Consider the following 134,089-nt stretch of genomic DNA (forward strand, 5'->3'; position numbering starts at 1 on the left):
TGGGTGTTTTTAGCTGTGTGTTTTGGGTCATTATCCTGTTGGAAGACCCATGACCTGCGACTGAGACCAAGCTTTCTGACACTAGGCAGCACATTTCCCTCCAGAATGCCTTGATAGTCTTGAGATTTCATTGTACCCTGCACAGATTCAAGACACCCTGTGCCAGATGCAGCAAAGCAGCCCAAGAACATAACCGAGCCTCCTCCATGTTTCACAGTAGGGACAGTGTTCTTTTCTTGGTATGCTTAATTTTTTCGTCTGTGAACTTGGAGCTGATGTGCCTTGCTAAAAAGCTCCAGTTTTATCTCATCTGTCCAAAGGACATTCTCCCAGAAGCTCTGTGGCTTGTCAATATGCATTGTGGCAAATTCCAGTCTCGCTTTTTTATGATTTGCTTTCAACTGGTGTCCTCCTTGGTCGTCTCCCATGAAGTCCACTTCGGCTCAAACAACGACGGATTGTGCGATCTGACACTAATGTACCTTGACCTTGGAGTTCACCTTTAATTTTTTTGGAGGTTGTTCTGGGCTCTTTGGTTACCATTCGTATTATTCGTCTCTTCAATTTGTCATCAATTTTCCTCCTGAGGCCACGTCAAGGGAGGTTGGCTGCAGTCCTGTGGACCTTAAGCTTCTGAATAATATGTGCAACTGTAGTCACAGGAACATCAAGCTGCTTGGAGATGTTCTTATAGCCTTTACCTTTAACATGCTTGTCTATAATTTTTATTTTGAATCTCCTGAGACAACTCTCTCCTTTGCTTCCTGTGGTCCATGTTCAGTGTGGTACACACCATGTCACCAAACAGCACAGTGACCTCTTGTAACCCTTTAAATGGGCAGACTGACTGATTACAAGTTTGAAGACACCTGTAATGCTAACTAAAGGACACACCTTAGTTTAACATTTCCCTATGGTCAAATTATTTTCAATCTTTTCTAGGGGTACCATCATTTTTGTCCAGGCCTGTTTAATTAGTTTGTTTTTGAAAATTATTCTGTTGAACCACAATTCAAAAGCAATGTCTGATTTTCATTGGTTAATTTTCTGTACATTTTTATTTATTATTACTTTTGTCAGTTTCAAGTTATTTCAGTGACCATTGTGGGTTTTTCTTTCATTAACAGAGGGGTACCAACAATTTTGTCCACGTGTGTACACATATATAGTGTTATATATTTAGTTCTTTCTTTCTTTATAATATAGCAAAATGACCAGGAACTTTGTCAGGAAGACAAACAAGGGCTAGACTCCTCCAGATGTAAAGTTCAGGACAGTCAGAGAGATGAAAAAGCATAATGTTATTATATAAGGACAAAACATGCACTTATAGGACTGATTTTTTCTGTTTCTGTTTTCTTGGTGCAGGAGATGACCTAGATCTCCATGTAGTTTGGCTGGGGAATTTGGTGTTTTATAGGAGCGGTTCTAGGAAGGGGCCAACAGGGGACAGTGCCCCCAAGTGGGCCCCACAACGAAGAATCTGCATTAATAATAAAATGACAGATTTCTTGCGATGATTTTGTACCCCTCTAACAAAAAAGCTGGCCCCTCCATTAAAACTGGACTAGAACCACCACTGGTGTTTTAGCCAACCAGGTGCAGGCATGCAGCAGCTGGCCAACGGAGAGGCTGCTGGGAAGGACAAAAGAAGATCAAGGAAGAAGAAAAAGGTGTGGACGAAAAGCCAGACAAACGCTCGGTGGAAAGGACACGAGGAAACAGGCCCAGGGAAGGACGGTTGTCACCACGAATGAAGGAGAACCAAGTACTCGGCGCAGCGAGGCAATTAGGCAGAGTTGGGAGCTCTGCTCTCGCTCATAAGTAGCCTAAAGCTACAGTACTCAGATTCTATCTGACCTGACTAATGTAAAGAGTTGTTTTGGCCACAGTTATCTGCTGGCTCTTTTCGTGTCCCTAGGCCGCCTGTACATGAGAGGGAGTCGCAAGGCCGGAGCCATACCTAAGAGAGAGACTGACAGAAGATTGAGCCAGCGCCTGTTGCAACGGACCGTCAGGACGTTTCAGCGTTATACTATCGGACTACCCCGACCGAGTTGAGCTTGTTTTATTTCTTTAAGAAGGAACTGATCAGTCCATCCATCTTGCTGAGGACCTGACCTTCTCCACTAACACCACAGCAGTCATCAAAAAACCCCAGAGGCATCTCCACCCCCTCCGGAGGCTCACAAAAGCAGGTATCCCCACTCCTCACCTCACCACCTTCTACCGGGGCACCATCGAAAGCATCCTTACATACAGCTTCACTTCCTGGTTTGGGAGCTGCAGGGCTTACGAACAACAGCAGCTCAACAGGATCGTGAAAACAGCGAGCAAAATCGTTGGTGCCCCTCTGCCTTCCCTGATGGAGATCTACAAGCAGCGCTGTGTAGCCGGCCATGGGGGTCTGCTTTTCAGAGTAAGATCCCTATCTGTTGAGTCCCCAGCAGACCAAAGGGACTTTCTCACCACAGGACTGAATCAACATCTGGTAAGTGTCTGCAGACCCAACTCAGAAGATTAAAATTTCACACCCCCATAAAAGACGGAGATTGGGGTTTGAAATTACTGAGACATCAAAGACCCCACTTACTGTCCTCTCAGAATAACAATGACTTAGAATTTACAACATATTCACTTTTGACTGAACTCTCACCTCAGTACCCCCTGCTCTGCTGACAAATGGCAGAAGTCCCCAATAAACTTTGAGTTTCTTAACACCCCCTCTTTTTGGTCTGCCATTCCAAACAACTAAAGTGTTTTTCTGACTCTCTGATTAAAAATGTGTTTAAACATTTTTTCAGGTTGATCATGATGTTATAAGAATAAAGTCTCAAGGAACAGACCTTTAAATATTACCAATGTCAAAACACCTACTGTTAAGATCAAGATGCATTAACTCACCAGATATGAATGAAATAAAGTATAAAATGTATAACTGTATACTACACGAAGTACATGAGTAAATGAGATAAACATTGATACTGTCATTACTTTATTTGCTGAAAAGACCTTAACAGCCTTTCTACATTCTTTCAACAAGTTAGTTCATTGTTCACTCCTGTTGGTTTTATCTGATCCACAAGTAATACTGATATAACTCAAGTATGTCATCGAATATTCTGTGTTTGCGTCTGTATTAAAATGAATGATATACTATACAGGATGAAATACTCAAATGTGAACCATGATGTTGAATGGATTGCGTCAACCGACTAAAGAATTGATTAATCCGTTAATTACTTATTCCCCTCTTAAAGTAATTCATTTTAGGAGAAGAAGCCATTTGATTGGTTTAGGGTGAGGCCAACCCTGAACACGAGACAAAGCCCCATCGCACAAAAACAGCAAGAGACGCAAATTCTCTCTCTTCTTTCGTCTTCTCTTAAATATCTCTTACCTTAAATTACTCTTCTCTTAACCTCTTAGTATTAGCTTCTTCTCTCTTAATTTCTCTTCATTTTTAACTCTTCTAAATTTTTATTCTTTAGTAACTTCCTTTGGTTTTGTCAATTTTACGTGGCATAGTTCAAAGCTCAACCAAAGACATTTAATACTTTTATTTAGATTTTTGATAGCCTTAGTTTCGTTCTGTTTGACGGACTTCGAGAGTTAGACGCTTGGGCAGCTCCGACTTTTGAAGCTGTATTGAGCAACGAATTAAATTATCAGTACACTTTGAACTCCACCAAAAGCACTGAAACCATCCCAGGTGCTCACCACCTGGACCCCAGAGAGAGACAACGCCTCCAGAGACCAACCGGAACGAGCAGCGCTCAAGCCAAAAGACCGGTTCCCGCAGCCCGGACGCAGTTCGAGAATCCCGGAGTCTTAACGAGATCGCATCCCGCTGAAACTCCGCCAAAAACCCGAACCACGAAAGCTGACGGTTCATCTCCTGAAAAGTAGGCTGAATAACCCATCTCTCATTTTAATCGGGCTGGTGTTAAGTTGTGAGCGTAACTGAGTCAAGCTTAAAGTATTCCTTACCTTTAATCCCCTTTTAATATAATTACCATAGGACCTAAAACCTCTGTTTGATTCCACCATTCATCATCATCTTTCATTCATTAGAACCATATATTCATTTGTTTATTCCTTTTGTTTTGTCCTTTATTCACAATTTGCTTTTATTGTATGTTTATCACTGTTAGTTAATAAAACCCATATAATCATAGTCGGTCGTGTGTGTGTGTATTGATTTAGAGTGAATATCAAGACGGTCCCTGACGCCGGAGAATTCATAACTTTAGATATTTGACTGAAATGTATTATTAAATATTTCCTTCTGACGAAGGATGGTGCCCTTGATTACGAGAGTTAATTTTTGAATATCTTGAACGGCTTATAATATCCATAATTTGCTACAGCTGCATCCACAGAGCTACCTCCATCATCAAGGACCCTCATCACCCCTCTCACGGACTGTTCTCCCTCCTGCCGTCTAGGAAGAGGTACAGGAGCATCTAGTAGACCGAGACCAAGACACTACCAAGACCAGAGAGTATCAAGACCAAGACAAGACCAAGACCAAGACAGACCAAGTCAAGACCAAGACCAGTCGAGGTCGAGACCAAGACCAAGACCAAGACCGAGACAGAACCCCCCCCCCAAAAAAAACCCAGTTACACCATATTTTGCATGAGTTGTAGAACATAAGCACCATACTGGGTTCAGCTGCTAAGTATAAATATTAGATTGTATTATTACAACTACAGGCTAGGGGTGGGCAATATGGCAAAAATATCATATCACGATTTTTTTATAATTAAATCACGATTCTGTTTTACATAGATTTTTGAGACTAATTTGCAAGTTTCTGAACAGTGCAACCAAACCATTTCCCTATGTAAAACATAACCCTAAAAGAAAAAAGAAAACAGACAATTTAGGCCAAAGAACCTTTCTGAACAGATTTTAAATGACATAGTTTGTGCAATTTTTCCAAATAAAAAGGCAAATTTAAGTAACTGTGGTTATCTCTTAAAGTGCAACGATTTACAACAAAAATTATCAAACTGCAATGTCTATAGCAGCTCTTCTGCACTTTATACTTTATACTGGTTGAAGCGGCAATATGGAGACTCCCATTAAAGAGTCAGGGACCGGAAGTCTTCATTTAGTGAACATTTAATTATAATTCTTGATCAGCAGATGTTATACTATATCTATACTATAGATGATTGGAGTTGGATGATATGAGGATATGATGATATTTGGGTGTGTATGTGTGTATGGTCTGGAAACTATATAACAAACAGTAACGTTAATCACCATGGCAACAATGGTATACAATGTAAATGGAGGCTATCGTAAATCATAAACATTCAATAAACATAAGAATTGACTTCAATACACATTACAGTTTCTCTCAAAGCAATATATTAGCGTGTAAATGGTGATAAAATAACTTGTTACTATTTATAGCACTGATAACAGAAAACCGTTATAACCGTTATAGAAATGTGCTAGCATAATGCTAACGAGTGCTAACGAGTGCTATAACTGCCGTTTAAATTATATAAATGCCGTCAAATTTACATAAATCAATAAACAGGTTATGGTCAAATAAACAATCAGTGAAACATCACTTGACAAAACTTACTTATCATTTAAGGACGCAATTTAGGGAGTTAGCCGGCTTCATAGCGTGTAACGCATTAACGGGACAGAAGGAAACCATGGCAACAACAAACTTAGGTTCCGCCCTCAGTCTTTCTAACAATGTCTATAACATGATTATTAAAAATCCAGCAGCTTTAGAAAATATTATTGTTCAGACATTGTTTCTATTATTTTTGGTTTAACACTAGCTGTTGCCTCTGGCTGCGGTGTGGTTGGTCTGCACGTAGTTCGCTATGATTGGTTGGTCAGGTGGACGTGAAACTTCTGATGCGTCTGTGCGTCATCATAGAACTGTAACATATAGAATGTGGCCCATAGAAGATTCTACGATCTCTCTGCTTTGTCAGATCGTCGACACGTTCTAATCCTTCACGATCTAATATCGTCATATCACACACCCCTAACTACAGGCGCGACAATACAGAGACAGTACATGTCTTGTGTAGGATGAGCGCCAACACGTTTGAGCCACAAAATGCATGTAATTGACACAAATCCCCTCGAGACTGCTCTGCCGGTCCAAGACATGGCGAGACCGAGAGACCCGAGACCAAGACAAGACCAAGACCAAAGACCGTCGAGGCCGTGACAAGACCAAGACCACGAAAAAGTGGTCTCGAGGTCGGTCTCGAGACCAAGACCGGTCTCGAGACCTACAAGTCCAGCATCATATTGTAATGAGGCTACCCCTAACAGGACCTATAGCAGGAAATGCTTGCAATTCCATTTTAAACATTTTTAAACCATATTTGTGTCCAACCACTCAAATTAAAGCTGCAAGTCTGCACTTCAATCATATCTCAATTGTTTCATTTCAAATCCATTGTGGCGGTTTACAGAGCCAAAATGATGAAAACTGTGACACTGTCCAAGTATTTATGACCTAACTGTATGTTAGGCTATCCATAGGATGGACTGACTGAGGATACAATTAAATACATTTGATAATATATAGTGTATAAAGGCAAAGTAAAGTAAAGTCTTTAACTGCCTTTTATAAGAAGCTACAGGAAAGTTAGTGATGAACACAACAAATAGGTAGAGGAAGGTGCTTAAGAAACGGTAATTGTGAACAGTGTTTAGTAGTAAATTAGCAAGCTTAATTTCCATTTAACCCTTACATTCTGTTCAGGTCAATTTTGACCTGTTTTGACATGTGACAGCTGTAAAAACACCCCAAATGTCTTGATGACTTTTCCTAAAGTGACCCACATTGCAAAAAGATGAAAATATTTTAAAATGTTATACTTTTGTATAGGTGCTACACATGTTTGTCCATTGAGGCTGTTCTGGGTCAAATTTGAGCCGTATCTATTGACATGTGTTTTAGTGAAATGAATAGTTAATAGTTTTAATAAGATAGTAGTTATGAGGATTTCTTTTTATGATGTAGCAGTGAAGACTGATGGCTCTAATGGTTATACAATAAACCCCACACTTCCATAAAGTTATAAAATACATTTCCATCATTATTGCTATGTTATATTTTCATGTCTTAGGTAAAATAGGACATGATATTGTGTGATAGGAGATGTTTAGTGGTGTAAAAGCTAAAAAATACACTCTCTCTGAAACATGAATCAAGGTTTGATCACATTTATTGATCAGTCAGATCCACTATTGATGCTTTCTAAACACACCTGTGCTTCAACATTTGGTATGGACTCTTTTTATGAGGAGTTTTTAGACTGGGTCAAAATTTATATAAAAAAGATACGAAAAAAGTCATTTCCTGATCTTTATCACACCGTAATCAAACAGGAGGAAATAGTGTATTTGTTGGGGACTATTTTCAGCGGCGGATTAATCCAAATTTGGTGTTCTAGTGAGTATTTCTGGCGGCTGATGGTGTGTGTGGAATTGAGTCAAAATAAACTACATTTGATCAGTCCATTAAATAGTTAGACTTGTCACTGGCTCTACTGTAGATTTTTTTTCCTTTTAGGACACTGTGCTGTTATTCTGTATGTTATTTGTTATGAGACAGCTATTACATTTAATGAATATACACCAGTGTATAACAATTTGCATGTACATCTTTCACTTCACTGAAAGAAAATGGGAGTATATTCCAATCCTTCCTATAACAGTTATATACTGTATTACTGTGTATTTACTCTCAGGAGCACTCAGTTATCTGTCATGAGAGATTAATGGGGAATTGTAACCACACCCTTTATCAACTGTGGCTACATACAACACCAGGATGTTGTGATGTAGATGGGTAGTGATTATAACCTATATAAGATAGGTATATACACAGTGTTACAAACATGTTTGTATCCATCCCCCTGAGAACTGTGTATTGAACCTAAATACTGACATCAAATTCTAAATCAGATGTTTAACTTTATTTGCCTTTACTTATTCTGAGATCTTCTTTTCTTTAAACATACAATAACTATTTTTTCCAACTGCTTGTGTCAAATATACATATATAATTAAAAAAAATAAAAGTGTGGCAGCAGAGGCCAAGGCATCCTAAATACAGTACCTACATTGACCTACATTTCCTATAATACCACTCTTCTGTTAAGGACCAGGGGTATTGTTCAGTATCTTAACCCTTACATACTGTTCACTATTTTTCATTTTAAATTTGAGAGCTATAAAAACCTCCTATACACATTTCTTTGAACCAGACTTTTCCAGATGTACAAATTTGACCTGTGTTTATATAAAAAAAATATTGTCCAGAGCCTCTCAGACAGAAAATCGCCTACTCATTGTGTTCACAGAGTAAAATGAGAGCAAGGCACAAATAAAGCTTTATATATGGGTCTGTGAGAAAATATGACACATTGTTTTGACTGTAAGGTGCAGTTGAAGTGGAGGGATGGACATATACTGTAAGCATGAGAAAAAAATACAGATGGGGGAAAAATTAAAGGAAAAACCTGAATAAATGAGTCGAAAACAGTAGAAGGGTGAGGGTGTTGTGGTTTTTGATATTTGGGTGAATGGGTGTGTGTGTAGGGATGTTTTCCATCTGATGGATGACCATATTACAGTCTTACCCATTCATGTTGCCTAGTGTGGAGGATATCATGAGGCCTTGAGGCATTGTGATGAAAAACACAATTTTTATGATAGAAAAGTTGTAAATCGGTCAGATTTGACCTGAACACTGGAGGGTTAGACACAACACAAAATATTGTATAAAATGACAACTGACAAAATACTATAAACATTTTTTACTTTTGTAAAGCATATATAACTGCAGCCTGTACATTTTAAAATCACAGGAGACATATTTCAGGAATTCTCAGGCATTCATTCATTGATTCAAAAAGTGTACTGAGATGAAAACAATAAACTGTACAGGAAAAATGTCAAGGCAACATCTGAACATATGCATTTAAACAACAACCCATCCCCAATAACCCACTGTCATAGAAACCTCCACACAAATGTGATAGCACAACATCTGCAGAACATTTCTTCAACCCAAATAAGTGCAGTGAATAATTCTAATACCATTCTGTGAAATATAACTATGTTTAAAAAATAAATGCAGAAAAATAGAAGTTAAATGGATTAAAAAAAAAAAAATTCTGTCAGGTTCATTATTTTACAATCATTTCCATTTCAAACAGCATCTCAACAAAGGTTTTCCTTGCTCTGAGGCAGTGTGTCTCTGAAGCACACTTCCTCTGCTAACACTTGTATTCACAGTGAAATTGGTTTAAAACGATGTGGCCCACGTTGTCAGCGCCTTTCCTCTTTTCATAAAACATGAAAAAAAAAAGTGTGGGATGAACTGAATATATCAGAGTAAAAATGTACAAACCACAATTGTTACTTTTCAACAATTCAGAAATTACAATTAAATAAAAGTCGCTGGTTAAAAAGGCGAGTTATCGTCTAAATCCATGCAAATCCATTTAAGAGAAAGTATTTCAGTCCATGTTAAATCTCTTTGGATGATTGAAATGAACCCATCACTAAATTACACAGGCCCATAGAGGACATGCTAGCTGCTACTTTTTGGCTTATTAACTCTCAGCTCTTTCATCATCTCAAGATAACAAATATTGCTCACCCTTATTTTAAAGTCAAACGGAAGGTAAATTTAGCTAAGAAATCTGGTGCTTGTTCTGTACATAAATGGTCAAAGTATGTTTTTGGTCTCGACTGATAATGTCATTTGATTGGTGCGGCCCCTAACATTCTTCACTCTAAATCTAAGAGCCATTGTTGTGTGGGTTTGAACCCAGACGAGGGATCCAACATTGTTGTTAGCCGTTAGCTCCATCTGAGCCCTCAGCACTCTGTATATTACTTAGTTACTCTGTATGTTACTCTCTATATGTCACATTCCTACCCTTTGCTGTGAGTTCGGACAGTCCGGAAATTTGTCTCACCTCATTTAGGCTTAACGTTACATAAGAAAGAATGACAGCTAACAGAAATAAACAGCACTAATGTTAGTGAGTGAGGCTAACTAGCTTCTGCTTGATACCCGCTTCATAACTGTAGATTCAGTTCAACTTTCAATGTTAACTTTCAAAACACACCACCTCCATTAGAGTGATAAACATACACACACTACTGCAAAATAAAGTATATGTATAAGAGCAGGCAGCACAAGTTAGTTTAGTAGCTGTAGCCGTGCTGCTAGCTAACAGCTAATAGCTAATCCAAAGAGCTAATTTCTGTATTTTGCCAGACTCCAAATATTTGTAAAGATTTATGTAAAATTAAAATATATGTGGAAGGCTCCAGGAGACTCTTGCTGCTTCCCCGACCTGTGTTATTGCTCCACATCTCTAAAACAGAGGTGGCAAGTGTAAGGTTAGCATGAGCCACAGTCCAAACAGATAGCCTACTGGAATTTTCAACGTGAGCTCTCACTTGTCACTAAACTGTGGTCATGGAAAACACTCAGAGGCTTGAGGCGGAGACACTTATACTAGAAATTTCTCTCTTCGCTCTTTTGATATTTGCCTATCATGTGAGCTTAAATTTCATTACACAAAAAAGTAATTCAAGTTTCAGTTTGACTTTAAAGCCACTAATGACACGCTTGTAATGTTATCTTGAGACACTCTTTTGTGGTAAATTAGAAGGTGTTATTTTCCCAGGATAGCAGCTTTCCTGCTTCATGGTCAGCTCATGGAGTGATTCCTCTCAGGCTTCAGAAAAAGAGTAAAAATGACATGGAGTGTGTGCTGTGTCCAGGCCTCAGGTCCTAGCTGTGGTGCTGGTTCTGACTCTTGATCATGCTCAGGTTGCTCTTCAGGCCCTGGCAGAAGGTAGACAGGCTGCTGTTGTCCTCCAGCAGCTTGCTGTGCTCCTGGATGAGTCGATTTGAAGTCTGCTGCTCCCTCTGGTCCTCCTCCAACTCAGACATCAGCTCCTGTCTAAACAGACCATGAGGCAGAGAGCCTATGTCACTTTCACTACATCATAACCACTGTTAAATGAACAAGTGAGCTGAGAAGTCAGGGTGAGGTTAGCCTAGCTCAGCATAAAGACTGGCAGTAGAAGGAAACAATTAGCCTGGCTTTGCCCAACATTTAAAAATACACCTAGCAACACATTTTAAAGCTTGTATCTAGTTTTGTGTTTTTGTTATTACTCTACTCTCGATGTGGTCACAGTGTATTTATTCTGTGGTTACAGATTTAAAAAAAACAGATACAGAGTTCATGAGTGAACTTTAGGTGAGGGGTCAACAGGTGTTTTTTTTTTTTTTTTAAACTTTTGGCAGAGCCAGGCCAGCAGTATCCTCCTGCTTCCTGTCTTCCAGTGTATGCTAAACTAATCTAACCACATCCTGACTCCAGTTCTATGCTTAACACACACATAACATTGATATACACCTGAACATGTCATTCTCACAGAGCAAATAATAAAATGTCTACATTACTTGTTTGTGAACAATGTTCATACTGACTTATTGCAAATAAACCAAGAGAAGTAAACATGAAGTCATATAGACTTATTAATGTTCTCCGGTTTCACAAAGAAATGGCTGATAGTGAGATTTATCAGTCCAGAGTTCAACTGGACTTCATCTGTCTTCAATAAGAAAAGATGTTGAAGCCAAAATTATGATTGGATCATTTGAGGAATTATGTTTTTAGTTTTGTTTTTTTAAGGGATTCAAAGTCATTGTGTTTTAGTTACATGATGAAATGTTGTTGTGAAGTGTAGGGTGGACACTCCCCATCTGTCAGGCACTTTGACAATAAGCTGATTGTCAGACTCAATCAGCCAGCTGATCGCAGTGTAATTAATTGTAGTTGAGGTAGTAACATGTAGTATATATATGAGGAGCTGGAAGTGGCTGGCGCTCTTTTTGTTTTTGTAGCCACACGGTTTTTTGACCACTGAAATTTAGTTAATTTTTATGACCTTTTAATTGAATGTGTCTGCTCCTCTTACGTCAAATGGTAAGAACATTTCTTTTGTTTGTGAAAACGAAGAAAAAACGTAGCACAGAGGTCTATATAAGAATGGAAAATAAATATGAAAACGTAAAGAAATGGTGGTGAGTGTTGAACAAAGGAACAAACAAAAACGACCATAGGAAGCAAATACTCTGATTGAGAGTATCACTTTTACTCTACTAAAGTATAACATGCTGATAGTTACTGTGTGGTTTCTACTTTTTAGGAGATGATAAAGTATACACCTCTGTTTGAACTCCTCACTTCTTATTGATAAAAAAATGATACATGCATATATATACTGTAAGTCATTTACACAGATCACTGATGAGAGTGCTTCATTGACAGTTCATGATCAGTAGGTGGATTAAACAGTAGTTTATTTAATTGACATGCTTTGACTTACTTCCTCCGCACAAGGTGAGCGATCTCTGACTGGACTTTGAGGTACTCCTGAGCCAGTCTGATGTGCTGCTCAAACACAGCCATGGACTCCTTGGAGTTTGGACACGGTTCCAGAGGCTGAAACCAATCAGGATACATACAGTTTATAAAAAGCCTCATTTAAGAACTGAGTGAGAGCAATACTTTGAAACATTAATAGTAATATCAAACTAAAAACACAACCAGTACCTGCACACTATTTTTGTTTTCTTCTTTCATTTGTGACTCATTGATTGGAAATGTGTGCAAAAACTCAAAACTCAATTCATACATGTATATTTATTCATATTAATATTTGTATTTCTCTTGTGATGAGGATATATTGACATACACTAATGTGATTATATTATTATGATGTCAATGGTCATTTTGATAATATATCTATATCGTTCATTCTTTCCTATGGGTGTTTGCCTTTATTTGGTCCTGATAAAAATTAAAGTGTGTGCTCTTTTCAATTTATTTGACTAATTTATTCATTTATGTTTTGTTTTTTTCACTTAGAGTTACGATGCATGTATGCATTACCACATGGATATGCATATATGATTCAGTATATAACAGACCTAATGACACCCCTGTGCAGTACCACTTTAAATGATCCAACACTGTATCATCTTGTGGAGGAAGTAGAATTATTTATCATTAAAAACTAACAGGTATGCACTTATTTTGGTAGTGTGACTCACTAACACATTTCTGGATTTCAGTTAATCTCTTTACCAGATCAGTATTAAAATGAAGAGTTTCCCAGTTTTTTTATTTACTGAACAACATTCCTGGTTTTCATATAGATAACAAAAAAATGCAGACTTTTAATAATTATATTATATTTTGCCAAACAAAGTACTTACTATCTAGTAAAATGAATCACCTGTTCCAAGATGTTTATAGACCACTTAAAGCGATGGTCCGGCGTAATTTTGACCTAGCGTCATATGCACCATTACGTCTATCTAAACACCGCCTCAGCCCTTTGTTTTCATTTGGTCGCAACTTAGTGGAGTTAGAGCCATCAGCCGAATTGCTTAGTACAGGCGCTAATGGAACCAAAAGTGTATCTCGTAAATTACTCCACTAATAATGCCTGGATTGTTATCAAACTTCTACAGTAGTACAAATAGGGTCTTTACTCATAAATCGATGCATTGGAAAGTTTGTAAGTACACCAGGAGTTATTAAAATAACACTTATCTGATGGCTTTTACTCTGCTGCTACTGCTAAAGCTGTAAACATCTCACGTGATCACTGAAAAAAATGTGTGGTCCCGCGAGATTTCGACGATTTACAGCTTTAGCAGTAGCAGCAGAATAAAATAATAATAACATTTTCATAAATAAAAAGTTTAAACATCAAACAAACAGGTTAGACATACTACTGTGAAAATACAGACTTCAAAGTACAAACTAAGTGTAACAAAAGTGAAATGTTATAAAGTGTTAGATATAGTGTTATAATATTAATAAGGTTTCATTTAATGAACATAAAAACAGATTTTCAACTTACCTGTAACTGGTGATCCAGTTTTAGATAGGGAATGGAGCTGTCTAAACCATTGGTAGCTGAGGACACACACACACACACACACACACACACACAAACACACACACAAACACACACACACACACACAGTCATTGGAAAAGAGCTATCTTAACAGATAGACACTATACTGTTGCACTGTGGTGCCCCTCAGTGGTGGATTAAGAACAGTGCAACATATATAGACACATCATGATGCATAATTTGAGGTGCAGGTTTTTCTTCTGTTTCCACTCTCTCTCCCCTCACTTTTTGGAGGTGGGTTCCTGAACCTAAATTTGGAAGAGTTACTAAACTACTAAGTTCCATATAGTCTTAGGGGAAGGAGTGCAACAGCTAATGTGGAACACATCAAATTCAGCAGTTAATAACACAGAAGAAGTTTAATAAGGGTGATATTCTGATTCAGAATATGAGACAGAAACCTGCGCTGTATCTGAGTTCAGTTCACACCTCTCAGTGTTGTGACTCATGGACCCATTTCACAAAAGCAAACTGTGAGCTCTGCTTACACACAGATCACAAATAGTTTCATGAATGCGTGTCACTCACAAATAGCTGATGAATTTATGAGGCCTGCTGTGATGTGCTTGTGGGTGAGCTTTGGTTGCAGTCTGTTGCTGACCTGCTTCTCCTCTCATCCTGCACATTTCATTTGGCTTCATTTGTTTCATATATTTATCTTTTGAGTGTCTCTTTTGGTAAGTTACAAGTGTGTAAATGAGTGCAAGAGGAAATGATGGAGTGAATAGAGCTGCAGCCTGCTGTGATGGCATGGAGAAGAGAGAGAGAGAGTCTGTTAATTGTGTTGATCAGTAATCAGATTTCTCTCTTTCTGCTTATTTTGGAAGTGTGAAATATTAGTGATAGAAGCTAATTCCTGTCTTCTGTGTGTGCGTGTCAGCACATTGATGCTGTGAGGATGAGCTCCACTCTGTCTTTCTCTTCAAAGTGTGTGAATTAAACAGTTCAACAGTTAACTGACATATTTAGACCTGTACACGCTACTTTGTTTTAGACTGTGGATGCAGTTATTCTGTATGAGGATGCTTCTCTCCTTTCTTCCAGCTGCTCCATGCTGTGCCTCCTCTGTTAAGCACATGTGCACATGTATAAAGCTGGTTAGAACCTGCTTTACACGTATACCTGACACAGTGATATGTGTTTTACAGGATAAATCTACCATGTGTCTCTAATCCCCTTCCCCAGTTATAGAAACCAGCTCTGTCTGGCACTAACATTTAGAAGTCCTGACATGTTCAACAACATGCAACAAAACAGCACATAACAATGATGTTTGTCCCTACACAGTGTCACCTTCAGTTCATCAGTGATCAATATATTCATATATAGTTTATAAAATAAAGTGAAAAAGAAAGTTTAAAAAATGTCCTCTATATATATATATGTCATAATTCAGTTCAAATTCCATTTAATTCAAAGATGCTATTAGCTTTAAATGTTTCATTTTACTCTCTGATAAGTGACTGTTGTTTTTCAGCCGATTAGTCAGCAATTTACGGTTTTCCTACAGCTGATAAATACAATAAATGGTAAATAGACTGTACTTATACAGCACTTTTCTAGTCTTTTTGACCACTCAAAGTGCTTTTACACTACATGTCACATTCACCCATTCACACACATTCATACACTGATGACAGGAGCTACCACACAGGGTGCCAACCTGCTCATCAGGAGGAAGACTAATCACACATTCACATACTGTTAGTGCAGACATTGGGAGCAATTTGGGGTTCAGTATCTTGCTGAAGGACACATCAACATGTGGACTGGAGGAGCCGCGAATAGACCACTCTGCCTCCTGAGCCACAGCCAATTAATCATGTTGGTTCAAAATAAATGTGTTCCATGTCTGATACGTTCTATAAACTGACACCATCACACCACACATGTTCTGCAAAGCTGCTTTCTTTATCATTCACCCAGTGATAAAAGCTCTGATGTGAAATAAGTTTGACTAAAATTATTATATAAAGTGATTGGTTTTGGCTCGACTAGATTGACTGAAATGTTAATATAATCTGATGGCTTTTCAGTTTTCATTGAGTTAAAATTCACTTTAATAGTTCCAGTTTTCATTGACTGAGACTTAAATACCAGAAGCTTTAGTCAACTAAAACTAAGAGGACATTTTACTGTCAGGAAAAAATTAACATCATCTCTCACTCAGTATCAGATCATCTTCTTACCTGTGGGATTAAACGTCATCCTCAACTCTGATTGGCTGGTGGTGGCTGCAGGGCTGTTGGAGCGGGTGGGGCTTTGGGAGCGTCCTGGTTGGCTGTCCACGCTGGACACTCTGGACAGACCAGTTCTCAGTGTGGCTGTCTGCTGGAGGATAAAACAGGTTGAAGTGATGCAGCAGAGGTGGAACAAAGCTTCAGACAGGATGATGCTGTGATATCAGCTGTTAGACTTCTTCTACCTTTGAAGGTTTGAACTGCAGCGGGAATTTGGCCTCAAAGCTTTTCAGGGTTTCCTCTTTGCCCACAGAGTTTCTGTGCTCCGTGTTGTCATCACTCTTGTTGCTGTTGATGGTGTAGTCAGCGTACGAGCCTGCAGGCAGCACACACTCATGTTTAAAACACAGGTGGACAAACAAATACACTCATGTTAAAGCTGCAGATGGTTTAAGCACCTGTGCTGGTGGCTGATGAAGAGCCGCTCCTGTTGGCTGAGGACTGGTGAGGAAGCTTCAGTGGCTCATCAGAACCTGGGAAGTACTGAAATATAAAAGTTCACCACACATAAGCAGACTGTTTAAAAAGAGCTCATCACAGTTTGAAGTCAATATACTATCAATAAATATACTATCTAAACTTTATGTCTTATCCAAAACACTAACTACAGTCTAACAGTTAGCATTAAAGCTGAAACAATGAGTCGATTTATCCCTGAGTTCATCGGCACAAAATGTTTTTTGATAATTGAATGCTAAACAAACTAAATGTTAAAATATCATCATGATGATCTGCAGCATTATGAATCAGGTTTTGGACTGTCAGACAAAGTTATTTAAATGATATCATCTTAAGCTGTGTCAAATTTTGATTTTCATGATTTTTGGTGTTTTGTTCATTCAACAATTGGATGATAATTCAAGAATATCACTGAGAAAAGAAGAGCTGCAGTCCTAGTTAGCATTAACTTGAATTAACATCATGAACTTTACTGTATTATTTTCCCAGTAACAATCATTCGTATAAGTTATGAGTGTTTCTATGAATGTTCTTAACTCTTACATACTGTTCATATTCTACACCCTCACAGTGTGACATTTGAAATATTTTCATTTTTGTGCATTTTGGGCCACTTTAGGAAACGTCATCAAATTTCACAGTAAAAGACATTTGTTTTTTTTTTACAATGTTAAATGTCAAAATGGGTCAAATTGGACCTGACCAGTATGTAAGGGTTAATATTCTACACATTTACTAAAGCAGTCAGAGCTTCTGAACATCAGCTGTTCGAAGGTGATGATGAATAGATTTTAAAGTAACTGGAAGCCATGACACATACTGTAGATAATGAAAATATACACATCATAAGGTGTACATGTTGTAAACTACTCAGTAGCTTATAATGTGTGTGCACAGTCTTTATAACTCATGTTACTGGGTGAAAGCTGCTATAAGAAAATAAACTTTAACTGATGTATCTGCTGCTGGAGGCAGATGTTACCATCATATTCAAACTAAAATGAAGCAGTGGAGACTCCTGTAAGTTTCATTGAGACAATATTTCTATATGTAAGTGTGAGAATAACATACAGACCAGGCATAGAAACATATACCATGGGTCAAATGTCACTTCAGCCATGAAGACATGAAAATATTATGAAGAAGAGTGAAGAGGACAATGATTACACCAATGGAGACTTTAAAATGTACAAAAATAATTAAAAAAAATAAAATGTAGCTTTTGGTTCCTCCTGTAAGTTGCAGAGTTTCTCAGAAGCTTTCAGCCTCCTACAGAAGTGATAGGACTCACTCATTCATCTACCATCACTTCAAAGAGCGCCTTCAGCTATGATGCTTCTGGGAAACACCTCTTTATCTTGAGAAGATACAAAAGAAAGAAGCAGTAACAGTCAGACTGGTGAGGACAGCGTACCTTCATGAGACGGCTCATTGTGTTCTTGACCTCCTCCATGGAGGGTCTCTGGCTGGGCTCTTTGTCCCAGCAGCGGGTCATCATAGTCTCTATGGGCTCTGGGAGGTCTTTGATCAGAGGAGGACGAGTACCTGTGTCACAGCAGACCAATATAAATATGCTTATTGTCATTGAACAGCATCTGTACAACACATGTCTGTGCTTCTCCTTTCAGTGGCATATAAAAGACAGTCAGAGGCCTGGGAGCTCTGAACAGGATCAAGCTTTACTGAGGAGAACACTGATGTACACTACAGTGCTGTCAACAATATAACACAGTACATCTCTTCCTCCTGACAATCATTAACAAGTGTGAAGCTCTGCTATCCACTGATCCACTGCCCTTAGTCACAGTGACCAGGTTATACTAAAGTGTTTACAGTTGTTCAGAATGGTCCCGGTCTTTGGGACGGGGTCAGTTGTGATGTAGTGTATACCAGCCAGACCTCTTTGACCATCTTGGCTTCAACATGAACAGAGCTGCAGACTGAGATGTGGCAGGATTAGCCAAACACTTCAGTCTTGTCTCAGAGAAACCTGACACCACAGCTGGAGTTCCTGCAGGCTTCCACTCACCTCTGTGAACAGCCCACATGATACAAAACGCTGAGCCGCCAATCTCATCAAAGGGTTTTTTGCGTGTGATGACCTCCCACAGGATGATGCCCCAACTGAACACGTCACACTTCTCACTGTAGTTGCTGCCTGAGGAACACACACACACACACACACACACACACACACACACACACGTTTATTGTAATCAAGGGCTTCAAATTCCAGATTTACAACAAGCTAAATGCAGGGGAAAGATAAAATGTCTAACTGCTTTCACACACACAGAAGAGTTGTTCTGAAAAGCCACTAACGTCACTTCTCTCATATCTTTTAGACACATATGCTAATGATCCACACAACCACATGTGCAATTACTCCGCCAACATTAGGGGTAACTCTGGTTTGTATCACCTGCCAATTCATTTCTTTTTCTTATAAACTGGCAACAATATTTTCTGAGATTTGGCAAAGAGTTCAGTTTAGTTTAGTTTGCACAAGTTCAAATTTACACAAAAAATGACAGATAATATATAGTCCAGGGACAGGGAGAAAACCTGAAGGGGCTTATTTAAAACCTCCACTTAAAAAATGTTAAAAATTACACAATATAATATAAAATATATGACTCCATAAAAGTGAGAACAAATCAAATATATATATATATATATATATATATACACACACACATACATATATACAAAATATATACATACATATATAAAAAAAAAAAAAAAAAAAAAAAAATATATATATATATATATATATATATATATTTTATTTTTTATTTACAAAATAAAAACAGTGTGTGTGTGTTCACATGTGCACGTGTGACACTGGCCTCAGCGTCTGTACATCATACATGAAAACTGTGAATGGAACAAATAAAACAGATAAAATTTTATTTTTTTAAATCTTTTAAACACCTAAATGCTCCTGTCGTCCACTACAGGGGACATCCTGTAAAATGAAACATACAAATCTATTATAAAAAGTCTAAATTGTAAGATGTTTTTTTGTTTTTTTTTTTGTCCTAAATAGGTAAGACATCACAAATAAACTGAAATTTGACACTTTTTCCCCTTGGTTCCTAGGAGGACATAGGGAACACTGCAGTTTGTATTGTATGGCATGGACAGCAGTAGGCCTGAGACACTCTATATTATCTGCTTCATAATCGTTCTAGTGAAAGTCCAGAGTGGCTGCTAAGTTTGAAATATCCACTGCTGATCCAAAAGGTTCTAACAAGCTCTAACTGCATTATATGACAACACTTGTTACTAGTCAAAGATGCACCCTGACTAGCTGAAGCCAATCAGAATCAAGTCTTGATCATAAGATCATGATCAAGTAATTCATGTGCTCTCATGTGACCAAAGCATTGATACCATTTTCAAAAAGGGTCAACAGCATGTTTATTTCCTTAGGAAACTACATTTCTTTCATGTTGATTAAAGAATCTTCACTTTATGTTATAAACCTTTTATTGAGAGTATTGTCAGCTAGTGTACTGACTGCTGGCACAGGCAATCCAAAATCACTCACAGAAAGAAGTTTCGAAAAATTGTGAAGATCTGTGTGAAAGGATGGGCAGGATGAGCTTTACCACCTTTACCTGAGCGGGCTGATTAACAGAGCAGGTAGGGTGTGTGGGGATTCCTCCCATCCACTCTCTGTGGAGTTTCAGCCTCTTCATTCTGGTCCGAGGTACAGATACCCCAAAATCAGAACCAAAAGAGCCAAAAACTCATTTGTTCCCATGGCTATAACCCAATTAATCTAGCCAGTTTGGAGTACACTGTTGACTATGGGGAATACAAGGGTACGAGCAGTATGTTGTTTATTTATATTTATGATTTTTATATTTATTTTTATGGACAGGGGATATAAGGGAATGTGCAATATATTATTTATTTACTTCTATTTGCTTTAATTTTAACTGGACCTTTCTGCATGTGTCATAAATGTTTGTTTTTTTCTTTTAAATTTCAGCTTGAACTGTGATGACACTGGGATGTTGCTATGGATGATTTGGATTGTTTGTCTTCTGTTTTTTTAATGTGTCTCTGTGTTGTACAACAAATAGCCTAAGTAAGTCTAAGTCTAGCTGTGATGTTAACTCTTAATATTAAAAAAGAAAAATCTGTGAAAAAGTACAAATGTAGTGAGTGATGGTAACAGATTAGTGTCTCATCATCAGTGTGAGCTCCTGAATGAGCGGTGAAGATGAAGGAGGTGATGGCGGCTCACCTTCGAACACTTCTGGTGCCATCCAGGCTGCACTGCCTTTATTGTTGGTCATGTAGGTCTGAATGTCACACGCTGTTCCAAAGTCACAGATCTTCAGCACAGTGCCACGAGACACGAGCAGCAGACTGAAACAGCACAGTGGACAGTGATCAGAGACAGAACACTATATGTTATATAATATCAGCTGTTATACTTCAACATCTGGAGGAAAAAGGTACTGAATAAATGCCTCTCACTAGCCTCCAGTTGTGGTAAAGGACAAATACACCCTAAAACAATCTATTTACTTCAATAAAAAAAGGAATTGAAAATGTCATAATACATTTTTTTTTAACTTTGCTATTCTGCCTCTGAACAAACTGGAGGCAGCTCTGCTTTCTGAGCTCTAAACTGTTGAACTTCCACTCAGCTTCATCATCATCCAGAGTCTTACTTTGGTGGTTTGAGGTCCCGGTGAATTAAGGCCTTTGGTTTCATAGCATGCAGATAAGCAACACCCTGGGCACACTGCAGACACCAGCTCATTGCATGGGAAGCTGTGTAGGGGGCTTGTGGCTCAGCACTGTGCAGGACTGTGATAGAGTGACAAGCAGAGAGAGAGAGAGAAAGAGAGAGAAGAGAGAGAGAGAGAGAGAGAGAGAGAGAGAGAGAGAGAGAGAGAGAGAGAGAGAGAGAGAGAGAGAGAGAGAGAGAGAGAGAGAGAGAGAGAGAGAGAGAGAGAGAGAGAGAGAGATTACAGTGACATTCTTTACATTAATGATGTTGATAGTGATATGTAATCAAGCTTAATCTATACAACTTTTAAAAGATGTAATATGACTTACGATTATATAAAGAGCCACACTCTGCATACTCCATGACCAGACACACCTGAGAACAAAACATCATGTTACCTCAGCAGTCACAGTGGGACAGTTCCACATGACTTATGTTCCTCTGAAAACACATTCACTGACACACAGACAGTAGAAGAACAGCTGTGGCTTCATCACTGTGTCTTTGCATTGTCTTATCACAGCTGATGTCAGCACTTCATCCGTCATCAGTCTGGCTTCTTTCTTATTGACAACAAATCCCACAATGTGTTAGTGTCTCAGTGCTTTCTGAGCTCACTGTGTCACCACGTTAGTTTTTAACTAACTGTATTCATAACAGGAAGAAATACTATATTTGTTGGGGACTATTTTCTGCGGTGGATGAATCCACATTTGGTGTTTGAGTATTTCTGGCAGCAGGACAGTGTGTGTGGGATTACGCTGGCAAATGAATGAGTGTATGATACAAAAACTGGCACATGTTTTGCTGTGCAGAATGAGAGTATGAGTGAATGAAATGGATGCATTTATTTTTTTTGAGCCAGGTCCTTGAGTGCACCTGAATTGCATTGTATGTTTTTGTACAATGACAATAAAATGATCTTATCTTATCTTAAGAAAAAATAAACTACAGTGGGAGAGCTTTGGTAGCTGAGTGGTTATCGTGCATGCTGCATAATTAAAGCGTTCCTGGTTCGACCCCGGCCAGGGACATTTGCTGCATGTCATTCCTCTCTCTCTCCCTGTTTCCTGTCATCCTCTACCTGCCATCTACTTTCAAAATAAAAGCAAAAATGCCCAAAAAACAAAATAATTTAAAAAAAACTCTAGTGTGTGTTCTTGATAATGAAGGAATGTGTAACAGTGTTTCAATAATGTGTTCAATAAAGACTGTTTGGACAACAGTGGAGCTCTATGACACAGAGTAGTTTATCTGTTATCTGTTGATCAGTTAAACTGTTCTCGAGACATACAGAAGACAAACATACATAGAGACAGACAGATTCTTTGCTTGATAGAGAGAGGAGGTGAAAAAAGGACAAACAGAACATGCATTTCTTTTTCCTGTGATCGAACCAGTTGAACACAGCTTTAGACAGAGGTTCACAGACCGGGACGCAGCAATGTAATACCTGTTTCTAGTCCGCTGGAACTAAAGGAGGTCAGTTTAGTAAGAAGTAAATGATAAATGGTAAATGGACTGTACTTATACAGCACTTTTCTAGTCTTTTTGACCACTCAAAGCACTTTTACACTACATGTCACATTCACCCATTCACACACATTCATACACTGATGACAGGAGCTACCACACAGGGTGCCAACCTGCTCATCAGGAGGAAACTAACCATTCACACTCTGTTTTTTCTGGAGCAATTTGGGGTTCAGTATCTTGCTGAAGGACACATGGACATGTGGACTGGAGGAGCCGGGAATCGAACCACCGATCTTCTGATTGGTGGACGACCTGCTCTACCTCCTGAGCCACAGCCATCCAACAGCCACCTTCACTGTGGCTGAGGACACGCTGCTTTACACTGCTGAAAGAACGTGGCCACATGCAATCTTGGGTGCGTTCACACCTGGACTCAGAGCTGTCCGCTTGTGATTGGATCATCTGAGTCACATGTTTATTGCAGGTGTAAACAGGGCCTGTGTGGATTGGCCAAAGATTGAAATGTTGTTTTAGTTCAATTATCCAAATCTTAGTAATATGCCACCGTGACTGTGCTGCTGCTGTTCTATTGTCAGTCATGTTCCACGGACACACACTGACCACAACAGCATACACTGAATCTTACTGACATAATACGCTGTATGTAACATTTAACTGTCATAAATAGCACATCACTGCTGCTCCACTGACATGTGCCACTTCTCCTTCACTGCCCACAGCAGTGCAGTCTGCTTACAACACTACAGAAGTTCAAAGTGTGTGTGTGTGTGTGTGTGTACAAGACGACAGTCCTCACTTCCCTCTCTCACTTCTAAACTGGCTGTCAGTGAATGATGAATGATGATTCCTGATAGTCAGATTTTACATTCAGAAAACATCTTCATCTGATACACTTTGGATGAGCTCTGAAATGTATACAGGAAGTGGGTTATCTCTGATCAGACATATATGTATGATGATACACAATTCTATACTCACAATATCTTCACAATACTTACTGGATTGTTACAAGAGCCAAACAGCTTCACTATGTTGGGGTGATTCACCCTGGAGAGCTGGCGGAGCTGCACAGAGACAAAAAGGGGCATTTGTGAAATATGTTACTATGATTATATTAACTCTGTCTGCTTAACAATGCTGCTGTACATTATTTATATATATCTTAATATACTGGATGTATCTAAGAGACTTTAAGCACAACTGCATTGATATTTGAAGATTGTGTCTGTATTAACTGTACTCAGAACAGCATTTAAAGACCAAGCTCCACTAACTATCAGAAAAAAACAAACAAACAGGAAACCAAAAGTCAGTGTATGTGTGTGTGTGTGGCATGTTCATGTGTGACTATGAATGACATTCATAAGTGTGAGCTGACACAAAGCACTATGCATTCATCAGCCATGTTGTGTAAAAACAGACAGTGTGATAATGTGAATGTTTGAGCTCTTTGTTCTTCTGCTGACTCTAACGTCTTGAAAGCTAGATGTTCCCACAGCAGTTGAACGCACCACAGCATTGCTGCACCTCACCATGAAAACATCCATATGCACAGACTCAATTTGAACTTTTCTGTCTGCAGCAATTTTGTGCAACAAACAGCAGATTGTTGCAAAATAACAACAGAAACGTCTGTGCTGATGTTCACATCCAATTGATCAGTTATGATTCATTATTATGAACAGTTTCTAATGAAAATAAACAGGTTGACTGGAGCTCCATATTTTTATTTACTATAGGTAGATAACGTGTGGCTGTGATGAGGCATATACAGTAGTACTATGCAAAAGTCTTAGGCCACCACCAACGTTGTTGTTTTAGCAAAGTTTTAATGAGCATCCATATTTATTTTTCAGTCTCTTTGTTAAGATAGAAACAGAAAATATGTACTGAAATAAAAAAAACAACAACACCATTTTCAGAACAAAATGATTTCTACAGGCAAAAGTCAGTATTTAGTGTTGAACTCTTTTGGGGAGACTGTCCTGAAGTTGATTGAAGCTGGTTTCCCTTTGAGAGTGGCCGTGCTGATGCAAAATGATGATTTTATGTCTGTCAAGATTCTGTTATCTTTGGCATTTTGAATGGAATGATGTGATTGAAAGTTGGTCTTATACATATTATCAAGCTTTCAATGAGTTCATTTCAATGAGTTCAACAACATGTGTAGGTAATGCTCAAACCTGGTGTAACTGACTTTTTTGTGTGTGACACTTTAGCCTTGAGCCATTTTCTGTTTTTTAACACAGCTTACACATTTCCTGTTTTTTTCTGGTTGTATTCTAATAAACAGACTGAGAAATAATTATATATGGTCATTATAGCATAGATAAAACAACTAATGGTGGCCTAAGACTTTTGCACAGTACTGTATGTGATAGAGATAGAAAAAATTTAATTTTTTTAAATTCCCCTTATACCATCCATGATGACTAAACTAGCAACTATTTTGTTCCCAAAATGTCAGCAGTTATTGTGCACATAAAAACAGTCAAATCTTACCAATTTGAACTTTAAAAACAATTTTGGTAATTTAAAAAAACGTGCAAAATAATAAACCACATTTTCACATATGGCACTACGGTGGGTTTTAACTGCGGGTGGTTATTATATGGAACTTTGTGATGCAGAGTAAAATCACAAACTACTAACACTCAGAAACATGGTGATTACTGGATCATCAACATGTCAGGAAAAGTGATCAGTCATCATCTGTACTGTATTCATATTTCAAACTTTTCAGAACTTCAGCAACAAGTTTCCTCTGAGGTAAACGCTCTGCAGGATTCAAATAGTCAGTATAATGTTTCACGATTGTCCCCGCCTCCAATACATCCATCTATAATATATGATCATGTAGTCTTTCTGATCGCACCCTGCATCCAAGAGCACCTGGACACAACAATACCACAAGTGCACTGAGCTCACCCCCAAAATGTCTTCCTCTGTCCACCCAACAGCCCAAAACCTATATATAATATATTCAGTTTACTACATTCTTCTTTATACTTTTAAGACATGTATTATCATTATAATCCTAAATGTAAAAAAGTGCCTGTTTACTGTTTCCAGCAGGACTGTCAGAATATGGCTGTTATGCTAATTTACTAACAGCTGTTTTCAACAAAGTAGTTTCAGGAACTACAAAACAATGGGAACTAGAATAGGAACACTCCTATGTGTGTGTGTGTGTGTGTGTGTGTGTGTGTGTGTGTGTGTGTGTGTGTGTGTGTGTGTGTGTGTGCTCTTCGCTTCACACACTAACTCAGCCACCAGAGAGTTCTTGCCTGCAGAAAATCGAGCATTATGGCAGTTAAACTGAATTACAGTCCATGATCCTCCGATATAAAAGTTTCAAGTTCCCCTGTCCTTGTAAAAGTGCCTGCAGTGGAAACAGGCTTTAACAAAGCAGCGCCACAGCTCTGAACTACAGAGCTGCTGGCTGCAAGTTGGATTGCATCACCACGCAGTGAGAGAAGAACACAGAGTGAGCAGTACCTCGACGAGGAAAGCATTTTTTTCATTGTCGCTCTCGATAGTCTTGATTGCTACATCTTTTCCTTTCCACACGGCCTTGTAGACAACTCCAAACGTGCCTCTGCCAACAGCCTGCAGGGAGGAAACACAAGAGGAGGTCATTCAGACAGAAAGCTAACCCACAACTACTACTAACATATATATCATATCTGAGACTGTGGGAGTTTGTGAACATGCTCTATGATAAGGGCTTGCTTTTTACTTACTTTAGGAGACCATCTTTTGCTTTTTATAATGTCTTTAAACATAAGCCACGACATAATAATGCATCAAGTATTTTAAGATAGATTGTTAAAGTGCTTTTTCATTTGAAATTAATGTACATGTCGTGTACACTCATTTGTTTTTAAGCAAATGACCACAAAGCAAAGCTAAAGCTATATAACAGTCTAACACATGGATATAGTGCAGGATGTAGAGAATAGGAGAGGACCTGGAGGTTAACTGGGGCCCAACAGCAGGTTTTACCCCAGGTCACCCTAGTAGGTTAAAGAGGCCGCAGTAAAGAGGACATAACCCCTCAGTGTTAGAGGGGGGGGGGCTCTTACTTTTCCATAACAGCAGAAAGTGTAACTGAGCAGCTCACTTACACAAACAACTAAGCAGAGTATGTTTAATAGCTAGTGTGGGGCCTTGTTCTAGTTGTTAAACAGCTTTTAGGTTATTCAGCAGCATATGTCATGTTTCATGGTGTGTTCAGGCCTCACTTTATTATCCTGTGTCTGTGTTTCACATTACAGTCCTGCTAGCATATACTCTCATTAGCTTGAGTCTCTGTCGTCAACACAAACAATACGTAGCTACATTTCTACATTTCAACTCCAGCCCAGCGGTAGACAGCTAACGTTAACGTCCACTCCTGTCGAGTTGTTGTCGGTCAGTAAGTCAGTAAGTTTACCGCTTCAACTTGGATGTCTTCATGCTGGATGTCTTCAAACAGGCAGCCAGCCGGAGTCTCCACCATGGCAGCGGACCGGCGGCACGACGCTGGAGCCGTACCCGAAACGTCTCTTCTGGTCGTCGGTGTAAAAAATGTGTGTGTGAGACGGTTTTCGGCTGTGAAACAGTCGCTCTCATCTGTTGCTGTGATGTGAAATCAGGAAGTGGGCACGGCTGTTGCCAAATGACACAAACGGTGGCTGGGTGTTCGTGAACGTCCCGCCACACTGACGGAAAACAGCTGAAAAGCTCGTAACGTTACATGCAGCGTTTCTGACACGTTACACCATGACCGGATGAATTTAAGACGTTTAAACCACCTCGTTTAACATTAAGATTGTTAACTGCAACACCAATTATTGATTTTACAAGATGGACTTGTCATACAACAATACGACCACTCCGGTGCTGCGCGGTCTTGAATGCAGCTTTGTTTTGTTTCTGTTCCACAGGGGGCGACAAAAATGTTTCCATCACCCCAAATGAACAGTACCCTAGACCCCCGCCAAACAAATAAACAAACAAACAAACATCACAATCTTATTGTGTGTATCAGAGCATGACTTATATTATTCCTCCCAACACACCAATGACACACACACAGACACACACACGCACACACACACGCACACATTATAGTTTATTTAGATTCAATCCCACACACACCGTCCTGCTGCCAAAAATACTCAGCAGGTCAGTGATTGCCAGTCATCATGTATTCCAGAGGGTACTTTAGCAGTTGTTAGGGTGTGTATGGAAAGATTGCTGAGTGGACTAGCTATCTAATAAAAAAAAACTTGTGATGAAGCAACACTGTGTGTCCTGATATTGAGTCTTTTTAACTAAAGAACACCCTGCACGCTGCAACTAAGACTATGTGAAAAGACAGTGTGCGAGCAGGCAGAGATGCAGACACAGACACAAATGTCTGTTTCTATATTGATGTAAAACACCAGACACTATTACAAGTTTATTTGATAATTTATCTGTATTAAATGTTGTTAATTAGATTAAAAAACTATCCAAAACAAATACCATTTCAAACAAATCACCCTCAAAATGTATTAATGGTGAAACAGTGTGAGATTGTCTTTAGGGTGTATTGACATTAAGAAAGACACTCAGTAAGTGTCTCAGTTTCAGGAGTTATCAGGAGCAGCTGATCCTGTTTCATCCCTCGGTTATTATCTGCCCTTAATATTGTATGTTGTAAATTAGATATTTAAAAAATCCAAAACAAATACCATTACAATATGAGTCTATTGGCAGCAGATATCAGATCTGCCCCATAGCCTATACATTTTGCATGTGTGCCTTTCTCCTTAAATTTTAAGCAAATTGAATTGTAACCATTAAAAAAAGAAGAAAAAGCAGCTCTCAGATGGGAGCTGGCTCAGTCGCGACCAACACATCACTACTGCCTTCACCTTCTTCTTCTTCTTCTTGGTCACCCTAAGGACTATCATCTGATGCTGCATGTCCTCTGAAATACACATTAACTACAGCCACATTACACACACAGCTTATTTTCCTTCCTCATCATGTCAAGCAGCTGTCTCCCTTTACCAGTCATAGTGCCAACATTTAAAGTTCCCACTCTCACATCCACACGCCTCTGGGCATGCCTTCCCCCTCTCCTTGTCCTTCACATAACAACAGCATAGTTTCCACCTGCACACTGCTGGCCAATGGCATGGTGGACATTGGTAAGCTGGGCCTCAACTGATCTGGTATGAAATCTGATTCATGAACCACATACTTGATGTGGCAGGTTTATGCTGGACTATTTTCTTGGCAGTTGATGGCTTCAGATAACATTACAGCAACAACAGCAAATACAACTGTTTGTGAAAATCAACCATACAGTCAATATTATACAAGCATAACAACAAAGTACAATGAGGCACAAATGATGAATCCTTAGATCGTGAAAGTACAGCTGTGAGGGTGTGTTTGTGGTAATATTTAGATCATATGTCTTTACATATTTAACATATATTTACTTTTAAATAACAATAAGTATGTTTTACAGTGTTTTTTTTATTTTTCAGGGTACAAGAGTTCATGTCTTTTTGAAGATTAAACATTAGAAAACATTAGACATATCAGTGACATTTATTGAACTATACATCGGTGGCATTAATTGATGGCAGCAGCACAAAAAGCAGCAGAACACACAGTTTTATTTACAGATCAGAATCCATATATCCCACACAGCTGAGAGACTTTTTCACAACACATAATACAAACTTTTGGAGAGATTTTCTGCCCTTTCCTCCTCAAAAACTACTCTGTTCTTAAAGTATTGGGTTGTTGGAATAGAGACACATATTTTATTGTAAATGTTCCCACTTACCAGATTGCAGTCCACTGACGGGACCAATCAATGTGTAACTTCTTTAAAAAGTTTCAGTATTCCTTGATATTAACAGTACATCTTTTACATGGAGTTTCATACAGTCTTAAATGAATATTAATAAAAACTATACCACTGTCTAAACTGAGTGTCCTCTCTGCAGCTCATTAACAAACCCACTCAGTCCCATCAGAGGACACGGTACCAGCCTTGTTAGGACTCATCATTCACCTGCACTTTTGTCATCTCAACCATATTAAACTTGACAGTCTGTATGCCTATCCTGTATCAACTGATAATACTGATCAATGTTCAGAGAAGTACAATTTTAAAATATGATATAATTTAATTACATTAAATCTTTAAAATAATTGCATTGACTTTGAGGATTCAACTGTTGCAGGAGATACAATCTTACATATCTTCACAAACCTTGCTTAAAGAAAAGGAAATGCTCATGGTCGGATCTACCATATGGGCAATCTGGGAAAGTACCCAGGGGCCCCTGAGCAGAAAGGGGCCCTCAATCATGGGAGAAAAAATATATGAGTTGTGTTTTTTTTTTTTGTCAGGCTCCATAGTTACACTACACAAGGCTTGACCATTTCTTTTGATATTGATAATTATCGTTGCTGTCAGAAACCTATGTCCAAAACGAAATATGGAGTTACAAGTTTTCCACCTGACAGCAATTCAGTTATCCAATTGGATTAAGATTATTATGAACTAGTGGAAATTGGACAGGGCCGGCAGTCAAAAGTCAAACAGGGCACATAAGCTTCAGTGCTCAGGGGCCCCTAAGGGTGCTAATCCAGCCTTGGAAATACTTCCTGTAATTTACACTTAAACTTGGAACTTGTGACTAATTAAACTTAAATTGTGCAAACGTGGGCAAATACTGTCTACAAATTATGACCAACTACACTACATACACTTACCACTTCACTCTTTTTCCGTGTCTTTATAACATTTGTGCAGAGGAAATTGTTTTAAAACATATTTACTTCATTTTTAATGCCAAAAAAAATTAGAGATTAGATTTAGACAGTGTACAGAACAGTAACATGAGATGAGCCCAAATGCAGGACGCAGGAGCAGCAAGAACTGAGGAATAATTTATTTATTTTAGCTCGAGTGCAGGCAAAGAAAAACTGAACTGAACAGAAGTGATCAATGCAGGACAAACAGAACAGACTGAAGTGAAAACCAGGACTTAAATACAAACTGAACTGACAAAGAGATGAGGTGCAGGTTGGGAGGAGGAACTCAAGTCAGGGGAATGAGACATGAAACTGGACAGGTGTTGGGGAAGAGTGGAGGGAAACAGGATGAGAACACAGAAAAACCCAGAATACACATGAATATAACTTAAATACACATGTCACATTGCGCAGAAACAGCAAACGCACTTCAACCACACAATGACAACCTTATATTCTATAAAGAACTCAAATATACATTACTGCTGACATAAACATGAAACAATCAGTGGTCAAGTTTAGTGGCCTGCATGGAACAAGAAAAATAGCACGGAAAGACAACCTGTGCTCTGAGTTTCACTTCATATTTGCACATAGTCTCCACGAGGGTCAGTGTGTAGCAAGCAACAGTCCTTTATCACATTTCCTTTAGAAAACAACTAGTGTGAAGATACACTTCAGTTTCCTTTACTAAGTCCAGTTCATCTAATAGGGAAACAATGGACTGATGGAGGGACACGGAGCCAGACTTTGACATAAAACATGACAGATAGGATAAATAAGTTATGTTAACCTTTTTACAGTTTACGTTTTTATGTATCTGTAGGCAGCTCCACTTTTATGGTGTCTACCAGTGAGACAGCACAATAAAAGCACAGTTCAACATTTTGGGAAAAATGATTATTCTCTTTTTTCTCTGAGAGTGGGATGAACAGATTCATGTGTGTGTCTTAAGTAAGGAGTGAGGTTTATCACAACACGGTTAGCTTATCATGACATTAAGAATGGAAGCAGGGAGAAAAGCGTGGCCTGGCTCTGTCCACAGTTCAAAAATACACCTAACAACACAGCTAGAGCACAGATTTCGTTTTTTGTCTCTTTACAGACGAGATGACACCAACCCTCAACTTCACTGTGACTGTGAGTGTAGTTCACCAGATTGTGCTGAACAAACAAGACACAGCGTGTTAAGTAGTGAGATTTGGGGCCGTTTCCCCCTGCTTCCAGTCCTTATGCTAAGCTAGGATAACCCCAACCTGACTCTGTGCTTAATCCATCTGATCATATTCTGAGAGAAAGAGAACAAGTTAATTATCAAAAATTGAAACTATTATTTTAGCCAGTTAAATAGTCTATAAAGAAACTTTGCAACATTCCAAATATATATATAAATAATATTTAATTTATATTATATATATTATTACTTTTCTATAATAAACTATTTAGGGGTACCATGGTAAGAAATACTATAAAATGTTTCACTAAGGAAAAATATGTCCTCCAAATCTAAATCAAATTATTTCAAGTTGTCTGTGGGCAGACCAGAAGCCTCCACTGTTAAAATAAGTGAGATTAGTGGTGCATTTTATTGAAATATTTGAATAAGGCCCACTTTTCTGCAATTTACATTACAAAGTTATCCAGTGGGCCGGATTGGACCCCTTGGTGGGCCGGTTCTGGCGTGCAGGCCGTATGTTTGACACCCCTGCTCTTAAATTTGTTTTCTGTTTTGTTGAGAAAATAATCTCAGTAGTTGGGGAGCTAATATCTGCATGGTGTTTCTACTTGAATAGCACTATTTGTGTTGTGTTGATATGCCGGTTGGTGAATTTTTCGCATCAAATCTGGCCCAGATTTCTAAAAAGAAATAAACAGAAGTTGGGAAAGGTCTAATCTTTTAAATTATGTTACAACCTGTTCACTCATTGGCATAGAAAGGGTATTAATTAATGTCAATTGCTTCATAATTCTTACATATAGAACCTTTAAATAAGTAACTTAAAATAACACATGAAAAAGGAGTACATGCTTTAAATCAAATAAGACATTTCCCTGCTGAACATCCAACTGGCAATGAGAAGGAAATATTTCTACCTCTCTGGATAGAGCATGTTTCACTGTTACAATCACACATACACAAACAGCTTACAACATTAACACAAAAGTAGTGCAACTTGTGCAGGAACATTATTCTCCACGTCACCAATCTGCACTATCTGCATAACCCGTATGTGTAGCATTTCTTTGTGCATCTTTCAAATGATTTAGTAGAAAATGTGTCATACCTGTTTTTTCTTTTTTGAGATTACCACTGGGGGCTCCAAAGTGCACATTTTCTAAAATCCTGGACATATAGGGCCCCATCTTGCGCTCGGCGCACAGTGGATGGTGGTCTCAACGCATGTGTCTTTGTTAGTTTCCCCTGATGCAGTTGTCATTTTCTCACCATGCGCCACGTTGTCTAAATAACAAAAGCACTTGCACTGGTCTGTGCGCCCATAGGTGTGTTGGTCTCAAAATGAGGTGTGGTCAGGTTCATTGGTGACACGTTGTTATTTTGAGGAAGTGGAAAGTGATTGCACTACTGACCAAAAAAAAACCATGTCTGAAGTCACTGGAGCATATGTCACTGTTATTTTAAGGGCACATTATTAAGATTTTAATATGCTCCTTCATAGGCGGTGTGCAGCGCCCATATACTGTGCTTGTTACACACACACGGTCGCGCTGCAGCACACAAACATGCTAAAAAATAAAATGAAATAAAAGTAGCCTATTATATCAACATACATGTCATATTGGTTAGTCATCATATTTATCAGATTTAATTAACTGTAAAAATAACAGATTAAATGAGACTGTATATACTGCAGGACTGATATGTTGATAAGTCTGCAGCCTCTGAGATGCTGCACAGAGCACAGTGTCATTACACACAGCTGTTCACTGTTCATTTAATCAGCTGATGACACCAGACTTCTGCAGTATAACCACACACACCTCTACACTCATCAGACTGGTCAGTTATAACCACACACACCTCTACACTCATCAGACTGGTCAGTTATAACCACACACACCTCTACACTCATCAGACTGGTTGGTTATAACCACACACACCTCTACACTCATCAGACTGGTTAGTTATAACTACACACACCTCTACACTCATCAGACTGGTTGGTTATAACCACACACACCTCTACACTCATCAGACTGGTTGGTTATAACCACACACACCTCTACACTCATCAGACTGGTCAGTTATAACCACACACACCTCTACACTCATCAGACTGGTTAGTTATAACCACACACACCTCTACACTCATCAGACTGGTCAGTTATAACCACACACACCTCTAGACTCATCAGACTGGTTAGTTATAACCACACACACCTCTACACTCATCAGACTGGTCGGTTATAACCACACACACCTCTACACTCATCAGACTGGTTAGTTATAACCTCACACACCTATACACTCATCAGACTGGTCGGTTATAACCACACACACCTCTACACTCATCAGACTGGTTGGTTATAACCATACACACCTCTACACTCATCAGACTGGTCGGTTATAACCACACACACCTCTACACTCATCAGACTGGTTGGTTATAACCACACACACCTCTACACTCATCAGACTGGTCGGTTATAACCTCACACACCTCTACACTCATCAGACTGGTCAGTTATAACCACACACACCTCTACACTCATCAGACTGGTCGGTTATAACCACACACACACCTCTACACTCATCAGACTGGTTAGTTATAACCACACACACCTCTACACTCATCAGACTGGTCGGTTATAACCACACACACCTATACACTCATCAGACTGGTTAGTTATAACCTCACACACCTATACACTCATCAGACTGGTCGGTTATAACCACACACACCTCTACACTCATCAGATTGGTTGGTTATAACCACACACACCTCTACACTCATCAGACTGGTTGGTTATAACCACACACACCTCTACACTCATCAGACTGGTCGGTTATAACCACACACACCTCTACACTCATCAGACTGGTTAGTTATAACCACACACACCTCTACACTCATCAGACTGGTTAGTTATAACCACACACACCTCTACACTCATCAGACTGGTCGGTTATAACCACACACACCTCTACACTCATCAGACTGGTTGGTTATAACCACACACACCTCTACACTCATCAGACTGGTTGGTTATAACCTCACACACCTCTACACTCATCAGACTGGTCAGTTATAACCACACACACCTCTACACTCATCAGACTGGTCAGTTATAACCACACACACCTCTACACTCATCAGACTGGTTGGTTATAACCACACACACCTCTACACTCATCAGACTGGTCGGTTATAACCACACACACCTTTACACTCATCAGACTGGTTAGTTATAACCACACACACCTCTACACTCATCAGACTGGTCGGTTATAACCACACACACCTCTACACTCATCAGACTGGTTGGTTATAACCTCACACACCTCTACACTCATCAGACTGGTTGGTTATAACTCTATATTCTTCATTTTATGAATTAAATGTCGGGTTAGCAGCTCATCAACAACTTTCTTTTCAGCAAATGTAACTGATGTTTTATTCTTGAAACACGTTATAAAAGCAATCTGCCAAAGTGACATCGCTCATGGATATTAAAGGGAATGGGAGATGACACTCTGATTGGTTAACCGCGTGTTACGCCCAAAATACACCTATAATTAATGAGAGGACTTAAGTCCATCCCTTTTGGACCATGCGCCTGGCGCATTGACCATTTTCCTGCCGTTAAAATGGCACCGCGCGATTCACGCCGTGCGCTATACATCGTTGAAATGGGGCCCTACACTTTGTAGACTTTTGTCGTATTTGTTGAGATCTGTAAGTCAGATCTCATGCAGTTCATGCCTGTGAGTTTCTGGTATTCTGTGCATCCAACAACCTTCCCCACCACTGTGCTACTGACAGGTTCATGTGTTTCACAGGGTTGTAACAGTCCTAGTTAGGTGCTGTTGTCCACATTGTTCTGTCACTAGTTTAGTTTTGATGCTGGTCTCTCCCGGCTGTTGTCGAACATGTTTTGTCTCCTCTGTTTTCTTCGATTCATTTTGGAAAGATCCTTATCGAACACCTCTCCAGAACGCAGAGCAGACACCAAGTCATCAAACTCACCGCCCCCTTCACCATCTTCATTCTCTTTGGCTTTCCTCACCTTCTGCTCCCTGTCTTTCTTCATCTTGAGAGGAGAAAGATAAGGAGAGGATGTGATGTCAGGATTGATTTCATATTTTTACTTATGTATCCATGAATGAGGTGATCATCAAACTTGGTATCAATTTATGGAAACAGGGTAAGAGTCAACACTTGTGCCTTTTTCAATATTTTCTCATGAATGCATGCAAGGTGTAGAATACTTTTTATTTATCTAGCCATTGTATGTAGAAATCAGTGGTGTATCCTTCTAATGACATCTGCCTCTGACAGTACATCTCTGCGCCTATGTAACTTCTAACCTGTGCTTCTATGAGTACCCGTTTTTCCTCTTCCTCCTTGCGCCTGGCCATGTTCTCGTTGTCCTGTTGGGCCTCTGAGAAGGCAGTGAGGAAAGTGTCGAAGATCCCAAAGAACTCGTCGGGCTGCAGCTTGGATGGGTCTTCTCCAAAATGTTTCATCACCGTTGCAAACTTGAACAAGAGACATCAAGAGTGAGAAAAATAGACGATAGATTTTGAAGACTTGTAGTTACTGAGGATCTGTACTGGAACTGACTTTTAATCTATGGCTATCACATGCACTTTAATAATCTAATCATAATGTGCTTAAAGCCTAGTCCAGTAAGAATAACCACAGTGAGAAATGAGGAGTCCAACTATTTTAGCTGCCCTGCACTGGCTTCCTGTTTCTTTTAGAATTGACTTCAAGGTTTTAATTGTCTACAAAGCTTTAATCTGTATAGCACTGTTACACATTACTGAACTTTTAATACCATATCAGCCACAGAAGGCTCTGAGATCCTCCACAACTACCGTTTGACCATGCCCGAGGCTTCACAAACCAATGGAGAAGCATCCTTCATGGTTTACGCACCAAAACTGTGGAACACCCTACCCCTGTACATCAAACCTAGCCTCTGTGGACATTTTTTAAAAAGGGCTTAAAACATAGCTCTACTGCAAAGCTTTTAGTTAATCTGGGTATTATCTTGTATTTTTGACCCGTTTTTATTTAGTTTCGCCTTTTAAATGTATTTAAATTTCATCTCTTATTATCTGTGTTAATTTATTTTATTTTATTTTAACTCATGCTGTTTATTTTAACTTGCTGTACTTGCTTGCTCTTGTTTTATTGCTTTAACACTTTGTGTGGAATTTTATGAATGAAAGGTGCTATATAAATAAAGTTATTATTATTATTGTTGTATTATTGTTGTTATTAGTATCATTAGTATTATTAGTATTAACTGATAAATATATGGTAAAAATATTCTGCTCGTAATTTAAGTCACTATATTGAAGTAACAATGATTGTCTACAAATTAAAAACTGCTACACAATGTAACATCGATAAAAATGTTCCTCAAATCCAAAAATTCCACAAATACTAGAACACATTACACAGGACAGAAGAACACACAACAGTGAAAATACAAACAACTAGCCAGATGATGTTGGTGGAGAGCACTATCTTACACAGATCTACCACTATGTTATTGCTTACTGAGCGAATTTACACCATAAAATGTCTCATTGTGATGATGTTTGACATTGAAGGCAACATAAAACTGTAAATCACATTAGCTAGAAGCCCACTCACCAGTTCTTTGCCTTCACTGAGTGACTCCTCTACCTCGGAGAAGCTGAAGGAGGCCACAGTGATGAACTGACTGACCACAGGGACAAATTTATCAGAAGGACCCTGAGAGGACTGAGCCCGCTGGTACTGCAGCTCCTGGAGATAAATGGTTTACAGGTTCTTGGTTGACTAAACATTCTCAGACAATACTTAAATATGTTTAATATTTCAATTCAAAGCTCTCTCACCGCCTCAACACTCTTTAGACCACTTCTCAGATTGCCAATGTCCTTCTCCAACTCTGTCATACTGGAGAGATGATGAAAGAAAGAGAGAGGTGAGTGGGAAGAGGTAATGATGAAAGGAATGGACTGTAACATGACAGTAAAAGTAACATCAGATTTGTAGTTCTTGTCTTAATATCAGTCAGGGGGCAGAGACTCAGTTTTGTTGTCACAGTGAGGTTGTCAAGTTTGCTACCATGAATCATTTAAGGGTCTACATGGGAACGTAATATCATATTATTTTAGCGTCTCCAACATTCTACCAGTTCTGCTGTACTTGACAAATATACTTGATTAAAGGACAGAGACAGTTACATATCCTACCTCTAGTACTAGTGACTACAACTAGCTTAAAATATATTAAGGGAATATTTTCAATAAACTTGATGTGTAACTGGATTCTGTGTCTACAGCAGCCACTGGTATAATACTGTGTGTGTATCTATTTGTTACTGTTAGTTCTTACTTGACTCTCGAAGCTTCTGGAACATTCTGTAACTCTTCACTGAAGGCTGCCACCTTTGGGAACTTCTTCTCCAATACTCTGATCATGTAGTGGAGTAAAGTGACATTTCTAAAAAACACACACCGTACAAATGAATCAGTCAATTATCACTCCTCAGACTTCTCAAACTAGCAAACAGGCCTCACAGCACACATTTTGACTTCTTGTACTAGGAAAAAAAAACGCAGGTGTTACTTATAACATTAACAATAAGCCGTTTATATTCACGTGTCCCCATAAACCATGAGAACATGACAGTGAGTCAAGCATGTGTAATACCAGGACCCTGAAACTGAAGCAGCTAATTACACTTTAATTTACACCTGTGCTTTTCATACTGTCAAGTGTCAACATGTCTTCCGTGAAAAAGGGCTGTAATATATGAAACCATGCTGTGAACTGTACTTGTCAATGCTTGACTTGGTGTCAGCTATCTTGTTGAGACTTGAGACTTTGAACCCGTAGGCATTCCCTCGCTGTCCTTTGTTCATGTAGTTCCCAAAGGCCAGAACCACCTCCAGGAGCTGACGCAGTGTGTTGCTCTGCACCACCTCCATGGATGCAAGAGACAGAGCTGAAAGCACAGAGATAAGGAGGGAATGTCACACAAGATGTCTTCATATGGAACATTCCTCTCAACACACAGATCACGGTTGCATTATCTTGCATGTTGCAATGTTCTATCTAATACCGTCATAGAAATCTTGAGAGAAATGCATTCATTCATAACATGATATCTTCTCAAACATTTACTTGCATTCATTAATTCAGTAAACAGATGAAAACGGTACCTTTGATTTTAGGTTTGACCTCGGCCACTCTATCTGCAAACTTCTTTTTGAAGTACAGAGATAGCAGTCTCTGTTGATAGTGATTGATTCTAGAGAAGAAAAATAAACAGTAACATTCTGAGTAAATTCAGATATGAAGTATCTCTTAAACAATAAGATCACCATTTTTCATTGTGTCTTATAACAACAGTCAGGTGTCCATATGAACAGTGAGAGAAGTTTTCCTCTCTGTAATCATTCCTCCTGTTCATACTGACTATTAAAAGATCTCCTTCAAATGTGCTTTCAATGTAAAGTGATGGAGGACTGTATCCACAGTGTGTCCACACAGTCATTTAAAAGTAGATGTTAAACTTTTATTGAGCTTCATCAGTGTGAGTTAGTCATATCAAGTGATATCTGACACATTTACAGTCTTTTTAGCATCAGATTCCCTCTTAGTGTTTCCCTGTTGAGCTGTGGTGGAAGTATAGAAACAAAAAGACTACTGGTACTAAAAAACACTGTAACGTTCAAACATAGAAGATGAAGATTTGACTCATTTGGATGCTGAAGCTTCATATTAGAGGTCAGTATGAACAACAATAATGATTAAGGCAAGAGTTCAGTGTTTTAAGCCTATTTTAAATCCTATTTTATGGGACTACGTGAGAATTAACTATGAATCGAACTTCTTTGAGTCTAAGTAAATATTTTTTAAGGTTAATGTGTGTATGTTAAAAGTATTGTAACTGCTGTGTAAAATCATTATGTATGATAAAATACCATGAGGACCTGTCCTTTGGCTTCAACTATTAAGCAGTGCTAATATATTAAAGGGTAACTGCACCATTTTTAAACCAGTTTAACCAGTTTTTAACAGGTTTAGCTCACCTCCTGCAACCCCTCCGACACCCCCAGACCCCCCCCCCCACACACACACACACACACACACCCACACTGTCCCAAATGGCTAGAACCACCCCCCAGCATTCTCCTGCACATCACCTCTCCATCTGCCCCCCCCCCCCTCCTTCTCCCCCACCTCCTCCTCCTCCTCCCCTTCCCCCACTGAGGACACCAGTATCAACCATCCAATGGTGACAACAGGCCAGGTAAAGAGGCAGCTGGAAAGACTAAATCAGCGAAAGGCAGCAGGCCCTGATGGCATCACACCTAGGATCCTGAAGACCTGTGCCAGCCATCTGTCTCCTGTACTGACAAACCTGTACAACCTGAGTCTGAGTCAGGAGAAAGTCCCGATGCTGTGGAAGACGTCCTGCCTGGTTCCAGTCCCCAAGAAGTCGAAGCCATCCGACCCAGCTGACTATAGACCAATCGACCTCACATCCCATGCGATGAAAGTCCTGGAGAGACTGGTCTTAGACCAGCTGAGACCACAGGTGAAGACGTTTCTGGACCCTTTGCAGTTTGCCTACCAGCCCCACTTAGGAGTCGATGACGCTGTCATTTACCTGCTGCAACGAGCCCATATGCATCTGGATGGTGGGAGAGGCACTGTGAGGATCACATTCTTTGATTTCTCCAGTGCTTTCAACACTATTCAGCCTCTGCTACTGGGTGAGAAGCTGCAGGTGATGGGTGTTAACAACGTAGTGATCTCCTGGATTACTGACTATTTAACAGGCAGGCCACAGTTTGTCCGTCTGGGCAGTGTCCTGTCTGATGTGGTGTCCAGTGATACAGGAGCTCCACAGGGGACTGTGCTTTCTCCCTTCCTCTTCACCTTATACACCACTGACTTTAAGTACAACTCTGAATCATGTCACCTGCAGAAGTTCTCTGATGACTCAGCTGTTGTATAAGAGATGGAGAGGAAGGGGAGTACAGGACCATGATAGACAACTTTGTAGAGTGGTCCGATCACCTGAGGTTGAACATCAACAAGACCAGAGAGATGGTGATCGACTTCAGGAGGAAGAAGACGCCTTCACAGCCACTATGGATCAGAGGGGAGGTGGTGGAGGAGGTGGAGGACTACAAATACAGTGGGTTAGGGTTTGACAACAGACTGGACTGGAAATCTAACAGCGAGGCTGTGTACAAGAAGGGGATGAGCAGACTCTACTTCCTGAGGAAGCTGAGATCCTTCAACGTGTGCAGCAAGATGTTGGAGATCTTCTACCAGTCTGTTTTTGCCAGCTCCATTTTCTTTGCTATTGTGTGCTGGGGCAGCAGCCTCAGAGCCAGCGACACCAACAGACTTGATAAGATCATCAAGAAGGCTGGCTTTGTACTGGGTCTCAGGCAGGAGTCTTTTGAGACCGTGGTGGAGAGGAAGACACTGAATAAACTGTTCTCCATCATGGACAATGACCAGCACCCTCTCCATCATGGACAATGACCAGCACCCTTTCCATCATGGACAATGACCAGCACCCTTTCCATCATGGACAATGACCAGCACCCTTTCCATCATGGACAATGACCAGCACCCTCTCCATCACACAGTGGACAGACAGCAGAGCACCTTCTCACACAGGCTGCTCCAGCTCCGCTGTCGAAGGGACAGATACAGGAAATCTTTCCTGCCTCATGCCATCACACTGTATAATAACAGCTAAAAAACTCTGGTCATAACTTACAGTCACTGTGCACTTTATTTCCTACACACATCGCACATTTACTTTGCACTAAAATCAACACTCTGGTTGTATATACTTTTGTACATTTCATTTTATTTGATTTACTATTGCTATTTTACTATTTTAGTAGGTATTGTTTATTCTTTACATTTTGCTATTTTAGTATGTGTAGTTTGTTTTTCTTACATTCTTATTCTTAGTCACTATGTGTCTGTGTAATGCTGCTGCTACACTGTAATTTCCCAGCTTGGGATCAATAAAGTATATCTATCTATCTATCATTACATGCAGCAGCAGACTAACCACACCCAGCTGTGAATATGAGTGTCAGAGGTTCAACACACTTTCAACCTACACACTCCAGAGCAGCAATGCTTTTCCTCCATATATGTAAGTTCTAGTGTGTAATTACTCTTCAAAGTGTATAATACCTCCTATGCTGTGTGTGTTTCAGTGTGTACCTGCTCATCTCATACAGGAAGCGGTCTGCTTTGGCCATACGCTCCAGCTCATGCTTGTGTTCCTCTAACAGCTCAATGTCACTTTTCTCAGGAACAAACTTCAGAAGCTTCACACATGGACACATAAACACAAACAATCATTAGTGCATTTTACTGTAACATGTATAAGCCTAATAATCAAAATCTCCAATTTAGGTACCTGCTCCAGCATGTCTTTAGGTAAGTCTTCCTGTTCATCCATGGTCATGATGGCATGGCGGATCTCCTCGTTGGTCAGCTTCAGTCTGTAACATATACGTGGAATATTACTTAAAACCTGAAATACCAGGTTTTTCTGTTTGCTAGCAGCAGTATTTTTTTCTTTTTAAGTCATTTATAATCCTCACACACACACACACACACACACACACACACACACACACACACACACACACACACACACACACACACACACACACACACACACACACACACACACACACACACACTGACCGTGAGAGCAGAATGTTACAATTCTGTGCTCGGCGACCATCAATAACTGACAGTTCCTTGACTTTCTTAACAGCAGCATGGTCATCCTCAGCCTCTTTCTGTTAATAAAGAGAAATGTGTCACAATATAATACAAAATAACACAATATAACACATTATAACACAATATAACACATTATAACACATTATAACACATCTCCGTCACATAAAGATTGGTATTATAACATTTAGGTCATGTAAGGTCACTATCTCAAACAACTGTGCATCTTATTAGAATTACAAACATGTCATTTCTAAAGAAAAGAAAATCATTTATTCACGAACAGTAAATTAGTAGCTGTGACGCATTCAAAATAAATCTATCAATGGATGAATGGATATGTCAATGAAGCAAAGAAAATGAATGGAGGCAAAAGGAAAAAAATCCATTATTGCTGAAGGTATGTTAGGGATGTTATATGTTTGATGTCAGTGCAGTGTGTAAAATGTTACTTGTGGCTTCTGGTAAGCTGAGAAGGTCCTCTGGAAGTCATCAAGATCCAGAACTTGGAATACCTTAAGATCATCAATCTCTTTCCATATGGTTCCTTCTAACTTGTTCTGTAACAAACAATAATGCAGTGTGACCAAAAAAAAACCAAGCTTTCAACCATCTCCATAGCTCTTAAATCACTGCAAAGTTCAGTGAGCTATGGTTTTCCTAAAAGAAACTTGTTAGCTGCTGTTTGATGATCAGGAGCTTCCGTTAGCTATGCTAGTGGTGTGGCTCTACCATTTTGGTAGACAGAATAAAATATCTCAGCTATTGGATTGATTGCCAACAATCTAGCTAAACACATATTGAGCAGCATGGTGGTGTAGTGGTTAGTCCAGTTTATACTTGTGCCTGTGTGTGTTCTCTCTGGGTACTCCGGCTTCCTTCCATAGACCAAAAACATGCAGGTTAGGTTCATTGATGACTATAAATTGCCCGTAGGTATGAATGTGTATGTGAATGGTTGTCCGTCTATATATATGTTAACCCAGTGATTGATGGGCAATCTGTCCAGGATGTATCCCACCTTTCACCCAGTATCAGCTGAGATTGGATCCAAGAATGCATGAATGAAAGCATGTCTGTTTTTTTTGTGTAGGTTTCCTCTGAACACTCTGGCTTCCTCCCACACACTAATGTGAGCATGATTGGTTGTCGGTGTCAGCCCTGTGATTAACTGATGACCTGTCCAGTTGTATCCTGCCTCTCACCCTGTGTCAGCTGACATCAGCTCCACCTCTCCCCCAATCCTCTACAGCAGGGGTGTCAAACTCATTTTAGTTCAAGGGCCACATACAGCCCAGTTTGATCTCAAGTGGGCTGGACCAGTAAAATCCACTTCATAATAATCTATAAATAATATATATAATCTAACTTTACTGTATGTTTCAATCTTATTCAGATTATTTTGGACAGAGGATGCTGATTGATGTTCAATATATGAATGTTAAATATGAATATAACTGAAATATGTATTCATTGCTTTAGCTTGGATTAAATTCTGGTCAGGGTGGGAAAAAACTTTGAAGCAGCAGCAAAATTGGAATTACTTTTCTGCAATTTTTATACTATGCTAAATTTTCCAGTGGGCCGGATTGGACCCCTTGGCAGGCCTGTTCTGGCCCACGGGCCGTATGTTTGACACTTTTGCTCTAGAGGATAGATTGTAAAAAAAATGGATGGATGGACTTCTAGTTTAAATACGTGGGAATTAGTATAGTAGTGCCACTTACAGTTGTAATAACAATAGCAGCACTGTAGTGTATGTAATATGTGTATGTAATTGTATAATTACAGCAGTACTGATAGTAATGGTAGGAGTTGTAGCAGCATTAGTTAATGATAATAATAGTACAAGTGGGCCTGACAGTGGTGAGTACCTCAGGTAGTTTGCTCCAGTTAAATGACTTCAGTGGATTTGATGGCTGAGGAATATTCTTCTTCTTCTGGGGGGAAGCTCCTAATGGAGCTCCTGGAGGAGGAGGTGGAGCAAATGGAGCCATGTCGAAACCTGGTGGGCCGCCTGGAGGAGGAGGTGGAGGTGGAGGTGGAGGAGGAGGAGGAGGGTGAGGAGAGACAGAATTGACAGGAGCAAGAGGTACTACTCCACCAGATGTCATCGGAGGTCCACCTGGAACACTGGAGTTCTAACAAAACAACAGAAAAGAAGAACTTTAGATGACATCATCATGAACAGACAGATCACATCAGTGTGATGATGGGGTAAAAAAGCTACTTGTATCTTATGTAAATGAACATACAGAGCTGAGCTGCTGCAGCCGAGCAGACAGTTCTGCCACTTGTTGTTTAGCTTGCTTGTGGTCATTGCTTTCTCGCTCCAGTTTGTCTTTCATCTTGTTCAGCATGGCCATCATGTCTTCTTTCTCCTTATTCTTGGCCTCACACTCCCTCTCTTTCTTTTCATAGCGCTGCTGTAAATTCTGATGTTCTGGGGGAAAGAAGAAAGTGAAACGACAAGAAATTAAAGACTTCAAAGGTGAAGGCAAAAGTGTAATTATCAGAGCTGCTGGGAAAGAAGAGGATTGGAGAGGCATCCGTCTGCATGTATATAGTGTATATACAGTATATACAGTATATATATATGTGTGTGTGTGCGTGTGTGCGCGTGTGTATTTGTGTGCGTTTACCTTTTCTCATTTTGTCTGCTTGTTCTTTCCATTGTTTGACCTCGTTTTCTTTGACCAGCCTGTAAACACAAACACATACAAACATGACTAATGAAGTCTTGGTTTGAATCTTGCCTTCCCTTCCAAATAACACTCTCATCATTTACAGTATCGATCTTAAAGGTTATTTAAATAATTATTTTTAGTTGTTGTTGAAAATAAAGCATTGTGGAATGTATGCTAAAGATGTAAAACAACATAGATGTATCTCTGCTACTCATAAGATCATTTATACCATGAACTATTGCAGTATAAGTGGACTTTTTTATCACTGGTGTCAAGGGTGAACAATCTAAATCTAAAATCCAATGCAGCAACCTTTCCAGTCTTAATTTGACACTCTTAAACATGTTACATGATATTCTTGTTCATGTTGTAAAAATGACAAACATGACTTTACTGTATATCAACCTGTTGTACCTATAGATGGGCACTGTTATGCTGGTAGAGACCACTCCCATCAGGATAGAAATGATTCATCATAGGTAAAGATGGTCACTCACAACTACGTTCTATTGATTTGCAGTGACTCTTCCCTCTGAGGGGACCCAAACCATGACAGCAAAATGCCCCCCAACAGTATAACAGAGCCACCAGACCCCTCACTGTAGAGGGCAACCATTCAGACATGTACTGTTTTTTCCTTAATTTGTCATCTGTCTTACTATTCACACTATTCAGACTGAGGAACAATGAAAAGTCTTAGCCAATCTTAACATTTCGATTTTATGTTAAAAACAACAACAACAGAAGCTTCTCTGCAGTCTAAAGTAGAAACTTGTGGAAACTTACATGCGGACAATGTTCTTCACATTGAAGTCCTCCAGTGGAGCAACATCCGGGTTTTCACCTTTGTCTGTCTGTAGAACCAGCTGCTGGACTATTCGATCCAACAACACCCAGTACTGAAGGGTGGTGCTGCTCTGCTTGTCTAGATACACACAAAGCGGTCAGCAGAGAAGAGAAGCTGATACCGATATGGATCATTTAAAGTCGGATAAGTCAGCATACAGTATATTAAGACATCCTTACATGGCATCATGAGACAGTGCTGCAGTGCAGACAGGAGGTGAGGGTAAGCTTCAGTGTGACTCAGCTTCTTCTTGATCAGCTCAAACATCTGACTCGCACTTTTAGTTTCTATATGAACCTGGTGCACAGAAAGACATTCATCATCAGACCATTAACATCAGATTTGCATTTCCATATTTTATTTGACATCAAAAAGAAATATAAGGCTCGAGAACAGCTGGTACGTATGTATTATATCATAAAAGAATACTGCATAATTCTTTATCTTGCCATCTTTGGCATATAAAAATATCAGCTCAGCTAGTTACTACGGTGGCTGGGAAGTTTAAAACAACATTACAAAGTGTGAAACGCTTTTTCAAAGACTGAGACAAAACATTTTTACATACTGTATCATACAATAAAATGACATGAGCAAAACACTTTCACCAGGGACAAAACACAAATACATTTTAGAAAACTAATTGACAAGATGCCATTTTTGCAGTCCCCAAACAAATTTACCCGGAAAGGGAAAGTACCAAACACCAGAAGTGACAGAAGTGATAAAGTGAGCTGCGTGGATGGTGAGCGTGGTCAGTTCACGTTGTCTTCAATGACATTAATGGTGAAAGAACATGGACTGTGACATTCTAGAAACCGTCCACATGAAATGCAAAACCAGGTTAAACGGCTCATACGTTTGTCCACGAAATGGGCAAAACATCACATTAAACTCCACAGAAAAAAACACGAGTTCGCCGCTCACTTTATCACTTTTGCCTCATTTCCTGTATTTGTTACATTCCCTTTCTGTGAAGATTATGTCAATTTGTCTCAGCACTCATGTTCAATCGTGTTTTGTCCTTGGTAAAAGTGTTTCTGCTCATGTCGTTTTGTTTTATGACATTTTATAGTTTTCTACTTTGTAATGTTGTTTTCCACTTCCCAGCCACTGTAGGTTACTGAGTTTATTGGATGTAATATGTAGGTTATATAGGTTTATACCCAGGTTCTAAAGATTTGAATAAATGACTTACTGCATCAAAGCGTTTGGACAGCAGGAGTTCATCATCATTTCTCAACATCTCAAAAAAGTCCAGATGTCTGGAAGAAAACAAAGAAACACATTAAAATAAAGTCAAAGCACAAACAATATCTTCTGACCTGTTGCTCAGCTGGTTAGTTCCATGTATACATTATCTATAAGAATACATTCTAAATGAGGACGTACCTATCCAGGGTAGAATTCTCATGGGAGTGGAGTTTGTCAATGACCGGCTGAATGCCCAACATCAGGAACTCATAGCGTAAATGGATACGGAACTCCAGACTGATCTGAAAACACACACACACACACGCGCACACACACACGCACACACACACACACACACACACACACACACACACACACACACACACACACACACACACACACACACACACACACACACACACACACACACACACACACACAGCAATGTTGAGTTATTGTCTAGCAGTAAAAGAACAGGAAATAATGTCCAAAGATGGGACAGGTCATGACAACAAGATGAAGAGAATTGAATCATGTGTTTGCTTTAGATGAATGTCCAAAAACATACCTAAAAGAAATAAAATGCACCTTAATATACTTTAAAAGGGTTAAATAGCCACTGGTGATATAGAACACAGTGCTGGGGGACTGGTTAAGTGTCAATCCAGGATACTTTAATTAAAGCAGTAATAGAGTTTGAAATCATTACTGCAAACAGAAAACATCTTTCTTCTAGATTTATATGGAACCAAATATTCCATCTTAACAGACAAGAATACACAAAGACAAAAGTAAATTATTAGTTTTTCTCCACCGCTGTAACTCCTGCCACAGAGAGAAGTGAGGAGAAGTAGTTAATACACCCAAAAACAGATTATATTCTATTATGTGCATAAAATATAAAATGCAGATATACAGTATAGGAAACTTGAAAGTGGATTTTTCTTCACCTCTCCGGCTCCTTGGCTGAGCACAGCATTGATGAAGGACATGATGGCCGTCTTCAGATTAACTTCATCTCTGTAGCGACCTGTAGATCTATCCAAGTCTGTCAGCAGGTTCTGCACACAGAACAGATCATACTCAGTTATACCACCATAAAGCATCACGTATTTCATGCTTATATTCAATACATAGATTTAGTTCGTCTTTTTATAGTTTGTTTGACATTGTCCTCAGTTTGGCTAGTTTCCATGTGTACTTTTCTTTTCCTCGGTTGCTGTGGACTCTAAATATAATAATTCAGGACAGTCCATTGGTCAAATCAACATGAACAGGAAGCAAAAGCATTGGAGCGGTCAGACTTTGGGTCATTGTGTTCAGACATTAGACTAATATTAATCTATTTAATCCACACTTGCATCGTCCTTTTTACAGACATGTGAAGCACAAATAAATAAACAAACACAAACAGACCTGAAAGCGTGTTCTCTCTGAGGAAAACGTCTGGTAGTGCAACATGGCCTCCAGAACTTTCTTATGACCTCCTGGCACCAAACACACTGCTCCCAGGATCTCTAACACTGCTACCTGCAGAGAGAAGAGAAGGTCAACTTATAATCACTGGATACTATGATTGTTTCCTGGTTGCACACTGGTGATATTAGGGGGACATGCTGGACTTCAAAGAAGAAAAACACAATCTGTAATCAGAAACACACAGGTAACCATGGAAACAATGGAAAAACTAACCTTTAAGTTGATTGAAATAACGTTCCATCTGTTGTTCCCTCATTCATTTACTGTATGTCATTTCTTTACACCATGATACTATATTACATTCCACAAAACCAAATGACTAGTGTGTGACTTATGCAATGTGATAACAGGTGAGTTACTGTTCATTTATACACAATATTTATTACAATAGCTGCATACAGTATAATACTAGTGTTATAAAAGGGGCCACTGTGCCATCATACATTTATGTTTAACATACATTATAAATTAACTGGTTTTATTCCAAATGTCGTAAAGAAAGCAAGGGAAGTACATTTGATAAAGCCCTGGGGAGCAGGAGGGGATGAACCTGGTTAAAGAGTACCCACCTGTAGCCAACGCTCTAAGACAGGGGGGTCCAACTCATTTTAGTTCAAGAGCCACATACAGCCCAGTTTGATCTCAAATGGGCCGTAAAAGTAAAACCATTGCATAATAACCTGTAAATACTTTATAATATATAGGATATTTAATATAACTTTACTATAATACATCTATTTAAATTATAGATCAACAGCCTGAGATGTCAAAAGGAAAATAAGTGTAATTTCTATAATATTAGGTCTCAATTTTTTACAGATTATTTTACACAGAAGCTGCTGAATGACAACATGTTTTAAATATGACCAGAATATGTATTCATAGTATCTTCAGAGAGCTGTGTTCTGGTCAGGGTGGAAAGAACTCTGAAGCAGCATTTTATATAAGCAGTGTTATCCAGTGGGCTGGATTAGACCCCTTGGCGAGCCAGTTCTAGCCCGAAGGCCGTATGTTTGACACCCCTGCTCTAAGAAGTAAAGAGAACTCGCCCGCTAGAAGGCAGGGACAATTTGATTGGTCAACACTAAATCTGACTTTCTATTGGTTGGGGGATTTTGACAGAGTTGTTGCACAAAGAATCAGAGAGCAGAGAAGAGATCTGAGAGCAGATGTTTCATGAGTGCACAGAAGCAGCATGAGAAGAAGAGCTGAAGCTTGAGTGCAGGAAATCTTTTCAAGCGACAATATATTTTGAAGGACAATAACAAAATCTGAATGTGAAATCAATAAATCAGGCTCTCAAATTGACATACCATGCTCTTGAATAAAGAGAGGAAAAAAACTGCATAGCAGAATAGACAGTTTCAGTGTAGTCTATGAAGTAGTTTGCGTACCTTGGTTTTGATGTTTTCGGTGGCCAGACTTTGTGCGATGATGTTGATGCTCTCGCAGTGTCCCAGGACATGAGCTCTGCCCTGTGAGTTGTTCATCAGTGCTTTGATGCAGCCAATGAGTGAGGTGTGGATCTGAGACTCTGTTGTCTCATAGTCCATTGACTTGAGGAAATTGAGGACACAGGACAGACCGTCCAGCTCAATGAAGCGCGTTACAAAGCTTTGGGGGATAAATCAGAGTGGCAGGTTATTGTCATATTCTACATACTTAGATTCTTGTTAATGTTAGAACTGGACTCACTGTACCTCATGGGCTGTGTCCTCAGAGCGGTCTTCAGACCTTCTACGATCTTATGTCTTTCCTCTTCTTCCTCATCCTCCAGCGCCAGCAGAGTCTTCCTCTGTGGGAGAGGGGGGGTGATGAAAGTAATGTCTCACAATGTGTCACTGTTCCAGATAGACTACAAACTTACTCAGAGAGAGTAATGGAGAATGTTTGGTCTATCATTAGAACTAAGTGTTAGTAGCTTATGGTGTAAGATAGGAAGGCTCTGTGTTATCACTTAACACATGGATTTACTTACAATACAACTTGAAATCAAAGTTTATAAGTGTTATAGATTAAAAAATAATAATAATAATGATAAAAAAACTGTATTTTAATATATTTTTTTGGTTAAAAAATAAATATTTAAACTTATAGTCCCCATGTGTGGTTTACATTGGTAAAATGTATTTTAATAATCAGTGGTATTTTCACCTATTATAAAGCAATGCAATCAAATAGTAAATAGTCTGTACTTATATAGTGCCTTTAGTCTTTTGACCACTCAAAGCACTTTTACACCACATGTCACATTCACCCATTCACACACATTCATACACTGATGACAGGAGCTACCACCAACCTGCTCATCAGGAGGACCGAATTATTCGTACACACATTCATACACCGATGGCACAATTTAGGGTTCAATATCTTAGCGGACATTCCTCTCTACCTCCTGAGCCACGGCTGTGAAGTCAGTCTTTCTGTGTCTGTGAATACATCGGGAACAGAATGAGTGTTACTCACAGCAGCAATGGATCTGAGCCGGTCAATATAAAACTCTGGCCAGCTGGTTGCATCTTTATTCTCCTCTGCTTCCTGAAACACACGCACACACACACACACATATGCACACACAGTTCAGGGCTATGCATATACTTACATGCAGACAATAAATCCAGCCATGTCTCATCTGGCTGTACAACTCATGATAGATTGAATGATAGAACATAACTCCAAATAAAAAGTAAATGCACTATAGATGATGTTTGTCCAGATATGGCATTTTTATGTGAGAGATTTTTATATTTAAAGTTCATCTGACAATAAAAGAAGAAACATTCATTTTGGCTTATGAACTTTTTAAAACAAAATTGTAATTATCAAAAATAACAAAAATACATTTTTTAAATGTTTATGTGTTGATATTGGTGTTCTCTGGATCATTACAGGGACATTTTGATGTTTTTTGGGATATATTTGCGACATTTCTTACCATTTTCTTACTACAGTAAATGTGCCATTTCTTCTCTGCTGGCAAAGCAAACATGGCTCCTCTGTGCTCCTCTGTAAGGTCCAGTTCATCCTGGAAGAGAGGGGTAAAAGTGAGGAAGAAGCTATTTAATAATGGTGGATCTTTGAAGGCACATATGAATAAACAGTGTTCAGAACAAACAGTTTGTGTGCTCACCACCAGCTCAGTGAACATAGAGTCCAGCTCTTGAAGGGGGGGCATGGGCAGGGTGGGCTCCAGTACAGTCATAGTGGTGATGTTATCGTGGCAGTAGGTTATCTCTGGTTGGTCACTTTCTTTGAAGCAACAAGAGAAGAGGGATGATAACCCACCCGCTTGTTGCTGCTTCCCCCGGGATGCCATGGTTACAGCCTCAGTGTTATCAGAAGTAGTGACTGGAAGGAAAAATGAAAGATCAATGTTGATGTCAGTTATTCCCAGCTAAAACACACACAACAGACATTTCTTTAAGTATCCCAAACAAAACACAACCCCTCATATTTTTATTCTGATGTCTTTAAGCTGCTTCACCAATGAGCACTGGTGTATCATCCTGCCAATAATGTCATGGATGCGTTACTGTGTGAGTCCAGAACAGATGTTGTCATGTTGGTCTACTGGGAGCAGTGCTGGTTGTACAGACTGACAGCTGCAAGGAGGATTCATCAGAGATAAATACATATCTTCTGGAGACATAGAACTGCTGCTGACCAGACTTACCAACAGACCTTATTGGCACACAGATGTAATTGTAGTTAAACCATTTTCTAAACTACAGACACACAAACTCCAAGTCAAGCATGATGTAAGTATAACTGACAGACTGACTGCCTGTGGCTAGACTTAAGACATTCAGAGAATGTGTGTTCAGTGTACAGCTAATCATTATATCACCATCATGCAACTGAAACCTTTTTTGCCTGCTCCTACTGTATCATTATTTTAATTTTTAATTTTCCATCAAATATTACATTAATGTTTCTTTTTCTTTCATCTTTCTTTTTTGTTCTTTATTAACTTTATTGCTCTATGCTCCTTTTAAGCTCCTTTAATGTGAAACACTTGATGTATGTGTTTTATTTAGTTGTAAAGCACTTTGAACGGTGCCATACAAATAAAGTTATTATTATAGTATTATTATTAGTTTTATTTTTTATGTTTTTATTATCTTAATAGGTAATCATAAAGCTAGTTCGAGTCATTTCAGTCAAATTACATCTTGGTGGAATTGAATGACTTTCAGACCAGCTTGTCAACACAACATATGAACTCAGAACTTTTTGTTTCAAATTTCTAAATAGATTTTTCTAATTGGGTAAATTGTAACAGCTGAGCATTATTAGATTTTAAGTCAATTCAAAGATACAGGCTTAAAGAGCAACCAGATCTCCAACCTCAGAACACAGAGTTCATTATCACAGTGCCATGATGACATTAAAGTATCATTTTTAATAGCAGCTCTTCAATATAAATGAACATTCATATTTATTGATTTGCAAACCCGCAAATATGTATTTAACATTTTCATCTACACACACAATGCACTAACATGAACACACACACACACACACACACACACAAGAGAACACACACATTCATTTTGGGCGTGATTAACAAGCCGCAACTGGAAGTGTCTTGTTCACACCGCTGAGTCATGAGGTGCGGCTCAGTGCACATCAACAACAGTCTCGTGCTTGATCATTTATTTAAGGCTCTGATTTATGCACACAGCACTTTGGTATGTTGTCTGACTGAAAACAGTTTCAGTGTAACAGTGAATCCTTCCACAGTCCTGACACATGCGCTGAATATACAAGTCACAATGAATAAGGTTACATGTTTCTACTGTGTACATTATTCAGCAGCTACACATTGCTAGTACACACTGTAGCACCTTATGTTACATGTGATGTATTGTCTGCTTATGTGTGTGTAAGTGGTGATATCAGCCTAGAGGTAATTATCTGTTGCTTAAACTGTGACCACATACTGCTTTCTGAAACAGTGACTCACTCATCACGTCATACAACAAGAATAACTTGGTTTTGTATAAGGATGGGAAAGCAGTATACATAATGGAGGGTGTAAGAGTTATACCACCTCATCGGCAGCTGAGATAGACTGAGAAAGTAAGCTCAAGTAAGCTGGAGTTATGTGAGCTTCATTTTAATATTAATCATAAATCAATGTCCTGTGGTACAAAATAATGGTGCCATCAATCAGTGTTATTGTTCATCATTGCTTTCAAACCACAGGGTGACTGGGAATACAGACTGTATGGCTCAGTGGGTGATTTACTAATACTCAACACTCAATATCACACTCACTTTTTAAGCTGAATCAGCAAAATCTGAACCATTGAGACTATAAAAGTAGTTAGATTCTATATGCAGGTGTATTACATAACAGTTTCAGTTTCCGTCAAGCTGTGTTGCAGCCAAAGTGACACTTTGTTGGTCCTTTGCCATACTAACATATAGGAGAGGAGGATATCACTTATGAGATATTAATAAAAGTGTGCTTGAAAAGAGAACATGAATACTTGTCATTGTGGTTTTGTACGATTATAGATTTGTAGTTTGAACAGTTTGGACAAATTGTGAGTTCAGATTGTTGTTTTTTTAAGTTAAAGTTCTTATGGCATAACATTTTACTTAAAAACCTTTTTTTTTTTTTTTAAATTTGAACTCTGTATTAAAGTTATAGCTAAGGATAACTTGATCCACATGAGCTAACTGCTAACTCTGTCACATCATACTAACATGACTAAATTACAGGTTTGAACAGGTTGCATGTCAGATATTGAAGTGTTTTTAACCCTTACTGTACATACTGTTCTACATGTTAGAGCTGTAAAAACACCATATAAACATTTCCTTTAGACAGACTTTTCCTAATGACCAACAGTATACAAAAATCGAAATAAAATGCATCTTTAAAAAAAAAAAAAAAGTGTGCAACTGATATACATTTTTATATATGCAAATGACAAATTGAACCAGTGTTTATTAAAATTAAATTCAAAAATCGGCATTCAACATGTTTCATGTTTCATATTCTATAAAATGTTCACTTGGACTATAACATGGTGATTGTGAATGTCTTGTAATCAAACAGAAGGATTCATTAAATATTTATTTAATGACTGATGTGAATTGGTGTAAAGACTAATTATGAGTCAGAATATGAATAGTATGTAAGGGTTAAACCTGCAACGACACACCTTATACATAAACTGTCTAAAACAGACAACACAAACTTAAATGGACTATCTTACAAAACTGACAAGTATAAATATTTTCAGGCACACCTTTATGAGTGATTTCATATTCCACAGTCACCAGCCTGCTGTGAACAGCTGTATGGCTGATAGGAGACGTTGGCGTCAGTGTCAATAAAAGAAAAAGCAGCTAATTTGACTGATATAGTCGAAATTAATGATTGGCTCCCCTGACAGTACACATATGTGCTGCTAATGACACAAAGTGATTACAGAACAGCTTCATGTGAAGGTCAGACTAGGGTGACAAGAGCTTTAGGAGAGGCAGGCTACTGACTTGACAGACAGGCTAGCAGAGACACGCCCACAGTAGGAAGGAGTTAAACTGATGCTGAGTGTTCATTTGAGGCTGTATTGTTGGGGGTTATTCTCTTCTGGAAACAGTTACTCATATAATCTGGCTGTGGCTGGAGCACATAGCTAACAGTCTTATCATATCATTAAATAATCAAATATATCAGCAGAGTTCAAACAATGATTAAATAAACTCTATGTGAACCTGTGAATTCATTTGTGGATGATCAGGATCTCTTGGAATCGTTTGGAATTTAGGGGATTTCTTTCTGGAAAGTTCTACTTGTATGGCTCCCTGCTGCTCAGACATGCAGCAGCCTGTACCACCTAAAGATGAGTTTCAAGTGATTTACTGTACATCAGCTTGCAAACCCCAAACTAATTTGTGCAGAACTGTGGAGAAATCTGAGGAACACATTGTACAACAACAAGCAGCTGATCAAAAACTGACGACCAAGAAACAAGCAACCATTCAGTTACAAAATAGTAATATATTATAAAAAGTCAAAAAGTCCAATTCAAAAATGTTATTTAAGTAAAGGTACGGATGGAAGTATTAAGTACTCATTATTATTATATTATTATATTATTTATTGCAATATATCCAATTTTGTGAGGTCATCATGTTCTTTATGTAAAATTGTAACTGGTAACTATGGCTGGTAAATGCATTACAATAACAAATAGTAATATTTGTCTGTAATGTAGTGGAGAAGTTTAAAGCAAATACCACAAAATTGTCCTTCAGTGACTGTATTTATTATGAAGAATGTACATTATGGAGCGCTTTAGTAGCTGAGTGGTTACTGCACATGCTGCTTAACTGCAACGTCCCTACAGATGAAAACTAACCTCTGGGCTAACTCTGTCACATTTACATTGTGGTGTAAACTACAATGTTGATTGATGTGCACTGTCCCTGCCTAAAAAAATCTTAACAACAACAACAACAAAATATGTGGCCAGTATTTGTTGAATGAATGTCTTGGAAACACTGACTGACTGAAATCACCATTCATAGTCTTCTAATGGATGTCAGTGGTCTGTGGATGTTTTGTTAACATATGACAGTGTACTCTCAGGTTCCTCGCCTCAGTCACGTAAATGTTTTTACATAACAGCATGCCAATGATTGCTGCAGGACTCTAATAATGATCAGCACAGTGTGAGTGTGTTCATGTTGTGTATAGATTGATGGGAGGGTTATAATTCATCCTGATGCTCAGATGAACCGGCCTGCTTACAGTTCGAAGGGTTTAATCAATACTTCATTGATCCCTGCAGGGAAAAGTATGTTTTCTCTGGCCTGAGCTCTTCTGCGTGGAGGTCAAAGGTCAGTGTCAGCCACACAGCAGTCAGCAGTCAGCAGACCTGGAGCTAGAGCGGAGCCGCTGTCTCTCTCAAGGACGGTTCAGTCAGTAAATATTTGCTGGAACTTTGTTTCCCAACATGGATCTGTGTTGTTGATGAGGAAGCTAACCACATGTTCCTCTGCATCTGTCAGTAGCTGCTAACTTCATTGTTTTTATGGCATTTATTTTAAGTTTGAAGTGCATTTTATTTATATAGCACTTCAAAAAGCAAAGAGATATAGCACTTCACGAGTAAAAGCCAGAGAATAAAAGTGAGTGTTAAGTGTCTCATAGCCTCCAGCTATTCCAGACTACCTAAAAAGCTCTGTCCCCAGACCCTAACCCTAACCCTAACCCTCTACACACGGGACACAGCCAACATGCCATGGTGGGATGGTCTGAGGGGTCTGGTGGTGCTTTAAGGGAAGAAGTTCTACAATGCTTACAGTACTGCTTTAAAGCTTGTGAAATGAAGATCGGATCATTTTACTAAATCAATAAATGAGTAATTGTAAGGTTTTTGTCTGATTTGTTTAATTGGTGTCTTTTTTATCTAGTTTAAGGACTTGCATGAAAATCTGATCAACTTTAAGTTATATTCATGCAGAAATAGAGCTAATTCTATAACCCATGTTCTTAGCATGTGATCTGATGTAGGTGGAAAGGTGAATCATTTTTGGGCCAAAGAGCAGGATCTCTGTCTTGTCCACTGAACTGAAGGAATTCACAAGCTAACCAGTCTTTCATGTCTTGGATGCCTGATTTTGAGAGTGGAATGGAAGGTAGATCTGAGTATCATGTGTGTAGCAGTGAAAGGAGATGTTAGGATTTTGAATGATTCTTTCAAATGGGAAAAGAAGTGGACCTAAAGGCCTGTTCAGATCAATAATTCACAACCAGATGTAAACCATTTCACAACATTGCAGCAGTGTGAACTGATAAGTGTCTGAAGCCATTGCCTGGGTCTTTTTATTTCATGTGCGTTATGTGTTATCTTGCTTTGTATTGTACTGACTTGCTTTGTGTGTCAAAGCACTTTGTAAACTCTGTTTTTTAAATGTGCTATATAAATAAAGTTAGTTTTATTATTATTATTGTTTTTGTCTAATCACCGAGTGCAGTTCTAGAACATAAGGATATAGCTATTTCTCTTCAGCCAATCAGGAAGCAAAATAGTTAGTGGTGATAATGCTCTGCCCAGTTGCAAAATAAGAAGTAAAGCTAGGAACCATTTCCTGCTAGCATTTCACTGTCACTGTCTTCCACTTCCTCCTTTTTTCTTGCCAATAAAACACACAAAATCAGCCTAATGTATCAATGCAGAAGTAGTGAGGTATGCCAGTGCATTATTGCTATGGAAATGGTCATCTGAGTTGTGTTGCGTTGCTTTGATGTGAATGTCCTAGTTTTACAACATTTACAATCAGATGTCAGAGATTCTTCTGCAAGGTGCGTCCAGTCTGGATGAAACTGAAACGTGCGGAACCCCATGAAATATTTGCAGGTGTGGAAGATGAGCTTCCTATGGCATCAGTGAATCGTCTGTTTGAAATCCAATCAAGGGCAGATTTAAAAAATGCTGACCCAGCATGTCAGGTGATCCAGGAGAAACGTGTTGCCAATTGTTTTAAAAACTGTACAGAAATCTAGAAGAATGCTGTGTATGATATCTGTGGAACCCTGATTTTATAATTTCTTATTGTTTTGGTTTAAAAAGATCTACAACAACCTTTTCTATAACCTTAGATAAAGCCGTAAAAGCTTAGAAATTGGCCTAAGACAATTTATGATACCTGGGTCAAGCCGGGTCAAGAAATGTATCTCCTCATCTCAAGGAATTCTTCCTTCTGACTGACTGAAGTGTATCTTTTAGAGGGATCAGGTTTTCAGGAAAAACCTGATCCCTCTAAAAACCTGATGAGCAAACTAATTTAACTGGGATGTCAGTCTTCAGTCCTCCACCTTATTACATAGTAAGATTTGACTTAAAGGTCAAGAAAGTCCCACGAAAAAAACCCAACAAAAGCAACAATGTATATGGTCATCAGTGTGTGAGCTCACTGCTCCACTCTGCTAACATTACAACATTATATCCCTACAGCTACTGCAGCTAATGAAGCTCTGCCAATTCAGTTATTTTCATTTCCTGTAAATTCTTCACAATCAAATTCTCCCATTGTTTTGGTCATTTAATTGGTGGGTTTTCATAAGCAACTCTGATATGGCTGCCCCTCAGCAGGCTTCCAAACAGCTGGCCATGGAGGGCCTTAAAGAGACAGGAGTTGAGACTGCCTGTTAGAGACAGAGGCTGCACTGAGGGGCTGCATAAAGGACCAGTATAACATAAATAAGAGATTTTATTAACTGCGCAAAGCTAATCTAGAGTTGGAAAATACAAATTTAAAGCTTAAAATGAGCATATTAGGTCTTCTTAAAAAAAAAACAGATCATATATATATACAGTATATATAAATCTCACTAATTTCCTATGACAGCTGGTTATTACAGTTTTAAATATGACTCAAATGGTACTAACAGAAGACTATTTTCATCTGTAGTGAGTATTCCTGAGTCAAACATAAACTATACTGTGTGTTCATGGTAATGAATGTCTTCCAGTGGAGTGGTGTGACTGAGTGATGTGTTTTTAATAATCCTGGACATGTTTTAGACATAAATTGCTTGCTTTCATTAACAGTCACTATGTGGACCAGACCTCTTTGTTATAGCCTGAACAAGCCAGACATAATAAACAATGAAAGGTCTGCAGCACGGAGGGATACAATATAACAGGCCATGATACACATAGAAAACGTGTTAGTATCAACTCACTGTTGACAAAAGGGAAGATATTATTAGTACTGTATAGTAGTTTTGCTACAGCAACACATCTTTATGCATCTTTACTTAGCTGATGAAACAGCTGCAAAGTACCGATCTGGATATATCATCATCATGTAGAGGTTGTACTCGTTTTTAGTCCATTGTAGTTTGTTAGGTCACACACTTTTATATTGTATGATTTAATGAATTGCAGGTTTCAAGGGCCACATGGAGGTTTGATGCCAGCAATGATGTGAACCTCATATCAGAAGTTATCAAAATAATTGAATACTTTGAGTTGGATCAGGTGACTGAACAAGCTACAGTGAGTGTGACCTGCTAGCAGTAACAGTAAGACTACAAACTCAACTGCAAACGGCAAGTCTGTGTACTCTTTATTTGTACACCAAACTGTTGCCTCAGATAGCAAATCTGTCAGGTTCAAAAGGCCAACAAAACACAAGCATCCAAGGTCAGTCACAGACCGGCTCAGTTTCACTTAACTGACCACACGTTATTTGCAAGGGAGCTTTCTTTAACAGTAAATCTGACAGACACCACAAATGTCTCATGCAAGTCTTATTGTAGTTTTTGAATGTACTTGTAAACTAGCTTAATCAAGTAAAACAGAATACAAGTCTATATATAAAAGAAAGAATACTGATAGATACACTTTGGTTGTTTTCTTTCTTAGGGGCAGGTTACATTCTACACTAACATATGTATTATACAGGGTGCCTGATATGCTCTGTTTTATGTATTAAGTATCTGTAAGTATGACTTTTTGTTTACTCTAGTTCTGTACTTAATGCTTGTAGTATATCTGTACATCAAGTGAGTATATTAGGAAGACACTGTCATTGAACTGCATGTGTATGGTGTGGGGTCCTTTAATAATCAAATATTTCCTATTTCCTAATAATCAGCCCTAAGGCTGTTTTTCATTTGATGAATTGAGTTGACTTTGCTTTTACTTACAATCCCCCGCCACTCAAAAATATGTTTTTCTTATTTTTCCTTCGTTTGGATATTTGAGCTTCATTGCACAATGATGTATATGCATGACGGCAGTTTAAGGGCCGTACCTGTGAGCATAATTTGTGACATCAAAACTAGATTGGAGGCATCTGAAGGCCAGTATACCCCTAGTGCACAATCAATGAGAAAATACTTTTCAGTACAGTATGAGACATCTTAAACACACAAACAAAGTCAAATGACCCCATTAAAAAGACGGGGTTAGGGTTAGGGTTATATATTCTCCCCCATTGAAAAATCCAGAATCTATGAATATGCAAACATGTTAATTTCAAAAGTTTCAAAAGTTGCTTCACGTTTAACCCTTACATACTGTTCATATTCGGACTCATAATTAGTCTCTACACCAATGCACATTCATAAATTCCCCATCAGTCATTAATAAATGTTTGATTATTCTTATAGAAAACAGACATTCACAATTACAATTTTATGGTCCAGGAAAATATTTTGTAAAATATAATGAATACAGCAACATGTTTGAATGATGGTACTTGATTTTTTTTTTTTTTTTTTTTTAAATAAACACAGGTCAAACTAGTACATTTGTATAGATGTACAGAATAGAAACATGTACCAGCTGCACACAAATGTAAAAACAAATAAAAAAACTAACATTTTATTTCCATTTTTATAAACTGTGGGTCAGATTAGGAAAAGTCTGGCTAAAAGAAATGTGTATATGATGATTGTACAGCTCTCAAATGTAAAAAAAAAAAAAAAAAATAAAAAATAAAAGGTCAAATTTGACCCTGAACAGTATGTAAGGGTTAAGTCCATTCCATGTTTGTGCACTGGAGGCTTCATGTCCCTACATTTACTTCAGTAAAGGATCTGAAAGGACATCATTTAGGTCATTATGTGGGGAGATACTTTGTACACAATATCCCAGCCAGCATGTCCATGTGGGCCCCATAAGAGTTACATTTGGGCTGCAAATATGGGTCCTAAGTGGGTTTGTCTGCAGCTTCAATGGTGACCCCACCTGTGTTTGCCCATATGGGCTTCAAGTGATTCTGATAGGGTTTCAGGTGGGTCCCAATTGGGTGAGACCCATGTAGGTCCCACATGTTTGCCCATATGGGGTCTAAGTGGGATCAGAATTTACCTTAAATGGGGCCCATGTAGCCAGTCCACATGGGCTTCACATGTGGGGCCCATGTTACTGAAACCATGTGGGACCCGCAAAATTCGCCCAGTTCAAGCCCATGCCCACTCAGTACCCAAGTAGCCTACATATAACCCATGTAAGGCCCACATGGACATGCTTTCTGGGATTGAATAGGTAAATATATAACGTATATAATACTTTTAACACTATTATTCCGGACATTCTGATCACCAAGCTCCCCTCACTCACCTGTTCCTGGATTAAGGACTTCCTGACCGATTGCCCCCAGACAGTGAAACTTGGCCCCCACCTCTCTTCCTCCCGCACACTCAGCATCGACTCTCTCCAGGGCTGTGTGCTGAGCCCCCTGCTCTACTCCCTCTATACCCACGACTGTACCCCCCCCCCACCTTAGTAACATCATAGTTAAATTCGCTGATGACACCACAGTGGTCGGGCTGATTACAGGAGGAGATGAGTCCAGCTACAGGAACGATGTCCTGAATTTGACAGCGTGGTGTTCAGCAAACAACTTGATGCTGAACATCACAAAAACCAAAGAAATCATCATTGACTTCAGGAAGAACAGAGCTGAACTCGCCCCCCTCTCCATCAACGGTGAGAGGAACCACATCATCTCTGCTGATCTTTCCTGGTCTGCAAACACCTCGGCTATCATTAATAAGGCCCAGCAGTGACTACACTTCCCGAGGGTGCTCAGGAGGAACAATCTGGATGGTAAGCTGCTGGAGTCCTTCTACAGATGTTGCATAGAGAGCCTGTTAACATACTGCATCTCAGTGTGGTACTGCAGCTGCACTGAGGCAGACAGGAAAAGGCTGCAGAGGGTGGTAAAGTCGGCTCAGAAGATCACTGGCCGCCCTCTCCCCTCCCTGAGTGACATTTACAACACACGATGCCTGAACAGGGCGAGAATTATCACCATGGACACTACACACCCCAGTCACCAACTGTTTGACCTCCTGCCCTCAGAGAGGCGATACAGATGTATCAAATCAAGGACAAACAGGCTCAAAAACAGCTTCTTCCCCAAAGCCATAACCTTACTGAACACAAACATGCACTAACCCTCTGCTGCTGCAACTACAATATTCATTTTTAATATTATTATATTATTAGACTGTTTTTACTCAGGTTTTATTCAACTGTGCAATTGTATGTGTGAATGGACTGAATGCAGTTTATGTATGTTTTCATGTGCACTTTAAGGCATTGCCTCTAATTTCGTTGTACTACCTGTATAATGACAATAAATTTGATCCTGATTCTGATAAAATATGTCTTAACATTTAACACTTTTTGGTGGCAAGTCAAAAATGTGTTTGGTTCCGTCATGGTTGAAGACTCTTGACCTCTGCATCGCTAAAATCCTAGATACAGGTCCTGATAAAACAAAAAGTGTATGATCATTCCTGGTTTCTTACCTTTGTGATGACAGATCCAGCTCTATGTGATGCAGTGAGATGCCATCAGTCAGGTGACGGTTGATCATCTATAACACAGATGATTCACTCTGCTTTTACTGTGTGTCATTCCAACACGATAACAGCTGCTTATCACTGAAGACGTTCTTTAAAAAAAACACTCTCAGTGATTGTGTAGACACTGGTGCTGTCTATACATGTTTTATATCATCCAAAGAGAGAGAGAAAGAGAAAAAAACAAGAGACTAAAGGTCGACAATGCTGAATCAAGGCTCCAAGAACCCAGACCGTGACAGAGCTTTTAGGCTGAAAATTCAGTATCAAAACTGAATGTTATTCTGAATCTTAAATCAGCCTGTGGCATCTCCATAAGAGCTGAAGTCATGTTAAATGTTCAGAGAGAATCCACAGTTGTAATCCACAGAAGGTTTGGTTGGAATCTGAGTAAATAAAGGAATCCACAAATGTTCAGAGGAGAAAAGTGACCCAGATCTGCTTCAAATCCTCTTTTTCTGACTTCATCAGTCCACACAGCTCTTCTCTATTCTTCTTTGCCTCTTTCTACTCTGATGTGTCCATGAGTTAAACTCTACTGTCTGTGTGTGTGTGTTTGTGTGTGTGAGAGAGAGAGAGAGAGAGAGAGAGAGAGAGAGAGAGAGAGAGAGGGGGGGGGGGAGAGAGAGAGAGAGAGTGTGTGTGTGTGTGTGTGTGTGTGTGTGTGTGTGTCAGGTAGAATGTGAAGAGAAACTGACCGATCAGACTGGGTGAGACTGTACAGTATGTGGGGAGTTCAAAACACACACTACTGCATTCCTGGTGGAGGCAGTCACGCCCAGACCTCGCCCACTGCACTGAGAGAGAGAGAGAGAGAGAGAGAGAGAGAGAGAGAGAGAGAGAGAGAGAGAGAGAGAGAGAGAGAGAGAGAGAGAGAGAGTCACTGACAGTCACTTTTCATATGTAGATTTTCTTTTGTTCTTTTTTTAGCTCATGAATCTCATGTTGTGTTCTACTTTACTATTCTGCTCTCATGTTATCTCTGCGGTTCTTACATTTTGTAGTAAAAACCTATTGACCTATTATACCTATTGAAAGTGCACTCATTACACTAAATAAAGATAGAAAAAGGAAAGCACTGATAATGATCTAAGTCATTATACAGGAAGTGGTAAAAGACAGAGAATTCTGAGATGACAGGCAGCTGTTATCAATTGTAAATCTAAATTAATTGACTTTATATATAAATTAAATCAATACTAAAGAAAAGTATTTCCATAGATCTTTATTGATGATGTCTTTTCTTCTGTTTGCAGATCATCACAGTCTGCAGTGTCCATGTGGTCTGAATAGTGATTCACCTGCTGACCCAGATCCACCATCACTGCCGGAGCCCTGTGGAATCTTATAGTATCTAAGTATAAAGTATTGTATTGTCTGTTTTCTGAGTGGCCTGTAAGCTACATCATTGAGCTGGTTTGTGGTCAAACATTATAAATACGTATTGACCAGAGAACTTACAAGTAAGACATTTTACACTGTTTCTCTCTCTTTGTAGTGTGTGTTATTTTTTGTGATATTTTTTTTTTTTTATTCCTATTATTGATTATTGGGTTTGGCTTGATGTACAGTTTGCTGCAAAAATCATTTCCAGTATTACGGGACATTAAGAGTGAACTAAAGTGAACCAGGAAACGAGGCTGTATCAGAAAACTGAAAGAAAACTGAAAGCTTCACTGCATTGGCTTCCCATAAAATCAAGAATAGAATTTAAAATCCTTCTCCTCACTTTTAAAGCTCTTACTGGTCAGGCTCCATCATACCTTAAAGAGCTCATAGTACCTTATGTACCTACCAGAACACTGCGCTCCCAGAACGCAGGCCTACTTGTGGTACCTAGTATCTCTAAAAGTAGAATTGGAGGCAGAGCCTTCAGTTATCAGGCTCCTCTCCTGTGGAACCATCTCCCAGATTCGGTCCGGAGGGCAGACACCCTCTCTACTTTTAAGAGTAGGCTTAAAACTTTCCTTTTTGATAGAGCTTATAGTTAGCCAGCTCCTAGTTTATGCTGCTATAGGCTTAGACTGCCGGGGGACTCCTACCTCCATGATGCACTGAGCTCCTCTCTCCTCCTCTCTCTCTCTCTCTATCCATCCATCTATATCCATTAACATTCATGTACTACTAATACATTCAATAACCTAAACTTCTTCTCCGGAGTTGTCTGTGCTTTCTCGTCTCACAGGCAATCTGGGCCTGTAGACGTCCGGATGACAGATTCCAGTCCCGGACCTACTAGCTTCAATGTTTATTTTCAATGTGCTACTCTCTCTCTCTCCTATTCTTCCTCTCTCTCCTCTCTACCCCAACCGGTCGAGGCAGATGGCCGCCCACTTTGAGCCTGGTTCTGCCTGAGGTTTCTTCCTGTTAAAAGGGAGTTTTTTCTTGCCATTGTCGCTAAATGCTTGCTCATGTGGGAATGTTGGGTCTCTTTATAAATTAAAACTTGAAGAGTACGGTTTAGAACCTGCTCTATGTGTAAAGTGCCTTGAGATAACTTTGTTGTGATTTGGCGCTATACAAATAAAGATTGATTGAAAGAAAGTCCACAAAACTGTTTTATATTGACTTGTAGATACATGAATATATTTTCCTTTAACATATCTGCTAAATGATCCCTATACATGTGACTCTCATTGATAATGACATCATCCATTCCGCACACTGTTATCGGAATGTGACCAAACAGTGATCTAGAACCCACAGGTCCACAAAACAGTCCTTCAGCTCACATTGACTTAAACAGCACAGAAATCTACTCACGTGCACTTTTCTTTTCTTCTTCTTGATCTGTTCATTGGTATTTTTACATGTGTTCATATTTCTACATTTGGATTGACTTTACTTTAAAAAGGTCCACAGCAGCTTCAAGTGACATGTCAGGTAAGCTGAGAGAGATAAAAACAAAACAAAAAAACAAATATACAAAAAACAAGAATAACTGAGAATAACAGTAAACTCTTCAGTTGTGTAAATATGTGAAAATAACTCAAACTTATTTGGTGAAACAATATTGATAAGACTTTACAAGAGAGACAATCAAATAGATTTGACTTGAACTAAAGTTAGTCTACTGTACACAGTTACACTGTTTCAGGAGTGTATTGTTTAATCATTATTAGTGCATAATGATATATGTAAATGATGATACTATAATGTACTTTAATGTAATGTAATGTTTGGTAATGTACTGTAATGTAATGTAGTGCACTGTAATATAATGTAATTTGCTGTAATGCACGGTAATAAACTGTAAAGTAATGTACTGTAATGTAATGCACTGTAATTGATATAATGTAAATGTAATGTACTATAATGTATACTGTATGCTATCTATCTATCTATCTATCTATCTATCTATCTATCTATCTATCTATCTATCTATCTATCTATCTATCTATCTATCTATCTATACTGTAATGTAATGTACTGTAATGTGATTGAATGTACTGTAATGTAATATACCGCACTATAATGTAATGTGCTGCAATGTCAAGTAATGTAATGTACAGAAATGTAATGTGCTGTAATATAATGTAATGTAAATTGATGTAGTGTACTCATCCCGGCATCAGCCCCGTGGCACTCAAAATTTCCCTGGAATTTTCTAGTATAATATACTGTAATGCACTGTAATGTGATATCATGCACTTTACTGTAATGGAAGGTCATGTACTGTTATATAATGTAATGTAATGTTCTGTAATGTATTGTAATGTACTGTATTGTAATTCACTGTAATGTACTGTAATGTGATGTAATGTAATGTACTCTATGGTAATGTAATGTAATATAATGTAATGTAACGCTCTGTAATTTATTGTAATGTAATGTACTGTAATGTAATGTAATGTATTGAAATCTAATGCATTGTAATATAATATAATATAATATAATGTTAAGTAATGTCTTGTAATGTAAGGTACTGTAATGTACTGTACTGTAATGTAATGTAATGTAATTTAATTTAATTTAATTTAATGTGATGTGATTTAATGTACTTTTTTAAAACTAGTTTTAAAACTCATTTTTATTTCTTGGCTTTCAACCGCGCATGAGACTGTGCTCCTGTTTTAGTGCTTTATGGTTTGTTTTTAGTTATTGTTTTTAATTTGTTTTAAAAACAATAAACAATAATTTTAGTATTTATTTCCTGTTAATTTTTTATGTTCCTGTGTTGTTTTATCTATTTATGTACAGCACTTTGTTTCAGCTGTGGTTATTTTAAAGTGCTATATAAATAAAGTTGAGTTGAGAGTTGAGTTGAGTACTGTAATGCACTGTAATGTAATGTACTGCAATGTAATGTAATGTTATGTAATGTACTGCAATGTAATGTAATGTTATGTAATGTACCGTAATGTAATGTTCTGTAATGAATTGTAATGTAATGTAATGTAATGTATTGTTATGTACTATAATGTAATGTACAATAATGTAACGTACTGTAATGTATTGAAATGTAATGTAATGCAATATAATGTACTGTAATGTAATACAAGTTAATACAATGTAATGCACTGTAAAGCAATGTAATGTGTATCGTTGTACACTGGAGGAGTTTACCAGACTTTTGGGCAAACTCTCAACACAGAGAGGGAAACAACACACAGTAGCTAACACAGACCTCAGCTGATAACAGCTGGCAATTGCAACTTAGATATGTTGTATTGTGTCTTGACACCACCTATTTCATACCATATTTACAAGACCACTAAAATAATAGTCATAAGATCACCCATGTTCCCTACTGTACTTTACTTGTAGATGTAACATTTTAAACAGATGTCCCTTTAAACACATTCTACAGTCTTTCATGTTGAAACTCACCCAGCACACAGCACACAGACTACAATAGACACCTAGTAGACTCTAATAATGCTAAATGCCATATCTAATAACTCTCAGAGCTGCCATCACTGCTTTTATCCTTGTCTGATCTACAGTATCACAATCATCTGATGACAACATTACTGTAAGACTGTAGACTAAATATCTTTGATTATGATTGCATTTGAAATGTACAGAAAACATAATTGAATAGTTAAATTAATCACTTAAATGAAATCAATTTTGGCTAGCCAAACAATAACCCCTGTAGTTAGTTTGGGAATAAAACCCATATATTTCATTATATGTTCTTCAATGACTCCTCTATTTGAATATCAGGTCATTTTCATTACCTTACTGCACCCCCACTGTTTAGATTGTGTGTACTTCGATGTCCAGTTGTTACTCCCTTGTTTCCCACAGTACCAGTGGGAACCTGTAAGTATTTTATTGGTACTTGATTCATACAATGAAATGACACTGCAAAACACTGGCTGTATTATAAAGTATTAGTAATTTCTGACATTCCGACATTATTATATGTAGAATCCTGACTGCAACCCTGTAGTAACTTCATGAGTTTAGTGCAGCTGTGAAGAACTTGCTCGACAACAGTTTTGACATGGTGAAACATTTAAAGTCACCTGTGTAAACTCTCACCTCTTCAATCATCTTAGAGAAATGACCTGTGAGACAATGCAGGTATAAATCTGATCTTCAGATATATTTACTTATGTCATCCAACGCCATGAATACCGTCAGACGATTATTCACTTGTTCTCTGTTTCTCACTCTCTCTCTGTGTGTGTGTGTGTGTGTTTGTGTGTGTGTGTGTGTGTGTGTGTCTGTCTGTCATGAGGCCAGGTGACATTCCAACACTTGACAGGTGAGCTGTTGCAGTGCAGTGAAGGGTTCAGTTCTTTTGTCTTAAACACTGGATGAGTAATGTCAGATTAGCATGGATAAACTCATTATCTCTGAAGCTGTCAGTAACACTTTGTTTAAAAGCATGGTTACACATCATTTAATGTCCAGGTCTAAAACAAACACACAAAAAAGACATCTGACAAACATGCATGAGCTGCAGCAGTCTTCTATTATCAGTTTATTAGTTGGAGGTATGTGGACTGCTGCTCGGAGGCCAATAGTATCGGATCTGAGCCATCTTGAAAATTTCAGGTGCATGCTGGAATATAAAAACAGGGATTCTACTTATATGGGCATCAGGAGGGGCATGAGGCGCCCTCCTGAACCTGTGAACCAATCAACCTGTCAATCACGACGTAGCCACGCCCTAATGCATACCCTGCTTTATCGTCAAATATAAAATCAGGGAGTCCAAAATTTCACAAATGAACATCATACTGCATTGAAGAAGGCTTTAAACTAACGATTGAGACCATAAACACATTTTGAAAACGTTTACTGAGGTTAGAAATCAAGTGAGAAGTTGGTGAATTCTCCATTGACTGAGACTAAAATCCTTTTGACACCAAAACGGTCGCCCCCTGGTGGCTTTTTGATTGAATGCAGTTTTAAGTTACTTCCGCGTTGGCCTCATTTCAGAGGACCGGAACTCCCCGCCTGATTCAAACTGAGCAATACTGAGTCTAAAGCCCTATTAGCTCCCCCTGCAGGCTTTAATCTTATTTACAACCCACCACACACCGTACTGTATTTCAGCCTGTGCACTGGCTGATATGGTCATGATTTCTTTGAATTTGCTGTTTCAATTTAGTGCAGCATACATTTTATAACTATAATGCACAAATAATAGATTTATATCTCACTCTAATTCTCACTCCAGGAGATACATACAGGCTCTTTAATATAGAGATCATCATCATAGCCATAAAGAAGATCTTTCATTAAGACTTTGCTCCTCTTCTGTCTCAGCGGGAGCAGAGCTGAGCCTCCATGTGCAGCAGACAGACAGTGGTGAAGAGTTATCACAACTTAACTAAGTCATTTAGATGCAGTCATGGTCTGATGGCTTCCAACACCATTTTAACTATTTATTGATGTTTGGAAATCGGCTGCCCATGTCTGCTCTATGTGTTTGTTGTGAGACAAGTGTAACAGCATGTTGTGCGTGCTGCTGACGAATGAAGTAGCATGTGTCTGAGTATTTACACTTGTAGAAGCCTTCGTCTGACTTTGACACTGCAGAGATAATCAGCTCACTTCTTCCCGATGTTGGTCATCCACTGAGTGGTACCAGCATCAACACCAGCTAGCTTCTTGGTCACCTGCAGAGAACAGGAGCATTTCATCCGTTGGGGAAGGTATGAGAATTCTACAACGAGAAGGACCAGCTTCTTCCAGCAGTACCTGTGGAGAAAAGACGTGGGTTATTAAGGACCATGTAAACACTCTTCCTGCCCTGCTTTAATGTTAAAACATATATAATGCTCTTTCCCCCATCAATACCTGCACTCCAGGTACTCCATGCACTTGTAATACCACCCGTCGATGTCCAGAACCGCAGCCTGTGAACTTGTGTGCGCAGTTCAGACACTTAAGGTGGTAGTGCCAGAGGTGGTACGGAGTCCAGAAGAAGGGCCGCTGGAATAAAGTGCTGGGGTAAGAGGGATGCTGGCTGTATACCATCCACAGATTGGGTGGGTGGTACCACAGTGTGAAGTGTGGAGACAGCACTGGCCTCCTTGCCTGGACCTGCATGAGGAGGGCCTACTAACTCACTCGTGCTGCTCCCTGGGCAGGCTGCATTTCCACGAGGCGCTGCTTTAAAAAACACTCTGCTGCCAGATGTAATGCGCCAGGGGAGCAACCACAGTTTAACACCAAACAGTCAAAAAGCTGACAATTAAATGTGAATGAAGAAGATGACTGAATGCATACTCGATGGGACCCTGGCCACTCTCTCCCTTTGGATGGATGAGGACGATGATGATGGCTGAGGTGTTGGTGGTGTTGCTGTCCTCTGGGCGCTGGTGACAGGGTGGAGGGTGCAGACAGCAACCCCGCTGGAGGCTGATTGTCTGGCAGAGGGAGACCGACTGGTGGAGGATGGATGCATCGATATTCCTGTGAAATCATGTTTACCTTCCCTCATATGAAACAACCCTTGGATACTTAAAAAAACAAAAAACTCTGTACTTTGAATCATTTTGAAGTCAAAGCAGATTCTTAAACTTCAGTGCTTTTTTAATTTGATGTGATTTGATTTGTGTAGCAAGGATGTGAAGCAAGAAACTTTTCTGGTCTTACCCCTTTATTAAAAACTCTAATAAAATAGAATAGAATAGATCCTTTATTGTCATTATCACCAGTACAACAACATTTTTAAAGTGCTCACCAGTCAGTGCATCATTCATAAATAAAATAAATAAAATAAAAGATACTATACATAAAAACAGCCCAAGTATACCCACATAAGGTTACATCCTGTCATTGCACAGCCCTATTTCACAGGCAGTTGTAAACATTATTAATTAATAATTAATTAGCAGCATTGAGTGTAGTAATTGCTGTAGGATAAAAACTGTGTATGAATCTGTTTGTCCTTGTTTTAACTGATCTGAATCGTCTGCCTGATGGCAACAGTTCAAACAGAGAGTGTCCAGGGTGAGAAGAGTCCTTTATAATGTTCTGCGCTTTTTTGACGCAATGGGAACTGTGTAGTTCTTCCAGTGTGGGGAGAGGACAGCCGGTGATCTTATGGGCCGTGTTGCTGACCCTCTGGAGCGCTTTCCTCTGAGCCACTGTGCAGCTGGTGTACCATACACAGATGCAGTATGTTAGTATGCTCTCGATGGAGGCTCGGTAGAAGGACACCAGCAGTTTCTGTGTGATGTTATTCTTCTCAGGAAGTTAAGTCTCTGCTGGGCCTTTTTCAGCAGCTCAGAGGTGTTCGCGCTCCAGGTCAGGCACTCCCCAATGTGGACTCCTAGGAAGCGGAAGTCTGCCGACCTCTCCACACAGTCCCCGCTGATGATTAATGGTGGAGTGTCCGTTTTCTTTCTCCTGTAGTCTATTATGAGCTCCTTGGTCTTTGCAGTGTTAAGGAGCAGGTTGTTGCCCCTGCACCATGCTGTCAGCCGCTCCACCTTGTCCCTGTAGGCAGACTCACCCCCCCCCCCCCCAGAGATGAGACCCACCACTGTGGTGTCATCAGCAAACTTCACAATGGTGTTGCTATGGTGGACGGGGGCACAGTCATGTGTGTAGAGCAGTGGTCTCCAACCCTGCTCCTGGAGAGCTACTGCCCTGCATGTTTTAGGTATCTCCTCACTCTAACACACCTGATTCTAATAATCAACTCGTTATCAAGCCCTTTGACGAGCCTCAGCTGCTTGATAACGAGTTAGAGTGAGGAGATACCTAAAACATGCAGGGCAGTAGCTCTCCAGGAGCAGGGTTGGAGACCACTGGTGTAGAGGGACTAGAGCATGGGGCTCAGTACGCAGCCCTGGGGGGAGCCAGTACTGAGGCTCAGGGCTGTGGATGTATGATGGCCCACTCTGACCCTCTGTCTGCAACCTGAGAGGAAGCTATGTATCCACATGCAGATGGAATGTGGAAGCCCCAGGTCGCCCAGTTTCACCACCAGTTTGTGTGGGAGGATGGTATTGAACGCAGAACTGTAATCCACGAAGAGCATCCGCACATAGCTCCCCTGCTGCTCCAGGTGTGACAGTGCAGCATGGAGTGGTGTGGCCACGGTGTCCTCAGTGGATCGGTTCGCTCTGTAGGCAAACTGGTGGGGGTCAAGGCTAAATCAAAGCATTCAAAACAACATGCCATTTTCATGGAGCCCCCAGATGAAAGAGGGATCTCTATTTTTGCCAAGGCCAAGCACCACAACTGAGACCCCTGCTGCTGAATCATCTGTATGCTCTGTGCTGTGTGTCACTGCTTCAGACGGTTGTGGTCCTCAGCTCTCAAGTCCAGTCAGTCAGTCAAGACATCTGTGACCTCCAGCTATGTGTTTCCCGCCTAGTATACCAGCAGCCATCTGCCTGTCTGCTCTCCACTGGGGATGCCTCTGGTCATCTGTGTTCTTTCTGTCTGGTACCACAGTCCTCTGCTGGTCATAAAAGCCAGCTGCTTTGATGAGATGAGATGAGATTCTATAGGAGTCTGGTTCATTTTAAGCTGTAAGTGCATATGTGACAAGATTCCACCTCTGAGAAAATCAAGTTACTGCATCTACTCAAAAATAATGTGGGATGAGACATAGACAAAGGTTTCCTTCAGTTCTTTTTTTTTTTTACATTAATATTCGCCATCAATGTTTACATCATATAACATTAACATTACCTTCATCTTAACCTGAAGATGTGTTTGGGAAATGAGGCTGTTACTGTATTTCTTGTTGTCTTCAGGAACATGTTTCAGCTTTTCAGACAGATGAAAATACATTATTGGCAGGAGAAAGTCAAAATACACAATCAATGATATCTGGCATATTTGATAATGACGTTGACATTTTTCAGCTGATTGTTTCTTTATTAACAGTTACATTTTAAAGATGTGAAGGGTTTAAACTGTAGTTTTGACATCAGAACTGTTTAAGTTAATCATAAATTGCTCTTGATCTTCAGTTTAGTGCCTGTAAACTGGACTGCTGCTATCAGTGTTTAGGATAAAAACAAACAAACAACCAGCAGGTGGCAGCACAGAAGCTTTTATTTAAACAACAGCAGATGATGGCCATCTCCACTTAAATGTCTGACCACTAATAAACAAAAGGAGGAAATATGTGTATAATTTCTGCAGAAGAAGGAGCATCATCATTACTGCTGTGTGAACACTAATCTGTAACAGGTCAACTAAACAGCAAGGAGAACATCTTCATGTAGATGTGACAAACTCCGTATTGCATGTTTACCTGCAAATAAATGCATATAGAGTTATAAAATGTTTCTCCAGACAAACTCCAATATGTTATTAAAATTAAGTGCAGAACATGTAGTTTTAACATTAGGGTTCTTCTGAAAAATGACATGATGATTTGGCTGTTTTCCATCTGCATACAAAAAAACTGAAGCTTGAGGACAAAACCAGTGTTTATGACTGAATCAGAGGCCATGGTGCTCTGCTGGACAATGGTGGCGTGCCCCCTCAGTGTTGGGAGGGAGCTGCTGCCCCAAGTGGAGGAATGTAATAGGAAAAAATAAGAAGTGGCCATTATACAGAAAATTTGGTGTATAATTGTCTGTGTCATACCTGGGAAGGGACTAGAGGCACTGATAACCATTCAGGTTAATTGCACCGCGACAAAACACAACGCGATGGAGAGACGCAGAACTTCTAAAGATGCACGACGGCGTCGGGGCACCGGCGTAGTTACGGCGTGGAGGTTACGTAGAAGCAAAAATCAGCCTTTAGACGGCCCATTATTAACCCTTACACGGTTTTCGTTTCTTTGTTACACAGGGTGTCCTGCTGGGTCTGGTGGACCCATTGCATTTTGGGGCTTTTAATTCAACATAATCAAACCTTTTTTTATTAAAATACTCAGCAGATCTTTACTTCATCCCAATTGCAAGTAATATAAACAACACATATGTTAAATTTTTTCCCTTTACCTTTGTTAAATCTACGGAGCCCGTAAAGGATCATGCAATATATTTTTAATGTTGACGGAATCGAGCGCACGTTTTAATAAAACGTGACCACATTTAATTAACTCGTGCTAACGTTTTATTAACTTGTGTGTACGATTTATTAAATCGTGTTCATGATTTAATAACTCATGATCACGTTATATTAACAATTTAATTAAACGTGCACACGAGTTAATAACGTGTGCACATTTATTTACCAAATTGTGCGCACGATTTGGTTAAACGAGCTCTCGTTTTCCTTAATCGAGTGCTCGCTTTAGTTAATTGTAAACTGTCGGTTTCGGTGATTCCCACGCCAGACACACAACAGATCAGATCCATTCACTTTCCACTATCTACTCACTGGACAGCGCTGGAGGAACACTTTTCGGCTCCGGTAAGTTATGCTTGTGCTTGTATAAGTTAACTCGCAATGTTATAGCTTACATGTGATTTTATTAGACAGTGATAGGTGACCCTTTCTGTCTAACCCCTCGATGTAGGGCCACTGCCCACGATGGAGCCGACAGCTAGCCTGAGGGATTTCCTCAAGGACAGGGGCATCAGCGAGGATGTAATTGACAAACTGGAACATGAAAAGGTCAGCAATATAAACATGTTCAGTCTACTTTATTTAAAAAAAACAAAAACGGATGAATGGATATGCGCCTGCAGGTACCCCTGGTTCGCAATTGCCTTGCTTTCGGCTTAGGTTATGGTCCGCACCCCGCAGGCTATAAATTGGCTACTACTGACAATGTGCAAAACTGCGAAGCCTTGGCTAAATCCGGCAAACATAGGTCAGCCTATGCCCTACCAAACTAAACTCAAATGAAAGGTTCTCCAAACAAGATGTTTTTGTGTCGGAACACTTAACCAAACCATGCACAAAGCACTATCACGCCTGTGACAATTCGCCCTGCCAACACCATGGGCACATTGTGGTCCCCCGACACTGACGAGTCCAAACAAAAGGCCATAATCAAGTAGAACAGGCAAAAAACGCTTTCTTCCTCACACCATTATTTAAGCAATTATTTGATCTTATCGGAAAAAAACCTCACAATAGCCTTGGGGACAGAGGCTAATGCTGGAAGTAATTTCCCTTTGTTAAAAAAGTTCATAAGTTGAGAGTAAAAATACTCCCTATATAAACAATGAATAAAAAGGGCATAAGCTACTACTGTATTTGAATGTCAGTCATATATTAGAAAACCAAATATTTCGGGTGTGAGCGTGCTTGCATGCAGGGCTGTGTGATGCGTAGTGCAGTAGTTCTGTGGTAGTTGTGCTTGTAGTTAGTGCATGTTGTATGCTGCTTCTGCTTGCTACTCTGCTTTCAGCTACTGCTGCCGGCTATCCCTCCTCACGGAGAGGGTGAAAAGAGGAGCAGAGCGCGTAAGTCTCCTTCTGCCGGTACAAAGCCTCTTCATCGCAAGGACCTCTACAGTGCCTCCTCGTGGCCACACTCGGATACTGGGACCGTGAGGTACCAGGCCAAACTGTAGGGGATCTCGGAGCAGCAGTGGGCCCCAGAGGCACGGTGCGCAGGCCCACCGACGAGTGGACACGCCCTGACGCCTGCTGAACCACTGTCCCAGCTATGGGCAAATAGCATGGGCAGGAGGGGCTCATAGCCTTGGATGGCAACCCACCTAGGAGAAGGACACTCTGAACTAAATCCGGGACTGCGAGGAGTTGCGCCCCACAGTCCTTAATCAGCATTGTAAAGCCAACCATGAAGAACAAAGTCATCCCAAACCCTATACTTCCAGCAGCGGGAGTCCGCAGGAGCAACGCAGCGGACGGTGGTGCTGGTGCTCCTTCTGGAGGACACCATGACGACAGGACCTCAAACCTTGGGAAACCAGGGAGGGTCCTGTCCGATCACAGCCCCCCGTCCAATGCACTCATGCGCTGTCGGAGACCATTTGGAATGGGAACCTTCAACGCATGTACAGTGAGAGAAGTAGCTAGATTGGTGGAGCTAGCACACTGTGCTGAGGAGCGGGGAGTGGAGATCCTGGGAGTCCAGGAACACAGAAGAGTGCACACTGATGACCAGATCGTTTACCACAAAGTAGAGAGATGTACGTTCATCACCTCGTCTGCGTGGCGAAACGAGGCCCAGGCCGCAACAGGCGGCGTGGGGCTAATGCTGGGTTCTCGGGCGCGTAAGGCTCTCCGTCGGGTTTACCACCACACCGACAGGATTCTTAACGCAGAGTTCTCAGGCAACCCAGTAACAACAGTCATAGTTGTGTACTCACCCACCAACGTAGCCCCAACTGAGGAGACGGAGAAGTTCTTTGAGGACCTGGCAACAGCCGTACGAGGTGTTCCAGCACACAACTTCCTGGCAATCCTGGGGGACTTCAACGCAAGGCTCAGACCAGAGGACACACCCTTCCCATACCACGACTCTACCAACCGCAATGGTGCATACCTCACCACCCTTCTCACGGAGCACAAACTACTGGCAGCGAACACCTTGTTCCAGAAAAGACAAGGCAAGAGATGGTGACTTACTTGGTCTCTTGTGAGGAGAAAGTGGAGGAAGTCCATCCTTAATGCCGAGCCATACAGTTTGTTCAGCTCGGTGGGTTCGGACCACCGTGTGGTGTGCATGAGGGTGCGACTGAGCCTCAGGGTCCCCAAGCCTAGTCCCAAGATCCGGCACGATTGGTAGGCATTCGCAAACGATCCTGGCCTTCAAACCAGGTACACTGAGGAAGTCAGGAATCGTTTCCAGCAGCTGGACAAGGGAGCGGAGCCCAGCAGCGAATATATGAGATTTGTCGCTGCGAACGAGGAGGCTACCAGGATGTGTGTGCCCGTGTTGGACAGAGCCAGAACATCCCTAAGTCCAAACATCCGGAGGTCTTAGCGGCACGAGGAAGTGTGGAGGAAGCACGCCTCAACTTCGAGCGTGAACCAACCCAGCAGAGAAGTGGGGAACTGAGAGAAGCCAAGCAGCTTCTGTTCAGTACCTACGACAACATCAAGGGGGAGGAACTGATGGAGAAGGTGCGAAAGGTGCAGGCTGCGCAAGGCGAAAAACAGTATGGGGAAGCCTGGAGGGTCATCAACGAAATGACTGGGCGGAAAAGGACAAAGGAGGGACAGGTTGAAGGTCACAGCCCTGTGGAGAGGATGGCAACCTGGTTCAACCACTTCCGAAGCCTTCTGGGCTCAACAGCAGATGGGGCCGGGGAAGAAATTCCATCAGTCCTCCAGAACCTAGACATCGATGATGGTCCATTCACTGTCACTGAGGTAGTCCGGGCGAAAGCCACAGTGAGAGCTGGAAAAAGTGCTGGGCCAGATGGCATACCCCCAGAGGTTTTAAAGAACTGTGACCTCGATGACATCATGCTGGATTTTTCCAACCTAGCGCTACTGCAAAACAAACTGCCTGAAGTATGGTCTCTCTCCAACATCATCCCAGTGCCTAAATCAGGAGACCTCTCAAAGCCAGACAACTACCGGGGCATCAGCCTGACATGTATCAAGGCAAAGACATAGAACCGCATGATACTAAAGAGGATCAGGAGCGCCATCGACCCAAACCTGAGGGAGAGCCAAAATGGCTTTCGCGAAGGGAGGTCCACCACAGCCCAGATCCTGTCACTAAGGAGAATGATCGAGGAGGTGAAGAAGGATAACCTGACAGCTGTACTGTGCTTTATCGACTTCAAAAAGGCATTTGATTCAATCCACAGAGGAACGATGGTGAAGATCCTTAAGGCCTACGGTGTTCCTCCCAACCTACTCCGGGCTATTGAGACCATGCACGCAGGAACGAGGTCCAAGGTGGTTACCCCAGATGGCAACACTGAGGAGTTTGATATCCTGGCTGGAGTAATGCAAGGGGACACACTAGCCCCCTTCCTCTTCATCATAGTCCTGGATTACACGCTCAGAAAAGCCATTAGTGGGCGGGAGCAGGACCTCGGCTTCACCCTAACCCCAAGGAGGTCAAAGCGACACCCTGCAGTTGTCCTGACAGACCTGGACTACGCGGATGACATCAGCCTGCTCTCCAACAACGTGGAGCAAGCACAGGAACTCCTGAACAGAGTAGAGCTGGAGTGCGCCAAGGTTGGCCTTAGGCCAAGAAAACAGAGGTCATCACCTACAACATCTCACCGGAGCATCAACCGCTGACAACAACTGGTGGCACTGTGCTGAAGGAAGTCGAGGACTTCAAGTATCTGGGCTCATGGGTCAACTCAACCGAGCAGGACCTAAAGGTGAGGAAGGCACTCACATGGAGGGCCCTGAACGGCATGACCTGTGTATGGAACTCCAACCTCCCCCGTCAAATAAAACTCAGCTTCTTCTATGCAACGGTAGAGTCTGTTCTCCTCTACGGCAGCGAATGCTGGTCCCTGAAGCCAACCTTGCAGAAGTCTTTAGACGGGTGCTACACCAGAATGCTGCGTGCAGTACTTAACATCAGCAAGAGTACACATTTTACCAACAGTATCCTGTATGAAGGACTACCAAGGGTTAGCGAGAAAGTAGCTGTCAGGAGAATGAGACTGGCGGGACACTGCCAAAGACACCAAGAGCTACCAGCCAGCAAATTGGTACTATGGGAACCAACCCATGGGCATCTGTCTCGAGGACGTCCTACACTTACATATGTGGATGTACTCAAGAAGGATGCAGGAGCGCAAAGTACCAATGAACTGGCCAGATGTATGGAGAATCAGGATGCCTGGAAGCAACGATGGAGGGCTCGTCTGAGGACGACCTAGAGAGAGAAATATTTCCAGAGATTGCCTCACTATGAAAAGTTTGACTGAACAACTTTTTTTCCACGAGTCTGTGTCCTATACTGTTGCTGTCATTATTGTTATTTATACTTAAATAAAATAACTGAACTGTATAGCTTAATGTAGGTCAATTGTCTTAGCATGTTTAATGTAAAATGTTGGGGGGCATTAATCATTAGTGTGTTTAAATCCAGTACAGACCGTGTTGATAATCAAAAATACATTTTGTATTCACTACTGTTATTTGTTTTTTCAATAACTTATTTCCTCCATGTTATCTTATTTCTCATAGATTGATCAATCCGTGATACCACTGATGAGTGACAGTGACTTGGCAAAGTACATTCCAAAATCGGGAGACCGGATAGCTACAGTGGCTTTTTGTAGGCAATCCCACACTGCCAGTAGTTCAACTGCCAGTAGTTCAAGAAGAGACCACATATTGACTCGACTGCGCCAGCGACTGTCAGGAGCTACACCAGGTGCAAGTCCTCCAAGAAATTCAACCTGGCTTGGGAATCGAAATGCAGCAAGAAAAGAGAGGAGGGTAGAGTTAGGCTGGATGGATTTTGATTTCAACAAAAAACAATACAAGCAGGTGAAGGCCATTAATGGTGGGGGGACCAGACATTCGTCTTTTGACAAAAACATGACAGTGGGGGAAATATTGAGTTGAGCTCAAGACACATTTTTCCCAGATGGAGAGTCAAAGAACAAAAAACTCTCAAGCTATGACACTGAAATGCAGTCTTCAAAGATTGAGGTAAACAGTTCAAGCACTATTGAGGAACTGTACAGTCGTAGTGCGTTTCTTACGACTATATCTCTGCACTAAGTTAAGGGATGAAGAGGTATCTGAGACAGAGAAAGAAGCCACACCTCAAACCTCTCCTAACTCAACTCCAGAACATGTTGCAGAAAGTTATTTTGAGACAACAATACCACAACCAGGAAATGACTTTGCTGTCACCATCGACATTCCCACAACCAATGTCATGGATAATACAGTGGTTTGGGAAGGACAGCTCACACTGGCAGGTAATGAGGCCTCCCCAGTCACAGTGTCTGTTGTCTTACCAATGGTTAATTCATCTCCATCAACACAGCCTGTCAGTGATCCTGAACCCTCTCCAATAGTCCACCCTAGACCCTCCCCTTCTCTCCGTGCAGAGGTTTCTGTAAGTGAAGAAATTGTGGAAACGTCTTCTCCTCCAACACCGCTTGTGGACCTCACCCCAGCCTCACCTCAGCATGCCTTTAGTGGACAAGAGTTTTCTCCTGAATTGGATTCTGACAGTGACCGTGCGTCTGGTGTCACATTAATCATACGGAGAGTGCACTGTCTTAGGGATCTCATCAAGGCATACAAAGATCCTGACCTATTAGGGCCAGAGATATATATTAAGATGAGATTACCCAATGGTCAGCTTGAAGAAGGAGAAGGGATAGGATTGCTCAGAGATTGCATCACTGAATTCTGGATGGAGTTCTATGAAAAATACACCATGGGGCATGCTGCCAAAGTGCCTTTCATAAGGCATGCTTTTCAAATTGAAGAATGGCAGGCTGTGGCAAGAGTCCTGGTTTTGGGGTGGAAATGTGCTGGATACCTTCCAGTGCAGCTAGCAGCACCATTCCTGGAGGAGGCACTGTATGGAACAGCATCCAGCAGCTGCAAGGATGCTACAGTATCTGTCAGATCAGGAGAGACAGGTTCTTCTCAGTGCCTTAGGGAAATTTGATTCTGTTGAAATGGATGCAGTGATTGACATCCTTGATGTGCATGAATGCCATCAGCTACCAAATAAAGACAATCTAGTCCCATTACTATCCCAATTGGGTCACAAATCTATAATTCAAGCCCCCATGTACATCATTGAATGCTGGCGTCCCATCCTTCATACCTTAGCACACACCCTCCCTATTGAGAGATTGCACTAACTGTTACTGGAGAAAAACCCAACCTCAAAGACTGTGAAGGATTTACTTCAGTTCCCACACAGTAAAAAATGGAGTGTCATTATTGCAGAGTAAACCTATTTTCCTCTGGATAGAGTAGTTATAACAATGTACAGAGTAAAATCGTCTAAATAGTAGTGTCAAAAGTGAGAGTTAAGTCCAACATGCACACAATTACCAAATCTACTCTACATGGTGATGATTCCCCGCGAAAGTTCTAGAACTGAACTGGAGCTCGAGCTGGCAGTGGCACGTTGGAAATCGTCTCTCTCCCCACTAGCAGACCTATCGTGGTAAGTTTGTATGAACATTTGTAGGTTTTCACCATCTAGCTAGATATTTTTCCACTTACGACCAACTTTTTGCAATACATTGACGATGATAGACGATGGTAGGCGTATTAAGTTAAGTTAGGCATGCATAGATGTAGTTAGCTAATCAATATGCCTCACTGACTTCAAGTTCGGATGCATTCGACTGCAATACCACGTCAAGAACTTAGAAGTAATACAGTTGATAACGAAATTCATTTAAATGACACATTTCAGACTTTATTTACTTGTTAACACCGTGCAATGTATGGGTTAGTGATAATTGAAGTTTTTCGGCCGGGTGGGTGACGTTGGGTTAGCTTACCAAAATGTTAGCAAGTTAGCTTGACAACGTGGTTTCTGCCCAAGTTGAAATCATTTGCAAGATGTTATGTTGTCGTGCTTGACTTGTGCCTGTCTGAAACCAGACATTGAGAGTAATTTCAACAATTGCTAAATGGCAAGAAAGTCATTAGAAAGACAGGAAGTTATACTCTCAGCTAACAAGTTTATTAACACCCCGTATATCAGCCTATTGATACCATAAGTCCGTGAGTGTTTATTAGACCATTACGTTTTCTAATAACTTTGCTCTGATTCTTCAGAGAATATTTTGATGGATATTAACAGTTATTCAACCTTCCTTAAATTTAAATTAAACAGAAAATGCTGCTGCGTGTCTCGTTTAGCGGGGTGCAGAAGTACATCAAGCTGCCTGAACTAACATTTGGTGATTTCTTGAGAGAAGGTTAGTCACTAAATTTGGATTGAAAGTAGCCTAATCAAGTGGTGGCATATTGCAAATGTTTCTCATCAGAACATTTTGTGCACTGTTTATTTCTTTTACTCTAGTGAGTCTAAAATTTAACATTGCTGAAGACAGACGGTTGGACATCAAGGTTTATGACCAGTCTAACACAGAGGTCGACTCTGAGGTTTTTGAGGAGATCGTACAAGAGTTCCATGGACTTTCCTAATTTCATTGGCCAATGAAGCACCTGGTAATTGCTGCCTACCTGCATAAGACTACACATACATCGTTGAAGTGGAAGTGTTGAACTATGTAATTGTGTTCTTATTTCCCAATGCTCAGGTAACCCTCAGTCCACGTCATCTCCATGCTCTATTGCATCTGAAGACACAGTGATCCTCAACTTCTCGTTGTGTGACCCAGCTGAGGAGCCAGTTGCAGCCGAAGGAAGTCAACCTAAAAGGCCTTGCCGCATTAACTATGAAGCAAAAGCTGTGAGTTGTGAGTGTGTGGGGAGTTTGATTCACATGTTTAATTTGAGGTGCATCTTATTTGTTTCATAATTTCCAAGTATTTTTCAAAATACAATACTGCACATTTTATTTCTTAGCTGATTGAAAAAATCTTGACGACAAAGCCTGGAGGTGACCGTGTCATGGAGGAGTATGCGAAAACGAAATCAATTACAGAGACAGCTCATCAACATACTTACTGCAGAGATGACGGAAACACATGGGTAAGTATGGATCAAATATGTTATCATGAGACATTGTTTAAACATCGCAATTATTGTTTAGGTCATGTTGTTCAATGCTATCTATGAATGTTGATTATTGAATACACCAGGACATCTCCGCCCCAGAGTGTAAAAGTGATGTATTCACAGGGGATTGTCGCTCTGTTTCCATACCTTGAAGACCCATATTCACAGAATGGCTATGTAAGTAAAGGTTTTAAAATATATTTGCCCTTCGAACTGCTGAGATTTACATTTACATTTATGCATTTAGCAGACGCTTTTATCCAGAGCTCAGAGATCATATGAATGTATATATCACACTGTGCCTACATTATACATAGGAACATTACTACGATCCTGAAAGTGGTTCAGGCTACATTGCATGGCGGTTGAAGACAATTCAACGAACAGCTGCTGAGGAAAGAGGTCCTGCAGTTAGTAAATCTCCTAAAGGTAATATTTATCATGAGGTGGAATTATCAACCTGTGAAATGTGTTTAAAGGAGGATATAAAACTGTGTAGTTATTAACAGCAACAACAAAATTGTCTTGTTCTAAAGTTGGTGGGCCAGGCCATGGGCGTACTAGACCCTTTACTGCCGACAGAGTCCTGACTGACGAGGAAGTGGAATGCGCTATCGTTTTGTTGAGACACACTGCTGATGAGGAGACAATCTGTGAAAAGATGAAAGTCATTTTCGTATACCGCCACGCCATGGTCAATGATGAGAACAAATCAGCAGAGGTCTTCTCAGTATTTCCACGGTTCCTAGACACACCAGGACTGGTATGGCATCTACATTCATTGAATATTGAGACATATTGTAAAATGTAGCACAAGGTACCAACTCATGTTGTCCTCCTTTTTTTTTCTTTTTCAAACTACAGATAGAACAAGATTTTAGAGTGATGTTTGGTGAGCAGACTGCCAACAAGTTCCTGGAGAGGTGGCCTACCACTTTCAAAGCAGGAGTCATTAAGGAAAGCCATGGACTGGTCCCCTCCACAGACCTTCTTGATTTAATGCGCAACGCTGAGACATCTACTGAAGTTGAAAAAGGTAAGTCTTTGAATGTGGAGAAGCATGTTGCTAAATATATTGAGGATGGTGGAAAATTATGGCATAATGTTAACCTGATACTTGTTGGCCTCTAGGCTGGGAAAGTGACATGTCTGCCATCATACTGCTGCTACATCTGCTACCACCATCTGCACAGGGACGAAAGAGGCCAGGGAAGATATCAGCATCTAATGCAGTTGATCACCTCATCAAATTCCAAAAGGTACACTAGACATTAATCAAACCTCATCCCTCCCACCACCACCCACCCCCTGCCAACAACACCTCAAACTCCAAACATCACACCACCCCTCACCACACACCCTCAATTATCACTCCACTATCCACCCACCCCCTGCCAACAACACCACACACCCTCAAACATCACTCCACTACCCACCCACCCCCTGCCAACAACACCATACACCCTCAGAGATCACTCCAACCCTCACCACATACCCTCAATCATCCCACTACCCCCCACCCCGCCATCAACACCACACCCCCCTCAAACATCACTCTACTATCATACACACACACCCCAACTCCACCCCACCCACACTCACTACCCCTTTGTCAACACCACCCTACACTCAAACATCACTCACCCCCTAACACACACACTGCAGCTGTGCATCCCCTCAAACATCATTGTATCATTTTATCTATCTCATTTCTGTCATCACTCAAAGTTCTACAATACACACACACACACCAACGTTATACACCACATACTACTACGAGCACCTATCCCACACACAGCACTCTTCCCTTTGAACCTTTCTTTCTTCTGGAGAACCTTACAGTTTCACTGCATGTGCTTTGCGCAAGTAATTCTATGCATGTGACATAAAATTCTTGAATCCTTAAATTGTTTAGAGATTGGAGTGATCTCATGTTATTGTTTTAATAAATAGTGTTGTTGAATGTGTTTTGTTATAGACGGTAACAAACGTGCAGCAGCATCTTGACAACATCGCTCAAAGCAGTCAGCCCTACCTCCTTGCTTAGGGACCCACAAAAAGCAGCATTCACTCTTTCTTCATTGCCATCGACAAGCATGCACTTCCATGCCAAGCCACCAGCTCGGTTGGAGCCCTGGATGAGCTCTTCAAGGCCCACTATGTGTTTGGTACATCTTACAGTCCTGTCTTGAACAACTTTTTCACTTTTCTGCAAACTTCCATTTACAACATTGACGTGGGGAAAACTAGGGAAACGCCAAGAATTGCAGAGTTGCGAGCGAGAATGGTGCGTTAGGCACTCTTGAAATTAAACAATGAGGTGCCTTCTTTGCAGCAATGTCTTTGGTGAAGCAAACAATCTCGTAAAGCACCTCAAAGTAATACATGGACTCTGTACGGGAAGGACTCTTTATCTTCAATGTGGCCAAGTGGGATGCTCACGTTTTTTCAATATTTTTTGTGGTCTTAGGAAGCATCTGAATAAGTGTCATGTGAATAGTGCATGTGATGTTATTGTTGAAACTGAACCACCACATTGTCAAAGTGTTCTTGATAGTACTAATGCAAATCCCGCAGAAGAGACATATGAGGCTGAGGTTGAGTCAGAGCCAGCATTATCGTCAGAACACCTTGTAAATAGTTGTGCCTCTGTCATTTCAGATCTAAAGGCAGCAGGTGTAGCCCAGTCTGTTGTTAATTCTTTTGTGACCACAGCTCTAAATTCAGATTACAAACAATCAAAATTTATTACCAGTAAGTGGGAAACTGTGGAGCCAGTGGAGCTTGTAATTGGCTCAAGATTTGACTCGAGGCTCAACAAAAACACAGGAACATGTGACCAAGTAGTTGTTAGAGACAAATTTATGTATATACCAATTTTATCGACATTAAAATCAATATTTAAAAGTGAACATGCTAGAGAAATGCTCAAAAGCCCAAATATTAGTTATTCAAAACTCAGAGATATTTGTGATGGCTCTTTCTTCAACACTCATCCTCTATTTTCATCAGAGAGACACACTATACAGATCCAAATGTTTTATGACGACTTCGAAGTTGCCAACCCCTTGGGGTCCAAGAAGGGAATTCATAAAATGGGTGGAATCTATTTTACTTTAAGGAATTTCTATTTTGGCCAATATTCATCTTTGTGCCTTGTTTCACGCTCAAGATATAAAATGTTACAGTTTTAGCGCAATTTTAGATCCTATTGTTCGTGATCTTAAACAGTTAGAGAGTAATGGCATTGATATACCATTTTATGGTGGTTGTGTTCGTGGCAGTGTTATACAGGTCACTGGAGATAATTTAGGCCTACATAGTTTGTTTGGTCTGGTTGAGAGTTTCAGTGCAAGGTATTGCTGTAGGTTTTGTTTAGCCGAAAAAGAGGACTTTCAAACTGAATTCTCCGAAGAGGCTCCCAAAATAGTGTTGCGTACCAAAGAGGCCCACAGTGCTCACTGTCAAGAAATAGCAAATAAGCCTTCTCTTCCTTATGTATTTGGCGTGAAGAGATCATGCTTGCTAAATTCACTTACATATTTTCATACAACTGAGAACTACTCAGTTGATGTAACGCATTATCTTTTAGAAGGCGTCGCACAATTTGAATTAAAGCAGCTGTTTTTATATTTGAAAGAACACATTACACTGGCAGATCTGAATTCAAGAATATTAAGTTTTGATTATGGATTCACAGAGATGTACTAGGCCAGTGGCTGTGAATTTAAGTGCAGAGTCTAATGATTTGGGACTAAACGCAATTCAGTCATGGTGCTTACTGAGGAATGTTCCCCTTATATTTGGAGATTTGGTAGCCTCTACAAACCAACACTGGGCCCTGCTTATTTTGTTATTACAGATAGTAAACCTTGTATTCTCCCCACGTTATCTCACATCATAAACTGTTTAAGGAGGTATATCCTCAGAAAAAACTTTTACCAAAACACCATTTCCTAATTCACTATCCTCGCTGCATTCAGAAAATAGGACCTGTACTCCATAGCTGGTGCATGAGATACGAAGGCAAACATAATTTTTTCAAGAAACAACTGAAGTCCTTTAAAAATGTCACAAAAACATTGGCCAAAAAGCACCAAAATTATATGGCACACAAGTTGCGATCCTCAACAACCTTTATTCGCTTGGACATTGGTCCAGGAAAAAGTGTGTCTTTAAATATGATTAATGGTGGTTCAGTGATTGCTATGCAAATGAAAATGTCCAATTTTGATAAGGTTATTAAAGTGACGTGGGCTAAGCACAATGGGTATGCATACCGCCGACACCTGGTCGTTTGTGGTGAAGTTCTATGTGAAATGCCTCTGTTTTACCAGATTGAATCAGTTGTGATCATACAGAACAAGGTTTTGCACTGGATCAAATCTGTTGGGGAGTCGTATCCAAATTGAATTCATTGACACAACTGATTTCGAGCGCAGGCCTCAAGCTCACACATGTGCATGTATTTTGATTTTGAAGTTGCCCAATGGCTACTACAATTACCCAGACCTCAGAAATGATTTCAACAGTGTGCTGACAAGTTCTGTGTGGGTGATGGACATAATTTAGATTCTTTAATAATCTAAATATGGGAGGTTTGTGTTTTTCTTTAGTTTGATTAATCTTTTCTAATTAAACAAGTTAGTTGCAGTTAGTTGCAATTGTGTGACTCAAATTTTCACCATGAACCAGTTTTTAATATTGCTAGATTAAACTGGTTTCAACTTTCTTTTCTTAAAGATGTTAAAGAACTTAAGAAATGATTAAAAGTTGATTAAAGAACTTTTTACTAAGCACACAACCCCCGGATCTGCATATTTTTTTACATACAGGGCCACTTTTAAGTTTGTCTGAAATTAGTTGCTGAACTGAAAATGTTCTTTCTTTTGTTTGTTCACTTAATTACTGTATTAGTTTTACAACAGGCAAATAAATAGAAAAATGGCTTTAATTTATCAAACAAATAATTTGTTTTATTAGGCACATTTTATTTTTATTTTAGGTATGTGCAATGTTTAGGTAGATGTAAAAAGCCAACATATTAAAATGAAACAAGAAATAGGCTACAGAATAGGCTACTTTCTTTTCTTTGAATTGGCACACTGGGATTCAAAAGAGTGATGTGCAATTAAGACATGTAGGTATTGATTTATCAAACATAACATTTACAAAATATAGCCTATTTTTTTCTGAGCCATGCACCATGTTCGGTGTTTCTGTTCTGACTGATTTACAGTTTCAACAATAAACAGTGTGTTGTTTTTGAAAACGTGTTGTGTGTGATGCTCTACTCCAATATTAGTGGATGCACAATGTCTCGCAAAGTAAGATACAATTCAACTGCCTGGTGTGAACAATTTGATAACTGTAATCCTCTCTCATACATGACAATTGTGCAAAAATCAAATACATCAGGGTCGCATGGAACGAAGCTGAGGAATGTGCAGTTTTCTTTACAGACAGCCAAGTCATTCTCATTTAGAGGAACGAGGTGATCATCAGCCCCCCACAGATGTGATGCCACATACATGACATCAGGTATGCCAGACGGAACACCTGGATTTGTAGAGGGTCGAATGCGATGTGCATTCCAGACGCCCTTTATGCTGTTTAGCTCTTCCTAAAACACACAAACAGCAAATTGTAATAAATACCGTGATAATTGAATGGAACAAAACATATGTTGAGTATTGGTCTATAAGCTGCGCTGAAATACAACCTTTTTACGCATCGTAAAAGAGAGAGATAGTGGCATAAATGTATCAATCTATTTAAAATAGTGTACATTGTCCACCTGAACGGGTCCCATAAAACACAGCTGGATCAACGCTTTGTCCAGGTAGTCACCCGCGAACATTCCCTCATCCTTGAGCTCTCCAAATATCTGGATGTAGTGCTCAATCCCTTCTCTTCTCATCATGCCCCACCAGCTCTCTATTCTTTGATTCGCACTACTCCTCCCTGTCAAAAAGCTTGACTGGCCCGCTCTACTATCTCCGTCATTTTGCCAAAGGTATCCCGAAGGACAACATTCTCTGTCCCCATGTCTGTTCGCATGAGTGTCGGGTAGCCCCCCACCCGCTCTATCGCCTCTGCATAATAGCCTCCAATCACATGCGGGTCACTATTAGTGCGGGCAACTCTGAGCCATATAAGTTTACGGCTGAAACCGTCTATGCAGCCATTAATGCCAATCCCATATGGGCTCAATTTATCATAAGAATCGATGTGCCATATGAAGTTTGGACCACGAGAGAAGTATAGCCTCCTTTGGAGGCGTCGCCGGTGGAGACATTGGGTGCCCTCTGGGTCGAGTTCGCTCAGGATGATTTGCACAACATCTTTCCTGACATGCAAACCGTTATTTATGCATTTCATGTGCATCCAACGATACCCATGGAATCTCCCTGGGCCTTGGAGTTGGTCCAAAATAAAATCAATTTTGAGATCTAAATCATCATAATTGCGACGGTGGAGACCACTTGCTGTAAGCATTCTTTTTAAAGTTGCGTGACCGATCACTATACCATGTTGGGTGGCTAGAGTTGCCAGCATTTATTTTTGCGCCATGCCTAACCCATGGTAAACTCTTAGGGGATCCATGTTTAAAGGCTAGCCTGGATCTTAATGACCTTATGGCTGGTAAGGGACGCATTACAGCACGATTGAATATAACGTGCGCACGTTTATTAAATTTTGTAATAAATCCTACTCATGATTTTCTGATATATTGTGCGCACAATTTTCAATAACGTGCACACGTGATGTTAATCATGACCACGTTTAAGTAAATTGTACCCACGATTTCCTATGATATCATGTGCACAATTTTCCAAAACGTGCGTACGTTTCGTTAATCGTGCCCACTCTTTGTTAATCGTACCCACACTTTAATAAATTGTGCTCACGATGACACATAACGTGCTCTCGATTAACTTTAATGTGACCACGAAGTGACTTTTTTTTCTTCACTTGAGCTCTTACGGGCTCCGTATAAATCTCATTTATGAATAGAAATGTCACTCGTTTTTTGTTTATTTTTTAAAAATTAAAATGCAACAAAATAAGAAAATGCATCATAAAGCAGGCATAACTACAAAATAATCAACAAATGTACAAATGAAGGAAGTTTTTCCAAAACTAGTGTTTTATTTGAATTTTATTAGAAATTTAACCTAACATCTGTCTGAACAACACATTAGCCCCATTGAACATGGCCATTTTCATACCAGACTTTACCATACAAAAGCTGCAGAGTTTCACTGTGTGTGCATTGTAAATGTACTTCTTGCACTGGGTGCATGAATATCGTTATTTTCTGTCCATCTTGGGTCCACACACTTCACAGCGCTTCTTTTTGTTGCTGGCCACATCTAGAATAATGAAAAGCTTCTGAGCTGGCTGATGCTCATCCTCCTCTTCTAACTCAGTGTCAGACTCTGAACTTTCAGAGATGTGATCCTAACACTCTGAAACTTCATCCTCTGCATCACCATCTAAACCTTCTCTCTCTTCCAAAATCAATTGTAAGGCAGTCTGAACAGAGAATCTTGATCAGTTGTGGTATGGAACCACGCTGACACAGCTATTCATAGTGTCAGGTCCCCAAGATCGATTCCCACAAGACAGAGGGTGAAATGTGTGGGAATGTGGGTGCAGATAGTGTTGGGTACTCCAATTTTGCAACAATTTTGCAACCGTGTGCAACTATACTTAATAAATTGGCAGATTTAATTGAACCCTTTTTATTTCTCACCAGTTTAACCATTCTTCTGTTACCTGTCATCACAGGGATTGAGAAGGCTACCTGAACTCCATAGGGCCCTGACTTTTCCTGGGGGAGAACATTATTGGTATCATGTTGCAGCCTGGACCCAGCACATATCAGTCAGACTCACAGATGATATGATTCAAAGGAGGTGGGGGGGCTCGGTGACTTTTGGGTGATGGTGTTTTCCAGCGTGGTGGAATGGGAGGTGCTGGACGAGGAGGGAGGCTGAGGGGAGAAAAGATGGGATTTGGGCGTGGTGTGAGTTGGATTCCAACATTGACAAGGTCATTCATCCTGTCGGTGAAATCCAGAAGTGGGGAGTCCGGACTGAGTGGAGTGAATGAAAGGCTGGATGGGGTCATGGTGGGTGAAAGTTGGGAGTCTCCTGTTGGGTCTGGGGGAGACTCCTCCTGTCGGGTTGTTGGGGCTAGGGGAGACTCCTCATGTTGGGCTGTTGGGGCTGGGGGAGACTCCTCCTGTCGGGTTGTTGGGGCTAGGGGAGACTCCTCATGTTGGGCTGTTGGGGCTGGGGGAGACTCCTCATGTTGGGCTGTTGGGGCTGGGGGAGACTCGTCATGTCGGGCTGTTGTGGCTGGGGGAGACTCCTTGTGTTGGGGTAAGGATGATGACGTTAAAGCCTCTCTCTGGGTGTGCTGACTTTCATGGTCAGACCTTATCTCAGGCGGTAGCAATTCTCCAAAAAGTCTCATCTGTTGTTTTGGATTGTCTCGCCTCTTGTCCTTGGCAGGGGCTGCTGGTGACTGACGCACAAAATAAAAAATGTTGTAGATTAACAGCTGTACTCCTGACTTGTTAAGGCAAAATCCATCTGCCATAAAGAGGTGTCTGCGTTGAACATGTTGAAATTTTCAATAAAATTCACTGATTGAGCGGCACACGTATTTTTAGCCATCTGTTGAGCATCATCAGCCTGCTGAATCTCTCGTCTCCTCGCCAAACTGTCGGTAGAGGTCCACTGATAAACACCTCAGTATTCAGACATCGAACTTTGTTCAACAGATCATTAAAATCCCTTTTCAATACCTCTGATTGTTCTTTGACATCAAGTGCTCCTGTGTGTATGACAAGAGATTTCACTGTCAGATGCTCAGCAGTGATTTCCAGAATTTTCTCTGAGATATCGGACACCATGTTGTTGGTAAAACAAAGTACTTTGGTGTTTTTGTTGAAAAAGTGTTTTATCTTATTCACAGCTCCGTCACCCACTATCAGCATTTGAGGCCCAGTGGTTAGCTCTTTCTGCAGCCTTTTAGTATGTGATTTAGATTTTCTCCGGTGCTGGAAGATGACATTTCTTTTGGGGAGTCAGGGTCTCGTAAAAGCGGAGCAAATCTGTTCTCTAGTAGAATCCCTGTGTCTTGGGTCGGTTTACTCTTACTTTTTGCCACAGTCCACGGCTGTTTTCTCCTTGGTATTGGGGTTGAAGAGACCCTCCTGTGCGATGGCAGTGCAGGCCACCCAGTTTCATCACAAGTCTCCGGGTGCTGGGTTCTGCCTGTTAACCGTCTTCCCATATCTGAGGGAAGCGATTTATCTGTACATGATTTATGCTTTGGCTTTGCACCAAGAGAGTTCCAGGGAGGACTACTGGTTGATTTACTGCCGTAACCACCAGCCACCTGCTTCTTGGTGGTGCTAATTAGCTGTCTGTTAGCCTGCTCCTGTCCACTGATTTGGGTCATCAGTAGAGTAGTTTCATTCCCATATTGACCATTTACCTCCACGTTGACTTCGAGTCGCTGAATTCCAGTACTCCAGTACTGCTATCTTCTGGAGAAGTTTGTAGTAGTCATCCGTGGAAAAGGGAGGCATCTCGCTGCTAATTAGGTTAGCTTAGCTGAGCTCCTCAATCCCAGTCACTATAGTGCAGGCTTGTGTTGCTGATAGGCCACACTCACGAAGTAAAAGAGTTTAAATTAGGGTGACCATATTTTGATTTTCAAAAAAGTGGACACTCAGCCCGGCCACGAGATAGCCTACTTAAATGATACTCGCAGTTTACTCAAAGATTCCTTATAATTTTAATATATTTAAAGTTTATATATATGGATAGAATATTTTGTTATATTACAAAATAATATCTCTCAAAGACAGAAATTAGGATAAGCTTCTCATAGGTTACTGAACTTTCTTTATTATATATATACAAATAAATAAATAAATAATATGAAATAATGTTCTAAATAATACCTCTTCTGTATTAGAAAAACCTGTAGCTGTGGTGGTGTATCACAGTATGAAATGCCAACGCACCCTCCGCTGCATTTACAGCATCCTCTGTTTTTCCGGGTTTCACAAAGAACTCAGTCAACTTTGCTGAACTACTCTCATCTCGCACTGCTTTTTATGTTTCTCTGTGTCCATATGAGCTGTGAGGTCCCCAGCACCTTTATTGGACACAGACACATATGTACCAGCTTCGCACACGGTGCACTTAGCCAGTCCCGACGGGGTCGGTAAACTGGGAATTTTTTCCGCAGTTCATCTGTGAACGTGCATTTGCGCTTTGGCATCTTGAACGCTTCAGCTGCACCGCCGGTGTCTGCTGCTTTCTTTTTGTGAGTTTTGAGATCCGCCCACAGGGCAGCCTCTCGGGGATTACGTCACACACGCTAACCAAAAAAAATTACAACCGGGGGAGAGGGGGCACACACATATACACCAGGCGGGGAGTTCCGGTCCTCTGAAATGATGCGAACGCGGAAGTAACTTAAAACTGCATTCTATCAAAAGGCCACCAGGGGGCGACCGTTTTGGCGTCAAAAGGACTTCCGTCTCTATACAAGTCAATGGAGAATTCACCAACTTCTAACTTGATTTCTAACCTCAGTAAACATTTTCAAAATGTGTTTATGGTTTCAATCGCTAGTTTAAAGCCTTCTTCAATGCAGTATGATGTTCATTTGTGACATTTTGGCCTCCCTGATTTTATATTTGACGATAAAGCAGGGTATGGTTGATTGGTTCACAGGTTCAGGAGGGCGCCTCATGCTCCTCCTGATGCCCATATAAGTAGAATCCGTGTTTTCTTTAAACCCGGCATGCACCGGAAATTTTCAAGATGGCGCTGCCCAGATCCGAAACTATTCGCTTCCAAGCAGCAGTCCACAAACCAATGGGTGACGTCACGGATGTTACGTCCATTTTATATACAGTCTATGATGTACACACACAGAAGGAAAACCGGACATTATCATCAATTAGTAAAAAGTGGACATGTCCAGGGAAAAGAGGACGTTTAGTGGTAGCCTTCAGATACTTTCATAAATTAAGTTTTCCTTCTCCTGGTAGTAGTAGTAATGTTGTCTTTGTTGTCTTTTTTTCTTGCCAGGCCACAGTGAACACCTGATAGACAGCTTGTGAGTCTTCAAAAAGAAATGATGACACCTGCTCAAATTCCAGTTTCCTGGATATCCTACTGTCTGTATGAGACTGACCCAATGAATCAGACACCAGTCCTGTCAAATCTAATTAGAGGTAGGCAGTGGTTTATGTCAGTGTAGCAAACAAAAGGTAGATGCATGCTGAACTCAAACTTCACTTAACACTCCTGATGACCTGCAAAACTATATTCCAGAGTACTGGTTTCTTCTATGTATAGCTCATTGGAGCTCAGTTTAACAACAAAAGGCTGAATGTATCTCTGTGTAGCCATCATGCTCAAGAAGTGCATCAATCTAACTTTTGCTTTGTGTCTGTTTCTGGCTGCAGAGAGGATCATGCCAGTCCACAGTGAACTCCTGATGGCCAATATGTGAGTCCTCAAGCAGAACTGGTGACTGGTATATGCTTTAAGTTTCTTGAACACCATATCCATGTTGAGTGCCCTCTTCAGCCAAGTCTGGACTGTTTTTCACAGAGAATATGTAAATGAAAAAACTGTTTCTCAAAGTTTATCAGTAATAGTCTGTACCTTGGTTTACATCTGGCTTGGTTATCCCCTTTATAATTTACCATATGCAGTTGCTGACTGTAAAATCTACACCAACCAACTGTAATTCCTCATGTGTTGTACTGTATTTTTTACAGTAAAATTCTGGCAACCACAGCTGCCAGTAATTTACCGTAAAGTTGAATTTTGCAATAAAAAAAAACTCATACAGTTGTATTGTGTTTATCACTGAGATATACTGTAATCAGATTTAAAGTTATTTTTAATATAGTTATTTTTAAAGCAAATTACCATAAACAGGTTTATAATTTAATTGTTATTTTTAAAGCAAATTACTGTAAACAGGTTAACGATATATGTTTTTTTCATAGTAATTTACCGTTGCCAAAATAACATACCGTAATGTCTACATTGTGACTGTATTTTCTATGGTGAAATTCTGGCAACCACAGCTACCAGTATTTTACCATAAATTCTACAGATTTTCTTTTATAGTGTATCTCTAATTGTTACATCTAATGATTGAATTGGAATAAAAGCAGTCTGAATGAGCAGAATATCAAGATGTGATTACTCTACATCCTACCTGAAATCTATTTACAGTGTTAACAGTCAATTTACTTCACAGTTGGAACTTAAATAATTCAATATATGGTTAGTAAGTTTATGTAGCTGTCTAGTGTGAAAACATATACTGAAAAATATCTCATTAATTGTTATGATGGGTAAATATGACGCAAAAACAATGACACTGACAAAGACTGAAGGCAAGGCCATAATGTTTGGGACATGAGTCAAAACAAATCAAATGTCAACTTGATGTAGATAGTGTGAACATACTGGTTGATTATCCATCACTGGTTTAACATTCTGCAGAGTCTGAAGTTTCCATTCTTGATTTAGACATTGTAAATCCATTTCAGGACATTTTTGCTACTTTTTTTGGCCTTATTACTTACGGGTGTACTAATGACCGTATGCAATAATAGTAAATCCAGGTTTTTGTAGGCTAAATTGTCACTATACCTGCACTGGTAAGTAACATCTTAATTCAATCTCTAAATGGACAAGCTCCCTATTGAGCTATTCCTGAACACTGGGTCCATGGGTGGGGGTGATTGGATACAGGAGAAGAAGATCATAATGTAGATGTAATGTTAGCTCTTCTGTAAATTATTGAATAATTAGACAGCCTGATGACTGTAGGAGCGAAGGATCTTTTAAATCTCTCTGTCCTGCAACGGAGAGAGAGGAGCCTTCCACTGCTGTTTTATTGGTCCATAAAGATGTTGTGTAACGGATGATCCTATATGTATGTTCCTACACATACTGTACTTTATATACTACAAACTCCATCTGCTGATATGTGTCATAATTTTATTTGCTATATAGCAAAATTTGCCATATGTGTCAATGACACATATGGCAAATTTCAAAAATCCTTTCACATTCAATATGGATGACACATTGTCATCCATATTGAATGTGGATGACACTGTCTACAAAATTAAAATTTTAAATTAAAAGAAATATAAGACAGAATTTATTGGTCATTTTCAGAAAGTTGAATATCAAAATGATAAATCCATTATATATATGGGAGGATGTAACATATCCAAAAGGTTTTCTTCAGGTTTGACTTGGTCTGTGAATAATGAAACAGGGTCTTTCGTCTGTCAGATCTCCTGTCCTGGCTGTGTTTGTCCTTAAATAGCTCTCTACAGTTACAGTCTTCAAAGAAAGGTGACCTTTAGGGTTCAGTACAGGATGTGAACTGATAAAAAAGCTCTTGACACAGGACAGAAGCTAACCCGCTGTCATCCTGCTTTAAACAAATTGATTGCCCCTTTCTTGTTTGGTCTGTGAGTCTCCTGGGGTCAGATGTATAAATGATATAACTGCCATTTCCCACAAATACACTGCTCAGAACAGAACAGGTGTTGAGACTGAGACTGTGAGACTGTGCACCTCACACAAACACTGGGACAGAATGTTTGAAAAACATTTCTCCATGGCAGAGGTGAGATGATGACTATACAAAATCAATATTAGTAAACCAAACTCTGATTGATTTGATCTCTTTATAATACAAAACCAGAATACAAACAGAAATTGGGTATTATTATTATTGATGAAATCAGTCAATGAAAATGCACTGACATATAATTGACCAGTAAAACATTTTTTCGTATATGCATCCTCGACATTTATACTTGCTGGAATCAACATGGTCTCAGGGTGAGAGTCATGGGGTAGACAGCCTTTCTAGCTTGTATTGTCAAAATGTAATTGGACATTAACACAACTATCTATGAAAAAATAGTCAAATACATGTGCTGTGCTTCTTTATTCTTTTAGCTCTATGTGGTTTTGACATGGCAGTATCACTTTGATTTAAATCATCGCTTCAAAAAAATGTTCAAATGTAAAACTGATTATGAAAGAAACTATCTATATAAAGACTTGTAGCATGCCAACCTCCCCCCAGATAAAAATTAATTAATTACACCCTCCAAGAATATTCATGCGAAGATAACTTGTCTTAATCACTCTGAAAGCTAGCATTACTTATTTTCCAATTTCTGTGTTACAGCTCAATACAAAATAGAAATTCTTTGTGTGCTCGTAAAAGATGGTTTCTGCACCCCTTAAATGTATGAACATAGATTATGTGGGCCTACCGAACTGATTTAAACCCTTTGAACCAGCATCCTACTTAACTTACCTTGAATTCAAGAGCAAAGACCAGGTGAAGCAGCACCGTAAAATTTTAATTGCATAATAAAAAAAACATAAGAGATAAACTAATGTGCATTTAAAACAAACAAACCAAAAAAAACTCATAAGTGGACGGTACCACTCTTTACACACGACAGGATGAAACAATTCTAGACAGTAAAATCATCATAATTTTCACCTGTGCCAATGTTTCCTTTTTCAGATCAGGTTTTGCTTTCAATGCTGAATTTTATTTTCAATACCAAAATTGAACTGTCACTGTTCCAGCCCCACAGTGTAGCCCTGTTGAAATTTTCAGCACTTGACAATTGACAGACTGACTTTAATACTGATCATTTATGGTCATTTTGTGATAAGTGGCTGATTGCATCTCTAAGTTAATTAATCCATACATCTGATGCCAATATGTACTACTTCATTTGCAATCTAAACTGATTTCACAGTATATATTTTAACAGTTTGTCCTTGTTGTAACAGACATCACTTCTGGTTCACAAGCTTCAAATGTTCCTATGCTGTTTTTTAGAATGTAACCCAAAACTTATTGAGGCACATTCCAACTAATAACTACACAGATTAATGATCATAAATACAATAAAAGTAATAACAATATGCCATGAATCAAAAATAAAGCCACAACAGTCAGACACACACAAATGCAACAAGTCCTCAATAAACAGATCATTGGTCAGTGCTGTATCCATGTAACCCATGTGACTGAAAAAGCTAATCATCTCAGGTTTGGTTAAAGTTAGGGTTAGGGTCCCTTATGACCATATGAACACAGCTGGAGAATCCAAAGCAGAGGAAGCTATCTATCATATCTATTAGCTAGGCCATATCATCCTCTTTATGTAACCTGCTCTGCGGGAGTATAAGTTAACACAAATGTTGGCAGTAATAAGATGTGAGTCAACAGTAAAGATGTTCATTTGTTCAGCTAGCTAGCATGGAGAGCTTTCGTGGCTGGTTTGTGCTACATCGGAGCAGCTGGAGGGCTTGCCAGTTACAGTTATTCTCCAACCAATGACCAACCATGGACAACCTCAGCTCTGACACCTTCCAGAGCAGCAGGCTATTTTAGGTTTGGTCAACTCCTGTCCCTGCTTCTGATACAGAATACTCTCATCATTAATCACATGACAAAAAGAGGTTGCTTAGGAAATAGTAAACTTAGGTTGTATTGAGTGTTTGAACAAACAGCCGGTGCTGTGGTTTCTCTGGTGAGGACAGTCTAAAAATGAAATTGTACAGTACATTACATTTAAAGCATGGAAGAATTAGGATTAAGGAAATGCTCAATCTTTTATCAGTTTTCCACATCCACATGCTGCATTGCAATTTACATACATAATGATATCTGACATGATGACTGTTGTAGTACAGCACACACCTTTAAATCACAGGGAGTTCCAGAGTTCCTGCACATGGATCCTTTGTAGGGCTTCATGGTGTCCTCACCAAATAAATACATTTTATTTCATCATCATTTTGCTTTTGTACAACAATGGCGGTTTGAGTAGTTATCAACCTCCTTTACATTGTCTTCCCACAATTCAAGAGAGAACCTCATCTGCAAACTGGTTTATCCTTTGTTGATTGCTGGGATAAAATCAGGTGGTGGTTTGGATCATAAACATTTTTGAGAGTCTGTAAATGTCACAAAACATTTTCTTTAGATCCATCCCAGCAAACAGGTTCAACATTTTTCCAAAATGTCACAGGCTGGTGTCAGCTGTCTTCATTTTCGGTGTGCTGACAGTGTTGGGTAGTGTTGCAGTATCAGGCTGGGCATCCCTGCAGAAGAACACAGCAGGGTTTTTACAGGCCCACATTGCCACCTCTCCTCCCCCTCCTCCTTTTCCTGGACTTGAACTTGACAGTCGGCTGTTATTATTTACCCCCACCCGACTCACGTAGCGGTCCCTTATCCTGTCTGCTTGGTTTAGCCGGACCTCGCGGTTCTGCGTTTGACTGGACAAATAAGCTGCAATATTTCTGGTCCGATAGCCCTCCTCTCTACTGCGCCCCAGTAACATGGATATGTTGGGGTTCCTCAGGGCATAGATCAGAGGGTTAATGGCTCCATTTGCCCAGGCTAACCATATGGCTACTGTGTCCATTGCAGGGTTGAATGTGTAGTCCCCCATTGCTGTGACCAATCCCATTAAACAATATGGCCCCCAACAAAAAATAATGAAAACAATCATAATGAGAACTGTGGTGGCTGTGCGCATTTCACTGTAGAAGCGCAGTAAGTATGCGTACGTGGTCACCGGCCTGACTCGTATCTCCGAAAGCCGAACTGTCTTACAGATGTTATAATGACAAAAACACATGAGGGAAAAGGGCAGTAAATAACAGACGACAATAAGGCAGATGCTATAAGCTGTCCCCATGCGTGAGGTGCCAGAGTGGAACACATACATACAGTGGTAGAAACCTCGCTTATGGATTTCTGTAGGTGTTCGGACTAGAAGATACCAAGGCAGAGAGAAAATGACTGCAGTCAACCAAACAGCTATCAATAACCGAGTGGCTTTCTGGCGCCCTATTTTAGCCTGTGGTTGTCTGACTATGGCGTAGTACCTGTCAAAGGAGATCAACGTCATAGTCAGGGTAGAGATGATGCCAAAGCAGGTGTTGAAAAACCCATTGGCCACACAGAAACGATCCCCAAACATCCAGATTCCATCTTTACTGAAGAGCATGACGAAGGAGAACGGCAGGCATAGAACAGCCGTGAGGAAATCGGACAGCGACAGCGACATGATGAAAGCATTGGTCACCGTCCGGAGTTGTCGGTGTTTGATGATGACAATCACAACCGCTGAATTACCGAGGCTGGAGAGGAGGAAGATGGAGAGGAGTACCAGGGCCTGAGCTGCCACTGTGATGCCCTGCAGGACTGAGTTACTCTCAGCGGCGCTCAACACCGACGGGGTCGATGCCTGATGGATTTGGCTGAGCTCGCTCCCTCTTTGGTCTGTGAGCGCTGATATGTTCCCTGTGGTTCTCACTGTTGCCTCTGTAGTGGCAGTCACTAGGCTGGTCACTATGGAAACAACCCTAAAAAACAAAAATAGGAGAAATCATTGTACAACAAGAATATTGTGGATACAACTAGCACTTTATGCATATGAAAGAAAATAAAGTGTTCTATTTGCATTCGTCTTGCTGCAAATATCAATGTATGCTATTTGCACCCCAGTACAGGAGTGCATGCTGTCGAGGGGAGTGTCTGGAGATATGCGGAAGATTCCCGTATCCCACCGGGACAGCGGGATAAATATACGTTGCTGTTCTCTTCTGTATATCATATAGTAATTTGTGTCCGGTGAGATATATCATTTCTCGGCGTGACAAATGTCAGGTGTGGCGTGTGAGCGTGAGAGCAGCTTGAAATGCATGTCTCACGGCCTGAGACTTCAGAGGTCTGACATGTATTTGGTATCCATGGCAACCATAGATCTGTCAAAATTTGATTTCCATCATATAACAAACTGAAGGTTGTAAATTCAGACATTTTCGGGTTGTATGCATTTACTTAACAATTGAGATTTTCCTCTGAAAACATTATCAATAAATAACTGCTGCTGCAAAGACTTGAACCAGAGTCTCCTGAACTAATGACGGACACGCTGCCCGTTACGCCACCGCTTCGTTCCTATAAAGTAATGTGACAGCCCAATATGTTTGCTAATACTGAAGATAGATATTGGCGACAAATAATTTCTGGCTGACAAACTGACGCTTGTATGCATTCACTGAGGAAAGATTATGAAAATATAATACAACTTTCCCGCCAGAAATGTCTTTAGAACAAACATTAGAGATGAAACCTTTCTAAATTCGCCCTTTTCTGCTGGCGTGGAAGATGAATGTCCGCCATGTTTTCACGTTGCTATACGTCTAGGGTACAAATAGCTCAGCTGTGTGGCCGAGGCTATTGTTGTACCAGGGGTGCAAATAGACACTCCGTTTTATTAAAGTGGAGTGTTGTATGAAATGTTTTAATAACGGGTGGCTGTGACTCAGGAGGTAAAGCGGGTCGTCCACCAGATGGAATCTCCGCCGTTCAATTCCCGGCTCCTCCAGTCCACATGTTGATGTGTCCTTGGGCAAGATACTTAACCCCAAATTCTCCTGATGACTGCGCCAATGGTGTATGAATGTGTATGAATGGTTAGCTCTCATCTGATGAGCAGGTTTGCACCCTGTGTGGTAGCTCCTGTCATTAGTGTGTGAATGGGGGAATGTGACTTGTAGTGTAAAAGCAGTTTGAGTGGTCAAAAGACTAGAAAAGCTCTATATAAGTTTAGTCCATTTACTATTTAATGTGATAGAGTAGCGTCAGTACCAATACTGAAAGCTTACTGTTTTTGATACCTTTGATAAATTCTTAAATTGTGAATGTTATCTTAATGTACTGAAATAATAAATAAAATATGATATAAAATTGGCAAAATTGAGATTCAAGTCTGTAACTATCTTACAGAATGGGTAAAGGAGATTTTTTTAAAAACTGACCAAACATTTAATGACAGCTTTTGATACTCCTTTTTGAACTGTTTATATTTTTTTCCAAAGATTACTATAGATTTGTATTTATGTCTAATCAATACAAACAATGTATTAATTTAGCTTACTGCCATCTTGAGGAAAAAACAACAACAATAATTACACAACCATTTTTACTGGTTTTCCATGCTTCAATCATAACCAGTTCAATTACTCACTACAGGACCACAAAGTGACATCAGATAGAAACCCTGCAGTGTGGGTTAAAGCTGCAGTCTGTAGTTTTGAGACGTATGGCGCTTTTCCACTACACAGTTCCAGCACGACTCGCCTGAACTGACCTCAATTGGCTTCCAAACTAGCTGTGATGACACAAATCATGCTCATAGTTACACATCAAAATGACATTGAAGGTAAGCACAGAGAAATGTTCCCTTTCAGGAGATGAATGTGAAAACACACATCATTCTGCACAGAGAACAACTCAACTGAAAGAACAAGCACAACATTTCTGAGTGGGAAGAGATCAAATTTGAAAAGAGAAAAGGTCTAAACCAATCAGTGGAGGCAAGCCTTGGTGTCCTGTCAGAAATGAAACTTACATGAATAGAACCACTGTGACTGGGAGAGTGTGGACAAGTGGAGAGAAGCCCTTCCACTTGTGTTCAATAGAATGAATAAAGTATTCAACAATACCAAATTTTGTATTACTTTCCTATTTCACACTTATGTCTTGGCACCTTATTACAGCTCGACTGATATATCAGCTGATATTGACCTATCAGTATTGGCGAATATGTTGTCCGATATGTGCCAATATTTGTATTTATTTTTTAAAGTTATATAAGCAGCATTTTATGTACACTTGATAATTTTTCTTAATGAAGGTTTTATATATGCATGCTTTTTTACTTTTTGTTTTGTTTTTACTGTTAAACTGTAAACTATCACAGCCTCCATTACATATCTTTATCACAAGTGATTTGATAACCACATCTGAGGGGTCGCTGCTAAAAATGTGTGTTTATGTATATATTCTGCACATTTAATATTATCGGCCAATATATCGACATCAGAATATTTTGCTCCCTAATATCTGTATCAGCACCGGCCCCTTATATCCAATATCAGTCGGGCCCTACACCTCATGTTGCCAGATAAAAACCTGAACTATTCAGAGGTGGACACGTCCTCTGGTGCATGTCAGAGATTATACACATTTATTGTTTCAAGCACTGAAGGAGCTGTTTTAAAGGTCTGATATTAATCATTTTACTGTAAAACTATAACCTTCTGGTTTGTGTCAGCTAAGGGAAGTGTGGATGTTGTTGGAGCTGCTAATTTAAACATTCAAACTCTCTTTTGAAGCTAATGTGTATAATGTACAATTAATTCCAAAAGCAGAAAAAATTGGAGTGGTTGATGAATTACCTTGGCACAATAGGTGAGGCAGTGCTCAGCTGGTTGTTGAAGTTCAGACCTGAAGTGTCAGCTGTGTAGTTGGTGCTGCCGCTGCCCTGCAGGGCTGTGCTAACAGGTGAATCCATCGATGCAGCACAAAAACAGTAAAACACTCATCCCTCGTCTCACGCACACATGTCCATTCAGATTTAGAGTCCGTCTTGGTGTCCTGGATTCAAACATAGATGACAAGTCCTCTTCATCCATTTGTAGTGTTCACTTTTCATCATCTGATAAACACTGACTTATTAACTCTTTTGGAAATAACTATCATAGTGCTATATTTAGTCTTTTTTCTGGTTAACAGTGTAAAACAAATGTCTCTTATCATTAAAAGAAATGACACCTGAACATTTTTGACACTGTTAAACTGTCATTAACTGGTCCTGTGAGTAATGATATGTAACACTAATTATACTCCATTGTTTTGCATTGTGTATGCCACACAGCTCTCCAGTGACCTTTCTTCTATTTAAACCCAGCTCTCAGGATTAGGAGGTCTCTGACTGATGCCTCGACTGATCCACAGGAGCCCATCATGAAAAATAAATGTGTCATTTTGTCACTGAAACTCTACTACAGAGAACATAATCTAGAATGTTTGACTGTGATATGACTGAAGATTGAACCACCTGTTGTTTTTTATTTGGATTTCTCTAGGTGGAAATCTATTTACAATTTCATTTAAAAACACACTGGCCAAAATGTGTTCACACTATTATTGAACTAATCACCTGTACTAAATCACAATAAATTGCAAATTGCATTCAGTGTTGCCAGTTTTTGCCACCATGTGATATAAAGCATCACTGTATCCAGGTAATATTAGTGTGGCTGCTTTACTGCTACACACATATCATTATCTGGCCGGATTCACAGCTGGCTTCATTTAGATGTTACCACAACAAAGCTTTACAATAACATAACATCATGTTGAACACATTTAGCACCAGGCCATCACCTCCTCAGTCTTACCGGGAAGTTATTTGTTTTTTGTTGACATTCCATCAACATTAAACCAGAGTCGTGTTTATATATTGTTGAAGCATCATATTTGCTACATTACATGATACATTCCCAGTCTGAGCACAGTCTCACAGTCTTGCTTTGAACCTAAGTCGTTGTCTTTCTACGTTATTAGGTCCAGACTGGTTCCTGGTGGTCCAGCTTTGTTCTAACGGAGCGTTTTTCCTCAGTCTGCTTATCCAGCATATTCTCCATGAACGCCACCGTAGCGATATATTCACAACTCCAGGTCGTTCCAAACAACACTGTAGGCTACATGTAGCGTTTCCATTTGGCCTTTATGATCCTGCATTAAGGAGAGGAGAAGACAGTCAGTCCGTTTCTTTTCCATTAGCTGTGTGGAACGCCGCCGGAAGAGAGAGGAGAAGCAGCGGTTGGTTTCAGAGAAGAGAACAGAAGAGAAGAGAAGAGAAGAGAAGAGAAGAGAAGAGAAGAGAAGAGAAGAGAAGAGAAGAGAAGAGAAGAGAAGAGAAGCCAGTTGTGCCTCCTCCTCTTTTAACATCTGTGTAACCTCCACTCGCATCTGTCTCTACCTGCGTCTTATCCCCCTCTTCTTCTCTGAAGCCACGCCTTCTTTATGAACCATGTTGCCATGGTAACTGCTGATCGATTTTGCATGTCCCCGTAAGTAAAATAGCATTATAAGGGATGTATAGCAACCGGCGTATATGTCATGTAGCTTAGTAAAAACAATGAATATGATCAGTTATTTAGTCATTATATATATAGTTATTTTCCATACAACACAGCTGTTTTTGCCATGGTTGAATCATGAGCAGCATGAACTGCCCATTTTAATAAGCTAATAGCTAATCTGTTGTAATTGTATTGTAGCTATGTCTCTGTGGTTTGATGGTTGGTCAGCTTGACCACCATAACACCAGGTATGGAAGTCTGTGACTGCCAATATTAAAATCACACCCCAGCTGATTTCACTGTTTTCTTCTCTGCCTCTCTAATACCTGTACAGTTTTTAAATACCAGGGGCCATAAGGGGATGAAAAGACGATTTTAAGTGCCCAATGACTGACAGAGGCCCTAAAAAATATTAGATCATGAGTTTTTTAAATTAACATATCATCATTAATAGAAATGTATAGAATATTTCATTTACAATTAAACTAACACATAAAACAAACACTTTATTTGTATGCAGAGTGTTGAACACATGTCTACGCAGTGTTATATTATCACAGCTCAGTGTCAGTAAATATTGAACTGAACTACAAGTGAGTTCCAAGCTTTCACGGGTAGAGGTGTGGTTACAGGTATTGTGCATGTTTGGTGTGACCTGTGTGTGGTGGTGGGGCCCAATGTGGTATCTCTTCATGGGGCCCAAAGTTCCTGGTGGCGCCCCTGGAGCCAACCTCTGAGAAAGTCCACAGAAATGAGGTAATAAAGTTTGATAATTAGCGACCAGATAAGAAAAGAAACTCAACATATCATTTTAAGCACTGCTTATATATTGCTACAGCGTTTACTTAGCTGACCCAGTAGTATAAGTGTAACATGCCTGAGTATTATAGCTCATTGTCATAAATATTACAGCCTAATGTGTGTAACATTGATGTTAACAAATGTAATAATAGCTAATGCTCCAATCTATTGTACTTGGAACTCAGAAAAAAAGAAAACAACCTTTGGCATGGAAAAGTGCAATGGAATAGTCAGAATTCCAAGTTGGAATGTCAGGCAAGATCCCTGTAGCCTGAATTCACTGACAGCCACATACCTAACACTGGCTAGAAGTTGTCCTCCAGATTATCCAAGCCTAGGTTTATTTATTTATTTCACTGATAGCCTACTTATACTATGATTGAAACTGTGATGAGACTAATGATTTGAACAACTTCCGACCCATCTCAAACCTGCCATTTCTCTCCAAAATACTAGAAAGAACTGTTGCAGCCCAGCTCCACACCCACCTGTCTGACAATAATCTCTATGAACAATTTCAGTCTGGCTTCCGTCCCCTTCACAGCACCGAGACAGCACTAGTGAAAATCACCAATGACCTCCTGATGGCATCTGACTCTGGACTTCTCTCCATTCTGGTTCTCCTCGACCTGAGCGCAGCTTTTGACACCGTTTCCCATGAAATCCTCCTGGACAGCCTTCTTCCACTCTGCCACCCATCGCCCTATCGGACTGCTTACTGGAAATTAAATCATGACTCTCACTCAACTTTCTTAAACTCAACGGCGAAAAAACTGAGGTCCTCCTCATTGGTACCAGATCAACCTTAGCAACACTCAACACTTTCTCCATGTCCATCGACAATTCCACTGTTCCTACATCCCCTCAGGTAAAGAGCCTGGGTGTTATCCTGGACAGCACCTTATCTTTCGAAGCCCACATCAATAACGTTACTCGGACTGCATACTTCCATCTACGGACCGTCTCCGTCCCTCACTTTCACCAACCTGCACCGCTATCCTGGTAAACACCCTGATCACATCCCGTCTGGACTACTGTAACTCTCTCCTCTTTGGTCTTCCGCGGAAATTTCTTCACAAACTCCAGCTAGTACAGAACGCAGCCACTCGTATCATTACCAGAACCCCCTCTATTGAACACATCACTCCTGCCCTGCAGCAACTTCATTGGCTCCCTATCAAATCCCGCATTGACTTTAAGATTCTACTCCTCACTTACAAGATCTTTCACAACCTGGCACCATCATATCTCTCGGAACTGATTCACATCTACACACCCTCCCAAACTCTCTGATCCTCCTCTGCCAACCAGCTCTTTGCCCCATCTGCCAACTTAACTACCATGGGGGGTCAAGAGCTTTCAGCCGATCTGCCCCCTGCCTTTGGAACTCTCTCCCACCAGATATTTGCACTTCGGACTCTGTCTCCACCTTTAAATCCCGCCTGAAAACGCACCTATTCAGAGTAGCATACTCTGTCTCACACTAACTATGCATCACTTTCTTGTTTATTTGTTGTACTGATGCACTTTACAGTCACATTCATATTTATTTCTTTATCTTTGCACTAAACGTTACCTGATTTTATTGTTTGATGTACTGTTGTCGTGTTTTTTGTGCCTTGTAAGGTGTCCTTGAGTGCTTTGAAAGGCGCCTTTAAATAAAATGCATTATTATTATTATTATTATTATTATTATTATTATTATTATTAATTGTATTTAATAAAGTCTCAAAAAACAACTGCTTGCTCTCCCTGTACCAATACTGGTCGTCTTCTAATGTTATTGTTCTCTCATAAAAAATTGCTAAAAAACAAACAAAACAAGAACAACAAAATACAAGCCTATAATAAGCCTATATAAGAATGACATGGAGGGTACATGTAGACAAGGTACCTGCAAAATGTGAAGTAATTATTTTCTCCTGATGTGTAGATCTGACTGGGGAGCAGATAAAGGAACATTAGTAAGGATTTGATGTGCACTTTATTGGGTAGGTGTATGTCATTGAGGACAGCAGTTATCCAACATTGGAACACAGGTTAAATTTATGAATGGACACTACAAAACATTACAGTACACTGGCTGGTGAGCACATGGATGGAAAATACATGTGTGGATCAGCAGAAACTGTGAATCTTGTTTTCGATGCATAAAAGTGCAAACTATCAGATCAACAGAAGCATTATGCAAACAGATCTGTATGAATATGAGTTACATATCAGTCAATGAAATCAACAGTCATCACGGAACATTGTAAAACAACAAAAAAACTGTTCCTTTTCTCCATCGCACAGTACACTGGACTTCAATAAGGATTTAACTGATATAATGTAATTCTACAGATGACCTGTGGAGGGCAGCGCTACGCCTTTGCGGCAGCTAATCTATCTGACATGACTTCCTGTTGTTACCTTGTAATAGTGTACATCCGGTTTGTGCTCCAAATGAAAACACATTAACGTTACACTGAGGCCTGATAGCCTGGGTTTAATCATTATTTGAGCCAAAATGGGTAAGTGAGTTTATCCTGGCGTTTTATCTGACTGTAGTTAACTCGTTTAGGTAAACTACACGTTATAGTGTTTTATTAGGTAAATAAACCGGACAGTTATTCATTAGTAGACGTCTCTGTTTTACATAGTGATGACTGTAATGTTATACATACACACACACTAGTGAAGGTTATATGTGATATTTGTTACTATTCTCTGAGCTGTCACTGAGTTTCTGTAATGTTAGCTGTGTGTGAAATAACAAAAGTAACGTTAACGTATCTTTACCATCAACATGTTGTGATATGACAGTAAACACACACTGTAACGTTACACATATATTATTGTTGACCTGAGTAGCAAAATGTGTTACTTTGTGCTTTTCACCTGAAGAGACATAAACTATATGAGAACGTAGAAAATGAACTATTCAGAGTGTTTATGTTTGAATCCACACACTAACTATAAGTGTCTGTTTGTCTTACGAAAAGCAGTGTGTAGTCAGGCTCACATTTCAGATGTGGTTGTTAACAGCTCCACCAAATAGTGATTTTTCCCTCTAAACTTCTCTCATGCTTTCATTTCAATAAATGTTCAAATGATCCAATATTTCATCAAAAATCAAAGATTAGAGAAAAAGTCCCAAAACTGAAAACACATTTGTGTATCAGAACTTAAACATTAATCATCTCACCACCCCTCACATTTATCTGCTGACCCTTTGGAGGGGCCCCACCCCTAGGTTGGGAACCACTGGACTAAACTAGCTAACTGTATACAAAGTATTGTAAACTAGCTCCACCTCCAGCAGCTACAACAGTAACATGCTGCTCTAACACTGATGCTTCACTATTAATAATCTAATGATGTCATAATAATAATATATCAGTCAGAGGACCAAACCACTACTTTTACTGTTATACTGCATACTACATCACTCATAATACTGCAGTACTTTTACTGTAATACTGCATACTACATCACTGATAATACTGCAGTACTTTTACTGTAATACTGCATACTACATCACTCATAATACTGCAGTACTTTTACTGTAATACTGCATACTACATCACTCATAATACTGCAGTACTTTTACTGTAATACTGCATACTACATCACTCATAATACTGCAGTACTTTTACTGTAATACTGCATACTACATCACTCATAATACTGCAGTACTTTTACTGTAATACTGCATACTACATCACTCATAATACTGCAGTACTTTTACTGTAATACTGCATACTACATCACTCATAATGTAATACTGCATACTACATCACTCATAATGTAATACTGCATACTACATCACTCATAATGTAATACTGCATACTACATCACTCATAATGTAATACTGCATACTACATCACGCATAATGTAATACTGCATACTACATCACGCATATTGTAATACTGCATACTACATCACTCATAATGTAATACTGCATACTACATCACTCATAATGTAATACTGCATACTACATCACTCATAATGTAATACTGCATACTACATCAAGCTGATAATCATTATGTACTACAGTATATCAGATGTTATATAAAGTGTTTTTGTTGTCCTTGCAGCTGTGGCCATGAGCTCAACATGTCCGGGCCTGTACTGTGGCAGGATGATGTTCAATGGATCAGTTGAAGGAGACTGTGGTGTGAGTACTGAACATCAGATGTATGTGTTTGGGGCATTGCCTGTTATCCCTCTATGCAATAAGAGGCAGGATTGTTTTAACTGTGGGTAAGCTTTAAGGTTAGTAAGTTGTTGAGGAGATTCTTCTTATATCAGGTCAGTCTACAACTAGAGCAAAAGAGATTATTCATCTGAGCAGCACTCTCTCCATATATTTTACATTTCTGACAGCTGCATCGATGTACACTGTTGGGGAATGTTACTTTTAAAAGTAACTAATTACATTACAAATTTACTTCCATTAAAAAGTAACTAGTTACATTACAGCATTACCCTCTGAGAACAGTAAGTGGTTAGAGTACTTTAGTGTTACTTTGTGATTGCTCATGTAGTTTTAGTCCAGACCTCCTTTAAATATAATGACTGTACCATCATCACACAGCCAAGTCTGGATCATCATCTGTAAATCTTTACACTAATAGCAGGAATGACACACACAATGTTCCATTTTACAAGTGGCTTCTCAAACATAAGCTTACATACAAGTTATAAACTACATACAGGCTTTTAAACACATCTACATCACTGCTACAGGCCAACACACACAACCTGCATGTTACTGTAATGTTCTTGCTCTTATTTCCTCCCACAAATTCAAAATGCTGTCCCTCCTGAGCTGCCGTACACATGTGCAGTGATATAACCATAGCACATAACCAGGTGCCTGTCTGACATAAAAGTAGTAACAGTGTGAGTTCATGGTGGATTTTCTTTTCTCGTGGTAAAAAGGTAGCTACAGGAATAGTTGGTTAATAAATAATAACAGATTACCTTTTCTGAAAACGTAGCTAAACAACTGAGTAAGTAATCCAATTACTCTAACGCATTAACCCCTAATACTATGGATGAATAAATGGATATCCAGCAAATCTCTTTACATCAGCATGTGAGCTAATAGGAATAATTCCGTTTGTGTTCATGTTGGACTTTATACAGCAGGCAGCAGAATTCACTCTCCAGTAAAGTGAAATACTGTGAGTGTCCACTAGCAGCACTATGGAGCTGTTTTATGAGCAGCTCCCCATTTTGTTTGTCTCATGCAGACACATGCACATATGTGACTTTTTTAGACCTCCAGAATACACACAGTGTGTTTGGATGAGTAACACTGAGTGTAAAGATAACATCTGTTAGTGTAACAGTCTCCTCTGTGTGAATAACCAAAGCGATCACTTTAACAGACAGTGAAGTCTCTGTTAGCTGCAATCAGCACATGTGTGCCTGCACACCACCAGCTCTCATAATGTATGTCGATGCCTAGAGGAGGTTGCCATAGTAAATAGTAGAGTGGAGACATCCTAACAGCCATGACACCACGCTGTGTTACATTCTTATATTCTAAAGGACACAGGCTTTAAAAAAAATCAGGTTTTTAAAAACCTAGTTCTCATGGTGTCAGTTCCAGATGTTTCTGTGGTTTATAATAGCTAAATTCTCACTAGTTTCACTGTCTTTATCTTTTTTTGAGGTGAAGATAAAGATGTAATAGTGAGATAGTCCAGTATGCACTTTACATTCAGTGTTTTTTCCTGCATTAAAGTGACTTTTAAAACAAAGAGTGACACAGTTCTACTTCTTTACAGCTGGTAGTGACTCCAGAAGTTAAATGTATAAATGTCAGTAATGTGTACCAACATCAAACTGGACATGACCTCTGCAGTGATTATAGGACTTGTTTATCAGTGCAGAATAGGGACAGAATGTTACACAGTGGACATGAGGAGAAACAGGACTACTTGTACTCCTTCTAATCGTTTGTGTGTGTGTGTGTGTGTGTGTGTGTGTGTGTGTGTGTGTGTGTGTGTGTGTACGTGTGTGTGTGTGTGTGTGTGTGTACGTGTGTGTGTGTGTGTGTGTGTGCGTGTGTGTGTGTGTTTGTGCGTGTGTGTGTGTGTCCTGTCAGGTCTGTCCTCGTGGAGAGCGCTCTAACCTCCAGAAGGTGTGTGAACGCTGCACAGAATCCCCTGAGCTCTACGACTGGCTCTATCTGGGCTTCATGGCCATGTTACCACTAGTGCTGCACTGGTTCTTCATCGAGTGGTACTCTGGAAAGAAGAGGTAAACACATACACACACTCTTTTACTCCAGATATTGAGCTCAGTACTACTATTACAGGAGTTGTAGTCATTCAAAGTACTTTATTTGTCATTGCTACAAGAAAAATACAGCACAGCATCTCTAGAAAATAGGCACAATAAATAAATAGATAAATAAATAAATAGATGGCACCATACAGGACGAAAATCGTAAAGTGCAATAAAAATAAAAGTGCATAAGCTGAGTGCAAATGATGCTGTTAGTGCAGGCACCCCAGCAGTTCAGTTCAAGTTATGTTATGGGGGGAGGGGGGTATTCGGGGTGCTGTTGAGGAGTCTTATTGTTTGTCATCCTGGAAGTCCTCACTCTAACAGACCTGAACCTGAGCAAGTGGAACAGGTGGTAGGCAGAGTGACAAGATTCCTTGAGGATCCAGAGTGAACGCTGAAGTCAGCGGTTGGTGGAGATTGCTGTGATGTCTGGCAGCTCAGTCCTGATGATCTTGCCAGCTGTTTTGATGACTCTCTGTATGGCCGCCTGTTCTGCCTTCGTACAGCTGAAGAACCAGGCAGCTACACAGTATGTCAGCACACTTTCGATGGCACAGCGGTAAAAGTTGATCAGTGGCTTCTGTGGTAGATTTTCTCTTCTTAGCTTCCTGAGATAGAAGAGGCGTTGCTGGGCTTTCCCTATAACTGAAGCTGTGTTGGTGTCTAATGACGGCTCCTCCGTCACTGTTATGCCAAGGAACTTAAAGCAGATGACTCGCTCCACCTCCTCGCTGCTGATAGAGTGGGGGATGGTTGCACCGACCCGACCTCCAGAAGTCCATGATCATCTCTTTTATCTTCTTGATGTTCAGGCTGAGGTTGTGATCAGTGCAGCAGACTTCCAGGTTGTCTACCTCCTCCTGTAAGCAGACTCATCATTGTTTGAGATGAGGCCAAGCACTGTGGTGTCGTCTGCAAATTTAAAGATGTAGTTTGTTGGATAGGAGCCAGAACAGTCATGTACGACAGAGTATTAGGGCCATACTAAGAGGAAGGAAGAAAAATTTTAAAAAATACAATTTTGGAAATTACGAGAATAAAGTCGTAATATCACAAGAATAAAGTCATAATATTACCAGATAAAGTCGTAATAATACAAGAATAAAGTTGTATGAATAGCACGCAGATGTAACATAGCCTTGCAGTCGACCGCTACCAGACAGCTCCTCTTCCACAAAACAAGCTATTTCTTTTAAGTCCGTGTGGTTCTTTCTTTGAAATAGACACAGTCGTTTGCACAATCGTTTCAAAGTCCTGATACTGATAATAATTTGATGCTGATGTGCCAAAAGATTAAGTATTTCCTTATTAGTCACACAAGTGGTTACCAGTCCAGAGGAAATGAAGATGTAATCAGTACGGATCAACCTCAGTGATAACTCCTCAAAAAGACCCACAGGGAACATATGATGTCATGAAAGAAAATAAAAGCGAGTTGAATGCCGGTGGCTGAGTGATGCTGACCTACTCAATGAACTATTTTGAATGAAGAATGAACTCAGGTTCTAAGGTACCAAAGTATAACTTCACAAGATGCTCAACATTCCTCATTTTAACGCAGTGGGAAGAGTTCTCATAAAATTACGACTTTATTCTCATAATATTATGACTTTATTCTCGTAATGTTACGACTTTATTCTCGTAATATTACGACTTTATTCTCGTAATGTTACGACTTTATTCTCGTAATGTTACGACTTTATTCTTGTAATATTACGACTTTATTCTCATAATATTACGACTTTATTCTTGTAATATTACGACTTTATTCTCGTAATGTTACGACTTTATTCTCGTAATGTTACGACTTTATTCTCGTAATGTTACGACTTTATTCTCGTAATATTACGACTTTTTTCTCGTAATGTCACGACTTTATTCTCGTAATGTTACGACTTTTTTCTCGTAATGTTACGACTTTATTCTCGTAATGTTACGACTTTATTCTCGTAATGTTACGACTTTATTCTCGTAATATTACGACTTTTTTCTCGTAATGTCACGACTTTATTCTCGTAATGTTACGACTTTTTTCTCGTAATATTATGACTTTTTCTTATTCTGGCCCTAATACTCCGTCGTAGTCATGTGTGTACAGCATGTAGAGCAGTGGACTGAGCACACAACCTTGTGGGGACCCAGAAGTGCCCAGTCACTGAAGCTCATTCCATTGAATTCACATACAGAGTCAGTACTCACACATTCTGTTCCTGCATGTCTTTACACACAGGTAAATGAAAAGAATGATTCAAGCTTATAAATGTGTCTTTGATTGTTTTTTTGTTTTTTTACAAATCAGCATAAAAGTAAAAAACAATCTCACACTCAGCTGATCTGGTTATGAGCATAAACAATGTTTTACTCAAAGATTCTCTCACCTCCCTCCTCCCTGTCTTCATCTCCACCTCTTCACATCACATCAGACACACATGTATGCTGGTGTGAAGAACATATGAGGTGACCTCATTCTCACCTCATGTTGTGTTTTATTAGTACCAGTTTATGTGCAGGAAATGGCATCTGCTAAGTGTTAGTTAGTCTATCTGTCTCCAGGTGTTAACAGAGAGTGAGCTCATCTCATATCGCACATGGCTAAACAAGACTTACCCAGAATGCAACAGCAGCCCACAAAGCACTCCAGAGAGCCATGCTGCTGCAGAGAGATGAAACTCTCAGAGTAGGAAGGTAGAACATGTTAGGATGTGTGTGACTGTGTGCTCACTGTGTTCCTTTCAGCTCCAGCGCTCTGCTGCAGCACATCACAGCCATGCTGGAGTGCAGCGTATCAGCTGTGGTCACCCTGCTGGTCACAGAGCCTGTGGGAATGCTCAGTATCCGCTCCTGTCGGGTCCAGATGTTGTCAGACTGGTACACCATGCTGTATAATCCCAGTCCAGACTACATCAACACACTACACTGCACCCAGGAGGCTGTTTACCCTCTGTAAGTACTGACCTCAGAGCAGAAGTCACATCACTCTCACTGACATTCAGGTCTATGTGTTCATCAACTAATGTTTATTTTCATTATTGATTCATCTGTCGATTATTTTCTTGATTCATTGATTAGTTGTTTGGTCCATAAGGTGTGAAAAATATCAATCAGTGTTCCTCAAAGTCCAAGATGACATCCTCAAATGTGTCATTATTCATTTTACTGTCTCAGAGGACTGAAGAAACCACAACATATTCACATTTAAGAAGCTGAAACCAAAGGATTTTGACATTTTTTGTCAAAAAAAATCACTCAAAATACGATTCATTAATTATCAGAATAGTTGGCAGTTAATTTAATAGTTTAAAAACTAATAGATGAATAGTTGCAGCTGTAAACATGTGTAACATTTCTCACTGCTGGATGTGTGAACATTCAACAGCCTCACAAACAACTACCAGAACAAAACTTTTACATTTCATCATTCTCTATTTTTACTTTTCCTCACCTTCCAGAAGCATTCTGTCCATCATAATAACACATGATGTTTATTTTAAATGGTCAGGTTTGGTCACTTTGTCAACCTGAAGATAGGACAGTATGAGTGTGTATGTGGCTCATTGTTCACTAATCATTCCAGCTGTAGTGAGCAGATGTTTTTCAGTGAACTAGCTCTTCTTGTCCACTGTGATGTCCTTAATTTAGATCTGAGTTGTTGTTTTTTTCCTTCTGCTGCATTTTATCAGTTCAGTGTGAAATGTGACTTTTGTGTGAAAATGAAGGAAGTTAAAAATAGATGGATGGAAAATGAAAGCATCAGCAGAGGAAAGCCCCATAAACTAGCTGCTGTTCCCTTTCAGTCTCATCTTTAGTTTATATCTGTTAACAGGTATGTAAACAGTTTCCATAAAAGTCTGCTGAATGAGCTGTTAGCTTAACTTTCTTTTTGCAGTGTAGCCTTGGAATGAACAGCCAACTGTCAGTAGACTCTGATACTGATAGAAGTGTGATGTTTCTCAGCCTCATCTTCAACTGTGGCAGCACCGCAGGCATACTTTTGGTTTTGGTTTTGGTTTTGTCTCGTTACATTCCCCCATGATTAACATTCTGTCCACAACCACAAGTTTAACAACCGAAGAGCATAGTGAAGATTTCATTCCCCTCCTCCCCCTCACATTCATCACATGGGGCTTCAGAATCAGTGTGTCTTAGCTGCTGTGGTTTAGTATCAGAGTGTGTGAACACTGCTGAAGACACGTACACTTCATGTCTTTAGTTCTGCCTCCGTCCTCTTTAATGAGGATGTGAAAGTTATGTTTTCAACAAAGAGCAGCAAGTCCTGATCTGTGAAACTAAGACGTAGCTGCAGAAAATATACAACTGGAAGTGAAGCAGAGGAGAATTTCACTCTTTGATGTTTCTTTGGTCTATCATCTGTTCATAGTAAGATCAGAAAAGTGAACATTTACGTTTAAACTTTGGAGGTAAGAGAGGATTTCTTTCTTGAGTCTTATAAATAGCTACCAGCTAATATAAAAGACAAAAGATGTAACAGTAGTACTGTGTAGTCCCACAGCAGCATGGAAGATAACATATCAAAAAGTCAGATAAAAATAATAACAAACAAAAATTCCTACAACAATAAAGGATGTGCAGGTCTTATTCACATCATCATCATATTTCAGGAGAAGAATAATTATCTCTGAAATCGATGCTTCACAATAAGAACTAGAATGACCCATACTGGACTTTTGGGGCTGATACTAATATTAAGGAGTAAAAAAAGAGTATCAATATATCGACCAATATTCTTACACAGAATATATGCATGATCCCTGACATGTGGTTATCAAACACTTGTGATAAAGATATGTAATGAAGGTATGATATTTTACAGTTTAACTATAAACTTTATTGTATAGAATGACATCAGTGCACTGAAACAGTAAACTTAAATTATAAATAACTATAAATAAAATGCATAGAACAAAAAAAACTTTATGAAACTTGATTTGAAAAAAAAAAATCAAATATACATAAAATACTGTCTGTATAACTTTAAAAAAAATATCGGCACATAAACACTGGTCGACCAGTATTGGCCGATAATATCAGCTGACTGATATGTTGGTCGGGCTCTTCTTGCTATTTTGCATGGGATCATATAAATATGTGATTTCCAGTTCAACTTAATATCTATAATAACTCAAAGGAAATATGTTGAAGTGGCTCCCCCCAATAGCACACTATCTACAGAACGGTTAAAATGAAATCTGTTTCATTTTAATATATCATTTATTTAGTTATAGCCATCTTTTTCTTTAATATGCTGCTATGTAGTCTGTGAGATGTTGTTCATTATTATTTGTTATAGAATGATTTAATGCTATATTTAATTGTTTAGATTTATTGATTACTTTGATTATCTATAGCAAGTAGGTGTAGTTTTGGCCTGAGATCCCGCATAGTAATCTGAGTATGTTAGCTAGCAGTGTCAATGATGGGTGATGCTGTGATGAAATGCACACTCAACGCTGGTCTTATATTACTTCAGTTATTATTTGCGTTAAGTTTTTAGTTTGATAGGAATTATGGAATCATCTTTATTCATGTTTGGAAACTCCTTGTTTAAAAAATAAATGTATCAAAGTTTGAAGAAAGCTGTGTTTTTGGAGTCTGTTAAAACCACCACAGTCTGAAACCCAGCAGCAGCAGCACCACCTTCAGATGCCCTGACATATTTCATTATTCAAGATGTCAGTTAAGTTACTTTATCTACAAATATTTTCTGTTGGTCAGCTACACCATCGTGTTGATCTACTACGCATTCTGCTTGGTGCTGATGATGCTGCTGCGCCCTCTGCTGGTGAAGAAGATTGCGTGTGGTTTGGGCAAATCTGATCGCTTCAAGAGCATCTACGCCGCTCTGTACTTCTTCCCCATCCTCACTGTGCTGCAGGCTGTGGGAGGAGGACTGCTCTGTGAGTATCACTTCACATCCACTCTGGGCTTTTTCCTCAGTCCACAAACAGCAGCGTTCATATCTTCAACTCTAATATGAAAGTGTAAGTGTAGTCTGACCTGTGTGTGTGTGTGTGTTTGTGTTTCAGACTATGCCTTCCCCTACATCATCCTGGTCCTGTCCCTGGTCACTCTGGCTGTCTACATGTCTGCCTCTGAGATACAGGTACTGCTCCTTTAAGTGTTTACAACTTATAAACATTCCAGTTTTTACCATTAAAGTCAGTGAGTTGTTGAAGCTTTTCTATCATTTAGTTTAATCATGGTTCAATTATGAATAAATATTTAACCAACATTATTAATTGAATACAACTTGAATTATTTACTAAAAAGCTGAAAGTGATAAAAACATAATGAATGAGTAGTTAATCATTGTGGCAGTTCACAATGAACAATAAAGAAAAATGTCATTTGAAAATGAAATGTAAAAATGCTTTTAAATGAGACTGTGTTGTTTCATTGAACTAATGTTTGTGCTCACAAGTCACAATCTTTTTAATTATTATTCAGTGATTGATTTGATTAAAAGAAAATTAAATTGTATTAAATAAATGAAGTTCAACTCACACTGCAGCAAAAGGAGCTCTGATTGGCCAAACTCTACCTAATTATAACAGCTGGTCTGTTTTTATTGGAGGTTTTTAATATATTATCTAAATGAATACTTTTGTCAATGGTATGAGTATATTCATCTATATTCATATTGTAACTGCAGGTATGTTCTGCTGTGTGTGTGTGTGGATGTAGAAAGGATGAGCTTTGTATACAATTTCAAGCTGTTGAAAAAACTTGATTGGAACTATTATTTCTTTCTTTCTTTCTTATGGTTTATTTAATAGGGACAGAGACATTATACATAGACAAGCAAGTATCACAGATAGCTAATGCTCATTTGTAACACCTGTCTCTAGGAGGGCTTTTGTTAAAGTAAGAGATGAAAATATTTAAAAAAGTAAAGTAAACCAAGTACATCAGCACAATAAATGCAACAGAGCACACAATATTTAGAGTGTTATGCATTAGATCAGCTGGTATTATTATTAACCTGCTCCTCTCTCCTCAGTCTTTTAAGAACCTGGTTGCTAAGAAGAAACGTCTGGTGGTGCTGTTCAGCCACTGGCTGCTCCACGCATACGGGATCATCTCCATCTCTCGGCTGGACAAGTTGGAGCAGGACCTGCCCCTGCTGGCCCTGGTGCCCGGCCCCGCCCTCTTCTACATCGCCACCGCCAAGTTCACGGAGCCCAGCCGCATCCTGTCTGAGGGCGGCAACGGACACTGAACTCTCACTCAGCTCTGCTCTAGAGTCTCTCAGCCTCTGTGTATGAACCATCAGTTGAACCACAGCAGCTTAATGTGATCCAACTTGTTCAACCGGTTATTGTAATATAATGATGACATCATGAGGCTTTTAGCATGGCTGGGACTGAATTCTCTCTTTTGTTTGTTTTCAGCATGACTGAATGGTTTCATGTTGGGAAACAACTTCATGATCCAAATCATTGTGCTGTAGGCTGTAATCATTGGACTGTTTCCAGTCATGATCCAGATGGAGAACTGTTAACACTTCATGTTAGCATGGCTCAAAGTAGATTATCAGTTATTTTTCACTTCATTATCATTTCATCTTTGAAAACATGGGTCTGTATGGGACAGATGCCAATCACATTACCAGGCATGGCCTTAAGTGATGATCTGACCAACAGTCCAAACACTGGAGTGATGATAAAGCCAAAGTGGAGAGTGTAGTGGAGAAGCTGGAAGCAGACCGTGTTTGATAGTTTTGTTGTGTTCTCTAAAAGCCAAACGGCTTATTGATTGATACATTTCCTTATCTCGTCTTATCTGCCTATCTTCTATTTATTTACCATCAGCCTTTAAAGGGGGTTGATAGATCCTTATTTTCTGTTTTTGTGCACCTTGTACATTCTCTTGAAAATGAAGTGAAGAGACTCACTCGGCCTCATGTATATAATAGAGTCCTGCATGCAGGTAGGTGATTGTAAAAATGTAATTATTATAGTGGATCTCCCTAAAGATAAACACTGACACTGTGTGATGTTTCAGCCATCATCACTTGTTTTGTGTCTGCTGCCCTGAAGCTGTAATGTTAATGAGCCTGTGTGGCTCAATTGAAGCTGTGTGTACATTCATGTAAATAGTGTGTGTTCAGTATTGTTTGCTCTACAGTGAGTGTAAAGTTCAGCTGTTTCAGTTTGACGTCAACATGTTCTCCTATCAGTGTGAGCTCACTCCTCATCTATTTATGACTCCTATAAGCATAAACCTGTCTGACATGTCTCCACCTCATGTTCATCTCACACAGCTCCATCTATCAGGCGTTTGGAACATTTTTGACACTAAAGTGGAAGTTTGAACATCTGTAATTCTGTAACAAGTGTGAGAACTATGTGCTGAGGAAGGTAGTGTGATGTGATCTAAAGCTTACACACAGCTACTCGTGGACCATGTGGTGAGACAAAAATGCAATTTCACCCAAATGTTTTGCTTGTGTTAATAATGATAACATGAACTGCACTTCTTTTTTTCTGATGTGCCTTTCCACTCTTTTTTTCCCCCCCTTTTCTTTCATCTTTCTTTTGCGTTCTTCAAACCTGTCAGCAGTCGTGATGAATGTTACACTCAGTTTAATATTTAAACGGTCTGACAGACAGACCACTTTGTTTTAGTGATTGTTTTTTGTACTGAATGTTTCATGAGACTTCTACACAAATAAACAGAAGTACAAAGAGGAAGTGGAGTCTTACCTGATATGAAAATGTAATGATGATTCAGTATTTAAATGTGTCAACACTTTAAAAGAATCTTTTCTATCAAGACTCTCAAATTGAAGTTATTTGGCTGATGATTCTGACACATGAGAATATGTCTGTGATCATTTACTGAGTCCATCCATTGATCTCCAGCAGACCTGACGCCAACCTTCGTGTCAAGGAAATCCAATAAAATTGCCTGATCAACAGTATCAAAAGCTAAATTAAGATCAAGTAGAATTAGAACTGTAAAATCACCATCAGCTGTTAGTTATTGATCACTGGCTTAATTCATTAAGATGCTTTCAGTGCTGTGAAGAGATAAAGGTAAGGTACATTTTATTCATCCCCTAGGAGGAAATTCTTAATTGAAAAATTCAAAAAATTGAATTCAAAACAGTAGTCTTGTAATGGTGAAGTGATAAAAAACAAAAACTAAACTAAATTCAATAAACAATCTCTAAAATAATCTGTAATGATATAAATCTACAATATACATACACGGTCGCCCATGAAGTTGGAATAATTTAGTTGTCAGACACATTCCTCTTTTTATTTTCTATTAATACACATCAGTAATCACCTTTGACCAGGTGCAATGAGATTGATCAATACCATTTTGAGAATATAAACTTTATCTATTAAGAATAAATCACACTGTCAAAATCATTTCATGGAAAGAGGTCAAAAATATTTTATTCCAACTTTATGGGCCACCGTGTAAATTCCTGATACTATATACAAGTGTGCAATGTTCCTGGTATTAAACAGTGAGGACAGCCTCAGTCTTATTAGTAGGAGTGGGAGGTACTGGGAGGTACTGGGAGCTGTGGTGTTGTACAGTCTGATGGCTGAACGTGCTCCTGACCTGCCTCAGGGGATTGAGAGGGATTGTCTATGATAGCTTCCAGCTTTCCTTTCATCTTCTTCTCTGTCAGGAAACCTGATAAAAATGCAGCAGATTGTTTGTAGTGATGTTCAGTGATGAAGAATTCATTCGTGCTGATTAATTTTATCCTTATTGATCAATATCATGGACAAAGCCATGAAAATCAATCAATCAGACTTTATTTATAAAGCACTTTTCATACAATAAAATGTAGCACAAAGTGCTTTACATTATAAAAAGCGAGCACAAACAAAGCAGAAGTAAAACCAAAAGCCACACACACACACACACATACACACACACACTTTCTCTCACATATAACACATGCATACACACTTGAAAGAAGGCAACTGAAAACTGAGGAGTAGCCATTTTACTCTCAGCAATTAGCAGTGATGAAACACCTGAGATAAAACCAAATAAATAAAATGAACTTAAAATAAATGATTAAATAAATAAATAAAATACAAAGTTCATTTTCCAAAAAAAAAATCAAAAGATGACAACTTAATAAAAATAAAAAAGACCCGAATTATTCTTTAATTCTATACTGATAATAAAACATGCTCAATGATTGGTATGCTCCTTTAATTTCAGTAATGGTGAATGACCCACAGTTTGATGATGGAACACAGAGGTAATGTGACAAATGATGTCATTATAGATCACATGACTCTCCCACAACAATGTATATGATGATGACACACACTACAGTACATTTAGATCCAGTATTTCTTTTATTATGCATAAAACTCTCAGTGCAAATGCCTCAGAAACAATCATGTATGTTCAAAAGAACTGAACAAGGACAAATGCAGCATGGCTACAATATGTCAGTGATGATGTTTCCCCCTGAAAAAAAAAAAAAAAAAGGTAACAATCAGTAGTAAACTTCAAAATCCATTTCAGTTCCTTTACAGTCACATGTGAGCAGAAAGTAGAAGAGAAAAGCTTTTAAACTACCTGAGAGCACCAGCACAGCGACGGCTCAGTGCTTCGTCTCACTGCACTGAGCATCACACTGATACAGGAGTGCAGCTCAGAACACGTTTCACTCTCAGCAACAGCAGCAGAGGAAGCTTTTTATTGTTAGTTATGTTTAGAGAAACTATACAGTTACAGTTACAGTGTGGAGAAGATGCTAATCTGGGTTAAATGTTAAATAGAAAGGCAAATGTTCAAACACTCATCAAACACCGCTCTACTTCCTGTGCTGGAACTAACAGTTTGCAGTGATGTGATTGGCTGACACAGATAAGGTTGTGAACAATCAGCTTTGTGTTAGACTAACAGAAGCTGAGCTGATAAGATGATCAGAACATACATTAAAAAAAGAGGATGCGTTGTGATATGATGATTAAAAAGAAAACAGTCTGATGGCTTAATATGATGTTAATGAAATGTTATGTTGAAGAAAAACATACTTTTATTTGTTATTTAACATTATAACCAAAAACCCTAAAAACACAACATACAGTGTGATATGATGACAGTGAGAAGTTGGGAGTAAACTGGAGCTGTAGAACAACACTGCATCTGTTCACATTTAGTTAGAAACACTTCATTCATTATCCATCATAAATCATTCATTCATACTTGAAATTTTTGTCTGCTGTTTTGAAATGAAGAGAACTTCCAGCTGTGTCTAATGTAGCATATGACAGTTAATAATGATCAGTGTCTGGTAGATGGAGTATATTTAATAGTATGTAAATGTATGAAAACTGTCAATCATCCAGGTGATGATATATCAGAGCATGGTTGAATGGAGGGCAGCTGGACTTGGTTGAAGAGGCTGCTGGTATTTAACCTCTGAGGGCTCTTTATCATAGTCATAGATACCAACAGAGCAGAGTATACAGGAAACACACATACACACAGACCAGTACTTACAAAAACAGCCTCAAGATCCAAGAATAGTGTCTGACAAACTCACCACACTTCTGTTTTCCTCACACTGAGAAAACTGGTCCAACTAAAAAAACACACATCCAAACACTAGAAACACTCTACTGTCTGCAGTCTAATGCAGTGACACTAAACAACCATTAAAGGTTCTATATGTAAAAATGATTATGAAGACAATGATATGTATTAATTACACAACAGGACCCCTCTGTGTGTGTGTGTGTGTGTGTGTGTGACTGACACGGCTGATGTTAGTATGTTTGCTCATGTGGGAATGTTGGGTCTCTTTACATTAAATAAAAGAGTACAGTCTAGACCTGCTCTATGTGTAAAGTGCCTTGAGATGATTTTGTTGTGATTTGGCGCTATACAAATAAAGATTGATTGATTGAATTATGAGAACTGTAAACAATTAAAAAGATGTTGAGTGACAGGATGTTGAGTGCAGCTCACTTGACATATGGGGCTAATATCAGCTGATAATATCGGTGATATTATCAGCTGATATTAGCCTATCACAGTTATATTGGTATCTATGTGTATACCGTCTGATATGTGCTGATAGTATTTTAAAGATATATAAACTGCTAATCCACTGTTCCACCTACCTCCACAAACTGGATTAAGGAAGGTTTGTATTTTCTTAAATTAGAAATAATGATTAATTCCTGGTGCTGGTAAATAGGGTGGTTTGGGTCTGTTCACTCATAAATAAGTATCTTGAATTCTTGTAACTGACTTTGTAAAATACAAAAAAATATTTAAAAAAAATAAAAAGATATATATGCCGCATTTTATGTATATTTGATCATTTTTCCTGATTCAAATTAACATATATATATATATATTACATTTCCAGTGGAGTTTACTGTATCAGTGCACTGATGTCATTTTATAAAAGTTAATTAAGTAAGTTCATAGTTAAAGTGCAAAATATCATGCTTCTATTACATATCTTGTGTTTGGTAACCACATTTGTAAGATAAAGAAAAGGAAAAAAAGAGCATATTTATGTATATATTCTGTATACATAAGGTTATTGGTTGATATAGCGATATCACCATTTTTCATTCCTTAATATGTGTGTTGGCATTGGCCCCAAACATCCAGTATGGGTTGAGCTCAAGTCATTTCTGATTCTTACAAATAGAACCTTTCAGCACAGGAAGATTAACTGTGCAGGTCCAGACCCAGCACTTCACTCTGACACATAACAGACAACAACATGCATATACTGGACAGGAGGAGTGAAGGAGAATAAGTACATCTGAGGAAGAGAGGAAGAGAGGTCCATGACACTACTTATCCTCCACCTACAATACTGCTCTTTCATCTGGAGACTTCACCACCATTCACATCCTGTCACGTGACAACTCCAACCACAGTGGTTTACACTTCAGGTTACCCCAGTGACTCTACTGATATCATTACAACTGTCAGAGCAGAGGCACTAATGAATCAAGTGTGCTATGAATGATCTTGATATGACCAAGTAGAGGTTAAATACCTGAAAGTCCTCAGCAGTCTGTTAGTGACAGACCAAACATCTTCCAGCTGCACTCGATTCAACCCGCTTGTGTGTGTAAGAATTCATCACATTTAAACATACATGGTTAATTAGGATAAAACAGTTACCGATGAGTCAGCGTTTAGTTATAGCGTGTGTATTATAGTTCATTATTAGCACAAAGACTTCTGCATGGCTGTAAAACATCTGTTCTATTCTCTCACACCAACTAACTGCTCATGTTCATTTAGGTCAATTAGAACCATTCTTCATCTCCTGTGTGTTTTCTGAGCTGAATCTCTAGAATTGGAACAATAACAATAAAGACACTTTGTCATGAATGATCCAGCTCTGTGCTTTGTATCAGAGGAAATGTTTGACGGTACGAAGGTATGAGGAGAGTGTGAGCTGTATTTTCTGATAGATGATTGGAGTGATATTACTGCTGTGTGTTCACCATGGGAACATCCTGCAGCTTCTTTTTGTTCAGTCAAACACACAGTTGTGCTTCCGAAGCGGTGGGACAGAGATTCCTCTCTCTGTCACCTCTGACTCAAATAGAAACAAACCGTTTCTCACACGTCTTCCACTTCCCCTTCCTCTTCCTCTTCCTTTAAATCAGCTGATCAATACTATTAATTCACTAGGGCAGCACTCCTGTCAGTGAGGCAGGAGAAGCCACACACACACACACACACCACTTGGATTTGGTCTGATCGCCCACACACACCTGCTGTATCCATCGACACAGATTAGTCCTGTCTGTGTGTGTGTGTGTGTGTTTGTGTGCGTGTGCATGTTTGTGTTTGTGTTTGTGTGTGTGTGTGTGTGTGTACGCGTGCGTGCGTGTGTGTGAGCGTCAAACAAATAGAACAGCAGGCTCCCCTCTGATCAGCAGGCTGGTTACTTCTGGATGTAGATGATGATGAGGCACAGAGTTCCCACCAGTCCCAGCGCCTGGATGCCCAAGAACCAGAGGAGCATCCAGAAGAACACGATCACCACCGGCTCCACTATCTTTTCCCCAAAGTACATCTGGGTGAAGCCCAACCCCCGCAGACACTTGTTGATCATCCCGAACAGAGTCCCCATCTTCTCGCAGTCGTCCAGCTGAGGTCTGGTGGTGGGGTCGTCCACGTGTGGCCACATGCTGCCGGGGCTGCTGGGAGGTCGTGGTCGGGTCCTGCTGCCTTCAGCCTGGGGAGGCACAGGTAAGGACAGGTTAGAGAGAGATAGACAGACAGACAGACAGACAGACAGACAGACAGACAGACAGACAGACAGACAGACAGACAGACAGACAGACAGACACACAGAGAGACAGACAGACAGTCAGTCAGTCAGTTGGACAGACAGTCAGTCAGTCAGTCAGTCAGAGAAACAGATAGACAGTCAGTCAGTCAGTCAGACAAACAGACAGTCAGTCAGACAGATAGACAGTCAGTCAGACAGTCAGTCAGTCAGACAGACAGACAGTCAGTCAGACAGACAGATAGACAGTCAGTCAGTCAGTCAGACAGATAGACAGTCAGTCAGTCAGACAGTCAATCAGTCAGTCAGACAGACAGTCAGTCAGACAGACAGATAGACAGTCAGTCAGTCAGTCAGTCAGACAGATAGACAGTCAGTCAGACAGACAGACATATAGTCAGTCAGTCAGTCAGTCAGACAGACAGACAGATAGACAGTCAGTCAGACAGACAGACAAATAGTCAGTCAGTCAGTCAGACAGACAGATAGACAGTCAGTCAGTCAGTCAGTCAGACAGACAGACAGACAGTCAGTCAGTTAGTCAGTCAGACAGACAGATATACAGTCAGTCAGTCAGTCAGTCAGACAGACAGACAGACAGATAGACAGTCAGTCAGACAGACATATAGTCAGTCAGTCAGTCAGTCAGTCAGTCAGTCAGTCAGTCAGTCAGACAGATAGACAGTCAGTCAGACAGACATATAGTCAGTCAGTCAGTCAGTCAGACAGACAGACAGACAGACAGACAGACAGATAGACAGTCAGACAGATAGACTTTATTTGTCATTCAGATTATACACCATACAGTACACATCAGAACGAGGTTTGGTTGCAATGGCTCAAAAATAGTGCATACCATTTTTTTTAAAAAGTACTGAATATTAAAAATACACACACACACACACACACACACACACACACACACACACACACACACACACACACACACACACACACACACACACACACTATATACAGGATGGCTTTATGAAGTTCACAGCAGGACAGAACAGTTGTTCATCAAATCATCATTTATGACAACCATGACTCACTGTCTCTATATGTAACTGTGTCCTGACTGAATGATCATATCAGTACAAGTACATGATTCAAACTATGTACTATATGATGTTTATTGTGATATATTATATAATAAGAGTCAGATGGAGATATATCTTTGTAGATAGTCCACAAATGTAACATGTAATAATAATCATGGTGCTACATTACATTCAGATAAAGACTCAGTCCAACACTGCCCACAATTGTTGATAAATATTATGAATACATACAGAGATATTATAGAATGGACACTAGAGCCCAACCGATATATCGGTCAACCAATATTTATGGGCCAATATTAGCCTATCATACTGTAGATATATCAGTATCGTCTTTGTGCTTTAAGATATATAGGCTGCATTCTGTGTATATTTAATCCTTTCTCCTAATTCTAGTTAAACATATATTACATTCCCAGTGTAGTTTACTGTTTCAGTGCAATGGTGTCATTTTATACAATTTAAGTTTATTCTTAAACTATAAAATATCATGGCTCCATTACATTTGTCACAAGTGTTTGGTAACCACATTTGGAAAGAGGAAGAAGAAGAAAAAAGAATGTAAGATAACATGTGTTTAATGTAAGATAAGGTACACTTTACTAATCACCCTAGGGGGAAATTCTAAATTGACACAACAGTAGCCTTGCAATTGTGAAGTGATAAAAATAAAATAAAATACTATATACAATAAACAATCTCTAAAATAAACTGTAATTATATGAATCTACAATCTGCATAAATTCCTTATACTATATACAAGTGTGCAATGTTTCACGCCCCCCCCCCCCCCCCCCACACACACACACACACCTGTTGATCATCCCAAACATCCTAACCAAAGATCTGTACAGAAATGACAACTTTGTTCTTCTTTCTCTCTCCAGACTAAAGTGTGCAGCCATGCTAACAGAGACTGTACTCACACACAGTGCTGCTTTGAGCTGAATGCTAACATCAGCACGCTCACTGTGACAAAGCTAACATGCTGATGTTACTATGATCACTATCTCAGCTTAGCATGTTGGACGCTAACACTTGCTAACTGGCACTAAACACAAAAAACACATTGATATAAAAATGTTTGTTCGTGTTGTGTAGATTCATTGATTACCACAACGGAGCCGTCAGCATCACAAACACGATACGAGAGTCACATGATCAAAGAGGACTGTGGTTATAACTTGTGAGCTTTCACATCTTCAGATAAGTCACTACAGACATGACTACTTACTACTGTTACTACTCACATCCCAGCTGTGTTGTGGAGATACAGCTGTGTGATAGAAAGCTGCTGTAGTGTGGCACATCTACACAACATAAAGACTGACATGCTGTTTTTTAGACTTCAGAGCCTGCTCTACTCTATCAGTGAGCTATACCTTAATAAAAGCTTCCTCGGATCCCAGCTGTAATTATAACCTAACACACTGGCATGAAAAGTAATTACACTCACTTCCTTATTGCAGCATTATGTCACAACTCCCACAGTGCAGAGAACGTGTGCTCACTGACTGCACACTGCTTAAGTACAGTGAGTCGCCTCATGATGATCATCTCATGGAACTGAAGCCGGGTTAGGGTTACTACACTGTGACAAGAGTTGGGGAAAGTAGAAAGTGTGCAGGTGATAGGATGCACATATATAAAAGCTGTTTATAATAGGAGATGAAGTATAATGAGAAGTGGGCAGGTTCCTTTTGTCCATGTGGCAGCACTGCTCTGAGCAGACATGTATTATCCTGAAAGTCCTGGCTGCTGTGTTATCAATGGTCCATCTGTGATCTAGCTGAACTCAATCACAGCGTAATGATACAGCCATTTCCTTCCTACTGAACTAGACTGACTCTCACTATCATTGTGTGTCACTCTGATACATTTCAATTCACCTCCTGCCTTTCTGAACAAAAGTCACATTCCACACAGGAAGGAAAACAAAGTGACTTCTGGACCACATGCTGTTCACACTTTCAAAAAGGAAAACCATTCAAACCTTCATCCCAGCAACAAGAGCTGAGACATAGTAATGCTCCCTGACTGCTATGGAAACTATGGATATGCTGCTGTTGGTATTTATGTACCATTCATTCGTTTTAACACAGCTGGCATTTTCATATTCCTGACTGTCCACTATTGATGACAAAGCTGCTGGCATCACAACATTACATTTGTTACATTGTTATTTCTGTCCTCTCCAGTCGTGGCTCACATCACAAAATATTCTAAAGAATGGGCTAACATGCAGCTAAAGGCAATATGCGTTTTATTAGTTATTAACTCAAGTTTTATTAGTTATTAACTCAAGTTTTATTAGTTATTAACTCAAGTTTAAGCCATTTCATTTATAATCCCATTGATGTCAATTTAACTTGTTATTTATGAAAAACAGTAATAATAAAATAACTGCTGAATCCATTCACATTTTTGATCCTGTCTTTATTTTTGCACCAAATTATGAAGATTAGTATCAATAAGAGTATCAACAAGTATCAGTATCAATAAATGGTACATGGACTGTACTTATGTAGCACTGTTCTAGTCTTTTTGACCACTCAAAGCACTTTTACACTACCAATCAAATCAATGAAATCCTAGTGATACTTATCCCTACTTATTGTAAATACTAAAAGGCAACATGACTTTCATTGAGTTTGGTTTTACAGTGTGAATTAGAGACTGACTGTAATAAGAAGCTACCCACCCACTTTATTGAACTCAACTCCAGATTAAAGCTGGCCTTGTCACATGTCTTTTTTTTGATAAGATAACGTGTCACCAAACTACATTAGCACAGAGTGTCTTTGTACAGTTTCTGTGCTGCTGATACGTCAGGTATAAATACACACAGACACACACCTGACCCAGTAGGACATGACTTGTGACTTGATTTAAAGTATGACTGGCTGTATAATGTTATATCTCTGCTACAATATACAACCTAATGTTATTAAACATGTATTTATATCTAAATATATCCCGAATGAAGTGTTTGATATTGTTGATTCGTGTTATGTGGTAATAGGACATGTTTTACAAGCAAAGTATCTATAAATGATAAACGGACACAGTAATTAGCAGATGTTTGAATGGAGTTTGGCACAGAGCGAAAGTCACGCTGATAACTGTGAAGTCTCAGTAAAGTGACTTTAACCGACACGGTCACGCTCTTTCACTAGCACAGGGTCGCAGTATAAACCCAGCAGCATCACCTTTAACTCTTAGTGAGGTGAGGGTCCAGTATCAGGACCACCAGGTTAGCATGAAACAACTGACAGTAAGCGGCTACAGCTAGCTTGCTCATGTACTTTACCCGGTGTCGCTGGTGGTTTGCTGCGGTCTGCCTCGCACCGAGGACGGGCTGAGGATTAGAGCTACATCTGCTCTGGCTTCCAAGCGGCGGCTCTTCAAATTCACGTCGATGGAAGGCATAGTGGTCATGTACAGGCGGCGTTACAGCAGACATTTTACAGCCAGTCCACTGACAGTAACTTTCAGGGATCAAAACATACGAGTGAGGTGATTTGTCCGCCCTGGCAGGCGCGTTCCCGACAGGTTCGCGAGAACGCAATATCATCATCCAATGGGAGCAGAGCCGCAGCGCCAGCATTTCTTTCTAAAGTCTACACCTGTCAACATGCGCCACCTGCAGGTCAGAGTAGTAATTACGACATCCCACTGGTGAATATGAATCACAATGGAGGTCGCTGGATTAATCACGAGATGATAGCACAAGATACAGAAGAAAATCTTTCTAAAGAATTACTTAGACTACGTTTTAATATCGAGGACAATATGTACATTTTGTGAAAATGACATTGAAACTACGGACCATATATTTTTCTCATGTGGTATAATACAAACATTCTGGCATAATATTCACAAATGGATCAAGCAAAAAATCGTATTGTTTCCAGCTTCTATCTCTAATCCTCTGTCTAGCCAAATTGTTTATCCACAAGAATAGAGTAATGAAATCATCCCCTAAATTTATTGTCTTCATTAATTAATTTAAAATGTACATGAAATCTCTAAAACTGTGTTTAAAGTCACAAAAATGATGTGATAATTTAAATATTCCCCACTGAAATGGATAGATGAAACTGATCTGAATTCCCCCTTGTGAAATCACTGTTTATTTGTCTTGTTATGTTACTGTATTTATTTGATAAAATTTATTTTATTGATATGTTCATTTTATTTCAATCTGTTCTGAATGTATTATATTGAAGCACCAACGTGTGTGTTATACTTTGAGATGATTTGCACTAATGCTAGATTGATGTTTCCTTGGCAATCTCTTTATACTGTTGCAATGTATGTACAATGAAAGTTGCCACATTTGTTTATTTTTGTACGTTTTCAATAAAACATCAAACTTTTTTTTTTTTAAAGATACAGAAGAAAAAACACATAATTGGATTTACAAAATTGCGATTTTTCTTTTCAAACTTTCTTTTAATTTCTGCTTTATTTCTTGTGGTTTCATGTATTTTACCTCCTCAAGCCCCAAAAACGTATTCAGATAAAAAACAGAAGTTTTCTTTCTAGCGCTGCACAGTTAATTCATCAGTTAGTCAATCTGCAGAAAATTAATCCATAACTATTTTGATAACTGAACAATCATTTTAGATATATTTTTAAGCAAGAAGTAGAAAAACATTTTCTAATCATCAAATGTGATGATTTATTTGTTTCTTCATGATTATAAATCTTTGGCTTTTGCACAGTCATAACCAGACATTTAAATATATAACCTAATATAATATATCTAATAATATCTATAATAATATAACATATCTAAATATTATACTAACCTACATACACGCATCTAACTTCATGGAATTCACTCTAGTGTCAACTATTGACAATAAAGTCAATGATCATAATCCCTGTGCAGTTTCTATGATTATTGCAGTTTTATAACAGCTGTTGAACAGGAGTTCAAGCTTTAACTCCCTGTATTCTAACTCATGTTACTGGTAAGGCAGCAGAAGCAGAATGCTCAAATGCAGACTTTTTTCACACATATATTTAATTTTAATTATTTGTATAACTGTTAACTGTTAATGGATCCATGAACAAAACGTCCCAAAACATCATCAAAATCATTTACAGCTGTCTCTTACTGTTATTGTTGTATACGTTGTATACAGAGAGGTTATTTGGTCCATTATTTTTGGGTTGTAAAATATGTGTTTAAGTCACAGTAACCATTATAAACTCATCAGGCATCATGGGACCTTCCTGTTTACCTCTGGTATTTGCCAGTGCTTTGGTCTATTCAAGAAAATGTCTTTGAAGCAGTGTCAGCCTGGTCTTCAGGGTCCTCCACAGGACCCACCTTTGTTGCCACATCCTTCAGAGGATGCAATGCCTGGAAGGGGGCTACAGCTATTGTTTGAATCTCTTCCTGATGGCTGTGCCACAAAACATTCTGCAGTTATATTGTATAAAGAATACTTTGTTGACTGGACAATTCTTTTCAGCTAAAAGGAAAAGTTTATTTCAGACCAGCCAGACCAGCTTTTAGGTGTTAAATATGACTTAACTCAAAAACTTGATATATCACAGTATGAAAAGCACAGATGTAAATAAAGTTAATGATGGGAATTATATTCAGAGCCTTCATCAATGTGATTAGTAACACCTGCATTTCCTATTATGATGAGTCAAAGTGTCTGCTGTGAAAAAGTAAATAGAGTAAAACATATTTTACTTTTTGTTAGTCATTTAATATTCCTAATTATTTCTCTAATGCTGTTGAGACAAACATAGGAGACAGAGAATAAGAGGGAACTGAACTTAATGTGGATCTAAACTGCTTTTGCAGTTTGGATATTTAAAGACCTGAACCTTATAGTTGCAGCTGTATGGAGAAAATCTAGAAACACTTCAGTTCAGTATGGACTCCCGATTATCGTGGAAAGGTCACATTAAAAGTATTGTGGGAAAAAAGTCATAAATGTACTGAGGTGTCTGGTAGGGTTGGACTGGGGAGCAGAGGTAGCATCGTTGTGCGTTGCAGGTTGAGGCAGGAAAGATGCTGTTGTATTTACGCAGGAAACAACTTTGTGTAAATGATTGGATGAATCTGAGAGGGCACAGAGATAACCATCCAACTAACACTGTGCTACAAGTTTGCTGGGAAAGAGGGGGAACATTAAAATCAACTTTTGGCTGGAGAGCAAGTGCGTCAACAAGAGAGTTGGGATTGTATGGAGTGGAGTTTTGTTCAACAGTGATGTGGCTTGCAACTCCTGTGTGGGTACTAGAACCACTGGTGGTGG

The 134,089-nt window shown here is 39.6% G+C and overlaps 5 protein-coding genes and 1 pseudogene across 7 annotated transcripts; 2 read left to right on the plus strand and 4 right to left on the minus strand.

Annotated features, from left to right (window-relative positions):
- Positions 1 to 8,760: 8,760 nt before the first annotated feature.
- LOC134001364 (mitogen-activated protein kinase kinase kinase 7-like) lies at positions 8,761 to 27,847 on the minus strand. Of its 2 annotated transcripts, none has more exons than XM_062440947.1 (14): positions 27,414 to 27,847; positions 26,477 to 26,587; positions 23,977 to 24,042; positions 21,811 to 21,856; positions 21,420 to 21,558; positions 20,987 to 21,111; positions 18,758 to 18,886; positions 18,143 to 18,273; positions 16,668 to 16,752; positions 16,455 to 16,585; positions 16,219 to 16,357; positions 13,972 to 14,027; positions 12,427 to 12,542; positions 8,761 to 10,988 (listed from the first exon to the last, which is right to left on the minus strand). In XM_062440947.1, exons 1-14 carry the CDS (start codon positions 27,477 to 27,479, stop codon positions 10,817 to 10,819), a joined length of 1,512 nt encoding a protein of 503 aa, XP_062296931.1. In that variant the 5' UTR covers positions 27,480 to 27,847; the 3' UTR covers positions 8,761 to 10,816. The 2 variants fall into 2 exon arrangements, with proteins under 2 accessions (XP_062296931.1, XP_062296930.1); XM_062440946.1 differs by having other exon boundaries at positions 16,219 to 16,360.
- Positions 27,848 to 35,640: 7,793 nt separating this feature from the next.
- On the minus strand, positions 35,641 to 63,904 carry daam1a (dishevelled associated activator of morphogenesis 1a). 2 transcript variants are annotated; one of them, XM_062440944.1, is made up of 26 exons: positions 63,281 to 63,904; positions 52,115 to 52,332; positions 51,920 to 52,009; positions 51,451 to 51,522; positions 50,682 to 50,776; positions 50,376 to 50,595; positions 48,919 to 49,032; positions 48,453 to 48,563; positions 47,701 to 47,804; positions 47,507 to 47,573; positions 46,488 to 46,605; positions 46,248 to 46,386; positions 45,417 to 45,475; positions 45,030 to 45,217; positions 44,649 to 44,915; positions 43,227 to 43,334; positions 42,736 to 42,833; positions 42,443 to 42,527; positions 42,244 to 42,350; positions 39,198 to 39,286; positions 38,812 to 38,980; positions 38,368 to 38,475; positions 37,866 to 37,926; positions 37,639 to 37,773; positions 36,339 to 36,509; positions 35,641 to 36,061 (listed from the first exon to the last, which is right to left on the minus strand). In XM_062440944.1, exons 2-26 carry the CDS (start codon positions 52,298 to 52,300, stop codon positions 35,858 to 35,860), a joined length of 3,165 nt encoding a protein of 1,054 aa, XP_062296928.1. In that variant the 5' UTR covers positions 52,301 to 52,332; positions 63,281 to 63,904; the 3' UTR covers positions 35,641 to 35,857. The 2 variants fall into 2 exon arrangements, with proteins under 2 accessions (XP_062296928.1, XP_062296929.1); XM_062440945.1 differs by lacking the exon at positions 63,281 to 63,904 and adding an exon at positions 62,085 to 62,185.
- Positions 63,905 to 76,474: 12,570 nt separating this feature from the next.
- On the plus strand, positions 76,475 to 78,261 carry LOC134000478 (uncharacterized; annotated as a pseudogene).
- A 21,184-nt stretch (positions 78,262 to 99,445) lies between these two features.
- LOC134001341 (G-protein coupled receptor 135) lies at positions 99,446 to 103,795 on the minus strand. The gene is made up of 2 exons (XM_062440907.1): positions 103,680 to 103,795; positions 99,446 to 100,796 (listed from the first exon to the last, which is right to left on the minus strand). Exons 1-2 carry the CDS (start codon positions 103,793 to 103,795, stop codon positions 99,446 to 99,448), a joined length of 1,467 nt encoding a protein of 488 aa, XP_062296891.1.
- A 4,802-nt stretch (positions 103,796 to 108,597) lies between these two features.
- On the plus strand, positions 108,598 to 121,150 carry jkamp (jnk1/mapk8 associated membrane protein). Its single transcript, XM_062440954.1, has 7 exons — positions 108,598 to 108,685; positions 110,252 to 110,331; positions 112,273 to 112,427; positions 115,194 to 115,400; positions 118,191 to 118,372; positions 118,502 to 118,578; positions 119,476 to 121,150. The coding sequence occupies exons 1-7, from the start codon at positions 108,682 to 108,684 to the stop codon at positions 119,692 to 119,694; spliced, it is 924 nt and encodes a 307-aa protein (XP_062296938.1). The 5' UTR covers positions 108,598 to 108,681; the 3' UTR covers positions 119,695 to 121,150.
- Positions 121,151 to 122,899: 1,749 nt separating this feature from the next.
- Positions 122,900 to 131,338, minus strand: fam241a (family with sequence similarity 241 member A). The gene is made up of 3 exons (XM_062440446.1): positions 131,113 to 131,338; positions 126,398 to 126,687; positions 122,900 to 122,927 (listed from the first exon to the last, which is right to left on the minus strand). The coding sequence occupies exons 1-3, from the start codon at positions 131,263 to 131,265 to the stop codon at positions 122,909 to 122,911; spliced, it is 462 nt and encodes a 153-aa protein (XP_062296430.1). The 5' UTR covers positions 131,266 to 131,338; the 3' UTR covers positions 122,900 to 122,908.
- Between the last annotated feature and the right edge of the window lie 2,751 nt (positions 131,339 to 134,089).

Source organism: Scomber scombrus, chromosome 19, assembly GCF_963691925.1.
Source record: "Scomber scombrus chromosome 19, fScoSco1.1, whole genome shotgun sequence".
Taxonomy (NCBI): Eukaryota; Metazoa; Chordata; class Actinopteri; order Scombriformes; family Scombridae; genus Scomber; species Scomber scombrus.

Bases quoted from the DNA above. Each gene is read 5' to 3' on its own strand.
- LOC134001364 (XM_062440946.1), bottom strand. From the start codon at position 27,479: ATGGTGGAGACTCCGGCTGGCTGCCTGTTTGAAGACATCCAGCATGAA. The intron at 24,043-26,476 runs GTACTGCTCACT...GTCTCTGTGCAG, and splicing joins AAAATGCTTTCCTCGTCGAG to CTCCGCCAGCTCTCCAGGGT. The intron at 21,112-21,419 runs GTAAGACTCTGG...GTGCTGTTTCAG, and splicing joins CGGGACCTCAAACCACCAAA to TCTGCTGCTCGTGTCTCGTG.
- daam1a (XM_062440944.1), bottom strand. From the start codon at position 52,300: ATGGCATCCCGGGGGAAGCAGCAACAAGCGGGTGGGTTATCATCCCTC. The intron at 45,218-45,416 runs GTAAACGCACAC...TCTTTCCCCCAG, and splicing joins AGCAGACAAAATGAGAAAAG to AACATCAGAATTTACAGCAG. The intron at 36,510-37,638 runs GTGAGTGGGCTT...CTCTTGTTCAAG, and splicing joins TCAGTGAAGGCAAAGAACTG to TTTGCAACGGTGATGAAACA.
- LOC134001341 (XM_062440907.1), bottom strand. From the start codon at position 103,795: ATGGATTCACCTGTTAGCACAGCCCTGCAGGGCAGCGGCAGCACCAAC. The intron at 100,797-103,679 runs GTAATTCATCAA...TTTGTTTTTTAG, and splicing joins GCCTCACCTATTGTGCCAAG to GGTTGTTTCCATAGTGACCA.
- jkamp (XM_062440954.1), top strand. The intron at 118,373-118,501 runs GTGAGTATCACT...TTTGTGTTTCAG, and splicing joins TGTGGGAGGAGGACTGCTCT to ACTATGCCTTCCCCTACATC. The intron at 118,579-119,475 runs GTACTGCTCCTT...CTCTCTCCTCAG, and splicing joins TGTCTGCCTCTGAGATACAG to TCTTTTAAGAACCTGGTTGC.
- fam241a (XM_062440446.1), bottom strand. From the start codon at position 131,265: ATGTCTGCTGTAACGCCGCCTGTACATGACCACTATGCCTTCCATCGA. The intron at 126,688-131,112 runs GTAAAGTACATG...GTGCCTCCCCAG, and splicing joins CAAACCACCAGCGACACCGG to GCTGAAGGCAGCAGGACCCG.